Source organism: Brienomyrus brachyistius, chromosome 8, assembly GCF_023856365.1.
Source record: "Brienomyrus brachyistius isolate T26 chromosome 8, BBRACH_0.4, whole genome shotgun sequence".
NCBI classification, from domain to species: Eukaryota; Metazoa; Chordata; class Actinopteri; order Osteoglossiformes; family Mormyridae; genus Brienomyrus; species Brienomyrus brachyistius.
The window spans coordinates 26009341-26137256 of record NC_064540.1 but is presented as its reverse complement, the minus strand read 5'-3'; the positions used below and the strand labels follow the sequence as shown (position 1 = coordinate 26137256).

At 41.3% G+C, this 127916-nt stretch overlaps 5 protein-coding genes across 7 annotated transcripts; 3 read left to right on the top strand and 2 right to left on the bottom strand.

Moving 5' to 3' along the window:
- Positions 1-9225: 9225 nt before the first annotated feature.
- Positions 9226-16805, top strand: wnt2ba (wingless-type MMTV integration site family, member 2Ba). The gene is made up of 5 exons (XM_049021557.1): positions 9226-9705; positions 13709-13929; positions 14584-14861; positions 15723-15987; positions 16181-16805. Exons 1-5 carry the CDS (start codon positions 9509-9511, stop codon positions 16408-16410), a joined length of 1191 nt encoding a protein of 396 aa, XP_048877514.1. The 5' UTR covers positions 9226-9508; the 3' UTR covers positions 16411-16805.
- Positions 16806-31341: 14536 nt separating this feature from the next.
- Positions 31342-44489, top strand: capza1a (capping actin protein of muscle Z-line subunit alpha 1a). The gene is made up of 10 exons (XM_049021561.1): positions 31342-31492; positions 38808-38871; positions 39565-39616; positions 40036-40099; positions 40395-40601; positions 41354-41433; positions 41867-41945; positions 42205-42276; positions 42759-42821; positions 43049-44489. The coding sequence occupies exons 1-10, from the start codon at positions 31454-31456 to the stop codon at positions 43187-43189; spliced, it is 861 nt and encodes a 286-aa protein (XP_048877518.1). The 5' UTR covers positions 31342-31453; the 3' UTR covers positions 43190-44489.
- A 6294-nt stretch (positions 44490-50783) lies between these two features.
- On the top strand, positions 50784-67627 carry mov10a (Mov10 RISC complex RNA helicase a). Of its 2 annotated transcripts, XM_049021533.1 has the most exons (22): positions 50784-51032; positions 51342-51441; positions 52740-52981; positions 53125-53366; positions 54652-54901; positions 55171-55305; positions 56655-56817; positions 56897-57048; positions 57547-57729; positions 60323-60470; positions 61002-61163; positions 62024-62127; positions 62656-62753; positions 63195-63293; positions 63552-63660; positions 63762-63879; positions 64431-64622; positions 64963-65034; positions 65291-65416; positions 65790-65878; positions 66161-66279; positions 66808-67627. In XM_049021533.1, exons 1-22 carry the CDS (start codon positions 50911-50913, stop codon positions 66846-66848), a joined length of 3066 nt encoding a protein of 1021 aa, XP_048877490.1. In that variant the 5' UTR covers positions 50784-50910; the 3' UTR covers positions 66849-67627. The 2 variants fall into 2 exon arrangements, with proteins under 2 accessions (XP_048877490.1, XP_048877491.1); XM_049021534.1 differs by lacking the exons at positions 66161-66279; positions 66808-67627 and having other exon boundaries at positions 65749-65883.
- A 1947-nt stretch (positions 67628-69574) lies between these two features.
- Positions 69575-93083, bottom strand: rhoca (ras homolog family member Ca). Of its 2 annotated transcripts, none has more exons than XM_049021564.1 (5): positions 92907-93083; positions 75819-75974; positions 73666-73786; positions 72241-72371; positions 69575-71495 (listed from the first exon to the last, which is right to left on the bottom strand). In XM_049021564.1, the coding sequence occupies exons 2-5, from the start codon at positions 75972-75974 to the stop codon at positions 71322-71324; spliced, it is 582 nt and encodes a 193-aa protein (XP_048877521.1). In that variant the 5' UTR covers positions 92907-93083; the 3' UTR covers positions 69575-71321. The 2 variants fall into 2 exon arrangements, with proteins under 2 accessions (XP_048877521.1, XP_048877522.1); XM_049021565.1 differs by having other exon boundaries at positions 92773-92912.
- A 1968-nt stretch (positions 93084-95051) lies between these two features.
- ppm1j (protein phosphatase, Mg2+/Mn2+ dependent, 1J) lies at positions 95052-117057 on the bottom strand. Its single transcript, XM_049021553.1, has 10 exons — positions 116581-117057; positions 106660-106774; positions 102482-102808; positions 101902-102014; positions 101479-101563; positions 100796-100914; positions 100271-100334; positions 99464-99571; positions 98763-98914; positions 95052-96798 (listed from the first exon to the last, which is right to left on the bottom strand). The coding sequence occupies exons 1-10, from the start codon at positions 116829-116831 to the stop codon at positions 96651-96653; spliced, it is 1482 nt and encodes a 493-aa protein (XP_048877510.1). The 5' UTR covers positions 116832-117057; the 3' UTR covers positions 95052-96650.
- Between the last annotated feature and the right edge of the window lie 10859 nt (positions 117058-127916).

Genomic DNA, 127916 nt, shown 5'->3' with positions numbered 1-127916 from the left:
TATAAGTCATCTTGCATGCTATATTGTAAAAGTTATCTTTCATTACTTTTGGTGGTCAATTCCAGAAAAGGCACATTATCTGGTATTCCCAAGGTAAGAAACTTTTATCTCATAAATTTGACAGCTAACTGCCAAAAATGTCTCTGCTGCTGATGTGTCAGGTTAGTTAAGGCGTGACTATGACAGGGATAAGTACCACGGTACCGAGGTTAGGTCTGAGAATCGATGATCAAGATGATTTTAAGTTAAGTTTACAAAAAAATGCCCAAACTGTCTAGCATTAAATAAATGCATGACTAAATAGAGAGTGACAGGGAATTTGCAACCAGTTTTGACATGTGATTCCTTTTTAATGCCAGAACTCAACTAAAAACACAACTGAGATCACTCCCGGCATGTATATTTTTGAATACTTACACACAAAATTAATGCAAAACTACAGTAGATTTATTTTAATATACACTTAACATTTCGGTATGGTGATAGAGAGTCATGGGGCGCCATGGTGGTGCAGTGGTTATCACTGTTGCCTCACATCTCTGGGTCTCAGCTTCAAGTCTCCGCCTGGGTCACATGTGTGTGGAGTTTGCATGTTCTCCCCTTGTTGTCGTGGGGTTTCTTCCGGGTACTCCGGTTTCCCCCCACAGTCCAAAAACATGCTGAGGCTAATTGGACTTGCTAAATTGCCCAGAGGTGTGCATGTGTGAGTGACTGGTGTGTGAGTGTGCCCTGTGATGGGCTGGCCCCCCATCCTGGGTTGTTCCCTGCCTCGTGCCCATTGCTTCTGGGATAGGCTCCGGACCCCCCACGACCCAGTAGGATAAGCGGTTTGGAAAATGGATGGATGGTAGAGAGTCATAGAAATCTAAGGAGTAGCAGCTGATAACTTTGTTTCTTTTCAAATGGATGAAAGTTTTTCTCTTATTCCCAAATAATGTTTGTCTTTCTTGGGTATTACAGGCACCTAATGTTCAGTAAGAATTACATTTCCTAGCAGGTTATGAATGGATGTGATTCTCCATGGTTCATCTATATCAGAGTTTTCTCACATGTTACCTGAGTCATGTGAGAATGTGCAGCTACTAGTTACACATGATCAAGCGCCAGTCATAAGTGACTTTGACTTTCTGGAATGAAACCAAATTTAGATAACATCCACCAAGCATAGAGCTGGCCACGTTTTTTGCAATGCTAAATATGAACATTTCATTTACATATTTTATTTTTTTTGCTAAATGAATCATCTATCTAATTAAATACACTATAACGTAATAGCCATAAATATCAAGAATCAACTAAACATTTTTAGTGGGACTGGGTTCCTCAGTGCAGTTACTCCCAAAAATCTAACGTGAACCATATACTGTACGAATCATTCATTAATGACTGAAAATGTTATTGAAAATGGGCTGTGTGAAATCAAAGTGTCCTTCTCTAGTGGGTTGTCTGCATCGTTGGGACACTGCAATGTTTGACACCATCTAACTTATGGCACTTATTATTCATGTGCCGGTGATCACTGGTGTGGATGAAAAGTGAGGGGACAGGGGGAAATTGTGGGGGGAGTGCAAATGCAGGGGTTGGTACTATCTGTAAGCTACCTCACCTTCTGTGGGAAACATCCAAATCCAATGAACTTGACCAGTAGACTCTGTTCATCTAGCCATTCAACTAGATATCAGTAACTTTTTAGAAAACAGAAGAAATTATTACTAGTTTTTATTTTGTTACTCTTAATTTGCACATGTTCTAATGTTAAATGGTGTTTTTTTGTTCTAAGCCAAAGTGCACTTCCTACCCGGATAAACAGCTTTAAACATTTCTTTGGACTGCCTAAGACTTTTGCACAGTACTGTATATGTACATTGAACTGTGTTTATATATTTATTGAAAGGCCTTCATTTGTATTAGTGTTTAATTTGTGTTCACAGGTAAGCAGCAGGATATGCAGAGTAAGATATTCATTGTACAGTATAACTTTACTGTGCAAATAACAGTAAGCTCTTGAATCTTGAAAACATCATTTTTATATATTAGGTCCAGCACCATTTTCATTGTCATCTATATCTAGTTTTAAATAACCATAAAATGTACATACCGATCAGCCATAACATTAAAACCACCTGCCTAATATTGTGTAGATCCACCTCATGCCATTAAAAGAGCTGTGACCCATCGAGGCAAGGACTCCACAAGACCTCTGAAGGTGTCCTAGGGTATCTGGCACCAAGACATTAACAGCAGGTCCTGTATGTCGGGTGAGTCACGAGGTAGGATCTCCATGGATCGGACTTGTTTGTCCAGCACATCCTACATATACTCAATCAGATTGAGGTCTGGGGAATCTGGAGACCAAGTCAACATCATGAACTCTTTTTCCTGTCCTCAAACCATACCTGAAATGTTTTTAAAGTGTAGCAAGGTGCATTATCTTGCTGAAAGAGACCACTGCCCATGGGTAATACCATTGTCATTATAGGGTGTACTTGATCTACAACAATGTTTAGGTAGATACTACATGTCAAAGTAACACCCACATGAATTCCACCACCCAACTTTTCCCAGGAGATTATGCAGAGCATCACACTGCCTCCACCAGCTTGCCTTCTGCCCATGGTACACCCTGGTGCCATCTCTTACCAGGTGAACGACGCACACGTACCTGCCCATCCTAATCATGACAGAAATCGTAACTCATCAGACCAAGTCATCTTCTTCCATGGTCCAGTTCAGATGATCGTTTTTTCCATTTCATTCCAGTGATGAACAGGGTCAGCATTAGCAGTCTGACAAGTCTACGGCTATGCAGCCCCATATGCAGCAGAGTCAGAGTCAGAGTCAGAGTCAGAGAGTTTTATTGTCAATTCCTTTACATGTACTAGCCATATAAAGATATCGAGATTACGTTTCCCACTGTCCCTTGCGTACATTAGACAAACAATACAGGACGGGACGAACTATAAAGTGCACAGAACATTTTCTAACGCTATTTATAAACACTAAAAATACAGTGGACAGACAAGACAGGACAGACAAACAAGTGTCCAAGTACAGCACAACAGTATAAGTACAGCACAACAGAAAACATGTATGTACAGTAAGCAGTGAGTAAACGGTAAACAGCATGTAAAGTACATGGATTGTAGCAGTAAACAATATGTAGGTAGTAAACAGTATGTAATCAGTGAACAACATGTAAAGTGCATGTGGATTGAACTTAAGAAAGACAAAGTCAGGAACTGGCAGCAATGAGTTTTCAGTGCAAAGTCAATAGCAGCATTGATACATAAAAATAAAAATAGCAGCAGGTTGTGCCATTTCCATATATGAAGATAGTCTTTCTATTTTGTGAGTCAGTGGTCACAAAATAACAGCAAGGTGTGATGCATTGAGTGTTCTGACATCTTTCTATCTTAGCGAACATTAACGTTCTCAACAATTTTTGCTACAGTAGTTCTTCTGTGGGACAGGACCAGACAGATCAGCCTTCACTCCCCACACACACCAATGAGCCTTGGGAGCCCATGACCCCCATCCCTAGTTCACTGGTTGGCCTTTTTTGGGCCACTTTTGAAAGCTACTGACCACTGAATATCAAGAACACCTCACAAGACCTGCTGTTTTGGAGATGTTCTGAACCAATCATCTAGCCATCACAATTGGCCCGTGTCAAAGTCACTCAGAGCCGTAAGCATGGCCATTTTTCCTGATTCTAACACATCATCTTCATGAACTGACAGTTCACTTATAGAATGGCATCCATGACAGGTGTTATTGTAACGAAATAATCAATATAATTCACATCACTGTCTGTGGTTTGAATGTAATGGCTGATCGGTGTATATTGAAATATATAATTATAAACATCAAAGAACATTAAAATGAACGATGTTGTAGCAGTGCTAAATATTTCAATTTCTTGTGGTGTTCCACTAAACATAATCCTTAAATAAACCTGCAAATAGAACTGCAATTTATCAAAGGTTTTTGTTTGCCTAACACTGCTGATCAATGTGGACTAAAAAATGTCAGCCAATCAAATCTTGATATTCCTTTGATATGACTCTGGCAGTTGCTCGGTCATCCAAGGACCACATTTCTTTGATGATTGGCTGTGGGAATACCAGCACACTTCCTGATTCATATGACAGTTATGACAGCAGAGCACATATGACAGCACAGTCCATCAAACCTGCCTGATAACGAACACCCTTTGGTACCACATATTATTGCAAGCAACCACATTTACATCTCCAGTATAAAAGCAAAGTTTGTTATTGTAAAATAAGAATGATTGGAATGCATGTGGTTTTGCATCATTTAAAAAGAAAGCTTGGTAGATTTTTCACTCCAGCCATGGCTCTAACTCTGGCCAATCATATAAAAACATTTCAGTTTCTGTAATGTTCCTACCTTGCCTTTCAATCTCTAGTGTGTTTTCCCAGGTAAATGGGCTGCCACCTAGCTCAATGGGTTGAGTGTGTTGCTCTCAGACATAAACCCACTGTTCAGGAGTTTGAGGCTGGCCAGAGGCCTAACTCATTTGTAACTTTATTACCAGTGTTTCTTATTGTATCTTTTTGTCTTTGCTTTTGTTTTACCTTGTTGTGTCTGGTTTCATTCTGTTCTGCATAGCCTTATGTTCCTAGTCATCCCTAGTGCTATTAACCCTTAGTGTTTGTTAGGTTCCCTGGCTTCTGGTCTTGTTAATTGTGAGTTATTTTGTCTGTCTTGTTCCTTGGCCTTGTTGATTAGTTGTTCACATCTGCTCTTTGTTAGTCCTCATGTTTGTTAGCAAGTGCCTGCCTTTGTTCATTTCCCCAGTCAGTAATTGTGGTTTTATCTGTGAGTGTTACTCTGTGAGTGTTACTTTGTGAGTGTTACTCTGTCTGTTTCCTTAGTTCTAATATCTGTATTATTGACCCCTTGTGGTCTTTGTTGCTTGTTTTTTTGGTATTTGTTCTCAGTGTGTTCAGTTAGTTCTGCTCCTAATAAACCCCTCTGTCTTGGAGCCGCTAGTGGATCGTCATTTCAGTCTGCCTCCATCATGCCCCGAGTCCATGATAAAAACAACTGTAGATAGATATGTCAAGACCATACCATGTCTCCAACAGTGCCAAGGTGACCACATCACCCATAGACTAAGATCTCTCAAGCAGTTACAACAGTACGCTAAATGCTTGCCATAACTATCACTAATCTAGTGCAAGTCATCTTCTGACCTCCGCTGGTTCTGTTTTAAAGTTTTACGTGAAACCTGTCCTTACCAGTGTTGCATTTTTCTGAAAAATGTAAATTTGAATTCCTGGCTGATTGCAATTGTCTGTGTTTTGTCATCGCCTTCTATTTACTCAGCTCTCTTACTCCAAAAACCGCAGATGAGCCCAAGAGGGGCAATAATAAGACACTTCTTCCAACTCTTGCAAATTCCTAGAAAAATATCACTCAATGTCATATTTATCACCAAAACCAACATGTTTATTCAAGCTATGCAGCTCACATAGTTCATAGTCACTGTGGCTTTTTTCATATACTGTATTCTGTTTTGGCAATGAAAATAGACAAAGACAACATGATTAAGGTACATATTTCACATTCTTAGATATGAGGTTGCTTAAACCTTCGTAACTACCTCTATATTTTTTATTTTATATCATGGACCACAACTAAAGATGAAATATGCCTAGAATTAATCTTATGTATCATTCAGCTGATGTCCAAGCCAATGGAATCAATGTAATAAAGATGCGTAAATTAAACATGGAAGCATAGAAAGAAATTTGAGGTAACATGAACTTAGTGGTATCAATGTTTGCCAAAAGAAACAGGCTTTCATGGTAGGTCCATGAGTAAAAGTTACAGTAAATATGTGTTACATTTTACGGCAACCCAGCATCCCCACTGAAACCACAGTGACATGGTGGCAACATCAGTCTGGGGCTGAACAGCAGGCCTCTTCTTAAAACAAGATTGCGATCTGAGGGCTGAAAGATAATACATTCTGAGTGAAGTAAACCAGGCACTACACAATTTTATAAGCCTGTTTATCGTGGTAATTGACAAAAGTAATTTTGTAAACTTTGTTACTGCAGTGCATTTCATCAGTATTGAATGTAACAAAGAGAATGTAGCTTATCAGACACAAAAATAGGGGATATGTTATATACATATGCCGCATTTAGACTGGATGTAGTTTGCTTATTTTGGTTTTCTTTGACGAAACCAGAAAAATTGCTTTTATTTTCATGCTGAAATGTGAAAATCAGAATTACTTTTTTATAGCATTCATTTGACGTACCTTATTAAGAATATTTTAAGTAATTATTATTAAAACATTTATATTGGTGAAGTAAAAAGGAAGAAGAGGCTACTTACGTATAGCTGAGCTGTAAGATCTGTATAGTTTGTATGAGTGTGTGTGCTTGTGCAGGTTTGGCCACCTGATGGGGATGTATTTAGTGACCTTGCAGAGACTGACACAACTCGACTTTGTGGGGGGTGTGTTGTGTGTGTTGCAATGTGTGCAGAAGAGTTATGAAGACCACCGGAAGACAACCAGGGCACTATTTGCCACTAATTACAGCCGACGCAACACACCACTGAGAACTCAGTGAACTGTGTGTGCTACTTAAGCATGCATTACTTATGTCAATTATAAGTTGTTTAACTTATCATGTTTGTTCAACTTTTTTACCTGTAAAAAGGGGGGGGGATACTGTAGTTTGGACAATTCAAGGGCCCCTGAATGACAGGAGCCCTAAAATATGTACAATATAATATGGTTGGTCTGGACTGGGGGCCCAATATGCTTTCATGGGGCTGAAAATCTCTAACGACAGCCCTGATTGTATCTCATCTCAACACCATGTACAGTAGTAATGTGAATTCATATCTTTGAGCACTTCTAAACATGTCAGTTTTATCCATTTCAACTTTTGTGTTACAGTGGATATTGAAAGAAGGGGCCAGGTGTCTTCTTCCATGAATTGCTTTGTATTAGTTTCCATGGGCTATTTGTTGTACCTAAAATAATCTCAGGTCTTATGAAGTTCATTGAATTCAATGAATTCACAGAATTGTCTTGTATTCAGTTGTTTCTGGGAGGGAAAAGCCTCTGAAAAATGTACTGCATTATTATTTTTATGTGAGCAAGGAGATTGTGTACAGGCTTACAGTGTAATATCTTACATTTCCCTTTGGACACTCAATGGCTGCCAAAAGGTTTTATTTTTCTGTGAGTCATGGGTACTTCACTGATAAGTTTTTCTGATAGAATTGTCCTTATAAATATTAGATTACGTTTTCATCATTTGATTTAGTTATGAGATATTGCACGGCATAATATTTTCTCAGGAAACTGCTATCAATGCGCAGTTCTGTGTATGCCCAGAATTATAGCAAAACGTTGGAGCTGTTTAGAGGAGAACGTTAAAATTCCTAATTCGTCAAGCTGTCGCAATAAAACCTTCATTCCATGTTTTTAGCTATTGTTTACATACAATTTGTTATGGTTACCCATTTATAAATGAAGCTTAAGATACCATTTCTATGAGGCAGTCAATTACCATATTTTCTCTGCATGAATGACAATATTAAAACAGGCATCGGAACCATTTTTTGCAAAGCGGAACGGGGAATTCTGGACTATACGAGGGGAAAATACATAGACTTGATTTCAAATGTAATCATAAAGTCATACATACATTTTAATTTGGTCATCCTTGGAGCATGCGATAGAAGTAATGGAAATTCTGAAAATATGTGGGTTCCAAAAACTGTTCGATGTTGCCAAAGAGTGTAATTTTGTCAGTTATCATAAGACGGCTTTGACCAGTCAGAGAAGGAAGATGTTTTAGAGCAGCGTGTGACAAAATGTGAGATAATTAAGCTTTCATAGCATTCCGTATCTCTTGACTGTGGAGTTAATTGATCAAGCAGCGAGATAATAAACCATATAAGTTTCATGTAATAATGAAGAAAGCAGTCTATTAAAAATAGGTCACATGCTTAACACAATACAAACTACAAAAAATATCTTATTATAAAGTTTCGTTTGAATGCAATTTGCAACTAGGACTGCAGATATTCTGACGCTTGCAGTAATCTTAGTAAAACAAGAACACATTGTAATTACAGGGTTTCAGAATTTCTGTCGCAAATGGACCTTTACTAGTATGAACGGTCTGTTTCCATATTACATTTTTTGATGGATATGTTTGTATTTTGAATGATACAAAACCATTAGAATTTCAAAATTGTTTCATAACTTGTTAAATAGAACCCTGTAATTCTATATATCTAGTGGCGTCTATAGAATATGATTTATGGGTATTATTTTTGCTTTCATCAGTTTAAAAGAGGCAATCATGACATTACTATAACTTAATTTTAGGATCACTCCATGATCCAACTGCCAAGTACTATTGGCTAGAGATCAAATTAGAGCTTGTCAGTTAAATATATTTAACTTTTTTTAGCTTGAAATTGGTCTTATTTTCTGTGATATCATTGTTAAATTATTGTTATTCACACATTAATGATAATATCAACTGACAATTACAAAAACCACGTGAAATACTAACTATAGCCACAATCATGTAAATCGGAATAATTAATAGTTGTTTGGACACTAATCACGTTTACTGAAATCAAAGTTTGCAATGTTTTAGCATGTAAAGAAATACAATTTTGTTTCGTTACATTTATTATGTCTTATAGCGAGTTTGGATTTAGATTTAGTTTCCTGTATAGTATATTTTTCATTGTCCCGTACTATATGTTAAATATTACATATCGTGTTACTGTTTAAGAGTCATTTCCACAGGTCATTTGGCAGTCGTTCATCTCCGTAGTACCTCTCCGAATCAGCTTGAGAGGAGTGCATCTCACACAAGAGCCACACGCATCAGTCACTGATACTGCCCAGAAAGAAAACGGGAGGCAAAGGGAATTTTCCGCATTTTTCCTCTGCCCACCCCTAAGTATAAGATTTTGTCTAAATGGTCAAGTTGTTGTCATTTAGGACTGATAGCTGATAATAATTATGAAAAGGAGAATAGGAGAAACAAAGGCTTGGAAGTTTAAACCTATGACCAAACGGAATTCACTTATGAAACAATGCGTAATGTGAACGAAAATAACGTATCTGGCCAGTCACTTGCGGAGTATTGGAATGACTTCGAGAGGAGAGAGCGCACATCAGACTAGCCTTCCTTCTTGATACACGTGATAAATTACTTCTCCGGACCGGATCCCTTCACTTGATTTGTCAGCTTTGCTTTGAGTGTTCAGGCGCTCTTTGGATTACGTCGTATAACAAGGTCGATTCGATGAACCGATCTTGTATAAAAATTAATCAAATTACGTAGCTTTGAAATACACTTGGAACTGGACTGTATGTAACAAATATAATTAATTGTAATACATTGCTTAACTTGTAATCAACGGTAATAAATTTACTATATATCTTTTTTTCGCTGCCGTCCTTTGATACTTAGGCAAGCACAAAATGTTTAGTTTATGTAGGATTCTGAGTACTTCACGGACTCACTGCAGAGCCGCTGTATCTAGAGCAGATGTGGGACTGATACATCTGTCTAGAAAAGGCTCACCTTCCTCGGACAGCTCAAGTGCTTACTTCAGGCTGTGCTTTGCCTTTATTTTACTCCTACTCCTTTTAACTCCAAGAGTGGACTCTTCTTGGTGGTGAGTATTTTATTCACAGCCACTTTTGAACAGAACAAATTGCATGCAGACCTGTCAAGGCCTATTAATAATCAATTAGCAATGAATATACGGCTTTAACTGCATTACTGAGGCGGAAAATTCGTTTTTCCCCCCGTTAAACAAAATATGTCGGATTAATGTTATTTTTTGAGTAGTTCATTAAATGTATTTCTTTTCCACAATATACACACTACCGATATCTACGCATATCCTGGATATTTATTGCATAATACAAATAAATGAGAAACAATTCAAGAATAAGTGCAATATATTTACATATTTACATGTATTTAAAATAAAGCAATAAACATGTATTTAGCGTTGCGGGGAAACATGCGCAAATGGCAAGATGCTTTGATTTTCATTAATTACATGTAACTGGGCTACTAGCACTTGGGCCTAATAGAGCTACTGTTTTAGACGATTTAAATTCATTTAGCTGAAACACTCGATTAGTATAATTGAAATAATTCATAATGAGAGGAAATCGGTGCAACTCTTAGAACTTTAGGACCAACAATATTTACAGGAGACCGAAACAAACGTGATATCGATATTGTGGTTAATTATACGAGTGTTCGGGAATCAGTTGCTTTTCGTGCATATTTCTGAAAAAGGAAATGTTTCGGTTCAGTGTAATGTTAATAAACACTTTCATATCTTGAAAAACAACACAACTTTCGCAAATATGCTCAGCGATTCCCATGTTAAAGGGCCATTGAAAAAGGAAAAAAGCAGCACGATATTAAAGACAGTGATTCATAATGTTTGTCTTAATGGTTGTCATATCGTATGTTCTTCTGTTGCTTGGGATTATTCTTGGCATTCTAAAGCAAAGCAAGTTATCAAAAACAAATTTTTTTATGATTTTGTTATAAACTTTTATACAATATTTCTGTTAAAATGGTTGTTTTGTTTGGACATTAATAAGGTATCATAGCTGCTGAAAATGATACACTTTTGGCATTTAAATGTGTTTTTTCAGAATTTTATTACGTATAAATGTGTGCCATACTCACTGTAACGGAATTTGATCATAACCATGCACCATTATAGAATATGCAGATTTATGGGTGGGGGTAGATTAACTTTAATAATAAAACCAAAGAATGTAACTCATGGTAATGTGGAGGTTGTAACATCTCACAGGAAGCACAGTAAATTGGTCGGTATACATGCTGTGTTCATTATTATATTTTATCATTATAGGTAACTTCCAATGGTTCTTTTTGATTTTAAATATAATATATTTGATATATTATAATATATTGATTGACAAGGAGGTGTTTTAGAAGTGCATCAGAACCTGTATAATTTAAAGGTAAACCTACCGTAAATGTTGTTCCCACCTGTTAATAATAAATGAATCAACATAAACACTCAAAACAGAAGCTTCTCTTGATGGCAAAGTACTGCCCATCACTTCTTTCAGCATTTACTTCATGAAAAAACAAATGCAAATCCAATGAATACTGCAAATTTTACAGTTATTTAATGCATGTTAACTGATAAATGAAGCTAACAGGGGATGTCAGTGCAGTGTGTTTGACATTGTTATGAAATGGTGTTAAATATTATGTAAAACCAGACGGGAAGGGTCCTAGTATCACTCAGACTTAGTAATTTATTACAGACAATTAGCCTTAGCATTGACTAGCCTTAATGCTAAGGCTAAGACTGTAGGGCAGGGGGGATGGGTGGGTTTCTAATCTTATCCACAAAGGGCTAGTGCGCGTGCGGGTTATTGAGATCATCTTTAGCTGTTGAAACCCAGATGTGAGGACTCTTCAGCCAATCGGTCCTGTAATTAATAATATAATTAGGCAGTTACACTGAAAATCCGCATACACATCGGCCCTTTGTGGATACAATTGCCCAGCCCAGCTGTAGAGCTATAGATATGTAGAGTTACGCCACCCCAACCTTGCACAGTTCTCTCTCCCTCAGACCCTGAGTCAGAACCTCTTTCTATACTTTGATTTCAGATTGTTCATTTTGAAATATTCCCCCATTATCTGTTTTCATTTCAGTTCCTTTTATACCATGTGACTTGTCACTGAACTGATTTACAGCAATCATCACATAGCAACCATCATGTTCTGATAATAACAACTAAGATATAATAATGATATTTTACTAAATATAGGAAGATGTTTCAAGTTAAGTGTCTCTGCTTTTGTGCTTTGATAGAAAAAGGTGAAACTTCTGCAGCAGTGTATTATTCAACAAAAATGCCTGTTGTGCATGGCATTGTTGTTGTGCAGTACTCTTTGCTCTATCAAGAAAGTGTAAGACAGTTTATTCATTGTAGCGAAGTGTTTCTCTCTACCGCTGTGGCCTTAGTTCTTTGGATTGCCCTGTGACCCAACCCCCAGCACATTGAGTGACATGAAAATAGTGAAAGGAGATCGAAATACCACACATAAAATTTTGAACTAAAATAAACAAGTTGTTTTTGTACTGATTCTGGAAATAAACTGGATTATGCAATTATTCCATGTACTGTGCTGTTGTTACTTTGGCCAGCGGGATATTTCTCTCGTCATAATTTACAGGGTTGCAGCACTGTACTTATCTTTATGATGGTTTAGATAAGCAAAGTGTCCTGGGCTGACAGCACAGGCTCCCAGCCGCAGGCGAGCCAGGCAAATCTCTGGTCGTTTAAATCCAACGTGAGCATAAACATGCTGTCTCTGTGTAGCATGACTGCCAGATGAGATTTTGAAGGAATGGGACACAGAGTGCCATAAGTGGAGTGGAAACAGTTTTTCTATCAAAGTGGGATGAGGGGATGTCCACCATGAATCAGGCCAATCTGAGTCACAGGGCTCAGTGTAGGGAGTACAGAGGAGGTCTCTCAACATGACAGTTGTCACCTCTGGGGAGGCTGTAGTCTACACCCCATGAGAAAACAAATAATTTATATAACCCTCATAAAAAAATATCCAAATATGTAAATCAGTGTTTCCCAATCCAGTTCTCAGAGACCCACAGACAGTCCACATTTTTACTCCTTACCGGGAGCTTGGAGGGAGCAAAAACATGAACCAACTGTGGGTCCCCAAGGACCAGATTGGCCTCAGTGGTTATCTGTTTTGTTGGTCATCTGTTACCCTTTCTGTTCAACGGACCATTATGTATGGTTAATATATAATACTAATTATTCTCCTCACTGGGATTTCCAGACATTGAGCTGGAGGTCTATGTACACAGTGTGTACTGGGAGTATAGCCTGTGTACTCCACAGGGGAAATCATTACATTTTCAATCATTACATTAAATAGCAGTATGCTGGACATGTAGTCAAAACATTTGCAGAATCAATTCCCAGTAGAAACCTTAACTGAATTTTTTTTAGAAAAAAAGACCCACAAATTAGAAATGGCAAATCTGAAAGCTGTATAAGCTGCTTTGTATGAATTGTCTCAGTAATAATAATAATAATAATGTAACAGTAATTTATCACTGTAATGATTAGTCCAGGGGGCGGCATGGTGTTGCAGTGGTTAGCACTGTTGCCTCACACCTCTGGGACCCGGGTTCGAGTCTCTGCTTGGGTCACATGTGTGTGGAGTTTGCATGTTCTCCCCATGTCGTCGTGGGGTTTTCTCCGGGTACTCCGGTTTCCCCCCACAGTCCAAAAACATGCTGAGGCTAATTGGACTTGCTAAATTGCCCGTAGGAATACATGTGAGAGTGAATGGTGTGTGCGAGTGTGCCCTGCAATGGGCTGGCCCCCCATCCTGGGTTGTTCCCTGCCTCGTGCCCATTGCTTCTGGGATAGGCTCCGGACCCCCCACAACCCAGTAGGATGAGCGGTTTGGAAATTGGATGGATGGGATGGATGATTAGTCCATTTTTAACTGCAATAGTAAACATTAAGCATGCATGCAGAATATAACTTCAAGCCCAATTGTACAAAAGCACAGCATCATGGTTTCTGTCAGACACTTTCACACCCATGTTTGGTGCTGCTCTGCAGGTACATCGGAGCACTGGGGGTGCGGGTTATCTGTGACAACATCCCAGGCCTGGTGAACAAGCAGCGGCAACTGTGCCAGCAGCATCCGGACCTGATGCAGTCGGTGGGCGAGGGTGCTGGCGAGTGGATCCGCGAGTGTCAGCACCAGTTCCGGCACCACCGCTGGAACTGCAGCACGCTAGACCGCGATCACAGTGTCTTTGGTCGCATCATGCTGCGCAGTGAGTGCTGCTGGGAGAGCAAAACATGAGAGGCGAAACATCCCAATTGAGGAAATTCAATGTGGGCTGGCTAGGGTTTGCATGGTTGCATTTGCAAATAATAAACAAATCTAGCTTTTATTTCACATCAACACAAAAACCATCCTGGCATCCATACTATACGAAAATCTCCAGTAGCAATCGAGTTTGAAACCTTGGACTGTATTTCAGCTGACGCTACATGAAAATTATGAGACCAGGAGAAGCATTTTTTTATGCCACAAAACTTTTGGTGGTGACTAAAACTGGAAACAAAATTGCTGAATTTGTAATCATTTACCATGTTCCATCCACAGCAGAGATGTGTTAAGAGGACAGTAGCTCACATTTTCTTTGAAACACAAACATACAGAATGGTTGACGACATGCAGCGTGACATTGTGACACAAGTAAGGGGTGGTCACTGCATAAAACAAACATATTGTGACCAGTGAACTGTAGCATACCAAGTCACATCATGCAAAGTGTATTGTTCTACCATTGTTTTTTCACAGGTAGAATTCACTAAAATTTTAAATTAAAGAGTACACTAGAAATACACAATATATCAAGTACAGTCGGCATACATCGGTTCTGAATCTTTTCATACTTTAGCTTTCTCACCTTATGCTGTAGGCAGCCGGGAAGCAGCATTTGTTTACGCCATCTCGTCAGCTGGAGTTGTTTACGCAATTACCCGGGCTTGCAGCCAGGGGGAGCTCAAGATCTGCAACTGTGACCCTCATAAGAGAGGCCGGGCCAGGGATGACAGGGGCGATTTCGACTGGGGTGGTTGCAGCGATCATGTCAACTTTGGGATCAAGTTCGCCAAGGCCTTTGTGGACGCCAGGGAGAAGACAGTTAGGGACGCCCGTGCCCTGATGAACCTACACAACAACCGCTGTGGAAGAATGGTGAGTGGTCGAAAAGAATTTAACACTAGTTAGCTGGCTATATGGGACAGATAGCATATGTATTAGAGAACTGGTGACCAACAGGCGTAATAATTCCTCATATACTTCAGATCAAAGATTCTAGAAAGAATCACGCTTTGTTTGGTTCAAACCAAGAAATTTCAAGCGAGGGGGAGGAAATAGAGCAGAACTAGCTGAATATTTACGACTGTGCTGCCACTTGAAAGTCACTTCTCACTCAGAAGAAATCACAAAATCTTATGGGATCCCATGTATTTAGGGAATGACTTTTTTGAGGTGAAAGACAGTGTGGAAGTCTCCCTAAATACAATATACCACTGCCTATTGGAATAAAATTATTATGTATTGTATTATATATTTGTATTGTAATAGCTTCATTGACAAAAAGAAAAGGATATACCAATGAATATGAATGAAACACATCTACTAAACCTGGCCATTAGCTGATTAAAGTGTGTCAGAGCAGGTAAGTCTGCAAATTGTGCTGGACTGTGGCCCTCAAGAACTAGAATTTGGGAACCCTGGTCTAAAGCAACATTAGCACATTGCAAAAATATATGGCATGAAGAAGTCAACTGCACATTAGTTGCAGCTGGGCTGACCTTCCATTGAATGCCCAGGAACTAGTCTAAGCAGTATTGGAGCAGGAGCTGCACGACACCTTCTAACAAAGCAAGAAGCTAATGAGACCAGTCAAGGAACAGAAACGCAACATAAGATCTGACCATAAGCACTGAAATCATTCCACATTCCCAACTGCGATGGAATGAAATCCTTCGCAGGTTCGGTTCTTTAAATGCTACATTGATTCTATCCTACAGTGACTCTTTCCTTCCACAGGCTGTGAAGCGGTTTATGAAACTAGAGTGCAAGTGTCATGGGATCAGTGGCTCGTGTCAACTGCGGACATGCTGGTTAGCTATGTCCGACTTCCGGAAGACTGGGGACTACCTCCGGAAGAAATACAACACAGCCATCGAGGTCACGATGAACCAGGACGGCACAGGCTTTGCGGTCCCCAAGAAGGCCCTCAGGAAGGTGACCAAGAGCGATCTGGTGTTTGTGGAGAGCTCTCCTGACTACTGCCTTATGGATAAAGTGGCAGGTGGGTCAATGATCAAAATGGACAAAATCAGGATGTTTTTGGACGTGAGGGATATTCTGGGATTTGTAATCAGCTATCTCTGGTAGCATGGAAAATGGATCGAATGACAGCTAGATGGCATTGCCATAGTATGCAGGAAAGTTTACCGAAGTTGGCTCATTTCTCCAATCTCTTCAAACTATCCCTGCCCTAGGCTCCTTGGGCACAGCGGGACGCGTCTGCAACAAGTCGTCACATGGGCCGGACGGCTGCGAGATCATGTGCTGCGGCCGGGGATACGACACGATGCGCGTTTGGCGCATCACCCAATGCGAGTGCAAATTCCGCTGGTGCTGCGCGGTAGAGTGCAAGGACTGCGAGGAAGTGGCCGATGTTCACTCCTGCAAGGCCCCCAAACATGCCAACTGGCGGGACCACACCTAAAATCGCATGCCCCCAGTCTCAGGATTTTCTTTGGGGGGGGGGGGGGGGGGTTAGGCTGAGAGTCAATTTAGTATTACCTCCCATTCCACATTTTTGTCCATTCACTTTGCATGACTTACTCAAAGGGCACTAAAACTAAACTTTTCCTACTGAAAGGTAGATGCATACAGTAAGAACCAACTTTATCAACTTATCTATCATGCTTTGTATGTATTGTAAGGTCAAGGACTGCGTTTTCTGCAGTAACTGTGAACGTTTCGTGTATTTTAATGATTTCTCTGTAGTTAGGGCCTGAAAACAGAAGTACTTCTTCCTTGATACTGAAGTGCAAAATTATGCACTGATTTTGAGACATTTGGAAGACACTTTTGTACCAAAATAAATTCAAGCTTCTACTGCAGTAGTGTGGCCATTATGTCTCTACAGTGCCAGCATTCATTGCATTCTTGGTATTCTTCTGTCCTGGGTATACATGTGACCATGCTGCTGAATAGGTGGTCTGTCTGACAGCAGAATGTGATTTTCACTGATGAAGGGATTCAACTATATAATGCTCTGTGTGTGTGAGCGTGGATGAATGGATGGATGGATGGATGGATGGATGGGTGGATGGATGGACTCTGTGTAACAGAGCAGAGATCAATTCCATAATTTTTGCATTGTATTAAAGCCAAACATGATAAATGGTACATAAAGACATATATGAAGATGAATATGTCCATTAACAAGGGCCAGGGATCATCACAGTGAATTGTCCTGCTTCTTCTCATCAGCCTGCCTGTAAATTTCCTGTAAATGATGGCTTTATTTTAAATGAGTGTCCATATAAATATACAGTATTAATATCCACATTATTTATTGAGTTATTGCTTCCTTGCATTAGAGTCTGACCAGAAATTGATGACTTGAAATGTGGATGGAATGGAAATAAATGACCGTTTACAATGTTTGGCTCATATCAATAAAATCTATTTGTGGAATAGTAACATATGACACACATCAAGACAGTATACATTTTTTTATTGGCTTCAAGTTTCTCCGAAAACAACTTCTTCATGTTCAGGGTCTCTTTTAGAGATATCTCATTAACTTAGAGGTTGCAAATTAGTTTACTTACAGGTTATAGCCAAAAAAAAATTAAGATGTTAAATCTAGTCAATGTCTGAAAATCCAGCAATGAATACAGGCAACCCCGCAACCCAGTAGGATAAGCGGTTTGGAAAATGGATGGATGGATGGAATACAGGCAATCTGTATAGTATGTCATATACTGTACATAGTATATATTTTGCATGTGGGGTGTCACAGTGGTGCTGTGGTTAGCACTGTTATCTCACACCTCTGGGACCACAACTCAAGTCTCCACCCTCGCTCCATGAATGTGAAGTTTGCATGTTCTCCCCATGTTATAATGAGGTTTCATCCACGTACTCAGCTTTCCCCTCTTCAGATGAATTGGAGTCACCAAATTGTGCACCAGTGTGAATGTTGTGTGTGCCCTGTGATTGGTTGGTTATTCTGGGTTACTCCCTGCCTAGACTCCAAACCCCCGTGACCCTGAATAGAACAAGCAGATACAGAAGATGGATGGATGTTTTGCATGCATTCAATCAACAGGGCATCAGATTCTGATTTCTGTTTCCGATGTTGTTTCAGTTTCTATTGTTGTCAAAATATGTAGGGGATAATGCTTTGGGCTTCGTTTGTGGGGGTCTCAGTGAACTACATCAAGCAATGAAATGGGCTTGCATTGTGGTCTGATAGGCTTAAGACATTGTTCTGGTGGATTACCATTATAAAACAATTAGTGGAAGTTAATCGCCCACTGGGGGGCTTTTATTGCCTCATGCAGGGCTTTGTTTGAGGATTAAATTGACTGCAACAGGAATGGTTTTCCACTGCTCCTTTTGTGGTTTCAGGAGTAACTGTTTGGTATTTAATGTTGCTGTATAGCAGCTTGTTTGCCCAGAATAACATTCAACTGCTCACTCAACCCATGCATACCTTAGAACAGATCTAGAATCAGTGGTCCAGCAGGATGGCACCACCTGGGCCTCGAATCCATGCACATTTGGGTCCAGCTCTCTTCCTTAACTAGCAACCCTACCTTCTGTTTGTTCCTTAAGGGATATCCTGACTGATGCACAATTGTGACCCAGATACAGGACAGCAGGAATAGGTGGAGAGGATTTAAACGTAACCAGGTCTAGCCCATGCTGAACAAGGTGGGTCCATGAAAATGTTGACACATAATACAGACGTTAAATTAAGGCAGGTAGGGAACATAAGGTCACCAGTATCCATCACCAGAGGTTACATGGTAATCTTGTCTATGGGTGGAGTGGAGCTAAATGGTATAAGAGATAAACATTCTGTACACAGAATGGCATTGTAATGTATCATTGTAATTTATTAACATGTTTAACAGAGCAGAATAGAACAAGTGGGTACAGCATAGGTGCGCAGTTGTGATCGTTATACGTAGCAATTCATTACTGATTCACTGATTTCCCAAATTATCTGCCAAGCTGCGTTTCCAGGCTTGCATTCCCACACCAGATGGAGCTATCCCTCAGGTAGGTAAACTGCTTGATGTCTGACTGTTTCTCTTGTCGTACTAGTTCTCAGTGTTTCTGAAAAAGAAAAAAAAAATTCCCTGGGGAACTGAGTATGCAGTGCTGACAATGTCATTACAATTAGCTCCCTATACATCTGCTGTTATGTTCGCTCAGAAGACCTCAGGGCGTGTGATCACAGTTTATACCCTCTGTTTTATGCCCTGGCAGCAATAAAGATCTCCAGCCAAGTGACACTGGCTGTTCTCCCAGGCTTCCACTGTAAATCCAAGTGATGAGTGTTCTCCCTATGCATGCCATTATGTCTACTGGCAACCTAAGTGCTGTAATTCCATCTTTAACTTGATGGAGCATTATTCATATCATAGGTGATTTTTAAAATACAGTATCAATCAAATATCTCCATCCATTTTCTATACCTGCTTGTCTATTCATGGTCGCAGGGGGGCCAGAGTCTATGGACACAAGGCAGGACGGGGTACTAACCCATGACAGGGCACACTCACACGCCATTCACACCTATGGGCAATTTGCCAACTCCAGTTACCCATAGCAAATCCAATTAACCTTCCTAAGTTTCCTTCAGGATTAAAAAAGTATCTATCTATCTAATCTATCTTGTTGAGTTTTGCACTGTTGCGGGAAACTGGAGTACCCAGAAGAAACCCCACATGCAAACTCCACACGCAGGGAGCCATGGCTCAACCCTAGTCCCAGAGGTGCGAGGCAACAGTGCTAACCACTGCACCACCTCACCCCCCCCCCCCCCCAATCAAATATCTTGGTCAGTGATTTTATAGTAATTTTAAATGTCCATATAAGGCACTTTTTTTCTGAAGATGCTTAAGAATTGCAGATCTCCTCTCTGTAACCAGTAGTTGTTGTAGTGGTTGTTGTCTGTAAGAATACAGATTGTCTGTGGCAGATGGACACCAGGCACAGATGACACTTTGTTTATTTATTCCTGGTTGATCAGCCCTGAAGATTCTGGCCAGAAAGGAGTAACAAGAACATAAAGTTAATATCTGATTGATGATTGACTGCAAAAGCAGAGATTTTTCCGCTGTTTCCACGCATGTTTGGTCAGAATTGGGCATCACCTTTCCAAGGCTTATATAGTGTGTTGGTTTTTAGTTATCCTTAATTGTTATTTTATCCAGGTCATTATTTTTTCAAGGAGTTCCTTTACATGCCTTCATTAACTATTAGGTAATTCGCTTAAGGACTGCAGCACTAAACTCCTACTACAAACAGCCATAAGGTCTAGTAAAACGTTATTTTGCAAAGTGTCTTACAAGAATTAAATATTCCGCTTGGTTAGCTATTGCAAACGTGGAAAATGAGAGGCAGCGATGCTGAACACATTTCGCCTCCCTCACACTCACCCACACACGCCCACAAACATACGAGGGGTAACAGACAGGAGCAGAAGGTCACACAAGGTGATGAGAATGATGCTTTCTGTGGTTGAAAACCCGCATTTCTATCATGACACATAGGGAGATTGCAACCAACAAGCGCAAGTCTTGCCGTAGATTCGTGGATGAACACAGACATTATGTCAAACAATAGTTGTTCAATAAAAAACAGGCACTTAAGTCAGGGCTGTTCATTCATGCTCCCGGAGATCTCCCACCCAGCAGAGCATAGGTGCAGCCATAATTTAACACACCTGATACATATAATCAGGCCCATTACAGCCAGTTCTGTCCTGCTTCAGCCTCATAATAAACACTCAGTATTGTGCAAATTCCATACATGAAGTGATGGTTGGGGGCAGCACAGTCATGGTTACCACTGTTGCATCAGGTATCAGAGGTTGAGTCTCTGCAATAGCTCTACTGTATGTGTGTGGAGTTTACATGTTCTCCCAGTGTCGTTTTGGGGTTTCCTCCAGGTTCTCCACTTTCCCCCAAAAAAGGTGAATTGGAGTTGCCCACAGCTTTTCCCATAGCCTCTGGGATATGCTCTGGACCGCCAATATCTTGCTTAAGATAATAAGATAGTGGGTACAGGAAATGGATTTTGGGAAACTGCCATGTTTGGACAAGTAGTCACAGATTATTATTTTAATATGCAGTATTCCATGTTGTCTTTACCATTCATTATAATGGATGGAGTTACACATATATTGCCATAGAGTATATGCAAAATTTCTAGGCACAAAAGACTCCAAACTGGGAGGCAAAAACACATTTTGTAAAATTATTTTTATAAGTTTTAGAAAGTAATTTTCAGAGTTTAATAATTGATACATATTTAGACATGTAGACCAAATTATTACTCAATAACTTTTTATATTATACTAAAGGTAATCATAACACATGTAAAAGGAAGCATGTATCCATAAAGAGAATAATTACATATTAACATTTTAATATAAGCTTCCATTGTACTTTAAGACTTTGGGTTTGAGTTTTATCGAACAGAATTGTTTTGTTCTAGCATTCATGTAAGGAGTCATGCAGCATGTCTGTCATATACTGTATATGCACCTCCTCTAATTAACCAGTTGTGAGTCCTAGGGAGGAGGGAGGCGGAAATACTGGGAAATTGGGATTAATGTTTATGTTACCTCTGGGACAAGGTCATGTGCTGGGCTGGACTGTTTGTTAATGCAGCTCTAGTCAGGTCAAGAAGATGGAACAGGTGGTGAAGGATTAGAATGTATAATCCCTTATCTGGCAACCAAAAATTGAGAAGTAAAGCTTGTTGTATAACATGAAGGGATAATGTGTACTGGGGTCTTTAATGAAGTCTTTATGGAACGATAGATTGCTTTTAAACCAGACAGTTCATATATGGGAAGATAATTACACATGTGAGCAATATAAGCAGTGTCCTCATTTTCCCTTTCTCATCTACACTAAGTCAGCCTGTTTTTCATCAGGCCCACAGTTAGATGTTTGCTTCACAGTCAGCTGACAGGATCATTTTATCCATGTACAGCTCAGGTTTATACTTTGCCCATTATTCCTGAACATTAAATGAGCTGTTGTAAACTAAGTATCTCTTACATAGATGTAGAGACAGATGACGTCATGGCCGCGAGTCAAGGACTTTGACAACTACATCTCCTGTTTACCCTTGAAGACCATGGGAGGTTTGGCTAGGAGTCAGCTTGTCCCTGCCAGGCATGAAGGCCATCATGTGCAAAGGAGGGCCCTTATGTTCTTAGAATCCTGAAGCAAACTCAACTGGTACCAAAAGTATGCATGTGGTGAGGTCAGCACAGCTGCTCATACAGACCACAGTAGCTAATAGCGGTGCTGATGATGTTGGTCCACCTTGAGTGACAGTTTATAGAAGACTGAGAGGATGCAAACGACAGTGACCTTGGCTGATAGCTAGGAATTTCTGCAGCAGTTTTGGGGGGATGTGGATCGGAGTGGGGGCAGGGGCACTAGCCAATGGGAGAGGCATGGGAAATAAAACAAGTGTTTAACATGGTCAGGGTCTTTGCAAACAGTTTCATTGACAGTGCATAGCTCTACATCTTGTTTATCGTTGAGCTGGGGAATGTCATCCAGTTTGTGTTAGCAGAAATAATTGATTTCCTTAACCTGTATGATCATTCTCTATCATGTGCTTTCGCTTCACATTCCGGAAGGCCAGTTTGAAGGGAATTGCAGTTGTCTAGGTAGGAGATGAGCATCATCTAAGAATGTTGTGATGGAAAGGCAAATGTCATAGAGAAGCGATAGATATTGTTATCCAAAGCAACAATTATACTGATTTTACAGTATATTTTAATTGTAGAAGCTCATTAATTCAAGCCCTGTCTTCTAGAACTTGGAAAAGCAGCTGTGAAGTGATTAACGAGAATGGTGTCTGTCTTCGTTTTTCTTTTAATCCATTTAAGGTAGTTTGCAATAAAATGAAAGTAGTTTTAAAAGTTCCCTGACTTATAAATAATATATGCTGCCCAGAAAGTAAATAAAAGGCAAGTTAAATCACCACTACAAAAAATTGTGATTTGAAGTATAGGTCAATGGATGTAGTCAAGAGTTTGTGTAGTTTTGTACAAAGACAGCCAGGAATATCTGCAACTTACCAAGAAAAGTAACCCTACTGTTGCCCATAATATGCAATTTTCTGACTTAGGTGCTACAGACAGGGTTTAAATATAGGCAAGTGAAGTAAATTTCGTCATTGGGGCTAGCTGTGGATGGCTGAGGTCAGTGCATCAGTGCATTTTTATATCTTTTATGTCTAGTATAAAAGGTCACTTTTGTGCAAAAATCATGCTTTTTCATCAGCTTTAATATTGATTTTCATTCATTTCCTACTGCAGCTGCTCCTCGTCCTGGTCGCTCTGCACCCGCCGCTCGAGCAGCTCACGCATGCTGCTCGATGCTCCCAAAGCAGCTGGGCCTCCATAGTATGGCATGCATCCTCACGGGCAAGCAGGGTCACCTCTGCACCTTCAGCTTGCAGCCTCTGGCAGTCGCACAGTGGTTATTCACCGTTGGCAAGCTAAGAGCTCTCACTGGCCATGAGCCGTGCAGGTCCCAGGGATCTCTCACCCTCCCATTTCATCTCAGATGGGGGTCCAGCAAACTGACAGAGGTGGTTTGAGGGAGCGTTGCATGGCTTTAGGGCACTGTGGCAGGATGGGGGTCCAGCAGGCTGGCAGGGGCGGTTTGAGGGCGCGTTGCACATACACGGTAGGTAACTAGACATTACATGCGAGGATCAGGCAAGGACCGAGTACACAGATAAGCTCACACGAGACAATCCAGTCCACAGGAAAGCAATTAGAAGAAGACATACACAGGGGCTATATACTGTACAAGGCTCACAAGCATGCTGGGAAATGTTAATAGGCTCTGCTATGTGGAGCTATCTCACTGGCACTACAATACACACACAAACATACATATATATGCAGAAAACCTTGCTCTTTAAAGGCGTATGGATTACATGGATGTGGTCAACTAGAGCTTCTTCCAGGAAGCACACACCATGACACAAAAGGATGGTTCATCAGAGCATAAATATATGCTGTTAAAAGCTGCCCGCTCTGGTCCTCTTCATCCTATTCCTTTCTGGTAATGAGTTGCGATGAGTGAGTTTAATGGTTTCTTCAGTTGATCCCACAGTCATTCTCTGATACAGGATCAGTAAAAGTGCCACAGGATGGCCCTTAGGCTGATAAGGATGGTAATTAGAGGTGATCCTGCAATTAAAAGGGCAGGGAAGGGTCGCACTCTTGCCTCAATTTATGCCAAATTTACAGGGCTTTAATTCCTTTAGTGGGCCTTCTGCTTCCCCTCATGTCCGCAATGACTTGCTGCAGCCGGCCCATTTTTGTTTAAAGTTTGGGCTTAATCTGATCGTTACAAAAGCCAGGTTCTCGACAATGCCGTAAAAACACTATCTCCCCAGCCCATTCCCAAAGCAAAGTACAGGCACAGAGACGCTCCATTTTCTTGTTTTTTGCTGCAGTTAATACTGAGGAATTTGTCTAAAGTCATGCAAAGAAGAAGGCAAATAAACAGCTTTAATAAAAAGCAGTAAACAAGGCGAGAGCTACACTCTCCAGACCAGCTAAAATGTAGCACATTGTTCTTAATTACTTACTTGGTAGACTACATGTATCAGTAATAAAAAAAAACATACAGTACATATCAGAATGCCGTAAGAATTACCATCAGAACGCAGTATCAGGGGGGCGGCATGGTGGTGCAGTGGTTAGCACTGTTGCACTGTTACAGGATAAGTGATTTGGAAAATGGATGGATGGATGGATGCAGTATCAGCACGCAGAATAAAACCTACAAGATCTAATCAGAAGAATATATTTGCTATTTTCATCGAGGTCTTTACCTACTACAAACTTATATATAATTATTTTTGCATTCATTTAGGAATTGCCCTCTCCCTCTAATACTTAAATTCCACAATCTATTGTGTCAGTTATCAGAATGACTACATACTATACTATTTTTTCAAAATGCGCATACTGTGATGGAATGGCATCCTGTCCAGGGTGCCCCATGCCCAGGACTGTCTGGCTCGGTTGGGCTTCTGGTTCTGGTTATACTGTACTGCATCTGTACTGTATACTATACATGAATGCAAGCTCTTTGATATGCATGTATATATTAAACCCTAATTAGTTATAATAATGAGGGAGGCAGACAAACAGATGAAGCCAAGCACTTTGGGAGGGTTAATGTGTGCAAGGGCCACTCCAAAGACTCTGAGTGGATGGGGCACCGTGGGGGTGACGCTGCTGGATGAGAGATGGCTGGATTTCACTGAAGATCTCTGAAGCCCTTCAGTTACGGGAAGAGCACTTGAGCAAAGCTGGGTATGGTGTCAGTCACAAAGTGGCTCTTTTAGCATTCCGCCCCCCCCCATTTCAGGCAAGTCTTGTTCAATGGAACAAGAGGAAAAGCAAAAACAAAACACAGAAAAAGGGGTATGAGGCATGGGAGATGAAGGTAATGTGGCAAAAGGGAGTCAATGAGAGTATGAAAATGTTAATGGGAGAAATGAGACAGTGATGGACAGGAATGGATATGAACATACTATAAATTCCCTGAGATGATATTCTTGGACATGAATTTTATTTTTCACATCAGAACAGTGCAGTAACTGTGGGATTAATGGACTGTAAATTCACATTTGTGCAAAAGATGTTGACCCCCATAAAACAATCAGCAGTTATTAATCGTTTATTGACTTTGGAAGGAGCGAAAGTTTAAACTCGTTTTAATTACACAGTGAATATGATGGCTTTGGGCAATCCTTACCTAAGATCTACTGTACAGGCCTTGAGGCACAGACCACTGTACAGTGCAGTGTTTCTGCCACTGTACAGTGCAGTGTTTCAAGGTGGGGTGCAGCACCTCAGGTTGTAACTCTTTGCCCATGATCAGAAGGTTCCCAGTTCAAATCCTATGGTTTGATTGATGCTGCTATTGGGCTTCTGGGCAAGGCCTTTAACCCCGGTTTCTCTAGGGGGGCTAGACACTGGCAACAACAAAGAAGCCTGAGAACCAGGCTAAAGGGAGTAGGGGTTGCCAGGTTGTGTAGAGGGGTTTAAGGGCAGGGAACCACATCTACGTGATGTTTACATTGAATGGCATCATATAGATGCGTATTTCACTATAAAGGCACTGTTGTGTGTCTTCTGTGTATTAAACAGCAATGGTTTTCATGTGATTCTGATGCATAACTAGCAGCTTTTGTTGCTGGACAGGGGACAAAAATACACAAATATCTTGTGAATCCAGCTGGGTAATTTATCTTATTAACAGTCACCCAGAAGAAACTGACATATCAGTACAGCAGTAACGTCGGGACGTGAGGCGTCGTAATACCACACAAAGTGAGAATCTTTTTCTTGGGTGACAGAGTCTTAATGACTCGAAATTCATCAGCACCATGGGAAGGTGTTTGGAGTTTAAGAGTGACAGGACATTGCATCAGGAATCAAATGGGGACATGGAAGGCAGAAGAAGGCTGCTGCCACACTCCCCACTCGGAAACTGGACATGAGTACTAAAGTTTTAACTGGATAAATGGAGGTCAGGGGTGCCAGAGGGGCATGGGTACCTGGGCAGATTCAGGGGGCCCTTGAATATGTAAAACTGGGCAGGTGGAGGGGGCTAATTTCTAGAAACACCCCAGATGGAGGTTCAACAAGCCTGTAAGAGAGTGTCTCCTCTGCATACTGCCCCAAATCAAAGGATGCCTTTTTTTTAGGATGTTGTACTGGCATTAATCGAGAGACTAAGGCATTGATTGGAGCTTTTGGTAACTTTTGGTGGAGTAGGCTATTTGAGTCGGGCATGCAGACTGATTAAATTAAGAAAATCCAAGGAACTGTACAGTGAAACTGCCACCCTGTCTCTTCTCTCTAGCCCAAACTCCATATTCCTTTTCCTGATCCTTAGAGATTATTTCTTGCATCATACTGAGACAGGCAGATGGAAAGTAAACAAGCTTGAGAGGCTTCATGCCATATCTGCCTTCACCAAGTGGATAAGTCCACAATTTTTTAGCTCTGCACAGCTACTAAGAAGCAAGTGTCTTTCTTCATGCTGCTGTGAGTCTAATACCCTTGTAATTCTTTCCATATGAAAAGGGGTCCTGGGGCTCGTCACGTTACAGTTGCCTGACATTCCAAGGCACAGTCCTGTTCACTTTATGTAATATTTCCTCCCTTTGATCCCAATGCTGCTACGCCATTAGTAAGAATTTTGACATTTCTGTACTAACATCCGTAACAAATAAGGATTAGCTGTGGTTCTCAGCTGTCAAGGGGCCAAAAGGTAAAAATGGAATAGTGATGAATCATTCTGCACTAAAATGATGAGCAGACTTGAAAGCATGACCCAAACAGAATGTCCTCATGTGGGGTCGTGATGTTTCCCATACAGCACTTCTATAAATTGCCAGATCACAGGTGCGGGCAGCAGTAAATTCTCCTTGCTATTGTAATCCTCAAAGTGTGAGAAGAGGACTTGCTCTTGTATGCTTTCTGTAAAAAATATGTGATATATAGAATAAAATCCCTCCTTCCTTCCTTCCATCCATCCATCTATTGATTTTCCATAACAACAATGCAGGGCCACAGTGAGTCCAGAACCTATCCCAGGACCAAAGGCATGCAATAGAATTATATTCTGTGTAATTTTCATTAAATGAATCCAAAACCAACATAGTAATAATACACTGCCCGGCTTAAAAAAAACAGCCATTTGAATTTAAATCGGCAAATACTTATAAGCCAATGACTGGATCATTATTCCAGCTCAGCAACATTATGCTGTAATAAAGTGAAGTCAGCTGAGTACCTGAATCTACTGACTGGCCAGGTTACCCCTCCATCCATCATGAATGTTTTTTTTTCTTTCCTGATGTCATGGGCATATTCCAGGGTGAGAAAGCCAAGATTCATCAGGCTCGGATTGTCAAAGAGTGGTTCAGGAGCATGAGGAATCATTTTCACACATGAATTGGCCACCTCAGAGTCTTGACCTTAAACCCATTGAAAGTCTTTGAGATGTGCTGAAGAAGACTTCAACTCACTTTGTCAATACAAGATCTCAGTGAGAAATAGATGCAAATATGGATGAATCTAAATGCAGAGATGTTGCATAAACTTGTGGAAACAATGCCATGAAAATCAAAGCTAAAGGCACTCCAACGAAAACTTCAAATGACAACTTTTTTCTTCACTGCGCAGTGTATAAGGAAGCACAATAATTTCATGCCTGGGGACCATTTAAAAGTTCACTGGTTGTTCTCACTGCACTGTCAATCCCCAGGTTTTTTCCTCAGTAATTCGGATCTCAGTGGCATGTAGTTCAGCAAGATCAAAGATCTGCAGTGCAGTTTAGTCTGATGAAAGTCTATGCATGCACCTATTTTTTAGCAAATGCTCAATGAGTCATCAGGACAGTACTGGGGGCCGAAATGGGAAGGTATGTGAACTAGGTGGAATGTGGTAGGGGTCCAGCACAGATAAAAATGCCAGTGAGGACCTCCTGAAGTTCAGTGTATCGGCTCAGTCTGCAGCTCCCCTGCCACTGGTCGCCCCAGCAGCATGAACACCTGGTGTTTTAGAGCCTTTTGTGAAACACTTCATATTTAATTTGGTTCTGGTTCAAACCTCCACTGTCATACTGGACATAGTGATGTCTGTGGGAGATAATCTCCAAGAGGATGAGCAGGGTAAGCTTGCGTTTACCTCACAGAGAGACATCTTTTTCATAGCCTGGTTACCTCTGCACCAGTCCGTTTCATTTGCAGATAAACCATTTTTGAAAGCGAATGAATATAAAATGTAGTAACCCTGTACTGCATAAATTGTTATATTGGGTGGGTGGATAGATGATATATGAAATTCATAGTGTGTAATTTCCTTTGGGGGGTGGCATGGTGGTGCAGTGGTTAGCACTGTTGCCTCACACCTCTGGGACCCGGGTTTGAGTCTCTGCCTGGGTCAAACGTGTGCAGAGTTTGCATGTTCTCCCCATGTCGTTGTGGGGTTTCCTCCAGGTACTCTGGTTTCCCCCCACAGTCCTGAGGCTAATTGGACTTGCTAAATTGCCAGTAGGTGTGAATGGTGTGTGAGTGTGCCCTGCGATGGGCTGGCCCTCCATCCTGGGTTGTTCCCTGCCTCGTGCCCATTGCTTCCAGGATAGGCTCCAGACCCCCCAGTAGGATAAGCAGTTTGGAAAATGGATGGATGGATGGAAGTTCCTTTGGATAACTATATTATACCAGTGCGCACCTCCCACCCCACCCCAGGACCACCACCTGTGCTGGGCTAATTTAATCGATTTACTAAGGCAAAATGTGATGGAGACAGCAGACCTACATTTCTATGCCACTTCGTAACTTTAAATAAATATTCACTATACTGATTAACATATTTATTACAATTGTGAATTAAAAGATACTTTTCAATGTTTTTTAAATATTTGTACCTTTTCTTAAACCCATTCATTTTTTTGGCCCAACTAATCAAATAGTTCACTGATCAATCACATGATTAATCAATCATTAAAATAACCATCATACAACCCTAAATAATAATATTAATAATAAGAAAGAAAGAAAGAAAGAAACACTTATTTTTAAAGACCAAGTCATTGACTATCTAACATTTCTGTATTCTTAATGTTTTTGCGATTTTTATATTTTCATGGTCACTGTAAAAATAAGAGTTTCACAATAGTACAATTAACACCAATGAATGACGAAAGGTACTTATCGATTTTTATGTGACACTTTACCTCCCTTAGTTTCATGTTGGCAGTACCTGTATGTGCTTCTTAAAGCAAGAGAGACACCCTCTGGTAGAGAGATGGATAAGCTTGAAAAGTCCCTTCTGACTAGGCTCTATTTGGAATTTTATGTTGGCAAGGAGGGTTATACATTAATCTATAACTTATGAAGCTACTCTTAAGATAAGTTTATTTCCGATACCATTTTGCTATTTATACAGAGAAATTTATGTTCCTTTTTATATTAAGAAATGATAGGAAATGCTCATCAAAAGACAATACTCTTGTCCCCAAGTTCCTTTGTTGATTAACTTAATGGTAACCTATAGGTGAGTGAAAATAATCTATTCTGGAAACCAGGAACACTGTGAAGGATTTTTTTTTAACTTTCTAAATAATGGAAAAATAAAGCAGCAAACTGAAACCCAGTCTCTGTTCTTTTTCTCAGATATATCACTGGCCTTTGTGATTTTACTACAGTTGTTTTTGGTCATTCTCTGCAAAAGTGTAAAAACTGATGCTTTAAAATCTGCATAACATACCACTGCTCCTGCTGTTACTACCCTAATTTTGGATGAAGTACTTACCCTGTTGATTTACCATTCCAGAAGGCACACATAATCATATGCATTCAATAAACTAAGGTACTTTATGCATCTTTACTATTGTCAAGCATTTTTTCACTAGACAAGCCCTGAAAGATTTAACAAAAATATCACAGCAATCATATGCCCCTCAGTAAGTACATTTATACCTTTGGTACTAGGGCTACCGATCATGTGTGGGAGATCAGGGTTATGAGAGGGGCATGGATACCCTGGCAGATTCAGGGGGCCCAGCACCTGATAGGGGCCCAAATTAGGACAAGGTGACATTTTGTCAGGGGGACAGAATTTCTGGATATGACCCTTTGTGGCACCCCCTATGGGGGAACTAGTTGTCTTACTGTTTATGGGATTGCTTGGGGGCAGAGTGACTTCACATCTCCATGGTTATGGGTTTGGTTCCTGCCCTGGCGATCAGTGTGTTAGTTTGCATCCACATTGCAGAGTTTTCATAATCCAAGATGAATAGGTAGATTGATGGCCTTTGAATTTCCCTGCCTGAGTGCCCTGTGCTTCCTAAAGTAGCCTCTGGAGCTGTTGCACTGCAATGGAGAAGTATTTATCAAAAATGTAAGTGTTTTTCTGGCTGGCCGTGGTTTTAAAGAGGGTAGGAAAACCTACAGACACTGCCGCCTGTCTAGGCAGAGAAATGCTGGACAGAAAATATAAGGGTTAAACCAACTGTTCTCAGTTCAGGTGAAAAATAAACCAAAATCTGCTGCCACAGCGGCCACAGATGTCACCAAACAATATTTTTTAATGGTTGAATCACAAATTAATTACGGATGTTTTACACTAATTATAAAAACAATTTATGTGATAACTTTTGTGCCAAATCTTATTACAGAACAGTGTTTAAAGCTATATGTTACAGCGCGTGGTAACTGGGTTGTTTCTAAATAACCGCAACTCGCAAGATGGAAACGCACTCTACAACAAACAGAAGACAAAAAATAAAATTGAAATGTCATGAAATTAAAGTTTTGTGAATATTACCAATGACCAGTAGTGGGCACACGACCCATTTCTAAGACGAAAACTGACAAACTGGGCGAGTAGCAACGTTCCCAGGATGCACCACGAATGAAAAAAAAACGGGTCCAGAAGAGCCAAGATGGCCGACGTCGAAGATCAGCTTACTGATGAGGAGAAGGTATAATATTTGTTTTTTTCTGCAATTAAATAGGTTTTTCAAAATGAACGTTTGGATTTCTGATATTATATGTCGTCAACACCGGTCCAAAGGGAGCAAACATGTTGTGTTCCGTTTTTGTTTTCTATTTCGGAATGCAAAATATGATTTCTTTGCTAGCGACTAGCTCAAACAGCTGTAGTTTACTAGCCTATCTATTTGATTAAAATTTAAAAATAAACTTTGCTTTATGTGTTTGTTATGAGCTTATAGTTTATAGTTTGTTGTAACACTTTACTTTGTGCTGCTGCTGGTAGGAAACATTGCTATTTAGGGGGTTGTGGTAGTCTAAAACAAGAATCCAAGTTAAGTTCCGTCTTCCAATGTGAATTAGCTTCCTAATCAGAGAGCCATTGCTTTCTAGTGTTGTTTACTGCAAAATTACCGCATTCTCGGGGAAAATAATCGTAAACTTGCATATAAACTGGGATTATGTTTGTTGGTGTTTTATTTTTATGGACATCTGACCGAGTCGGTCGGCGGAAAAGTCGGGGCAGCCCTGACAGTGGAGGCACTTTCTGTTTTGCAAAAATGTCCCCTCCCTGTTAGTGTCAAGCCTAAGTGTTTTTTGCTGTTCCGTTTTCCTCTTTTCAGAGATGTGGGCGCCAAATACAGAACCAAATGGCTAGTTAACACACCGTAAATTCAAAATGAGATAGGGTTCTGTTTCCTGTTTTATGACGCGAAATGTTTTTGTCAACCGCATATGGTATTTTCGTCGCTATTCCAAACTATTGCGTTTTTTGTCTTCACTTAGTTATATGGGTTTAAGTCGCACAGATTTTATGGAAGAGGTCGGCGCTTTCCACTTTTAAATGCGTATTGAATTATGAATTTTTGGTAGTGCATTTCTGGAGTATTTTGTGACTTAATCTTGATTTGCCCGTATTTTAGAAATAAAACTAACATTTGCTTTCACGTTGTTTTTGACTATCGAAGTTGTGGTTCTGGTTTGTTTTGTTGCAAGTATGTCTGCATTTCCCAGTGTCCCAATCCGACCAGGCACTGTGCGTACTTGTTTTATTTATGCGGATAGCTGATCTTTTCTCCGCAAGAAACAAGTAAGGCAGCTATTATTTTTCTGCTTTTCTTTGAATAAAGAAGATGTTTATTTCTGAGTCTAGTCAGTCCAGGAACCTGCACGTTCTTGCTCAGAAATGTGTATGAATTTGAGAAAACTTACTCTGGTAAATTGAACTACATTTAAGGTTGTCTCTTTTTCAAAAAAAGGGGGGCTGTGTTTTAACGTAATGAGGATGTAAGCGTATTAATGTTGTACTGTGTCAAGAAATGAAGAATGGTTGCAGGCAGTCATACTTGCTCATGTAAGGAGTGGTGTGTGCTGGGCTCCCGCTATCAGATGACAGTGCATGCACTTGCTGCTCGCAATCAGCTAATGTTAAGTATGAAACCCCTGTCAGTTCTTGTGACAGTAATGCAGTGCTCTGGCTCTAGTGGGTTTAGGCTTTTTTTTTTTTTTAATCCTTGACCCAAATTTATGAGAGTCATGTAAGCAACTGTTTATGATGACACAATAAATGTTTGTGCTGGTAGTAATTCTCACATATTATATGCAAGTCATGCAAGATTAACCAGCTGTGATTCTGTAGACTGAGGGCAGCTTAATGCGAGGTAGAGGAACAGCCTGAAAGAGGTTGGCAGGCTTGTTCGGTGCTAGAATGTGCAGTGACATTCTTGCTCAAGGTTCAGTGGGTTATGTTGTGAAACTGCTGAGCTCAACGTAGCCCGACCCTCATGGCTCAGTATAATCTGAGCATAATGAGACATATTCAGACTGGGTATTAAATAGTGATGTACTGTAATAAGACTATTCTTTAGCAAAATGGGGGCAAGGGTGTCTGAAACCATACGTTTCTCACTTTCAATAACTGTGATTATTTTGTGTGGTCTTAGTTCATTGATTCTTGGAGAAAATGGAATTTCTAATAGTGAAATGAAAATAACTTCAGGTGATGCCCATCTATGGGCACTTTTCCATTGCACCAGGTACTGAATTTTTGGTACTAAAAATTGGTACCCCCCCCCCCTTCTCCATTGACTTCCAGTCCAGTACCAGAGCCAAAGTATCTGTCAGATGAGGTACTTTGGGGTGGGACCTGCAAAGTTGTTGTTGATTGGTTATGCAAACAACCTGCATTGCAAAGCTGAAATACAACCACCAAGAAACCATGGTAAAGTAAAAAAAAAAAAGTAATATTGGATGCATTGACAAATGAGAGATCCAAGCTTTAACCGTGGTCTGGTCAGAAGAATGGATTATGCCAGATCTGGATGACATTACAAGAAATAAATTACTGACAATAATGCTGCGAAGCAAATTTTTTTGAGTTAAATATTGTGATAATATATATAGCCAAATAGAACTAATTTGACAAACTTTATTGGTAGATGAGTTTGTGGTGTTGCCACGAGTTGTGCTGACAAATCACTTGCTTTTGCTTAGTATCATCTCTGAGTAATCAAAATATTTCCATACAGCGGAAGGTAAATGACATTTAGTGCTTGCTTTTCTCATTCCCGCTCATTTTGTTAAATTTCTTGCTGATGTGTCAGTGATTTTAAATGGCAAGTCCCCTTGTGAAGTGAGAACTGCATGTGCATAACATGCGATGTTGATATTAGTATTGCACATTAACCAGTCCTGTGATATATTAGCCATATTTTAATTTAGTGCACAAAACCCTGCCACATGTTGAGATGTCCTTCTGCGCCACTTCCCGTTTTTCATGCAACTGCAAAATGAACACAAACTACCATTGTCTGTTTTGATTTATCAGAAGTTCAGTACCTGGTGCAGTGGAAAAGCACCCTGTTTGCACTGGAATGGTCGTGTCTGTGTACTTCGTGCAGTAGTCAAGGAGACTGGTTTCATTTTCAAATTTTAGCAGTTTTCTTGTTTAAAATTGTATAAGTTAAAACATTACAATTTTACTGTCGGATGTTTCCTGAGAGGGGGCGGCATGGTGGTGCAGTGGTTAGCACTGTTGCCTCACACCTCTGGGACCCGGGTTCGAGTCTCCGCCTGGGTCACATGTGTGCGGAGTTTGCATGTTCTCCCCATGTCGTCGTGGGGTTTCCTCCGGGTACTTCGGTTTCCCCCCACGGTCCAAAAACATGCTGAGGCTAATTGGAGTCGCTAAATTGCCCATAGGTGTGCATGTGTGAGTGAATGGTGTGTGAGTGTGCCCTGCGATGGGCTGGCCCCCCATCCTGGGTTGTTCCCTGCCTCGTGCCCATTGCTTCCGGGATAGGCTCCGGACCCCCCGTGACCCAATAGGATAAACGGTTTGGAAAATGGATGGATGGATGTTTCCTGAGATTTCAAAGGATAGGTGATTTTCCTCAGGTCTAAAGAATTTTTGTTAGAACTTGGGCCTATAAAATATACAAATGTGAGACCCTGGTAGTTCACCAAAAATGTAGAATAAGAAGCTTGTCTGTTCCTTTTATTGGAATCATTACAAATTGTCACAATTACCGTACCTTTTTAATTGTAGGGAAATAACATTTGGATTCTTTTTGGAGTGTAGATTTGTCTGTTCTTGTCTGCAGTGATTATGTAAAGGAAGACATTCCTGGGACCAGTAGAACCTTGAATTGTGATGGAGCTACGAGCTACCTGTTTGTACTTGTGGAAATATTGAGGCCACCTTCCCATTCAACAGTGGGCATTCTGTGACTTGAATGGGTTGCCGGCAGGCAAGCTCGTCTCCAGGACTGAATGCCTTTACTTCATAGGCTCTTGGGTCTCTTCCCTGTTTCTTGGGTGAGGAGAAAAGTAAGTTCCAAACACAGTGCGGAGAATCAGACTCTCTTGTTCAGTTAGACCAGGGGTGTCCAATCAATGGGCCGGTGTGTATGCGGGTTTTCGCTGCAACTCCCTAATTAGATTACTCATTAGAGGACTGATTGGCTGAAGAGTCCTCACACCAGGGTTTGAACACCTGACCTACAGGTTACCCCAAAAACCTGCATACAAACCAGCCCTTTGCAAATAAAATTGGACACCCCTGAGTTAGGCCTTTGGCTTCTGAGCGATGTTGAACAAGAGGTACCTTCTGCTCCAGAGCTTTTGTATATGTTTCTGTGTGAGCATCCCTATACACGTATTTATAAGTTTATCATAGGATGTAACAGATTGAAAAACATATTCTTTTGATATGTGAAATGGTACGCAGTTGTAAGACTGGCACGTACCACTGAGGAGATTTTGATACTTAATTATTTTGTATTTTCTAGACAAATTTTTATATAAAACTTGTATGCATTGCTGGACAGGATCCTGCTTTACAGGAACATATTTTTACATGAGGATGCACATATGTCTCTTCAACCTGAGCAGACATTTGGGGAACTGCATTAGGAATGGTCTGTGATTGTACTCACTCATTTTCTGGGTCACAGAGAATGCAATCTTGTATGAACATAGTGTAGTCACTTTTGGAATCCAGCCCAGCAGTGCCACAGTAGGGGCTGTTTGAGGGTGTGTCACACTGTGATGAATAGACTTGTGGTCGGTGGATGGAACAGTAGGGAATGATGAAGTTTGACTGTGTGGCCTCTGTGGGCCCGATTATGCACAGTTCATGCTGAGAAACCATTTACTTGATACTGTTGAAATGTAAAGGAGGAAGACAAAAAAATCAGTTTCAGGCTTTAGGGATAACCATGCCTGCATGGCCACTTTCTAGTTCGTGGCATTGAAGCCACTGTTTCTAACCTGTGAATTCATTTGCAACTTAATGGGGTGAAGTTTACCTGAGTACGTTTGTGCTTGATCATCTCAGCAATGGCTTCCTGAAATTCCAAAGGATTAATTTGCTAGCTTATCCATTATCTTCCCTAGCAAATGACACAAAAAAGTGCAAGAATCCATGGCCCACCAAGGTATAGGAAGCTTGTAGTCAGTGACTACCGACTGTCAGCAATGTCCATGTGTTGGCCTGTCCGTTAATAGAGAGCAAACTGAAACCAGTGCAATTTGCAGTACTCAGCGCTCACCCGTTATGGGGGGGTCAAAGAACCTTGCTGTAAGTTTACCCAAAGATAGACTGGCAATGACACTCTAACTCTTATATTACCTGGGACTGGTGAAGTTATGGCCAGCAAGTGAGCAAGACAGCCACTGCTTGTTGCTGCTTGTTGGATTTCAGGGATGTGCAGTTCTCTTGGAGGTTTTTTTATAGGGGTGCTGTTGTGTGTATTGTCTGATCCTGTGCATAACTGCTGCTGTAACACCAAAATTTATACAGTTCATCTGTTCTGTCTGTCAGCTCTGTTAGACCAGTGATTTAAATCAGATTCAGCATGTCCTGAAGGCTAGGCATATGTTGGGATTACATCAGCTTGAAGCAATGGATGATTCCATAGGGTGTGGTGGCCTTGTGGTTCTCGCTGCATCGGCAGGGCTACAAATACTACGGTATTTGCATGCTGTATTTCTGTACTTTTACTCTGCAGCTTTCTCATGCAGTGAAATTTGCATACTGGTTTCAGGAATCTCACCTTTGCCCGCTATCACTTAGGCTTACCTGGTGCACAGCTGATAGGCCATTTGAGTTGGCACGTACATCACAGGAGGTGAAATCTGTGATCAAGGGCCATTAGATTTCGATTTACAGTGAAGGAAGATGGGGAATTTGGTTGCAGATGGGCACAGTAGCCCTCTTCAGAGGGGAGATCATTTAGACTGTAGATGGTCTCACATACAGATCATGCACACATACATTCAGAGAGTCGTACTTCGTCCTTTGCACACTGTCACATTTTCTGCCACCCTAGTGCTGTTCGTCAGTGGATGGTTCACATCCTCACCTGTTAGGGTAGTGATTTTTTCAGGTTGGTCCATCCCAGGAGACTGCAGACTCAAGTATCATTAGGGCTGCTGTACCCATGAGAGATGTACTTGACCTTCATTGTTTGGAAGATTAGTCACGATGACAGAATTATCAATAATTGAATGAGTCAAGCAGCTGCATTTTTTAAATGTTCCAGAACAGGTGTGGTCAGTCTTATCCGGATAGGGCCGGTGTGTATGCAGGTTTTTGGGATAACCTCTAGGTCAGCTGTTAACCCAGGTGTGAGATCTCTTCAGCCAATTAGTCCTCTAATTAGTAATCTAAGGAGTTACAGCAAAAACCTGCATACCCAACAGCTCTTTCTGGTTAAGATTATCCAGCCCTGATCTAGATCCTAATACATTTTCACTGATGTGCCCATGTGCAAATAGTTGGCTTCACTACCATCGATGGTAGGACACTAGAGAGATATGCAACAGGGAAAGATATTAGGGCAGTATCTGCATCTTGTCTTGGTTACACTCATGTTTTGGTTCAGTTCATTGTCAGTCCTGAGTTTACAGTAATTTTGAAGTGGATTGCTATGCATGTCAGTTCTGATCCTCACAAATTAGAAATCTGGTTTTAGTTGCCTACAGTAGTCGGCAGGCAAGGTGAGGGCTGCTCATTGTAATTTCTATAATGTTTTTTTTCGCTTCCCTGTTCATGTGGTAATGACGTCTTCCGTGCTGCAGCCCAGTGTACCACAGCATCTGTGCTGTCTAACAGGATGTTGTTCAGATAGCAGTCTTTACTTAAAAAGGCGAGAGAATGAGAAACAGGAAAAGCAAGTTCATCGCGGGCTGGGTAGGAAGAGTTGTGGTGCCGGCCTCCGTGGCATCTGCCGGCTGAGCTTAGAGGTCTGTAGTTTGCCGGCCGCAGAGAGCTCTCCCACTGCATGCAGCAACACTGGGGCAGGACTGGGATATGTCTGTCAGCAAATACCAGCAATAAATGGCCTAGGCCCTGTATCACGAAGCGAGATTTGTTGGTTAGCTAGATAATTTATCGGGTTTAATGTGCCCCAGTTTTATTGTTCTCTTACATTTCTCCCAGGCTACCTTAAATCCGACAAGTTATCTAGCTAACCAGTGAATCTAGCTTCGTGACACATACAGGTCCCTAGTCGGTTAAGAAACTAGTTGTTTGTGGTAGCATAGGTGGTTGGGGACAGTCTGACCCTAAATGAGGAAGAGAGCAATGTGGCTGTTGCTGTGAAGTAATGTTTTGCAGTGTTCATCTACTCTTAATTGTTCAGTCATTATTTACCTATGAAATTACAACCATTTGAGAAGTAAGTGGTCTTGGCATGACAAGTATTGAGTGTAGAGTTTTCGTCAGTGGTAGTAATAGGATGGACGGGAAATTAGTACACATTTCAGGCATTGAGATCATCTCTTGATGTCATTTTCTTTCAGGTGCGTATAGCTGCCAACTTCGTCATCCATGCTCCCCCTGGAGAGTTCAACGAAGTCTTCAATGGTGAGTCTTTTCCTTTCAATTTGCGTCAAATTAACAAACTGACCGTGTTAGTGGGTATCAGGCCTGGATTTGTGCTGTATATATGGTTAGTGGTGACCTGCAAATGTATCTCATTTCCTTTATGTAACTGGGGCAGCTTATCTGTTTGGGTGTAGTTTGTTATACGACACACACTATTGATGGATAAGTTTGGTTTCGTTTATTTATAGCAGTTTCATCCTTTTTTATATAAATATCACCGTTACTCAAGGAAGTTCCGCATGTCGCAGTGTGATGTCATTCAGCGCTAGTAATAACCAGCTATACTTCAGTAAATACAAATAGTACTGCAGTAACTTCCTGAAGTACCTATGCGCCTGTTATAAGCAGCTATAAATCTCCTGTGAAGATGATACAGGGGTGTAATGGTTGAGAAGGTTCTGCCAGTGGTTCTTTTTACTGGTAAACATGCATAGGTGGAGTGTTTGTGGGATTCGTGGTGTGTATTATGGAGGGATTCAGACGAGTCACTTCCTGACTCAGGTCCTTCACTTCTGCATGTGTTACTGCTGCTGTCCTTAAGAGTTGATTTGGGCTGCTTGCATATAAGCATCATGTTTTGGTTCACTGTGCCAAAAATAGAGGTGAACTAGGGGCCTGTTTTGGAACTAAATCTAAAGAGGATCGCCTCATCCTCTCCTTTCTCTGCTCTAGATGTGCGGCTTCTGCTCAACAATGACAATCTCCTCAGGGAAGGAGCAGCTCAGTGAGTATAGATTCGTTTCCTTATCTCTGGAGACCTACCCCTAAGCTTAACTTCAAACAGGGGACTTTCTTAAATCTAAATATGTATCACTTCTGCTTTCAGATACGTAATTGCATTAAAATAAGTAGTAGAAATGTAGCCTTCAATTTTAGATGATTTTGCTTCCTGTAACTGTTTAGCATTGTCTTCAGTAAGTTCAGTTTTCCTCACCATTGTGAATTTCCTCACCAAATTCAGCTTCAGTTTCTTAGTTAGCGTCTGATCTTGCTAATGAAATCACAATTTCTGCATAGTTTTTTTTTCTTACCTGTAAAGCCTGTGAGATGCTGAATTGAACTGTATCCATGTATTACTGTTATGTTTGTTACTTTTACATTTGTTGTAACATTTTAATATGCAATATCTCCTGTGGTTCACAGTGCTTTTGCCCAGTATAATATGGATCAGTTCACCCTTGCCAAAATAGAAGGGTATGATGACCAGGTATGTCCACATTATTGTTTTGGCATAAAGAATTGCATGTTGCCTGCTCTTCTGTGCCATTTAATGATTGTACCGGTATATCATTATGGTTTGACCCCTGCTGCTCTCCTGATGAACGCCACATAAATTAGACCACTGGGTGGTATTTTAAATGTCAAATATCTGCATTAGCCATAGGGATAAGCTACCAATAAGAATAAAATTCATAATACCTAAGTTATGGGAGACGGAATATATTGATTTTATCAGTAATGGACCATCTTCTGACACAGTGCTCACTGGTGCCCCCTTCCAGGTCTTGATCACGGAGCACGGTGACCTGGGTCAGGGCCGCTTCTTCGACCCACGCCACCGGGTGTCCTTCCGCTTCGACCACCTGCGCAAGGAAGCCAGCGACCCGCAGCCCCACGAAGGCGAGGCGGCGCTACGCTCGTGGAGGGACGCCTGTGACTCCGCCCTCCAGGCCTACGTCAAGGAGCACTACCCCACCGGCGTGTGCACGGTACGCTCCCGTCGCCTTCTCCTCGTAACTGGCTGCTCCTGCTCTCTCCCTCTGTCAAAGCTGTATTCTAAACTCAGCAGAACCAAACCGGTTGTGGGAGAGGGATTTAGACCATAATAAAGCTAAATTAAAGAACAAATTTTGTGGGTGTACATGGATGTGTGTTAGAGTACTTTAGAGACGTTTAGGTATGTTGGTCACCTTTTTTCTTGATACTGTAAAGTACCCAGCTGCTCACCTTACATTCCCCCATTTGTCATGCCCCGCTGGCATCTTGTAGTCAGGCCGCTTCAGTTTTGGAGAGTCAGGACATTCCTCTTGCGCTTCATAAGAGTAGCCATGATGAATTGTGGGAAGCGGAGTTTAGGGGTGAAACTTGCATTCCAGAAAGTGCTATTGTTCTGTGTTTGCTGGTCAAGTGTCATTTATGATCATGTGCCGCATTATAAATTATGTCCTCTGAGCTGAATAGAGGCATTGGAAGTATTAAAGAATGCAAACGTTATTGCTGTTTTCATTTGGAGCCATTAAAATCGTGCCATAACCATTCTGCAGTATTTTATACATGTCTGTATCTGCCTCGTTTTTGAGTAGCACAGTTGGCTGGCAGACAGGCAGAAGTCTGATCCAGCTTCTCTTGGGTCGGCCATGTTGATTGCAGGGTCACTTCTTCACCACTCGCTTCCCGTCATTGCTTTCATGAGCATGACTGCTTTTGGTGTTTAATTTCATCATGACCTTCTTTGTTCCAGGTCTATGGGAAGACAATTGATGGGCAGCAAACCATCATTGCCTGCATTGAAGGTCACCAGTTTCAGCCCAAGAACTTCTGGTGAGATGCCCACAGCACTATGTATTGGGAATCTCATTATGTCCTACTTGTGGAACAGTGGACCAATAGCTCTTTCTGTGGCAATGTAGTTTGTTTTCATCACTGTTAGCCATGTGATCATGCAGCCCAGGTCCTACAAGCATAACCGGGATAGGGGTGGGGCAGTGGTGATTTTAAAATTATTCACTTTTTGGGTTTGATTATCAGAAGTCTGATTCTTAGGTGCAAATTCTTAACCTCTTAATGCAGTTTTCATTATCTGTAGCTTTATTGCTTGTGACAATAGACGATTATTGAATATCTGTCTGTCACTGTGCTGCCAGCTCCAGTGATAGAACCATCATGAAGCAGAATGCATGCTGCTGTATGCTAATGGCGGCCCAGCTACAGGTGTGAGTGCTCTCCTATGTGACCCTTGGTGTCTTCCCTCCAGGAATGGCCGCTGTAGATCAGAGTGGAAGTTCAGCATCAGCCAATCCCAGTCTCAGGTGGTGGGAGTGCTGAAGATCCAGGTGAAGATCTCACCAGATATTCATGCAGTTCGTCTGTTTGCATGTTGCCATACATTCAAGTGATATTAAGTGTAATGGATTGTAGGTTTTATCAGTGTGTTTGCTGTACTGTGTAAAACATTTGGCTACATTTTTCATATGCATGTATGAAATTCCTATTAAGTATTATATACATACATTTGACTGCCACAATGGTCTCTTGCTTAGAGGTGTTTGTAGCATCGTGGTACTAACCCATCCACATGTATCCTCCCCGCAGGTGCATTATTACGAGGATGGCAACGTCCAGCTGGTCAGCCATAAGGACGTGCAGGAGACCCTGACGGTGTCTGTAAGTCTGCCCCTTTGGAATAGCCCAGTGCTGTGGCTCTAGGGGCCCCCGGTGGGTCTGTTCACCCTCCGGCTTTCTGCCCTTTTCGGACAACCGAAAGCCACTAACGGGGCTGAGTTTGTTCATCATTTCAGCGGTGAGAAGGGAGCAGATTGCATCCATTGTGATTCTGGGGGGACTTGCCTTTTCATTTTATTGCCCTGAGAACCAGTGTGTTGGAACAAAATGAACGACTAAATGAATTGCTTTGACAATCTGGCTTGGTATAAGTTTGTTAGCAGTGTTAAGGGAGTTGGGAGAAGCCGCTGCCTACAGTGTCTCCCCCAGTCAGGGCCTCCGGAGCAGAGGTCACAGCTGGGGATCCATTACTTTAGTGTTTCACCCTCACTCTTCATATCGTTTGTTTTTGGGGACTTTAAACTTCTTTTATTCTGCTACTGCCCAGGATTCTTTGACTCATTTTTCTCATCTTGTAACATTAGAATGAAACCCAGACAGCAAAGGACTTTGTGAAGATCATTGAAAGTGCAGAAAATGAGTATCAGGTTGGTGAGCAGGAAATTTCTCATAAAACCCGTTTCTTTCGTAATGTATGGTCAGAATAGTATGGTCAGTCTTTTGTTTACTCCTTGTTCTATATTTCAGACGATGTTAAAACCATTGATGCTGCATTTTACATTTAGCACAGACCTGTTTCTTCCAAGTTGTTACTGCTTCAGTGGTTACGATTGAGTTTTTGTATTTAAAATTTTTGTATTTACTCTTCTCCCAGACGGCGATCAGTGAAAACTATCAGACCATGTCGGACACCACGTTCAAAGCCCTACGCCGGCAGCTTCCTGTAACTCGTACCAAGATCGACTGGAACAAGATCCTCAGTTACAAGATTGGCAAGGAGATGCAGAGCGCCTAGACGTGCAGTCCGCTTGCCGCAAAGACGAAAAGAAACTAATTAACGGGGCAGAATACATGGTGTGCTCTCACAGAATGTATCTAGCGCGTTCATGTTTCATTGGTTCAAAGGCGCCAAGGTTTGGGATTTATTTTGGTTTTGAAAAGGGGAACGATTTTGCCTTCCTCAGCCTACTGTAAAGTGGTTTGTTACTTTGATGGAATGAACAGTGACTTATTGGCAAATCTGTGATTTCTTCTTGCATATTGAACAAAGCCCTCTAGTGATACTGGTAATGCCCCTCTGGTCCATGTATTTGTGCCACCAGTTTAAGTCTGTGTTCCCTAGACTGTAGAACCTGTAATTTCTCCATAAGCAGCACTCTTAACAGCTCTAAGCATGTTGCACTAAGGTCTATACAAACTGTTTACCTTAACTTCACTGTCCACTCTCCCGCCACTGAAAAACTAACTTTAAAAAAACCTACTAAAAATGGTAAAAAATTTTCTCATAATTAGTCTGTCCCAATGAATTTTCTATGTTTTGTTTATATGTGTTTATATGAACACATATGAGTTTTTTTTTTTTTTATGTCTTAAAGAACTGTACCCTTACAGACTGTATGCTGTGCTTTGGCCGATACCTCCTGTTCACAATCTGCATCTATGCCAACAGCCAATAGGGTGAGAGAAGGACAAGTGCTTCATATAGGCACCTTCACACCAGTGCAACTGATGACTGCTAGCTATTTCATGATGTTAGCCTGCTGACCCCCTCTGGCATACAGTAGACATTACATATAATGGTTAGATAAAGTCAGTCTCTGTTATGCCATTTTTGCCTCGTCCTTAGTTTTTAATTGCTATTTTTTACAAAAATGAAAGAACAAACATGTATAATTCAAAAGGAATAAAGGATTTGCACCAAAATACTATGATTTAACAACTTTTTTTCCAATATGTCAACTTCAGTTGTGTTCTGAAGATCAAGGACCTCACTTTTCTTATTCGAACAAAATGAATTGAGCGGGATGAGTACAACTGATTTTTTCCTGTTGCCTGTGTTTGTTTTGAGCTTTGTGTTTGCTTTGATGGAAATCACCAGTGTTACAGGGAAATCATAAATGTATTTCGATGGTATGTTATGTGGATTCAATTCTTCCACAGATTTTTTTATGGAACTTTTGGATGGGACTGTGTGCAGTATCAGTATGCAACATTGTAGAAGAAATCAGAATTTATATTTTCTCTGCTTGCTTGTTCACTCATTTATTAGTAATTAACTATTAAGGCTTGATATAATTAAAAGATAAAGTTTGGGAGCTCTTGATTTGCTTTGTGTATTTACACAATACCCATTCTGTCCATACATTTAATAATGAGATTCACTCTTCAAAATTGCTTTGAGCTAGAGCAAATCTGGCTTTAATGATTTTTTTTTTTTAAGTATTACAACAATCAGTTGCGATCTGTTAGTACGTTTGTCCTGGAACAAAAAAAAATACACACTGGTTTTTTGACACTCACTCTTGTTTGTATTCATGTCTCATAGTGGCTGGGGCAATATCTGTGTACAACCAGGTCACATTCTTACATTATTACCAGCCCTATGGTTTATGGGTGTGTCATATTTATTCGGATCTTTGGAGAAATGTAGTCTATTGTTTGAAGGCCTTAGTTGCTGTTTAGATTTTTGTTTTGGCTGAAAAAAGCAGGAAGACCAAACTACTTTCTCTGAAAGTTAGATTGAAACTAAGCTAACCACAAAAAAACTGCTTCATTAAATGCCAAGTCAATAATATGGAGCCTTAAATTCCAGCTAAAAATGTTTCAGTGCACATCTGTTGTTTTCATTGTCATTCATGCAGCACGTGGATATAGATGGCATTTTATTTTATGTTCACAGATGAATGAATCTCAAAGAACGGAAGAAATTCACCCTTTTCATTATTATTAGTACTGAAAACAATCTAATCAGAGAAAAGGAATGAGTACTACCTTCCGAGGATACATCTCATTGTACCAAATACATACAATGACCCCCAATCCTCCGTCACCTTCTGAAACTGTGGTTGCTAACATGCTGATTTCATCTGGGTGCGTCTCGTGGCTGCCTTCCACAGGTATGTCATGACTAATGCAAGCTTTTATTCTCCAACTTGGAGCATGCTGGCAAAAGATACCTTGATCTTAATGTACATAGGGAAATAACCTTGTTTTTAATATGATACCTACCAAATAGCCCCTGATAATGTAGCTGTCATCTCTGTGTGATAACATTGCTCTTCCCAATGTGTACTATACCAGCCTACTCTAGAAAAATGAAGTAAACCCAAGTGTTTAATCTGTTACTTTCTCTGCTTTCGCCCGCCTCCAAATGTGTCCAAGCATGCCAAATAGGTTTCGTTTCAATAAGTTCTACAATAGTCTTCAAGAGAGCGTATGACTAACCAATGCAATTGTTTGTTTGTCCAGATGTGATTCATGAGATGATCATGGTTGTTACTGAGCTACCAAAACAAATTTTAAATTCCAACACACTTTGCTGTAGCTAAAAAAAAAGAAAAACTAATCCAAGGCTTTACCAGATCAATTGCTAATCTACTGTTTTCAAAATATAAAGTGGATTGTGGAAGAGAAGATAGGAAGGATTTCATTGAGAATTTTTTTTTTTTTTTACAATAAACACTCACTGCCTATTTTATTAGTACCAGGTTGAACCCCCTAGAGATCTGGTGACTATGGCACATGGATGGATGAATGATTAGTTAGGAATGCCATGGTATAGGAAAAATGTTGCCTTTTCCAATCTATTTTGACAAGATATTTCATCTTAATTTGAACAGTATTTATAGAGGCTAAGTAACCAACCAAAAACAAAAAAAAAATTGAATTGAAATAATTTACTCAAGAAAAATCTCATTTTCTCTAGGTCTTAATAGGTAAGTAAACCTCTTAATTAGTGCCAGGTATTGCCTTCTTTGACGGAAACAGTGCCATGAAGGCATTGCCCCATGCAGCATTCCTTTAACTCTGCTGTTGAGGATGCCTTCCATGGCTCTCTCCGAGTCTCCCAAAACATTTCAACTGAATTAAGACCCGAACTTTGACTTGGCCATTCCACAACCCTCCATTTCTTTGTTTTAAGCAACTCCTTTTTATATTTGCTTGTCTATTTGGGGTTACAATCATTTTGAAAGACCGTGTTCACCTTCAACTTCTTAAAGGATGGCCTGACACTCTGGAATGACATTGAATTCGTTGTAGATACTATGACTGTAAGTTCTCCAGGCCCTGAGACGACAAAGATGCCCCAAACCAAAACTTTCCCACCACCATGCTTCACGGCTGGCAGGAGGTTGCAGAAATTCATGTTGGTAATTAATAGCAAACTTCAATCTTGTGCAGATGTTCTATTTCTGAGAGTACAGGCTTCTTCCATGCTGACCTCCCATTTAGGCTAAATCTGTGCACTTTCACATGGACTGTGGCAAGAGCTGCCTATAGTTCCCTCAATGACACCCTGGGGTTATTGAAGCTTTGTGATGCATCTCCTGCTCTTCACACAGACAGAATTTAGTGGGATATTTTATCTTAAATGTTTAACATTACTATATAGGCCTATCTACTAAAAAATTGTGATCTATATTGTGATTACAACCAGAAATATTGTAGTATGACGTTTTGGCCATATCGCCCACGCGTAGGATGGTCTGAACTGGACAGATTGGCAGTGGTCTGAAACCTTCTCCATTTCTAGATTTTTTCTTTTTTTAGAACAGTAGAGTGGATGATTTCCATTAGCTCGGTAATGGGTTTAAATCCCTTTCAGATTCATAAACCTCAATTTCTATGACAACACAAGCAGTTGTTCATATGAAGGTGTTACTCTCCCTGATACTGTTCACTAATAACCTAACTAATTCACTAATAATCATTTGTTCCCAGTTCGATGCATCTAATTCTAATTTAGGTTTAATGTAGTGATAAATGTAAAGGTGTACTAGCATTTTCCTAAAAGGAATTCAAATTTTTATTTTATGATTGTGCAAATGATTACAAAATGTAATTCTGAAGTGTAACATTTTCGATTTCATTCTATAAATAAATATATTAGTATTCTTGAAATAGGGATCTAATTAGAGCTGGGCGGTATGACCAAACATTTATATCACGTTATTTTTCAAAGATATATCGGTTTCACGGTATACGTAATTTTTTAAAAGTATGAGAGGGCGTTTACTACATTTTACAGGACACATTTTTGTTTTATGATTTTTTGTTCCCACGTTAACTATATTATTTTATTATTAGCCATTGCACCTATCCGCTACCTTAATGATAACATACAGCTAACCTGTTTGTTGGCTAACTGCTTATAGATAAACAGCTAATGTTAAGGTGTGCGCCGGCAAAGTTAACATTTTTGATAAATGTTTAATAAGTCAGTGTTGCTGGAACGTGAGCTTTAAGATGCTTCGCCAGGTTTGACATGGTGTTTGACTTCGTCGCCACTACATTGTAGCACCGTTTGCATACAGGCTTATCGACATCCTTAGCGTTTCCATGCTCATCTGCAAAATACTTCCAAACTGTACTTTTGCGCTTTTTGTTTTTTTTTTACTAAAGCAGCTTGCAAAGTGCCTTCAACTGCAGCATATGTTCAATGCCATTCAGACAGTAGGTCAACCCCCCTGTTATGGAGTGACTCATTGTAAAGTCTAAAGGCCGAAAGCAGGAACACCTTTTTATAGGGGCCCTTGGAGCAGCACAGCTGTCTGTCTGTTGCTGAAAGTGCTGCAATGTTTTCACCACCAATGAGGTAATTATGCCAGTGACACACAGGAAGGACTTAGAACTTCTGTGAACAATAAAAATATGATCAGTGAATTGCTGCATAATAAAGGTCACATTATGAGTGCTACACTCGCTAATGCATGGTCCCCATAGCACCACTATGCTACATTTTATAATATCTAGGAAAGATTGATCCAATATGACAGGATTCCATCAGAAAATTTCCTGGCCGCCTTTCCATTTTAGTATCTGCAATACAGTGTAATCCAATGTACTTTACCTTACTTATTGCACTAATATGACGTAGGTCCAGGGCGTTATCAGGGACACTCACCACTCATGCTGTAACCTGTCCCAGTGGCTGTGCTCAGGCAGGCTCCTGCGGAACCTTATGGCCGAGACTGATAAGTGGAGGAGAAGCTTCTGTCCCCAGGTCATTAGGGTCAGTAATGACATCAAGTAAAAAAAAAGTAGAGCCGCAACATGCTCTTTAAATATTTTCGGAAAACTTTTTTATCTTTATTTTTTATATATTTCAGTATTTTTAATACTTATTTTGTTAACTTATTCTTGTTTTGTTAGCCTTCTATCTTTTTGTTCTGTGTCTGTTATGTAGGCTGGAGTAGCAGCAATTTCATTTCACTGCTGGTGTACCAGTGTCAGTACTGGCAGTGCTGTACTCAGATAACCACTAATCCATGAAATCCAGAGGAACTTACCATTTATTCTTGACACTATAGACCGCAAATGTGTTTCTGTCCATTTATAGAACAAATGCTCCTTTACAGTCAGGCGTGTCACAGAAACGTATTTAGTAAAATACCCATTACAGTGTTCATCAGAGTCAGCAGATCACAGAGCACTTTGTTCTCAAAGATTCCGTTCATCTTGTTTTGCTAAAAGCTGACGCATCTGTCATAAAATGGTTTATTAGTTCTATCTTCTTTTGCCCATCTCATGTTACAATGGAATTTATAGTAGCGCCAGATAAAATGGGGCATGACAGTATAGTTTAGGTACAGCATTAACATTCTGAGTTAGAAGCTACTTTGAGATGATAGGATTCTGGGAGGCAGACAGAGGAATATGTGTGAGGTAACCTTACAATAGTAGCAGAGTTTCTGGATGATGATCAGAGACATAAATCAGAATAAAATGTAGAGAAACACATGGACGCTGTGCGTTTGTGTACATGTGCCTTTGTACATAGTGTGTATGCAGTATATGTCACATCTTCAGAGTTTGGGATTCAAACTCTGTGTGTGTAAAGTCTGCATTTTCTCTTTGAGTCATTCAGGATGCCTCCTGCAGCCCATAGACATGCAACCAGGCAGACTTCTTCCTTCTTCTAACAGGTTATATTAGTCAGGCTTGCCAGGCGCCTGGAGTCTATCCTAGCATATTGCACAAGGCTGGTTTACACCCTGGATGGATACCAGTCCATTGCAGTGCTGATTCACACATTATGGGAAATTTAGAAACACCCATTAGGATAATGACAAGCAGGTGCAAAACTGGCCATTGGGAAGTTTGGGCATTTTCTTGGTGGGCCGGTCTGGTGAGGACGGGTCTCTCTTTTTCAACCTCAGCATTGTATAACATTTACTAGGGATGCTCAACCTCTTGGTCGATCTCTGCATGTTTCTAGATCAACTACAAGAGATGATAATACTGTATTTCACAAAATATACCAAGGGGAGCCAGCAGAAATAAGGATATGACTCTCTGTCACCCCCCCCCCCCACACACACACACACACACACACTCACATTCACACTTGTATTCACATCTTTTTGCGGACTCTCCATTCATTTCTATGGGAAAAACCCTACTCCCAACAATGACACCCTTAACCCCTACCCAGCCCTAACCTTTACTATAAATAAGCAAACAAAATATGAGACTTTTGGCATTTTTACATTTTTTTTAGATGTTTTCATAAAACTGAGTTTCCCTTTATGGGGACCAAAGAAATCGCCCCCACAACATCAAAATAACAGGTCCTCACAAGGTAACAGGTCCTAACACCCCCCCCCCCCCCCCCCCCCCCCACACACACACACACATACACACAGATTAGGTATCTATATCTTTCTAGGGATTTTACATTCAATTCCTTTTTATAACCATAACCATAAGTAGCCAAACGTGCAAGACCTTTTGATTCAATTTTGTGGCCCTGGAAAAAAAAGCTTTCATAAGGTCAAAATAACAAGTCCCTACAATGTACTATATACAAGATTAAACGCAGAAGGCATACATGGGATTTGAACCTACGTTCCTAAGAGGGATGAGTCAGTGGTGATTCCCACTGAGTCACCATGACACTACAGCCTAATATCATTTATACATTGAAAAGTTAGCTTTGGATTTGCAACAGCTGGAGTATAGAATAGAACAGAATAGAATAGAATAGAATAGAATAGAATAGAATAGAATAGCTCCGTAACTCTCACACACAGAGATGCTGATAATGACGATGATAAACAACATAGCTAGATCTTTCTAAATAGTAGTTTCTTCATTCACTTAACTACATGTTTTACGATTGCGGGGGGGGGGTAATATTGTAATGAACACAGGGACAGCACTGGACAGGGGAAATACAGTTGGGCTGACAAATGCAGCTGATAAATGCAATTGATTATTCATCATACATTAATCTGAACACCTCGAAAAAAAATGAACAGACGAATAGATTTTATCTTCAAAATACACTTTAAAATCGCATCGCTTGTCTTACCCTTCTAGTCTAAGATGATTTCTATGCGCCGTTCTGCCCCCCTCGGCTGCGTCTCGTGGACGTAAACGGTATTAATCCGCCAGCTTCCCGTCCAGCCTCTCACGCAGCTCATCTCCGCCCAGCCGATTCATTCTTCTTCTTTTTCTCATTACGAGAAACTTTCTCTCCTTTTAGTCGTCCTTTGTATTGCTGAACACACAAGCATGCCTAATCTAAAATCGTGTTTCGATAGTGGGCTGGAATTTATAGACTTCCTGGGAGAGGGGACATCAGAAACCAACAAAGATAAACTTAAAGAGATCTACGACAAAAATTTCAGAAACAGGTAATGCAGCCTTACGCCGTGTCTAGTCGGTGTTTGGCCGTGAGGCTGCGCACCTGTGCCGATGGTCGCCGGACCGCCAATTTTATCTGCATATGTGTGTATTCTGTATTATTTCTTTCGCATTGTCACCTGGGTAACTAACTTCCTCGTTGTGTAGACTTAATAAAACGGAACTGAATCTTTTACACAGTGAAACTAGTGTGCACATATACACGCACCATCCATTTACCCACCCACCCATATTAACGCTTATCTTGATGTGGGTTTGTAAACGCACATGCATTTTTCATTTTCTTCTTTTCCTCATAGAAATGGAATAAAAGAGCCGTCGTTTTCAAATGTTATATTTGCATTGGCAACTTTCGGCAGAGCCTATAGGAAGGGGAAGAAAATATATCTGAATACAAAGGTAAGGATATGATATGATATGATATGATATGATATGATATTATACTCTAGGGTTGTGCTTTCTATACATACCTGGGAAACACACACTCAATCGGGATTAAGTTGATGTCCTTTAAAATACTCCTTTGGCAAACAGGAGCCTGCGGAGCTGGCTCTTCTGCAAACATGCAGGTCTAAAAAGTACAGCGTTCATTATTATTAAGCGCTGATCGAGTCGCTATTGATTGCCGGCGACATATATACAGTCCCACACGATATTCCGTCTTCTGTCAAATATTTATTTGTGTGTCGTATCAAAAGCTTGGATGTTGTAAACCGTGACACATACTTTCGCACCGAGAAGCATTCAAAAACAGCAGGCTTTGACAGTTTTGTAAATCGACTTGACACTACGATTGTGGTTTTCTATAGGTGGTAGCAACTGCACAGGAAACACGGATGATGGGGGGTCTTTGTAATTTTTGTATTATGTCATATGACATGCTTTTTCATCATCTGAAAGGCAGACCTGTAGTTTTAGAACTGTTTGGTTAGTTAAGACAAATATTTGATTTTTATAGCTCACTAAAGATGACGGTTTCGTTTTCTGCTGTTTTTTTTTTCATGTGGTGGGCAAGAAATGAAACGGAAAGACCACAGCTGTGTTCTTTTTTTTGTAGTTTTCTGTAATGGAAAGTATACCGTTAGTAGAGGGAAATCCCAAAGATGTCAGTCTTTTGCAGGTACTGCCAGGGTCTCACTGCTGCACCAGTCCAGTGCATTAGGATTCACTGTTGGTTATTCACAATACTTGTTTATCATATATCTGTGGTGGTTGGGTTTTCAGTGTTTTTTTCCAATTGCAATTGGTCAAAAATAGCAGCAACAAGTGGTGTCTTGTGCTACTTTGCGGATGAACTAAAATGGAACTTTTATAGTAATTTTATTTTTACTGCACACTCACAAGGGTGACTTTTTAAGTCATATTGTGGATGATTTTGTTTTACCTTTCAATCATATTATGGTTTTAGTGTAAAACGTTAGAAGGTTCAGTAATGGTAAAAATGCCGGATTATCATATCCAGCTGTTTGCTTTAAATCAGGGGTGGGGAACCTGATCCGTGGATGTTATCAGTCAATAACAGAGGTCATCCCAAAAACCAGCACCCATGGAAATGGTTCTCCACCTGATTTAAACCCAAAAACTGGTCCTCTACAAAAATATAAAGGAGCCGCTCTCATTACTAAGCCTATTCACTGTTGTTTTTGAGGTGGCTGGAAGCTCTTTGGATCTGCTCATCTTCTTCCTTATGGGCCTAGGTGCATATCTGCAGTGGTGACCAATGGTCCAAACCTTGTCAGAAGAACAAGTCTGCTGTTCAGCCTGTACCAAATGGGGGATCTTCTGATTCTTCTACACGCATGGCTTCCCCTGCCAGTGCTGTGCCCTCTGCTGACCCTGCCCCTAGCACCTCTAGTGCCTCAATGTTTGCATTAGAGCCAAGTTCAAATGCTGTGAAGAAGCGGGTGAAGGCAGTGATCAGGGGCTTGCGGGATAACAGGTAAGAGCAGAAATCTTGGCTGCACGCCAGCCTTGACTTAGACTCTGTGCTTTTCATCATGGAATCGGGATCTTAACTTTTGTTTTGTTAATTGTTTGTAGCAGTGAATGCCACGTGACTCACTCTCTGTTCATCTGTAACAGGAAATACTTCATCTCAGACAAGGAGGGAATTGTGATCACCTCAGACCATAAAATAAACAATGGCAAGATCAAGATCACCACCCAATCCATCCAAATGACATATGTGGTGAAGTTCTTCATCCAAAGCAACGCCACCAATCCTGTCCACCTTACCTTGTACACGTTCCTGTGCAGGATGTGTTGCTTTTCACTAGAGGATGAGAAGAAGGTGACACCAGCCGCTCCTTATCTCCTCAACCAAGGTGAGGAGCTGGGTATGAATGAGAATGTTTTGAAAGTTATTTTTGTTTCATTTCCATTTTCTCCCATTCCCTTTTACATTGTGACAGTTCTGTACCATTCTGTCCTGTTCCCTTTCATTTTGAGTCTTTCATTCTCCCACTTTGAGGACATTGAAGTTGGCATACTGCTCGCTCAATCATCCAGTATCCAGCTGTTCCCTTGTCACAAAGTCTGTTGACAAAAGACGTGACTTATCATCCTAAAATGCGTAGAAATGCGACAGATAACAAAATAAGGCCTAAGAAGAACCATGAATCCCATAGTTCCCCCTTTATTCCTCATCATACGATGGCTAGAATCACAGTTAACAAGGGCTTTAATGACACTGTTTGCCCAGGGTTTGGTATGTATCGCGGTTTTGGGACCACAGTATATTATCAAACCGCTCGGTACACCATCTGTTGTTGTGTAATTAAATTCTAGCTAACCCCTGGTTATTAGGGAAAAACCCCGTCTTGTATTTGCGACAGTACTTGTAGGAAAATGACAGGTATATCATAATACCATGGCTCACGTGTGGATCGAACCCTGGGGGGCGTACAGAATGGTTTGACAGTATAACGTGTAACGTAACACAGTAGAGTAAACATGTTGCGGCCAAGCTAAATATACGATTATTTGTAAAAATAAAGACTTCATTGTTTGATTAAAGGGTGATGTGTTTTTTTTCTTAAACATAAGGATACAGAAATCTTACCATTATAACTCTACCATTAACCCTTAATGATATAATTAGTAACAAGCTGAAAGTGCAGAAAAAATGCAATAAATAATAGCTTATGAGTACTTGTATCTACTGCCTTGTGAACCACAGGCCTTTCACATGCTATAGCATGTGACCTCGCCATGTAAAGTAAAGTAGACTGATTGTGTCTCCGGCAGGCATCCAGTCTTTGATTATAGAACATGTTGATGACTGGTAGGCAGATACAGGCCCGGCAAGCGGGGCAGACTAAAGCACATTATTCCTGAAGCCCCACCATCTAACTCCACTTCAGCCATTTCATCTTGCTTGTGCCATCAGTCCTTTAAGATTCCACAAAGGTTGAGCAAGTTCCATTCTATACCCTTAACTGGGTAGACATTGTACAATTTTATTTAACTCTCATTTGAATTTGCTTCTATATTTATTATCTGTTGTATGCATGTTGTATATGCTTTTCTGCTGCTAAATGACACTTCGCTGCTCTGTGTGCAGTTACAATAACGATCATCTTCCTGTCTTAACTGTCTTTCCACTCACAGGTGATCGCTATGAAGTTGAGGTTCACTTTAGACCTCCTTCCATTGGCTTCTTCCCAGTCAGCCTTGCCTTTGAGTTCAGGCAGTGTCCACGTGCGAACACCAAGCCCATATATGTGGTGCGTGACATAGAGGCCACGGTCAGGTCTCCCCTGGAGCAAATGCTGGGGCCAGAAGCTCCCTACAAACCCTATCAGGCCCCTGTACCCCGGGCAGTGCACACAATAGTGGAAGAAGGAGAGCCTCCTGAAAGGTGCGGGAACACAATACTCACTGCATCCAAAGTGACCTCAGACTTAACTGAAAATTCAAACCTGGTAGCGCCTAAAAGGCTGTATGCCACACTGAGGATATCTATGACCAAACTGCAGTATCAGTAAATTTATTAACAAATAAGTAAAGACATAAATGTCAAGCTGTTATTTTGAGATTTTGTAGTATGAAAATAATGTCTTCAGTTTGGTTTTTGAAAGTAGAAGGAAATTGTTTTATTGCAAATTCAATAACATTATAATGTTTTAGTTGCGCTGCACAGCAAATGAAGGTGAAACTTGGTCCTTACAAGTACCCAGCATACCTGAAGGAACTGGCGACAGGAAGGCTGGCTGACACCGAGATTTTATCACCGACCGCGAAGCAAAATCTTCGTTCAGTCAAGTATGTGTCAAGTGTGATTTTTAAAATACCTATTTGAGCAGATAGAGGAAAGAATATTACTAATGAAGAAACTAAATCGCCTGTCGTCTTGCAAAATGTTGGGCTACAGTGAATCTTTTAAAGAGCTTTGTATAAAGTAATGTCTTGAGTAGCATACCAAAAACATGTCTTGGTGGTTTCTTGGTAGCTTGCTTGCTTGTTGTATATAAAAGTTAATTTTGTACAGTACAGAGGGCCTTTAAGATGGAGAAGCATGGTTAAAACTAGAAAAAATGAGAATTTATTAGTTATGGTATGGCTATTGTGGGAGAACTTTTTACCTACTTCAGCAAATTACAGTTGAGAGGGAAAAGTTTGCAAAGCCTTTGGTGTTATCAGGGTTTCTGAATGAATGGCTTCTAAGAATGATCTGAACTTCTTCTAAGGCATAACAATTATTGACACATATTCATTGAACAAATGATTTAATCAAAGCTATTGATGGTCAAGTATGTGAACTTCTATGGTAATAATCTCTTGAATTGAGGGTGTTCTTGAATAGAGTCAATTCAGGTGTGACTTTGCACTGTCATCTTTAAAATGTGCATATGCAGCAGAAATTTTGTTTTCCCTGCTGTTTACAGCAAACTTTCAAGTGCATCGTGGTCCAGTGAAGGCTTTTCTCAAAACTCTGAAAATGCTGCATCATGCAACATGACAATGATCCAAAACACAGGAGTAAATCGGCAACACAGTGGCTTGAAGAGAAGTAATTCTGTATTTCAGAATGTACAGTGTTCAGTTAAGGCTATAAATTATTATGTTAGATCAGATTACATTTTGGGAGCTGATCATTCAGAAATCCTGATTACAAGAAGTTCATGGATTTTTTTTAGTAGTAGTAGTAAACAAATTTCCACCTGCGCAGGTTGTATATGGCTCTGCACTTCTGATTGCTGCCAAGGTTACTTGTTAGTCACATGACAGAAGCAGCGTTACTGCTGTTAACAATACGCTTTTCTAACTAGCACAAAAGTCGGTTCACATGCGGCTTCCTCATGTGGTTGTAGTGGTGTTTTTGATACATTTTAGGAAATACATCTGAGATTTGTAAGGATCTAAGTGAGACTTGCTTATATATAATTGTAACACAGTTTTCGCAGTACTGCGTACACTCCAACAATTGTCCTGCTGTGTTAGCCGGAAGTTTTAACTTCCCTTTAGCAGAAAGTCTTAAGTTCCCTTTATGCATTAGTGATTGATGTTAGAGCTTAATATATGCCGTCACACATTTTCTGCAATTGATGGCTTTTTTTCCAGTAACCAGTGGGAATATGTGGAGAGTGATGGGTTTTCTGGGATTCTTCCAGGGCCCTTCTTGAGAGCCCACTGACCATGGAGAACTACACTAGGCGCTTCCAACTCCTGCTTCACTTGGAGGAGCTCCAGATGGAAGTCAACATCAAGAAATACAACTTGCATAACCAGCCCATGACCCAGGACAGAACAAACAAGCGACTCCTTGTTCTGCAGGTGAGTGCTGGACCATTGTTGAAGATTCTGGTGAGGCAATGATAGTTTTGAGCTCTGAATGACGTGAACGTTGCTGTAGGTCAAAGGGGTTGCGGAGAACAGGCCATCAGTTTTAAGGGGAGACCACCTTCTGGTATCCAAGGCTGGGGACAAGAGCAAGCCCATCACTTTGTACAAGGGCTACGTGCACAGAGTGGAAATGGAACAAGTCAAGCTTGGCTTCTCTAAGAAGTAAGATGGTCCTCATTGTCCATTGCAAAACCAAAGCTGCCATTTTTCAGGGTTCTAGCTGAGCGGTTTTAAAACCTGTCCTCAGTGACCCCCCCCCCCCAGACAGTCTACTGCAGGGGTCTGCAACTCCAGTCCTGGAGTGCTAGTGCCCAGTTGGTTTTCTATACTACCTGGCTTCTAATGAGCTACACCAGTTCTCAGGTAAATAGCAGGAACATCAGAAGCCAGATAGAATAGAAAAGCTACTGGATAGTAGCACTCCGGGACTGGAAAAAATGAATATTCTAAGAGTATAAAAACTTGACGATGTTTACAGACATCTAAAGTTAACAAAATAAGACTGTGACAACAGAAAGATCAACCACAGTCAGGGCAGATTGCTGCTACTGAAGTGATCTTGTGTGCTGATTGCTGTGGGGAACGCACAATGTGCAATGAAATGTTTTGCCACTTGGGGGTGCTGTGGTCATCCATGTTCTGTCTTTCTTTTTTTTTAAGGCTGTGGCAAGGATTCAAAGGCAACAGGAAGTTTGATGTGGAGTTCACTCACAACCGCTTTCCCCTGCGCCAGCAGCACAGGGCAGTGAACCTGGCTGGCAAACACACACTGGGTTTGGTGCTCTTCCCTGGTGGGCTTGGAAACATGGAGAATCGGGAAGAGCCAAACCTACCCAAGCTCAGGTAACCAGAAAAAATATTATTATTATTGTTGTTATTGCTATCATTGTAGTAGTAGTATTTGTAGTAATAGTACTTAATAACAACAACAATAATAATAATAATAATAAAAAAACACACGTGCCACGCCTGGGTCACATGTGTGTGGAGTTTGCATGTTCTCCCCATGTCATCGTGGGGTTTCCTCCAGGTACTCCGGTTTCCCCCCACAGTCCAAAAACATGCTGAGGCTAATTGGACTTGCTCAATTGCCCGTAGGAGTGCATGTGTGAGTGAATGGTGTGTGAATGTGCCCTGCGATGGGCTGGCCCCCCCATCCTGGGATGTTTCCTGCCTCGTGCCCATTGCTTCCGGGATAGGCTCCGGACCCCCCGTGACCCAGTAGGACAAGCAATTTGGAAAATGGATGGATGGATGGATAATAATAAACTTTTCCTTTTCCCTGCTGTCTGCACATCAACATATAAACAAAACACTGTTAGATGCTTGTCAGTTGCAAAATTATGTATCACTTTTTTCCATGCTTTTCTTTGGAGGTTGTCCATTATTGCATTTAAGAATAACATTTAATGCCCATGTAATTTTACACTGAAAAGGAATTTGTCTTGCCATGGTTCTTGTAATGATGTATAACAAACAACAGAGTACAGATAAGAGATCAGTGAAATATGTCTTGGACATCTGCTTAAAGAGAAATTAAATAGTAATCAAGTTCAGAAATACTTGTGCAGTATTGGATAGCTGCAGTAGTACTTATGTGCATTTGTATTGGTGGCTGTGTACTGTTAGTTGTTCAGGAGGGTCACTGCTTGGGAAAATTGATGTTTTTGTGGCCTGAACTGAGTGGACCCAATTGTCTGCAGTGATGTAAAGTTGGACTCACTGATGGGCCTGCAGAAGTTTAGAAGGTTGAACTTTTTCAGCTGCTGCTGGAAGTACATCCTCTGGAATCGTGGTGATATGGACCATATTGTTCTCCTGCTTCTCCCATCCACCTTCCATAATGACTTGCCCAGTACATGGTTGAGTGAGGAAGCACAAGCCAGAAGGCTGGGTACCTCCTGCACAGGATGTTAATCCATTGCAGGGCACTTTAGCTACAGCAGTTGACCTAGGATTTGTGTTTTTTTGTGACTGTGGGAGGGAAACCCTTGCAAAGACAGGCAGAGCTTTGGGGGTGTAAGACAATATCGATACCCTTAATTATTGTAATATTATGTTTTGCGACACTGTATTGATTCTCAAAAATGCTGTCTTTTTTTAAATTTATTTATAGTCTACATGCACAGATTTGTGGCAGACAGTGGTTCATTTTGTGTTGTGTTTAAACCTCCTACTGCTAGACAGCAGTGTTGTAATTATCTTCAGCCATTTGACTCCAATCCAATGTAACAACGTAAACTGGGACAGGAAGTAGGGCAAGGGTGCGCTGCTAACGTTAGCATTAGCAAACCTAGCTGACTAGTAACGTCAGCACCGATGGCTGAGTCATTAGACTGGCTCCTGCGGTGTACAGAGCTGGAATGTGGGCTCATTTTGGCTTCCACAATAAAGAAAGTACTGAGGAGGTCGAAAAGAGGTATGACGATGCAGGTCGCACTGTCCTGGTTCCACTAAAAAGTCAACCTTTTAACACCACCATATGCATAAAATGTATGAGTTTTTCTTTATACATCTATGACAGTTTTCCTAAAATAAAAAATCAGTATATCGCCTTGCTTACAGTATCAATATTGCAATATATTGAATCATAAGCATGATACATATCGTTCTGCCAGATTCTTGCCAATACAGAGCATGCAACCTATTGTTACTCTATTGTGTAAAAATATCACTCAAGTATTAAAATGTTACTCAAAACTAAGGTGGCTATAAAGTATGTGCACTAAAATGGTATCATTATCTACATATGCTGCTGCATAGTCACCGAAGGAATGCAGCGTTGTGAGTGGACCTAACGCCTGCGTCCCGCCGTGCCGTTCCGTTATTCTCTGTTAACAGGGATGCGTCTCGACAGGTACCTGGCAGGGTCTTCTGAAGAACGCTTTAGTCAGAATTGTGTGATTTTGCTCCTTGTGCCCAAGCCCCCAGCACCAAGCCCTTACTGCACTAACTTCCGGTGTCTCAGCCAAAACAAGCTGCTCCATGTCTTCTGACGCTCCCGCTTATATAAAGATCATCTCTATCGCAGATGTGTGAGGGGAAAAATGAATATAAACACCTTAATGTTCGCATAAATCATTGTCAGCAAGGTGTTGCCTGACTTGTCTGGAATTTACTGTGTCTCAGCTTAAAGCATTAGCTCTCAGCATGAACATTATGCTTTACACTGATTTGAATGATAGTTCTTTTGAAATATATGTGCCCGTTTTATTTACTGTAATAGAGAACACGCTATACATTATGACTTATTTAAATTACAACTAATTTATAAACTGGCATAACCCATGTTGGAGTTCTGATTAATTGATGCAGTAAGCTCAGACTAACATGGTTAGTATCTTAGAAGTTGTGTGATTTCTGCAGATGTTCTTAACTCCATGATGAAGGATGGCACTGGAGCCTGTGATTGACAGATTTGACTCCTTCTCCTTAGCCTTTATGACAAGGACCTCGCGAAAAACAGAGAGCAGTATGCAGCGGTCCAGTGCATCGTATCTGGAGCATCCAGACCAGCTCCCTATGTGGTGTTCGGACCCCCCGGGACTGGAAAAACTGTTACCATAGTGGAAGCCATCAAACAGGTATTTTGAAATGTCATTCTAAGTCCTTGCCAAGTTATTCAAACTGAGCTTCATCTGAATAGTAGGCGGTCAGAATAAGGTCATGTAGTCCTACCTCAGTTTATAAGCTTTGAAGTTTGGGTTTGTTATATTAATTTATGATCAGTATGGAGGGTTACGCCTGTCATTGCTTGCCTGATTAACATTTCCATGGGACCTGCATATCATCCATTAAAGTTTTTCATAGAATTAGACTAAGGTATATGAAATTTGCTTCTTAGACAGTAGGATATGTATTAGGACTTTTTTGATAAAAAGCTTTTCCGTCATAGTCTGTGGGTCATATGCCTCATTTGAATGGAAGCTTCATACAAATCACTGAGTGTTTCATCCCCATATACACTATGGTTATCCTTCCTATAGCACCGGGGGTTCAAGGGAATTTGTGCAGTTCAAACAGAAATATTTACTTGTTGAGTCAGAGGATGAAAGAGCCCAGTGTCAGCCTGGGCTTGGCATGAATTCTGCTCTGAAGCTGTCCTTCTGTACCAGGTGTGGAAGCTGAACCCTCAGGCCTGTGTCCTGGCCTGTGCCCCCTCCAACAGTGCCTCGGACCACCTGTGTGAGTGTGTGCGGAAGCACATTGACTCAGATAGCATGTTCCGCCTCTACGCCCCAAGCCGGGACCCTCGGTCTGTGCAGACGGCACTGCTGGTAAGGGATTGGTGAGTGGTGGTGTCCGAAACCAACCACGACTGCGTGCGGGTTCTCGGTCACGTCCCAAACCAACCACGACTGCGTGTGCGTTCTCGGTCACGTCCCAAACCAACCACGACTGCGTGTGCGTTCTCGGTCACGTCCCAAACCAACCACGACTGTGTCTGGGTTCTCGGTCACGTCCTAAACCAACCACGACTGCGTGTGCGTTCTCGGTCACGTCCCAAACCAACCACGACTGCATGTGCGTTCTCGGTCACGTCCCAAACCAACCACGACTGCGTCTGGGTTCTCGGTCACGTCCCAAACCAACCACGACTGCGTGTGCGTTCTCGGTCACGTCCCAAACCAACCACGACTGCGTGTGCGTTCTCGGTCACGTCCCAAACCAACCACGACTGCGTGTGCGTTCTCGGTCACGTCCCAAACCAACCACGACTGCGTCTGGGTTCTCGGTCACGTCCCAAACCAACCACGACTGTGTGTGCGTTCTCGGTCACGTCCCAAACCAACCACGACTGCGTCTGGGTTCTCGGTCACGTCCCAAACCAACCACGACTGCGTCTGGGTTCTCGGTCACGTCCCAAACCAACCACGACTGCATCCGGGTTCTCTGTCGCGTCCCAAACCAACCACGACTGCGTGCGGGTTCTCGGTCATGTCCCAAACCAACCACGACTGCGTGCGGGTTCTCGGTCATGTCCCAAACCAACCACGACTGCGTGCGGGTTCTCGGTCATGTCCCAAACCAACCACGACTGCGTGTGGGTTCTCGGTCACGTCCCAAATCAATGAACCTGTGCAGACTCTGCAGTAGCCTGTTCTTTGAAATGCTCCATGCCCATTTCTTTCACAAGGGTTGCAGTAACTATGATGCGAGGCTGGACTGTTTCGTGCTCCCCTCGATGGAGACCCTAATGGGATACAAGGTCATCGTCTCCACAGTGGTGACTGCTGGGAGGTAGGGACCGATTTGTTGCTGCAGGTTTTAAGGTCAAAGCCTGCCCAGCCGTGTCATATGTGCTAAAGTGCTCGAAAAAGAAACGGGAAATTAGCTCGCAAAGAGCTGGCAGCGATACCGTAAGTCGAATAGGCGCTATTTTAATAACTGATGGGATTATGGTATTGGACAGTATGCTGGTTAGACCTGTAAGTGAAAGTGTGGCCAGTCCCAGGAGAAGCCTGTGAGCAAGAGCACTTCAGCAAGGTCCTTCAGCTATATTTGGAACCCTCCAGCTGAATAACCAGGGAAAACATATTAAAGGAAGCTACATGTTTTAAGACTGCCGTGCAACAGAATTAATGGATCTTTTGGCCATTGAGCTTTAACACATAATTATTCCAAATTGTTTTTCTTGGAGATCGTTGAGTAAGAGTTCAGGAAAAGTCCCTGGTAGCTTGTAGCTGGGAAAGCTGAGAGCTTGACATTGTGATGTGAGCGATGACATTGTGATGTGAGCGATGACATTGTCTTCGCCCCCCTGGGCAGGCTGGTGTCTGGCGGCGTCCCCACTGGCCACTTCACACACATATTTGTGGATGAAGCAGGACATGCCATGGAACCGGAGTGCCTTATAGCCATTGCAGGTAAATGCTGAGAGGAGGGTTCTTGATGTGAAGATTCTGCCAGGAGAATAAATGCCACATGACCAGGTAAAAACAGGCCACTGTGTCCCAATAGAGTTGTTGTGTTTTTTTTTTGTTTTTTTTTGGCCGATGTCAGACATAGTTGATGAAACTACATGCAGCAGTACTGCCTATCTTTGCTTACAGAATTGAAACTAAGCCACAGTGTATGAGGATAGCAGGTGGAGTAGCGGCTAAGGAACTCAGCTGTAGGGTTTCCGGGTACTGATGCAAATTCCTGGTGTGCTTGTGCTTTTATATGGTTGAACAAAGCATTTAGCCCAGTTTTTATTGGACAGTATTTAGTGGACAGTTTAGCAAAATAAAGGAAAGCTGTAAGTATTAAAATATCCAGGGAAATTAGTAACTGCTGACTGGTTGAATCTTTTCTCATTTCCCCAGGCCTGCTTCAGCCTGGCACTGGGCAGCTGGTGTTGGCGGGAGACCCCAAACAGCTGGGCCCCGTCCTGCAGTCTCCTTTGGCCATACAGTATGGATTGGGTGAGGATGTACCACGCGTTTACCACCTTCTCCACTCATCGTGTTGGGTTTTTGGGTGACCTTCTGTCGGTCCCCTGCCTTGGGTCTTAATTGCTTGACTGAAGTTATCATTTAGATATGACGGAAACGAACCATCGATATATGCAACTGTGTATATCGCAGAGGTGAGGTGGAAAGCAGCAGGACTCGGAAGTGGGTTAAAAATGAGTGTGCAGGTGAATGATGGTGATTATCCATCTGTGTGATTGATGATCGCAGGACTTTCCTTACTGGAGAGGCTGATGCAGTACAATCCTCTGTACCAGAAGGAGGAGCAAAGCGGAAAGTTCGACAGCCGCTTTGTCACCAAGCTGCTGCAGAACTACAGGTGCTCCTCCGCCTCCTCCATCTGTACCTTTGCTGGCGTCCCACAGAGCGGGGACTTGGGGAGCAAGCGCTGACATCTCGCTGCCCCCATCTCCCACTCAGGTCCCACCCGGACATCCTCCACATCCCCAACGAGCTTTTCTACGACGCCGAGCTGCAGGTGTTTGCCGACAGGAAACTCAGAGAGTCGTGCTGTCAGTGGGAGCACCTGCCCCAGCAGGTAGGAGATGGGGTGCTTACAGATCGTCAGTCACATCTCTCCCAGCCCAGGAGCTGCTCCATCAAGCCTGCCTGCCTGCAGGCCAAGGAGAAATGTAGGCCACACGTAGCACGCAGCATTTTTATGAACAAGCTGTACAGGTGATTTTTCCGGAGGGAATAAAATAGAAAAGACAAACCCCATTCTGCCAGGATAAGGAAAATCCTCCAAATTGTTCCTCACACCCTGTCAAGAAATCCGGTTTGTCTGGTATATCTTATTAATTTTGCTTCATAAAAAATTGCGATGTCCATGTGCAGCTCAACCGGTTAGGACTATATCCTATGATAGGAAGGTTGCTGGTTTGAATTCTGGGGTCAGCAGACTGACGCTGCCTTTAAGTTTTCAATGCACGAAAATGTGCTGAGGACAGAATAAAAAAATGATTGGTTATCTCTCTGAACCAATCAGATGTCTTGATCCCACCTCCTCTACAATATGTATTCTATAATGCAGCCGTAACGGGGGCCCATTTGACTACTGCTGTCTGACCCTGTGTGGCTCCTCCGCAGGGCTTCCCGGTGATATTCCATGGCGCGATGGGGAAGGACGAGCGCGAGGCTAACAGCCCCTCTTTCTTCAACGCGGCAGAGGTCCATGAGCTCATAGAGTACTTGAAGAAGCTGCTCCCACCAGCGGGTGAGAGAGGCTCCGGCATCCTGTCTCCGAGTGAGATTGGCATCATCTCACCATACAGAAAACAGGTGGGGTGGCACCACTCATTGAGTGGCTCCAGGGGTGAGGAGTCTGTTAGGGTTGCCAGGAAAGGGCAGACCCTGTGCTCTGACCCTAAGCTTCGCTATTACCTCTGTGTGTGTGCTTGTGTCATGTGGGAGATGAGGTGAGGTATGCGAACATCAAGAATTCGCTCTGTACTTCTATATGCCTGGCAAATAAAGTATCATTATGATTATGATTATTATTATTAGTGATCCCCACCACCTCAAAACGTTCCAAAAAGGAATTTTCTGGATGCCAGAGAATTTGAATTTGTTGTGTTCAGTGATTTAAAAAAATAAAAAATAATAATCGATTATTGTACAGGTTGAAAAAATCCGGAAAGCCATCAAACATGTTAAGGAGCTGAACCAGCTGAAGGACATTCAGTATCTGACGGTGAGTTTGTAGTTATTAATCATCAAAGGTATTGGGAAATATAAATTAGACTGGTATCACAAACAAATACCCTGGGATATAAGGTAACCTCACTCTTCTACTATCTACATGCTGTTGGCTCAATATGTGTTAACTTACTACATGTATATTTATCTTCTAATCAATAAAATAGTATATAGTTATCCATAGATTTAGGTAATGACAGCACAGAGGTCTGGTAGAATAGGAACTTGAGGATCTTGCTGGCCTCCTTCAGGTGGGATCAGTGGAGGAGTTCCAGGGCCAGGAGCGCAAGGTCATCATGGTCTCTACTGTGCGCAGCAGCGCCACCTACGTCAAGATGGACCAGGACTTCAACCTGGGCTTCCTTACCAACAAGAAGGTACGCGGCCCTTGTGCTCTGCTGGCTTCTCTTCATGGGAGCTGGGAAGGAGTGAAAATGTGGACCGATTGGAGATTCCTGAGGACTGCTTTGGGAACACTGGTTTAGGGGACAGACATTCCCATAATAACCTTGATTGTATTTAAATACTGGCATTTTAACAGCCCTCTAATAATAATTACCTCATTAACAAAACCACACAGGTACAAAAATCACATACGTGTACAGTAATTTCTGTTTCATTTAGAAATACGAATAGGTTCATTTGCAGTTTATTTAAAAATTCTGTTATTTTTGACAATCATAGCTATCTTCACTTGGTTTGCTTACAGATCGGCTGTAGACATGACCATGAGTTGCTTTGACATTTCAGAGGTTCAACGTGGCCATGACCAGAGCCAAGGCCCTGCTGATTGTGGTAGGAAACCCTGTCATTCTCTGCAAGGACCCCACCTGGAAGCGGTGAGTGGCAGTTGCAGAGAGATTGGACCTGGAGGAGCGTATGAGCTTCCCATGACCTTCACACAGGGGCGTCCTCATTGATTATTTTCTTTAATTATATTACCAGTTAGGAGCACTAGTGCTCAGTAGACAGTCTCTTCTTTTTATGGGAGGATCCGTATCATAGCAGTTCACAGCCCTGAAATACAGCTGGGGTTTAAACGTCTTTTGGAATCTTTTGGTCCAGTAACTCTCACAAAGCGGGCAGAACCTGAGCGCGCTTTTGCATGCGGGCTCTTCCAGGTTCATTCATTATTGCAAGGAGAGAGGGGGTTACACCGGGTTTGACTTGGCCGAGGTGGAGGAGGAAGATGATGTGCTGATGCGACTGGCCACTCTCAGCATCCAGCCTGAGCCGGAAGGTAGGATCAGTACCAGCCAGACTCATGGTGAACCTCTGTGTATCATTTAAAAAATGAAGTCTGTGCTCACAGATGGTGCCTTGAAAATGCATGTCTTACTTTTTCTTATATCCAGTACACTGACCTCTTAAAAAATGTTTAAATAACACATTTTGGATATTTGTAATAGGTTTTTCTTAAGACTTATTTTCTTACACATGCCAGACCCACAATTCATTGATAGCTACTAATGAAATGCAGGCAAGCCAGTTTGAATCTTTATGTTGTGCATCTGAAGCTAGAGTATGCTGCCCATAACGTGTATTTTGTGTGCCAGTATTTCCATACTGGAACATTTTATTTCCTAAAATAAAGCACTGCATATACTTAAATAGAATAGGTATAGTCCATTTAATGACTGGAAAAAATTAATTTAAATTTAGAAATATATAGACAGAAAACATGGAACTTTTGTGTTGTGGACTCCCAGCAGTCCCAGGACTAGTAAAGTGAGGGTAACATGGCCTCCTGTCCCATCCCCCCTGGCAGTGGCTGGATCCAGAATGGAGGAACCACCTTCTGTGCCCTGAACAGACAAAAGCAAGCTGGTCTCCGGTTTGATGGGCCATCATGTGAGAGGGCGACCATAGCGACATCCGGGGCTTTTCCACTGTGCTAAGATGCACAGAAACGATTCTCTAATAGACAGGAGCTGCCAGCTGATCCAGTTTAGACCTCTTAATCGCTGCACGAGATACTTCTAAATAAACACAGAATTAAATTTTTGTGCAAGTGCCTTAACCTGCATTTGGTAAAATTTTAGAATTTACTTTGATGCCTTTGGGGGGACGAATACAAGGAAAAGAATTAAGTAATAACTTCACAAATTATGCCTTAATTTTTAATAGCGCTGTTTATGAAAACTATTTAGCGTGGATGCAGAGCTCTGCTTCCCTACTCGAAAGGGAAATCTGACTTTGAGTGGTTGTCAGGATGTTTGTCATGGATGGTTAATCAGACCCAGCCCGCCTGCTACATTTTTAGCACCTACCTGTTTTTTTTACTTGCCGTTTAATAATTTGTGTCAAGAATTATAAGCCTCCTAACACTGACAGCTGCAAAATTTGAATTAAACTGTGTGGGTTGTTAAAATTTTGCCATACTTCGTAAGGAATGCGTTCATTTTCATATGCATCAACTGACAATCATAAAGCTCTTAAATTTCTGTAACCTGTTTGGATTTATGCCTTTGGAGAATGTAAGTATGTTTATCATAATGCCCCAGTTTCTCAGAGGTATCTTGTTAAACTTTTTTTTTTTTTACTTGACGAAATAATAAAGTCGTTAAAATTAAGCTGTTCACACTGTATATTAGGATGAGTTTCTGTAAATGTTATAATGTTGACCATAATGCTAATGTGCAGTTATTGTGTCCGTTAGACATTTTTTATCCTTTAATTGAAAATAAGGCTCATAAGCCAGCACTCTTTGGCAAGCAACTCCAGGGACACACAGGCAGAAGCCCTAGTGGCTAGATGGAGAATTGCACTTTATTCAGAATATTTCTTGAGGTTTGATGCATTGGCAGGTTGGAATTTCAGAGGTCCATTTCCAAGTATTTATTATTTTAATGTTTCCTAGCTTTTTGGACTAATGTCATCATTTCTGGTATGTACATGAATGCCGTTGGTGCTCCAGTAGGACTGTGCGATGCTTTGAGTTATTGATTCTGTCAACCAGCAGTAACAAACATCAGTCAGGAAAATCAGGATCGGCTGCTCAAGAAAATGTATTAATCTGCAAAAGTGTCATCTGTAGACGTTCTTTCTTAGCATAATTTCCTGCTGGCAAGTGCTGTGGGGATATCATTTCCATGGTTTGTAGCCAGATGAGCAAAGTGGCAAAGCACTGTGCTATTGGACCAAGCTGAGGTGGACCCTGAGGTGGGGGCTGGAGATCCATCAAGCCTCTGTGAGTGAGTCACTTGGCGCAGAATGCTCATATATGAAAAATCCCGTTTCCAAAACTGCTTATTAACAGTGCAACCTTGTTACAGCACCATATACTGCTCTAGTGGTCATATAGATGAATTCACAAAACATAATCTGTATAACCCAGAATCTGTGTAACCATGTATTAATACTAATTAATCAATCTTTGTATCTTACCATCTCCCACAAAAGTGACCTGTACACCTGCTTAACTAGCTTATAGTTCTGCATTCAGTTTCAGAATGATTTGACTTTGGGGTATTGGCTTAATAATTACACCTTCAAACTATATGCCCCTCATTCCTTGGATGTATCTGTTCTTTGAGGGCTTGACTGATGGCTAACAGATCACCATTACTGGTAGATTAGCAAAACTATTCTTTTTCTCTTCTGATATCATCATATGCCTGATGAGACCAGTCCATGCCAAGAGTTTGATGTCTGCTTGTGTTAGGACTGGATCGGCACTTTAAACCCAACTGAACGTCTCCACCTGTTATTTTGAAGTACTGTGTTGTACTGTGGGTACTTTATGTTGTCCCTTATAATCCTTCCCCATATCAGTATTTCCTTTTTGGAGGTACTATCTCCGAAAAAACTGACGTTGCCTCAGTTCAGCTCTGTATAGCCTCCAGCTACTTAGTGGTCTTCAACTGACAAAGTAGTAACTGTCATGCTTGAGAGAAGCAGTAATTATATTAGAAGTGTCAGGACTGGGTATTCAGCTTGTTTAAGTCAAAATCTTGTCAGACAAAGGTAACAAAGAACTTCCATCCATCCATTTTCTGAAGCTGCTTGTCCTATTCAGGGTCGTGGGGGTTGCTGAGCCTATGGGCACAAGGCAGGGAACAGCCCAGGATGGGGCGACAGCCCATCGCAAGGCACACTCACACACCATTGGGCAATTTGGTTATTCCAGTTAGCCTCCATATGTTTTTTGACTGCGGGAGGGAAAAATCAGAGCGCCGAGAGGAAACCACCTGACAGCAGAGGGCGAACCCTGGCAGAGACTCGAACCCAGAGCTGTGAAGTGAGAGTGCTAACCAGTGCACCACCCTAACAAAAAAAAAACTTGAATTGTCTTATTTAAATATTTTTCAACTTGACTTACTGGTTTAAACAAGCTGCAAATGGTGCATCTAGTGTGGCACCATCAGTCACTCAGTCTATCTGCTCCTCAAAAAGAGGAGGGACTTTTATTGAGGAAAAAGCAAAGTTACACGATGGGTTTCATTTTACCTAAGCACACCATACTGACTGCTGATGAGATTATCGGGTACATGATGTAGGATATATATAAAGGGGAAAAAAGGACAAAGATTAAATACTGTAAAGCATGTTTAATTAAATGTCCAAAATTAATTCCCCACCCACTTTATTATCACCATTAAGTGGTGCCATTTCAAAGTGATTAATACACAGATAAGCGTTTTAGATGGTAATGACAGATTTGGAAATCAGGCGAGAGCGACAGGATTTAGCAGAGGTACTCCCACCTGGGGGGCTGCCTCCAACTCTGCCAGTAAGACGCTGAGGCTGAGTGTACCCAAGTAAACAGGAATGGGGGTGCGGGGGGGGGTCACTGAAAATTACGGGAAATTTCAACTTAAGACGTGACATACCATACCTTTATTTGGCATCTGTGTGAAAACTGGGCGGTCAGGCCTTGTCTGATACATGACTAATACATTTACAGTTGCAAAGGATTAATCTCCCATTGGATCAGACCTATTGGGAAGGAACACACAGTTCTGAAACTCTGGATTGTTATAATTGCCCATGTCCTTCTCTAAACAGAATAGCCCCACACAGTATGGTTTAAATTAAAAGAGAACTGCTAATAATTGTGTTCCTGTCAGCCTTGTACTCATGCAGCTTCGTAATGTTTCCCTCTTGTATTCTAAATGGTCTTTTGAACATCCATCCATCCATTTTCCAAACCGCTTATCCTACTGGGTCACGGGGGGTCCGGAGCCTATCCCGGAAGCAATGAGCACGAGGCAGGGAACAACCCAGGATGGGGGGCCAGCCCATCGCAGGGCACACTCACACACCATTCACTCTCACATGCATTCCTACGGGCAATTGAGCAAGTCCAATTAGCCTCAGCATGTTTTTGGACTGTGGGGGGAAACCGGAGTATCCGGAGGAAACCCCACGACAACATGGGGAGAACATGTAAACTCCACACACATGTGACCCAAGCAGAGACTCGAACCCGGGTCCCAGAGGTGTGAGGCAACAGTGCTAACCACTGCACCACCATGCCGCCCGTCTTTTGAACATATCTGGCAGAAATAAATAAAACAATTGGTAACATCAGCAGCAACTGAAACTGAACGTGCAGCGGGTGTCTTAGAGACAACACTAAGGACATCACATTGTCCACCCGAGTCCGTCGGTGGTGAAACAATCTGAAGCCTTGCCATTCCTTGGCTACAGTACACGGATGTGACCGTGCTCTGAAAATAACCTATTTTCCCCCCTCGTTACCAGCTGTGTTGGCGAGCCGAGGATGCAATCACACCCAGGGTCGACGACAGAAAGGAAGGGGGCGGGGGAGGTTTTTCATTGACACCGAAAATAGGTCAATTCCATGCAGGCACATAATTCACTGGGTCTAAAAGATTTTCACCCTACTACCATTTCTGCTGTGATGTTGAACGTGTTCTTTAAAAGACCGCCGGATCAGTTTGTACATGACCCACCGATGTGTGACACGCAGGGGAGGGGAATCATACGACAGGCATTGGTACAGCCACTTGTCTGTGTACACAGTCATACACAAATTTATTATCCTTCCTGCATTGTACAAATTGGCAGATATTCTGGTGGGAGGGGGGAAGTGTAATCAAGAACAAGAAACCCAGAAAATGAACAACTTCAAAAATATCAATTCCTAACCCATCATGAAGCCCAGTCTTTCACATGTGCGTATGCATTCCCGCACTTTTTTTGGCGTGAAATGTAAGATTCAGTACAACAATGCTTTTTTTGGGAGGGGTAGCTTTTTTTTTTTTGGGGGGGGGGGGGGGGGGTGACAATTGCTGACTGGCGTCCAGCCACCCTGCCTCACAACAACAGGCAGCCACCCCTCTTCTTGCGCTTGCGCACTTGCAGCGCCGCCCTGGTGGCCATCTCGAACACCTCCCGAACCCCATCCTTGGTCTTGGCTGAACATTCCAGGTAGCCGAAGGCACTGATGCGGTTGGCCATGTCCCTTCCCTCCTCCGGTTTAACGGGTTCCTGCAAAGGTCCACACATATTGCATTTACTTAGTAAAAGACAATGATTGTCAGCTAAGGAAGTTCAGACTGACCACCCAGGTCATTGCATGGCGGCCAGCTGGCCATCATCCCTGTGAACCATTTCAATAATATATGTCACTGAACAGTTCTCATTCCGAAAACAGAACAACAAAATGAGAAAGTGTTGTCAGAACTGACTGGCTGACTGATGCAGCTGACAGCTGGATGGCTCCACACCCATAATGAATGCCAGCTGCCCTATTGAGTATGGCCTTTATTTTCTGTTCCTATCAGGCATTAACCCATGATGGAGCTTTACGCTCACTTCTTGCTCCGTTGATCACTTCCCCGTGAACCCGATGGGCTTTTAAACTGGCACTATCCGGCCCCTGAACCTGAATACTGCTGACAGAATTATGGCACCGAGCTGGAGTTATTGGAGCACAATGCTGTATTATAACATCATTTCAAGGGGAGCTCATCTATGCAGGATCTATTCAATTTTATTGCTGAAACGCTCTACTCCAGAGGGGGGGAAAGAAACTGCAGACCTAACCACAGAAAGGTGTTTAACAAAAGTAAGAAACGTAAAGCTGATGTCAAGTACTCTGCTACTAAAAATCGCCAAACCAGTTTTTGGTTGTGTGTCTGAAATTCCTGCTTTTCTATTTCAGCAGCACAGGTAAAGATAGGTGATGCCAATTAGCACCAGCGTTAGCTAACGGATGGAGTCAGAGGGAGACCTGCTTCATCTTGGCCAGCTCCCGTCGCGTGTGGTCGTCGTTACGCAGGTCCTTTTTGTTTCCCACCAGGATGATGGGAACATTGGGGCAGAAGTGCTTCACCTCCGGAGTCCACTTCTCTGGGATGTTTTCTGAGGGGTGCGGATCATAAAATGCAGTTAGCCAAGATCAGCAGTCATCATAACTGTTAAGGAAACAGTGGCAATAATCTTGTTTTACAGCTAATCCCATCAGGTAATATATCTATCCAAAGATTACTGCTTATGGAAACATTTATTTAGCTTTATTTCACTTATTTATTTTACTTGATTTATTCCATCCTTCTATAATTTCATTGACCTGTATGTTAGTTGCATCTTTCTTTGGGTTTAATCTTGTATGTGAAGCACTTTGAGCTGCATTCCATGCAAGAAAAGTGCTACATAAATAAAGATTATTATTTCTACAGATTCCTATCGAAGAAACTCTAGATAGGAGTAGTAGGTAGATAATGGCCATGAACTCGGTGGATTTGTTCACAGTCCAGTATGAACCTTAACCTGGTTAAACATAAAGGGTGATAGTTTGGATAGAACAGCCCTTATTTCATATCTTCAGCCAGCACAATTAAAAAGAGACCCTGTTACCAGATGCAAATCAAATCAGAACATGCACTGTCCAGTGTTAGGTATCCCGGCACCATACAGAAATGACTAAGCACCTCAAACTGTTAGAAAGTTGTTAGTGGTCAAATCTTCATCCTATTAGCTTGATTTTCAGGCAGCTCCAGAGGCTAATTGTGAGTCAGCCCACTCATTCGCTTTGTGGTGGATTTCAGGATCTTGGTGTGGCTTCAGTATTTTTAGCCATCGTCGCACAGAAATGCAGCAGAACCAGAATCAGCGAGACGTGGAGCATGCTGCTCAGTGCCCACGCCTTACATTGGAAGCCAGTATGAGTCATAGCAGCACCTTCCGTGCCCACAAGCAATGCGACTGCTGCCTCTGCTAGATTCCGATAAGACATGAGCATGACTCAAAATTATAGGAACCCCCAGAACTTTCAATAGGACATATCACATTGTCCCAATATTGCCCTCTGCCAGGGAAAACTCCCATTCCCCCCCCCCCCCCCCAAACACCGGCAGAAGCTGCAATAATTTAATATTTTTTGTCACCTCAAAAGGTGAATGTGGTTAATTCAGTCATTAAGACTGATATAACCTTTTACAAGCTTACCATGTGATTATTTTGCCAAATACAATACTGTAGGTAGCAATACTCCATATTATACTGTTTTTGAATTCAGGGAAATGGAAATCCCAGTCAGTCTCCTGAATTAGTGCATTATGTCCTTGTTATAAGTGTAGTTAACCAAGACTAGCAATTGTATTATGATCAATGCCCTTGTTGGCAGTGGAATGTTGGGCATACGTTGGGTACCTACCCAAACTGTCAGGACTGTCGATGGAGAAACACATGAGGATGACATCTGTATCGGGGTAGGAAAGGGGCCGCAGACGGTCATAGTCTTCCTGGCCTGCTGTATCCCACAGTGCCAGCTCCACCTGTTACACATGGAGGTAGATGTTACAGGACCTCCTTGCCTTCCACAATATTACCCAGATCCCAATGAAAAAGCCAAGTCGTCATTTCTGTCCCGCCCAAGTAAAAACAGCACTGGATGAAGAACAAACTAGCACTGCATTTTTTCAACCGGGATTAAAAAATAACAATAAAAATATTAACTGGCAACACAAGCATCTCCTGTCTTTAATATTCTTTACACATGGCAGAGATTGTGGCGACTTTTAATCACATGATACAGCATAACCAATGGGGTTGATTGGCTGCCCTCAAGCACTGGGGGTGTGAAATTTGAAATCTTTGAAGTTCTGGGGCATTTAAATGAACAGTAAACCCAGGGGCCCAAAGAAAATGGGACAGGCAAGAGGGTGACTGTCATCAGGATGACAGGATCTGGGTCACAGCTCTAGTCTTGGACAGTCACAAGCTAGAGCAATTCTCAGCCCCTCTGTTCACTTAAATCCCCTCAAGAGAAAGGAAGGGGCTCATTCAATAAAGCTACCAAGTCATTTAACTAGGTGATCGAGAGTTTAGGCAGAATAGAAAATCAGAAGACTTCGTGGCCAAACAGGATTAGATATCTGCGCTAATGATGGATTACCTCAATACAACCTGCTATTTATGGAAAAAGGTATCATTTCCATACTGCTTTGATAGGCCTGTGATAGACAAGTAGTGAGCAAATATACAGTAAGCAATGGTTAAAAATATAGAACTATGCCTTTAAAAGGACATGCGAAATTGGGAAGAACAGGGCATAACAAGAAACATCAGTTCAATTTGAGCTAAACATAGAAAGAGAACTTCTCAGAGAGAAACAATGAAAAAGAAATGCTCTCGAGGGGTGGATTTAAAAACAGAAACCGAGCTTCCTGATTTTGTCAGTTCATTTTACAGCAGGGGAATTCTGGAAGAGTGGCCTCTTTGGGAGGGGTGAGCTTGAGGGATGCCACAGCAGAGCCTTCTCCCTATAGCTCCCATGGGGACAGAAACAGCACCCCTCGCCTTCCATAAAAGGAGACGAGCTCCATCTTTATCAGCCCGGGCTCTGCAGGGTGCTGGGGTGCTTTCCCAGTCGCCGCAGGAAGCCGAGGAACAGAGCCATTTCCTGTTTCACCAAACCTTGATTGTAACAGCAAACATCCTACCGTCACGCCTACGGTCATATGAGGCTCCCTCCCTAGGGGAGTGTTCAGCCCAAGTTCTGAGGTCATTTTCAACACTGAATAACAACATAATCCTGAAGCTGAAACTGTTTTACATTCACAATTTTCATAATAACTAAGTTGGTAAGCACAAAAATATTTACTGCCTACGAGCTAAACTGGAAAACACATTAAAGGTGACTAATGCACTGTGCATAAGCAGGTCATTATCGGAGTCGTAAAGACATGGACGGTGCACAGTTAAAAATAGGCCGTGTGCACTCCTGACAATCCTGGTTGCTTGTTACAACAAAATTGGATAACTGTGCTGTCTGGGCTCACTCAAGGCAGAAGCACGTATGGCCCAGTCCTTCCGCTTACACCCCCCTGTCTTTTGTCACTTGCATTTGAGTCACCGCAAAAGGTTAGGGCCAATATAAAGGGTTTTTCCTCCACGTTACGGACGGTAACTTCGGTGCCACTCTGGATTTGCCCGAGGAACACTGGACAAACCCCCATGTCCAAAGGTTGCAGTAAAGCTAAAAGAAATTTTAAAGCAACATGCCAGGATATTGTCACTGCAAGGGTGAGTTGTTATCCTGAGGGATTCGTTTATCAAGTAAACAGAAAGCTATCCAATAAAATCCGTTTAAACTTTCAGTTACCAAAAAAACAAACAAACAAAAAAAAAAACACTAAAGCTGAAGCACAAACAATTCTGCCTAAATGACACATTTAAAGATAGTAACGGTGCATAAACAGGAAGTCTTTGACACCCAGAAGCCACTGTGTGTTGAAGGCACGTTATAATCGTACGAATGACATGTCATTTTTCTGCTACCTCCATGTGTTGGGCGGGGGCACCCACCTGCTTGGCGTCCACCTCTATGTCAGCAATGTAGTTCTCGAATACAGTGGGAACATAGACCTCAGGGAACTGGTCTTTACTGAAGACAATGAGTAGGCATGTTTTTCCACAAGCTCCATCTCCCACGATTACAAGCTTCTTCCTGATGGCTGCCATCTATGGACACAAGTGAGAGTTTCAGTCAGTATGGTAGGACAGGGGACTCCACAGAATCATGTAGTCTCCTTAAAATATTGCACTGTACTGTGTTGTACATAAGTATAATGCAGTATGTTACATCATAGATCATCACAGGGAATTACAATATTACCATTTAAATAAATTTAGGCAGTATTTTCCACAACCACTTCAATATTAAACCAGTCACATTCCTCTCGCTTATATGCCCTACATTCAGTTAGTTTGGCTGAGCAACACAAGCCTGTTTCTCCCACTAAACTGAGATGATAATGTAGAAAAGAGTGGGATATTTCAAGAAGCAAACAAACATTTATAAATAACAATAATAACAATAGTAAAATACAAAAAATAAAAAAGAAATCCCTGCAGACATAAAGACATTGTTGGCGTGTCATTTCTCTAGCGCCTTCCCTACTACATCCTCTAAAAGTTCATTTGAAGTCTTAACCTTAAACAAATGCCACCTAAGAAATTAGCCACTGTTGTGATCTACTCCAGTAGTCTTACTCGGTTACGCCCATGAAGTCCCGGACATTTACTCTAAAACAATCATTATGTAATTTAACTTTAAAGTCTCAGGGGATAAGAGTAATTTGCAGTGGGCTACTGTAAAATAGCACAATTTACACGACTGAAAGCAGAAGCAGGCCTCGAAGAATAAAAATATATCTTTCAGAATTGAAAGGAAAAAAAAGACAGGAGGGGGACACGGGGTGAGGAAATGGAAGTAGAGGAAGGTGATCAAGTCATTTTCTAAGCTCCGCCTTTTTCCTTCAGGGAAATGAGCAAACAGCATCCTGGAAACTCAGAGACAGCAATGGATCCCCTGCCCCCCGACCGAGACGTCTGAGGAAAGCTGTACTTCTGGCCCTCAGTTCACTTGGACTGTACAGCTACCATTACTCCGTCTCCTTGTTTGATATTCGCCTATACAGTCTCACATAAGCCTCTGACCCACACTACCCTGATCTGGCCTGTCCACAGGTGAGCCGAGAGAATGACATTTCGGGAATGGAATGGACTTTCCGACTGCCTGTCTTGGCTTATGCGCGCATGCTGTTTAGGACTTGCATTAAGGACAAATATGCCAGAAACATAAACCTATGCTGGCAGCACTGCTAGATCAAGTCTTACTGTGCATAAGGGAGCCTCAGTGGATTGACATAATGGAACCCTATCTGGTTTATCTGTATTTGTATCTATTATCCAACAAGGTCAACAGTATGAACTGTATATCTGTATTTCCTGAATAAAAAAAAGGTAAAATAGTCCTTATGTTTATATAGTTGTTGCAGCCAGACTTCATAAAAATTTAATACATTTTTGTTGTGGAAATTCACTCCAATTTCGAGACACTAATGTCACCTGTCAGTCGATGGACTGCCAGCTAACATACAGGAGGAAAGTCTTATGTATTCAGCAGTAATTATTGTAGAAAGGTGCATCTCGGCCTCAGAGCTCCCCGGTGATGCGTAATTCCAGTCCCGAGCCCTGGGTTCTCAGCTGTTGCACCCGAGAGCAAGGTGCTTTAATAAATTTATCTCCGTAAGCATGCAGATTGATTCAGCTACTTAAAATGCATTGAGGAACATTGCTCTCATGAGTTTCAAACCCATGACCTTCTAATCCACATTCTGAAGGAATATGCCATTGGCGGGAAGTATAGCAGCTCTGTTTCTCATTCAAAACATTCTCCTAAAATTACTCACACACATATAGACACAAAGCGTTCTTAGTAAAATGTCAGCTTTGCTGAATTCTGCTGTTTTCTGGTTGACAAACATGGCTGCCGGACAGAGCAGCCTCTGGCCAGATGGCACCGCGACTGAGCATGCTCGTCACTCGGTGTGTCCTATGCCTGCCCTTCCCACACACCCAGGGCTAGTTCGTCAGCATACCTTTCCCATCTTATTTCCACTTCCAGCCCACGGCACCATCGCTGAACCATGAAGGAATCTGTGTGTTTGCAATCACTTGTCTAGACCTTGTTTTCCATTAAAAATTTTAATCAAGAATTAAATAAAGCAAGGCAACACTCAGAAAGAAGTCTTCCTTTGTGTGATAAAAGAACTAGTTGGTTTGCTTAAAATGTACTGAGCCTGCTCAAAGGAAAGGTTATACAGAGTGCCTACCGCTTTCGATCGTTTCAGCTCACCAAAATGAAAACAGATTTAAAAATAAACATACATCTTTATACTGAGGGTCAGCATGAGCCCTGATACAAAGGGTATGGAGGCATGAAGACCCAATCAGAAAGGCTCATGCTGAAGAAAATGCAATATAATTTAGAATAAAATTTAGTGTTGGCTGCATATATAGAAAATGTTGGTTCCGATTCCCATGAGGATCTCACCCTTTGAAAAACTGAATGTTTGCTTTGGCAAAAGACTAGATTCCCAGACCTTAAAGGCCACTGGTTTTTCTTTTCCCTTAAAGGGCTGCTGAAGATGTAGACATTTTCTGGAAAGTTCATAGCGGCTAATGGCAACCTGTGTGACGTGATCTGTAAGATCTGTTTTTTGTTTGGTTGTTACTTTATAGAAACATCTAATCTGGACTCAGAGTTTACACATGTTTCAGACAGAAAAGGTTCTGCTGAAATTTCTGTGACATAACTGGCCCTTCGTATGTTTAAACTCCCTCTGTGATAACACTGAAATGGGAGGGAGAGGACAACTGATTACAGTTAACTCAGTATCAAAAAGTAGCCGGGAATATTCCAAAAAGGACACATTCGTAATGGCCAATCAGGAAAAGCCATCGATATTTTCAGATCAAATACTTCATACACGGAAAAAGGAAGATCTGCCTCAAACGAAACAGTTCAGGCAAAAGCAAACGAAGCACGTTTACAAGCACCGCACAGTACTCCTCTTTGTGCAAAACAGGTGTGGGATACCCCAATGATTAAGATCATACATTACAACATATCTGACATTCTTTTCATAGCAAGCACGCCGTATAGAGATCTGAGAGAGAGTGAATGCCTTCTGTAATAGCGATAACTGATGAATGTGTCATGACAATAACTTTCAGAGGGGTTCATGTTAAGTGGTTGCCATGGAAATGCCTCAGTCCCCGCCTTCGCTGGTGCTTGTGGGGGATAAAATGCTGAAGGTGGGGGCGGGGGGGAATCTATGCTCCTTCCTGCAAGTTTAACAAAAGAGAGAGAGAGAGAGAGAGGGAGGGGGAGTGAGCGAGAGAGAGAGAAACTCTGTTTATGGGATTGTCACCTATTGTCTTTGCTACCAACTCACCATAGATCTGAAGGCAACAATACAGCAGAGGTAACCCACGCCACCCCCATGGTGGGGACATGAATGAGCCCCATAGTGGGGACATGAATGAGGACTTTTTGTAAGGTCCTGCAACATACAGCAGGTGTCAGACATACAAGGATGCATCATTTTAAGGACAAAACCGGAGTCCCTTTGAGCATCTGAAACGCAAATATTATCACTGCAGTATAATGCTTAAAATGAATGAATCAAATGTTTTCTACAGCAAACAAAGTAGGGACCATGATGTAAATTCATATTAAAACAGACTACTTAATATCTATTGCAAAGTTTAAGAAAATGCAAATGCAGACACATATTGTAGCTGAAATGTGCAGTAATTTTTGTTGATACATGCATTTTATTGTAAAATTTCTGATAGACAAGGGCATTAACTATATATGCATCTGTGCATGTATTCCTTGATACAAGTAAACAAACACACAGATACATATTTCACTCGGACTGAATTGCTGTTCAAATGTAAGCCACCACCAGCATACAGATTTAACGCACAACAACACAAAACCAATCTCTCTCCCAGACCTGAGGGGTCAGCCCTGTGGCAGTCTGAGGCCAGAAGATCCGAGAACAGAGAATCGTCTCTCACTTAACAGTGTGTCAGTGATGGAGTCGGTGATGCAGGCAGCGCACAGTGTGGCCCTAGCAATCTGCTCACCTTTACAACAAGCATCCATCGTTACTTTCTCTGCTAATGCTGGGCTTTCAGGTCAAATAAATGAAAACGCAATCCACTGGAAGCACTAAGAGAGCGCAGTGTTCCAAACTGACCCGTTTTCCATTTCAACTCCCCATTCTGAGCTTTTTTTAAATGAAAAGGTGCATTCTACTCCGCCCATGAGGAGATGCAATGACCCATAAAGATCGCGCTGCTCCTCGCTGCTGCGATGCACCCTACAGATCTATGAGCTCTCAACAGTCACTGTCCACATTGAATTACCAGTGCAGCATGTCATGCGGTAATTAAGGCCCTCCCGAAAGGCATTTCTCCCTAACTGGTACCTCTGTGGTGTGCTCTGGACAGTACTGAACCCAACACGGCTACGACATGAGCCTCCACAAAGTCAGGAGAATGCTGGACTGCACCAGGGTCTCTCTCACACCCTAGCACTGGCCTGTAGACTAGACAATGGCAGCATGAACAGTAGCATAAACCAGAACCTCACTGTGAAAAGACAAGTCATTTTAAGTGGCCATAGGTGAGTCTGCTAGACTGTCACTTCAACAATCATTCCCTTTGTCCTTGCCAAGCGGAATCTTTTAAATCTTTTCTAAGTTAGAACTTTTTCATTACCTCCATCCATCCATCCATTTTCCAAACCGCTTATCCTATTGGGTCGCGGGGGGTCCGGAGCCTATCCCGGAAGCAATGGGCACGAGGCCTTTTTCATTACCTATGTTTGTTTAATCTTGAGAGTATGGATTGTTGTTTATTTTTATGCGTCAAAATAAACTCATCTGCCAATATAGCAGCCTCTGCAGCAGCTTTTACCTTCTGTTCATTTATACATGTAGCTGTGTTATGAGGGGGGGGAGGAGTTGAAAGGAGGCAGCATCCAATTTCCTTAACAAGTTGTCCCTGTTCCTATCAAGGGTTTGATTAAAAACAATCAAAATCTTCCATTAGTCATCAGTTAAGCTTGCCCCGCCACGACCCGTAGTCCAGGCTATGATGGTGTTGTGGGGGGCAAGCTTACCATGGTGACCCGAGTGATGCTGAACAAACTCTGATAAGAAGCCGTCACCAGGACGGGATATTATCACAAATGAAAATACAGAAAAAAAACAGCTGCCTCAAAGAGATAACAGTCGCTGGTGTTTGTCTACCCTTAAATTCAACTTAAAACGAGACCTGCAGCAGGATTCGGTACCATAAATAAACATAAAACAGGATTATGGAGCAGAGAGGTATAAACCAAGCTGCAGTAGTGCTGAAATTATGGTTCAGGGGTGGGGCTATCGAGAGCATCATTTGTCCTCCACACTTGCATTTGTGTCTTTGATGTCTTATAGCTAGAAACCAGATTAATGGAGAATTAGACGTCGTTAGGCAGAGAAAGGGAGAGAGGCGAGAAAAAGATGCCTTTTCCATTAATTAGAGTAACATAAGCAGTAAAATTCCCATGAATTCTTGTACTTGAACCTTCTATGTGTTCTGCTCCACTTATAAAGTGGTATCGATTGCCTTTCTTACACTGACAGATGTGTGATTGTGTAGTTAAATCATGTGTGTAATGACAGGTGGAATAAAGCAAGGAACAATGGGGCTGAATTAGCAAAAACCGAGATGGAGAATTTCGAAAGGTTCAGAAAATGTTCACTTGGCACGTTGTCAGTTTCAAAAGGAAATGTCACAGAGAGCTTTTAAATGTACTCCTTGCAAGTTCTGCAAGATATTTCCCACTTATAACATTTGCAGAGCATTTCTCTCATTGGCATTTGATCACCTGCAGATTTTACAATGGCAGGATCACAGCATCTGATTAAGGCACTTACTTTTGTTAATAAACTTTAAAAGTACGTTCATTTAAACAAGGAATTGAACAAAGACAGAGAGGCTTTAAAGCAATTAATACTGCATAATTATTTCCCTTCCTGGATTCCTGATACTGTGACCCTATAAGAAACTGAATATTAACTAAACATTGTAGCAAATTAGATGCCCTAAAGTATAATAATCATTATCTTCGGCTCAAATGTTGCAGCACATTTAAATGCGACTTAGGAGTGAAATATCTCCCTGTTGAACCTTTAATCTGGCCCGCATGAATTCCTAAGCATCTATGGGGGGTTCCTAATTGTTCTGCTGGGGGGGTGGGGGGGGTGGGTGTAGGTCTAGCTGAAAGTAATGCAGCAAAGACCATACCCCTCCTGTGTAAGATTACTGTGACCGTATCCAGTTATGTCACACACAGAAACTCCCTGCTGGGCTTCCGAAGCACAGGCAGATTGACGAGAAGCTTTGCCTGGATGTTTCCCCCATCAAACACTCCCTATCGCTGCCCCTATCAGCCGCAATAATCCACAGCGTGCGGCTCCGATGTTTCCTGTTATCCAGACTGTGGTTATGCAACTGGTGTGGGGCGTGCTGTGGGTGGCGGGGGAAAAGGAAAAGGATGGGGCAACTTGTCTAACCACATTATATAAGCCGCACAATGTGTAGCTGGTGCAGACCGCAGGAAGTGAGGTTTATTCAGCAGCAGAACTGGGCTTCATAAGAAATACTAAAAATAACACATTTAGGATTCACTGCAAGTTTGCAAAATAAGAAAAAATTGTGATAGAGTGAGTTAAACACGCTCTCGCCTGCAGCATGCTGTCTGAAGATCTTGTGGGCATTGGGTACATACTCGGCTTAAGTCCTGGCAGAGGCCTCATGTGCTGAGGAGTTTCATGTTAGCTGTGCATATTCGCATAGCCATGCATCATCAGCAAAGGAGCCTCGCTGCTCTGTGTAACCCAGTGTGCAAGAAGGGTGCAGGAAACACAGTGAGCCTAGTCTGGCCTCTGGGATGTGCTTTTAAGGTTCAACAGCGCATTCTTTCATGAGGTACCCTCGATCACATCAGTGACATCATTTTAACCTCAACAACTATTACTTCACGGCATCTCATGAGGATTTGCAACAGGATATTTGGGTCATATGTAAGCTAAAGGTTCAGACTACAAGCTTATATTCCTACTGCAACCACATGTATCAAATTACCTGTCCTGGGAAACAGTCAAATTTAGTAAAGCCATCTTTCTTAGAGTCATTGTCATAGTGCAATTGGTCTACAAGTTATTAGATGGTTTGCTTCTTGTAACATACACGATGCATGTCCATAGAAAAAAGATACTGTCCACAAATCTCTCCTAAGGTCTCCATTTAAAGAAGGGGCTCTTCAAGAAGTGATTGATAAGGCAACAAAGAGTGAGAAGACTTCATGATTAGACTTAACATTCTGATCACATTATAGAAAAAGAAAACCTTATCAACATTATCTGACCCCAGTACATTCTCAAACCTAAAAAAGAATGAGGAGAGCAGTCAGGAACAAGTAAAGTCTTAAGGTCAAAGTGTAATTCTGGTGACACAACACAACAAAGGTACTTTGCTGTTTGGGAGACATAGAAGTGAGATGCTTTTGTTTGAATCTGTGCCGCACGTGACCCTCTAGGTGCGTTCTCCGCACTGATACCAGCTATAGACAGGGAGGCCATTAAATATTGCATCGTTAAATCTCAGTAATGTTGCCACGTCAGACGCAGGCAGTAAATTAAACCAAGTGTTGCTTAGAGTGATAACACAAGTGGGATGTTGATTCCTAGGACATCATTAACAGATTTCGAATGACGGGGATTACTTACAATGATGCCAAGCTGCCGTTTGGGAGCCTACAGTCTAAGGAAGAAGGCTTTACTAATGCTGTCCTTGAAATGTGAGGAAATGGGAGCATAAATTTGAAGTGGTGATTGCAGAAGATAGAGTACTCATACTGCATGTCAGAATTAAACACCTAGGGAATTAGTAACATTTATGCGACCACTGTTGCTGAAAAGGCAGGCTTTTGTATGCAGTTTATTTTGCATTCGTTTATATTTGACCCCTTTGTCCAGAATAACCACTCTTATTCACTAAGGCCCAGATGTTTTTACGAGATTAAAAGGAGCATACAATTTACCCATTTATTAAACTGATATTTGATGCAAATGGCTACTTTTTCTTAATGATAACAATAGCAAGGTGCTTCATTGGTCCATTGCCCTCAGCCTTTTGGTTGCAAGTCTGTTTTCTTAACCTGCAACATACATCTTCCTTTACAGTCATCATTCACAGAGCCTGGTCATTGGATCTTGTCTGGTCATTGTAATCAACAGACAACCTGGGGCTGCCAATAGTCAAGAAAGAAAAAAGAAACTTCATGGCGATGCCCCCAGAGATAGCAACCTGATAAGCGTGGGCAGCGCTGCCTCGTCTCACTCTCACTCCCTCGGCCTGGCCATGGGCAGACTCCTCTGCCTGCACAGTTTCTTACGAAGGTGCTCCCACAGCCCACAGTATCCAGGCCCAAATCCTCCCCCAAGATGCGTGAAACCCATTAGGACAGACCTCACACCAAGGCAGCAACATGGGGGTCTTGACTACGAGCTGGAAGATTCGGACTGATTTACTGCTAAATGGTCCGTTCCATAGCTTAGAATGGGGGACGTCACAGTCATGGCAATGACTGATGTACCGACAAAGACCGTTAAAGCATAACAAGCCAAGGACAAGCTCCAAGAACATAGGAGCTTCCTATATATCTGTCATGCTGGAATGCCACCTCCCCCCCCAAAAAAGACACAGCCAGAGAACCAAAAATAGCATGTACCCATGGAGCTGCCTCCTCTTGCTCCCATTTCCTGTGCTACATTCTGGGGAAGGACCATGACTAGACCAGTAACAGTGTCCTTTCCAGTCAGGAAACGGCATGTTACACATCAGGTTAAAGCGACCCTACAATAAGCATGAATAAATAAATTAGCTGGATTGTCATATTAACATATCGAGACAGGTAGCTGTACAATCAGCTGAAATAAATGTATTATAGTGTGTGCCACAAAAATCACTAAAACTTTGTTATTTAGCTTGTCCTTCATTGAGACATCAGCCCAAAATTTGATATTATAGAGCCAGCCCCCTGCTGAATATTACCCTAGCCTTGATTAATATTTATTGTATATAACCAAAACCATATTCTTCTGCCAGATCTTCACCCCAGCAGTGCAGTTCAGTCTAAGTCTGCATCAGCCTCCATTGTCTGCAGAGCTTTCCTGGGTACATTATACCCTGGATGTCATAAAGGCAGGTACAAAGACATCCAAGTCAAAGCATGACCTAATTCACGCACTCCCAGCGAGGAATAAAAACGGCAGCTAGTACATACAACCCGGGGTTCACGTTAACCTCACTGTCACAAGCCAGATGTCGACACTATTTTCTCCAGGTATTTTTTAATGAGGGATTCTTTACATTAATGTTATTCAAAATTTGCAATTAATGTGCCCCAGCTCAGTAAAACAATCCTAGCTGCACGCTTAAATTATAATGTTGTTTGCTCTAATTTTCTGCTCTAATCAGGTAACCAGAGAAAACAGCAAACTACAAAGGCTTTGGATTTAAACAAAAAACATAAAATTCAGAATGATTTACAAATTATTACAGCAGTTTCAGAATTCCCAGCTGCAAGTAACCTCAGGTAACCACTAATAAATCTATACAATCACATGAACAAGGATTAAGCTACCTACTGATCCAATTTTCTTCAAGTACAGTGGTTCAAGATGTGCACTAGAGATCAGTTCCAAGGAGGAAAATGCTAAAGTAAATCAAAGTATTGAGATGTCTATTTTTCCCCAGGATTTTCACTGGAAGACTGTTTATTGCTCAGTAGAGACAAAGTCATGAACAGGGGTCCCCGTGTAATCATTTGAAAAGCATCTGTGAAATTAGCTTTCAGTGCAATACATTCCATCACCTACCACCTTTTGACAACGGTTATGCTAAAAATGCAAAAATGACCATGATGAGGCACGGTTAAACAAGGGTATACATGTGTGCGCTTATATTTTGGTCGTTATTCCTTGCAGGCAAACATTATTGAGTACTTTTCATTTTTGTTTTTGGAATATTAAAAGTAGCTTGCATTTCAGTTAAGTATGTTATTCACACATACAAAGACTTGCTGATTTGAACCATTACAATGATGTTGTACAGCTAATTGAACAGCATTATTTTTGAGCTGAAATGCACTAATCTCTATACTGATGCAGCTTTAGCTGTATTGATTTTAAGCTACACCCAAAATTTTTTACAGCAAAACCATAACGGAAAACCCCTCAGTGTATTGATTTAGTGAAATAGGCTATATGGATCATGGACAGAGATCATCAAGCTGTCTGTATCCATGGCAGAATGTTTTGATTGAGAAAAAAAATGCAGGCTATGTTTTTTTAAATACCATACCCATGGTAAAAACGGTTTGATCAAAATGTCCATTTGAATTCATCACGTGACCTCTGATCATAGACAGCATTGCTTCTGAAAATCAACTAAAAAAATATTAACTTAATAATACACTTCCAACACACATAGACTATTACTAGAGATCTGATATTCGGATCGGTATCAGCGCCGATCCAGACCTTTTTTTAAAGGATATCAGCCATACGTGACCAATCCATGTCCGATACTTCCTTATTTAGACTTTGTCAGCCGCTAAAAATATAGAGTTAACACAAAATAGGAGCTATTTGTACGGTCAATCGCATGACAGCTCTTTCCCATTTCAGATGTGCTTTGTGCAGCATTCAAGCCGAACGCTGACGCTGCCACTCAGTGTGAGTGAACGCGGTGACTTCCGCCTGTTGTGGCATCATGTGCATACCCTTTGCAGTACGAGGATCAGATAAATCAGATAAGAAAATCAGACAAGAGCGTGACGATCTGGAAGTATTTTAGAGTTTTACCAGCAAATAGTAGTACAGTGTTTTTGAGATTGTAGGTCAGAGTTGTGAGAGGTGTCAAGTTCTCTGGAAAATCCCACTAATCAAAGCTCACGCAATTGTGCGACACAAAAAAAGCAACGGATGATTTGGGAGTCGCTAGCTTGGGTTGTTTTGCACACTCGCTACAGCTTGTGATACATGAGGGACTGCTGTCCCAACGAAGTGTAAGTGACACTGTTGCCATTGTAGGGCATTTTCAGCATTTGCCACTTGCGTATCCTCCCTTGGAAGATACTGAAAATCAAAAACGCTTAAAACAAGATGTACAAATGAGGTGGGACAATACATTATATGCATTACCTGTAGCTTAATTAAAGATTTTTGGCATACATATTTTTTCATCTGTATTGACTAGTTTAAAATATGAATGATATATATAAATATATATAAATATATATAGAGGTCTGGAGCCTATCCCGGAAGCAATGGGCACAAGGCAGGGAACAAACCAGGATGGGGGGCCAGCCCATCGCAGGGCACACTCACACACCATTCACTTACACACCTAAGGGCAATTTAGTAACTCCAATTAGCCTCAGCATGTTTTTGGACTGTGGGGGGAAACCGGAGTACCTGGAGGAAACCCCACCACGACATGGGGAGAACATGCAAACTCCACACACGTAACCCAGGCGGAGACTCGAACCTGGGTCCCAGAGGCGCAAGGCAACAGTGCTAACCACTGCTCCATGTCGCCCTGATTACCAATATATTTTTGTCAAACACCACCAATACCTATGACCAGCTCTGACCCACCTGCCAAACAGGGTGGGGGGTGTTTCTGGTGGGTGGCGAGCTTGCCTACAGATTAACAGAATGACGTTACCTCATTTTTTTTATCATTCTGCGGAAAACAGAAGATCGATCTATGGGCCAGATTTAATAATGGATTAAAAACATGTTGCAGGCCCTATAAAACTGGTACTTTGGGCCCTCGTCTAAGTGGTGACTGACAAAACCAAATCCCTTGTTCATCAGTAAAGAAAATGGCTGATTGTCCAAAATAACAATCACCACTATTTCTATAGCTATGGTGCTGCTAACTTTCAAAACTGATAAAGTTTAATGATCTGCCAGCAATACCGACCAAGATTTACACATTGGACTGATATCTTGATTTTTAACGATTATTGGCCAATGCTGACATGTCAATCCATATAATGTGCATCTAAGCCATATTTCTTAGCTGCAGTCTTCAGTCAACCACACATTACACTGAAAAGTCTAAACGTAAAGTTGTGGATTATTTTATTCCCGAAAGATTAGTGCAAGAAGAAATTCTAGAGGAGAAAAAAAAAACATGTAAACCACCACTTGACATATTTTATATTAGCTGTTTAAATAAGGCATCAAAGTGCTTATCAACTCTGCTTAATCAAGGAGGACACATTAATTCGTTATAGAATTTTCAGGCAACCGTAAGAACTGGCAAAGGAAAAAATGTGAAGTTGAAGCCCTGATGACTCAATTACAGATGCACTTCATCATTTCACTGATAAATTCATAATCAGATCCTGGACTTCATCTTTTTACATGATATGTGCTGCCATCAGTTCCACAGAATTTAACTACTGTTTCCCAAGTATAGCATCAAATCCAAATACTCCTTCAGCTGGAGCTCAGGATGTAAATCATTCAACTATTTTCCTCCCCAAATTTGACAAATAACTTCAGATGATTGATGATACGAGAGCTTCATCTCTGCAGTAGTAGAAGGTTTATATTTCTCTACCAATGTAATGAAACCTAATGAAAACTAAAACATTCACAAAGAACCCCTACAGAAGATGTACATGGAGCCTAAGGAGAACATGAGAATCATCAATTGAATACATGTATATTGAAAAAAAAGAAAAAAAACTGTTTAAGGATGTAAAAACAAGAATTAAGAATTATTGCACTACAGGAGACAACAGATCCAGTACTTTGACACAAACGTTACAGCCAGGTACTATAGATTAACATTGAACTCAACAGATTTCTATGACATGGACTTATCAAGGTTAGATTCTAAGCAGGCAATGCTGTTGTCTCTTAGAGCCGTGAAAGCTTCATGGGCAGAAATTCTTAATTGGGATGTAAAAGTCCCATTATGGGGCAGCATGGTGGTGCAGTGGTTAGCGTATTTCTAGCGTTGTATTTCTCAGCTGTAATTCAGTTTGTTGATATCCATCTTTAAAATTACTATATGTAAACTTGCCAGTTGTTTGTTTCGTCACTGATAAAACTTATGCTAATCCAATAAAATAGTCCCTTTATGTTTTTTTATTTATTGATTGGGGTGGAGGGTAAGATAATTGTATTTTCTTTAGTGCTGACTTAATCAAAATTTAATTAAGGTGCTGATATTCTCGTAGTTTGCATGTTCTCCCCATGTCGTCGTGGGGTTTCCTCCGGGTACTCCGGTTTCCCCCCACAGTCCAAAAACATGCTAAGGCTAATTGGAGTTGCTAAATTGCCCATAGGTGTGCATGTGTGAGTGACTGGTGTGTGAGTGTGCCCTGCGATGGGCTGGCCCCCCATCCTGGGTTGTTCCCTGCCTCGTGCCCATTGATTCCGGGATAGGCTCCGGACCCCCCGCAACCCAATAGGATAAGCGGTTTGGAAAATGGATGGATGGATGGAAGTCCCATTAAGAAGAACCTAAAATAAATGTGTTTTCAACAAAACCATAGTGGGTGGAGGTCCTGTTGTCTGCATATATTCCATGTTAAGAATTTGTCTACAAGACATTTCCATAAAGTATTATGTAGTTTTACAGTATTCTTGAGCCTTGAATCTCTGACACAGAACATAGCCCAAATAATACTTTTCAATGGGAAAGTAAATCAAGTATGAACAGCAGTGAAAATTTTGATAAATCAAGAAATAAAACAGCATTGTTTGCACAAGCGAGGCTGACTTTAATGAATTCCCGCTTTAGAATACATGAGGCTTAATAACGTACAGAGTTAAGATTACTGGGGGACTTAGAGATAGGCCTCTAAACCTGTAGCCACACATGCAAATATTAAAACAAATCACATTTTATACAGAAGGCAATGGATGTTTGTTCCAGCTCTCTTTCTCGACCCATCTTTCACTTTAAAGAAAATCTTAACAAGGCCAAGAAGAATTCATTCTATTCCCACTATGTGTACAAATAAAAGCACCTTCAAACGTGTAGAAGCGAAATCAAGCCTTCACATGCACAAGCCTGGGCGTGCAAACAGAAGCAGCTAAAACTCTGTGCACTGGGGACAGAGACGGCATGCAACAAGACCTCGCTACATACAAAAGCTACAAGAGGCATCAGGAAGCCCAGTTTGCTGCCCTACAGGCAAGCAACAGTACAATGGATTCATAATGTTTTTCATCTGCGGTGTTAAGGAAGGCAGCCAAACCCTTGAGACTGCCAAACAGAGATGGGCAAAAAAACAAAAACAAAAGAAAACAAAAAAAACATTACATACAATCAGTTGTGTTTCCCTGTCACTAAATAATCGCTTTGCAATAACCTTAGTACTTACTGGATGAGACCACACAGGGAAAACATGTATAAGCATAACTTATTCAAATATTTCTGTTCTCGGCCAAATGCCGAGTTTTGTTTGCATTCTTCTACCACGTTCGTGACTTCCTCAACATGCCAGCTGGAGCAGCATCGCCATTATCTTCACCAGTAAAAGCAACATTACTGAAGATGGAATGGCTACGTGGCTCAGTTGTTTCTGAGGAATCCACTGGTACAGATTTGGGCTGCGTGATACGTCTTAACACACAACACAAGCAACCGCTACAAGTACAACATGTGATGCTTGTACGCTACAAATTTTATTTGGCCAAGTACGAGTGCAGCTGAAGTTCATAAAAAATGCAATAGACTAGACAGGATAATAAAAGCCAACATGTATAACACGAGCCCAGTTTCACCCTAGCCTGATGTGTTTATAGAAGGGAAAGAAAAACATTCTCAATACTTGTCTGCAGAAGCAGGGAGCCAGGAATCACTTTTCTTAGATCGGTTATATCAAAGTAAGTACTGAGATAATCAGGAACACTCATGCTCATCACAGAAATGTACCGCAAAACGCAAAGATGAAATAAGGCTATTAGCCATCTTTTTCCTTTCTACAAATCAGTTCACTATAAATATTGTTAAATATTTACCAAGCACACACTGCATAATTTGTATTTCCCAAATGTTCAAGACAAGCTTTGGGCAAAACGGGGAAGGAGAAATATGCAACATTTTAAGACTACAAAATGCACGAGGTAAAAGAGCTTTTACTGCTATTGCCGTGAAAATATGGACATTAGTATATTTTCAAATTCTTCTATTTTTCGAAAAACTGCAAGAACATTTATTTCCTAGGTGAGCTCATAGTTTAAGTCAGTTTTTAAATGGTACAGAGCAGAAGCTTGTAGGTTACTGTAGAGACTAAGTTATCCTGGTCATCATCTGCATAAGTACGCTGTATGTCTGCGTGTGTTTTGTTGTCTTGGTATAGTGAGGCAGGAATGCACAGTTCTTCAAGAAACTACAGCAGGTGGTAGAGTTTTATACAATACTAAAAAAGCAAAGTCTATTCGAATTATAGTTCAATAATAACCCATCATGAACTTTCTTTTTAAAGGTGAAAATTTAACAAACAGAACCCACAGGCATGTAGCTGCTGGTCACTTAAAAGGCTTGAGCAATATTTGACACTAGATTGGGCTTCGGTAAAATATTTAACTTTGTATACAATCTCTTGTGAAAGAGCTCACGTCAACAAAGAACTCCAGACGATTTGTCCATGTGCAAATTCCCTCGAACTGATTATTTTAAAGGCTTAGATTAAAATTGTATTAAGGTTGTTAGCATTTTTAAGCAACAGCGTTCTACTTGAACTTTCTGCGCCTCGCTGATTACCAGGTTAGTGCACCCCATTGACATCGGATTAATCACGTTAGGTTTCATCGAACGAAATCACGCTTCATTTAAACAGTTTTAAACCGTACAAGGCTACTGATCCACGGAAATGAAGTCGAGAAATGGGTGTGGTGATTCAGACCAAAAAATTTCTTACGGCCTCGGTCACCCCTCTGTCCTGTTTTTCTTTTTTTTTTGGAAACAGCAAAACTTCCCACGCCCACAGAAGATGGCATTCAAAGATTATTATAGTTGAGGGGGACACTTCAGCCCTGGACACTAAGCATAGCAGTCCACCTATCATATTTCCAGTCAAACAGGTTTCTGCCCTCTTCCTCAAGTCCTGCGTACGAAGACTAACTTTGACAGCATGCTGCTTTTTTTACGGGTTATATTATGCCAGTAAGAGATTACTTTGTTACCCCGTGAGACTTCGTTAACTGCCCGTCTTAGGCGGTTATCACCGTCTTCATCGAAACGCAGTACATAACCGCAGCACGTTTTAACCGCGAACCCCTGCCTCGGCTCACGCCGAGACTGGGACACAACCACCTCCCCCTTGAAAGAGAAAGGCATTTGTGTTTTTTGCGTTTACTGGAATGGCAAAGTAGGCGCATTTCACAACACCTTAACCGGTGTGCTACTTTCGATTAGGTGTACTGTACGCGGACGGTGTGATTCTCAGGCTATCGAGCACGGATATGACAGCCAGTGTCAACTGGCATTAACGCGAAGGGAATTACGGCTTTAACTTACTGTAAGACTGCACGGCCACAAAACGCGTAGACAGAGCCAACAGTGCCATTTTAAAGTATTTTACAGTAGTGTTTTAGTCTTTGGACAGTCATAGACTTTGCCTGAGTCTTCGCACTACACCTCGTATCTTACCTCCTCACCGCGTATTATTAAACAAACCTTCGAAACAGGTGTGAAAACACACGAAAGCTAAATAGTAAGTAGACATATAACAAACTATACCATTAGATTAAACAACTGTTAGGGAATGGAACAGACCGTATCATGCCAAGTTGTTGATTGCAAAACTACCTACCTTACAAGAGCCGCGGCAACACCTACTTTTTTTCCGTTGAGCAAAGTACAATTTTAAAAGATTTTTTTAAAGAGTCAAACCTGATTCCCCACCCTAGCCTGCACGCGCAAAGGAGCGGGCGCAGGTCCCCTTACCTTTCCGAGACTGTCGCGCGTGTTATCCTACTCCGTCTTCCCCCCCGTTTTCCCGGATTTCTTTTTCCTTTCCCCCCGTTTCTTGTCACCCTCACTGCAGTGTGTTAAAGTAAACGTATCACTAAGGAGCGAGGCTGACAGGGAGAGAGAGAGAGAGCCCTCCCACGGATGTGGAGAAAGGCGGCTTGAGATGTTTGCCTGCATTCTCTATTGGCTCGGGAGGAGGCGCAGCCGTTGGAATAATTTGGATCTCCTCCCTTTGCCATGGTGAAAAAGTAATGACATCATTGAAGATGGGGGGGTATGTGGGAGAGCGCAGAACCGGGAGGTGGCGGTAGGGTGTGGGTGGTGGATGTTTTACGTCGGTGATTTCAAGCCGCATTGACTCGCTCTTTCGCTTGTAAGTTGTTTTTGCTCGGTATGGACAGAAGTTACCCTGGATGGCGGAGACGTCGTTTAAGATGCATACTATAGCAGCTTTGCCTTTATTTACCGGTACACGCGTTCATTTGTATGGAGTCGTACCCACGGTGGGAATGTACAGTACTCACGTCTTACAGTTAGGATACTTGTTACAGTTCTTGTTATGTAATCCGAGAAAAAAAACATGAGTTGTTAAAAGCCTGATCGCAGGGGAAGGGATACCGCGTTCGCAACAATATCCCTGACGTTTAAAATAAATTTCCTTCACTGCTCCGGCTGGGGCGTTGTATTTATGCAGGTTTTTATTTCGCCTAGGTACTTCATTTGTCGTATGACCTGATCATTTTCCGTAGTTGAACTGCTTCACCTTCTGTTGCAGAATTGCAAGAGGTTAAGTTAACGAATTAAGTTCACATTGGTTCACAAGTTTCAACATTTAAATCTTATTTTGACCCAGCTCTTTAGTTCATATATGCAGATTTACTTGATTTACCGAAACCTGTAAAATTCTTAAATCTGGGGGGGAAGTTTAATACAAGGGATAGGGCTGAATCTATTTAACCGGGTACGTAAGTTAACTTCGGTAACAGGCGCTGTATTCATATTTCGCACCACTATACGTTTCCCTCTCCATAATTCCATCAAAAGAGCACAAACACACGAGTTTTAAATATAAAAATTGCGCTCAGAAATGAATTTATCTTTCACATTCTGCCGATATAAAACCCCGATGATATGGTTGAGGCATGCCGATTAGAAAACAAATCCGGAATTTATTAATAATCACCGAGTTTGAGGGGTTCCGCAAATCATTGTTTTATTAATTTGTCATGTTAAAAACTGCTTGGTTATGAAGTATGCGGATGCTGGAAGGTCTCCGCTGCCTTAGTTCCTGAGCTGTTTTAAACACGTTTTATCCATACAGATGGAAGCGGATTTGCAATCACATGTGTTCCGTTTTGGGCGATGTCTACTGTACTAAGCGTTCACTACCAAGAGTACACCATGTTCTTGAGCCGGTCGCTACTGATTCGGCAGTGCTGTTTTTTCAGATCTGTGTTTCTGAAGATGGGACCGCTGCCTTAAATTATTAGATCAGTACATATGATTTTGTAATATAAAATGATGCAAATCTTTTATATCTATCCTTGAGGTTTCCCCCCATGAAGCTAAGCTATATGCAGAAACATACTGAGCAAGGAGTAGGTTATTTAAAAAAGGTCATTGAGATAGAACAGTGGAATAGGATGTGATATTTCATAATGAACATTTGCATTTGAAGACCCAGTGACTCAATGGATTTGCATGAGATTGCATGCCATCTAACTAAACATCCTAACCTTCCCATGTACACTTGTAAAGCTGGATGTGCAGGATCACAAAACTAAATTATTTGGTTTTGGATTGCGTGCCCTTTGTTGGGCTGGCCCCCCGTCTTGGGCTGTTCTCTGCCTCGTGCCCATAGCTTCCGGACTCCCTGCGACCCAAAAGGATAAGCGGTTTGAAAAATGGATGGGTGGATGGATGGTTTTGGATTGCGTGCCCTGTGATGGGTTGGCATCCCATCCTGGGTTGTTCCTTGTCTTGTGCCCATAGCGTCCAGGATAGGCTCCAGACTGCCTAGGACCCTGAATAGGATAAGCGGTTACAGAAGATGGGTGGATGGATGGATTGGAGGATTTGAGTGAGCTTGTATCGTTAGACTCCAACAAGAAAGACAAGTTTTTCCTTATCAAAAGGTTTATTTTTTTACTATATTTAATTCAGCTCCACAGTTCGTCTATGCTACAGATTGATAAATATCAAATAATAATCTGATTGAAAATTTACACTGTACAGATATACAATGTTAGTGACAGTTCAAATGTTCGACACTGCAAAACAGTTGAGGTTCACTTTTCCAACAATTAATCATGTAAATGAGGTTGGGTGGACAGCAGTGGGACTACATTTCTAGGAACTATGTTTTGTCATACCAGCAGGAAGAAAATGTTGAGTTTACAGGTGCAGTTTAAAATGTGTCACGTTTACACTTTTTGTAACTCATTAAGGCAGTCTCGGGTCACATCTCTGACATCAACGGAATATTCAGCTCCTCTTGCATACCTTTTTGGAAAACTTGAAGGCAACCAACAAAATACCAAATGCTACAGAAGCATGCACTGACGAGCATTTCCTTGACAGATATTCAAACTGGTCACTGACAAATACTCACCCACAGACAGATCCACCGCAGGTAGCAGGAAGGCAGTCAATACTGTACTTAACCAATCACTGACTTTGTAGTGACTGGCAGCAGACATATGTTATCCAATGATATGTAAAGGCAGGCTCTGATTTTGTGTTACCCTTCTAAAAGCAAAATTTAGCATTAGCTAGTATTACAAAATAACTGAAAGGGCTGGTTTTGCTACAACTTCCAAAAATGATATTGGGGTGCTCTTTATACCGTCTTTAGACTCATACATAATCCCAACTGTCCCAGACTCCTGGGTGTTCTCACAGGGGCAGATTATTTAGTTCCTGTCATCTACTGTATTTTTTTTTGTTCTTTCAGATCCCTTTTTGCCAAACAAGCTAATTAAAATCCCTGTAGATCAGCAGTCTAAGACAAACATTCTTTGAAGTCCACTGAAAGTAATGCTACAAAGGAAAAAATCATTACCTTCCACTCAACTGTTGGACACAAAGTGCTTAAATTCATTTACCTTCATTATCAGTGTCCCATTGATGGACAGGGATTCACCACCAGAGCAGTATTACGCTCCAAGAGTGAAAATGTTCTTCATTTACAAGGCACGTTCCACCTTGGACCGGAGCCTGCTGTCTTTTGGTCACAATTCCAGTAACTTCGTATCCACTCCATACGATTACAGGAGAGGCACAGACAAGACTTGTGTCATGTCGCTGCTAATCTGCACACGCCGGTCACAGCCTCGGTGTGTTCCTTCATAGATTCTGGCTGGAATGCTCGCATATTGCAATGGAGCATTCGCACAGTCTGCCGATAAGCAGCCGAAGCCGGCGGGCTGAAAATCGGTAACCATGGAGATTCCTCACAGCAAACTTATGCAACGAGTTAGCATAAGCGGAGAATATAATAATAATAATTAAAAAAAAAAAACACAGGAAGTGGGGGTATTACAGAAGGTGACCATGTCATCTAACACCTGGAGCATGAGTAACAATGAATGTGGGAGTTACTGGAGAAGAGATGAAAAAATTTGGCTAGTGGAGGCTCTCATGCTTGAGGAGCAGAGGACCCACCCTTCCATTTCTGGGGGGCAGGTGTTGGGGAGCGCTCCTCAGGGTGGGGACCTGTCATGTCTCTGCCTTGTGTCCTGCCAACGGGATGACAAACACAGTGATGTCGTCCCCAGAGCCAAGCTTGTCGTTGGGCAGCCTCCAGCCTCGCTCCTTCAGCACCCCCCGTGAGCGCATCAGCAAATCCTGGGCAGCCAGTGTGTACCTACGAGCAGGACAGAGGCATTACAGGGAGTCAGAAAAGCAGAGTATGGATTGTACTGTTGTTCACTGCATTTAGAGCAGTGATGAACTGTCATGGCTGTAGTTGATCATTGTGTGTGCAGGTATTTCCATCTCTCTAAAAAGTGATGAGAGATTCTTACATTGGTTAAACCTGTATATTAAGCTCAATCAACTAGTTAAGTGACATACAAACCACAAGCACACATTGTAGCCCTGCCAAGACCAGTCCAAAAAGAATACTATAATTTTCAAACTGAGATGTACCCAAGGTAACTACGCCATCTAGTGGTTGAAATATTCATCAAATATTTATATATATTATATATATATATATATATATATATATATATATATATATATATATATATATAAGAAATATCTACAGTATATATGCTAAGTTCCATATAATTTTTTTCATCACAACATGGCTTTGAAATAATAATGTGGAACTTGAATAATTTTCAATAACGCTATAATACTCAATTTGTTCTTGATGTAATGCTTCTCCAGCACAGCCCCCTACTGGACACACTGAGAGCTGATAATCCTTCCTCTTACATAAAATACATGCATAAAGGAATCAAATTAACAACCAGGAAGTTGTCTCTACAGGCAACAATGTACTACAGTGGAAAACCCTACTGCTTCACACCAGTAGGTCTTGGGGGGGGGGGGGTGAATCCTGTCCCTGTCACTGTGTGTGAGAGATGAGTTTCCATGTTTTCCCTCTGGGTCCTTTTGGTTCCTCCCACAGTCCAAAAACATGCAGATAGGCAAACTGGAGCTCTGTGTGGGACTGACATCCCATCCTAGTTTTATCCTGCCTTGCTGGGAGAGACTTCACCACCCCAAACACACACACACATACACACGCACACACCAGGATTAGATAAATGCCTGGAAGGAGGATGGATGGAAGTCATTTATACAGTTAGGTTTTGAAACCATATCTCTGTTTATAGTGGGAGTGGAATTAACTAGCTGGAAATGAAAAACGGCACACAATTAGTATGTAATTCAAACCATCAGTTCCTACTGTAATCAACTAAGTATAAAATTATACCGTCTGGCTAAATGAATGAGTTTAATTTCCCTGTCAGGTCTAGTGTCAAAACAAAATGATTGATCTACTTTGAAACACTGTATGATGTATTTTCCAAATCAATTTTATATATGCTAAGTATATAAAATGTATATAAACATATATTACTTGATTTATGCTCTGTCATGTTTGACCGCTACTTTGGTACTTTACTGGCCTATTGTGATTTACAGCTAAACCTGGATCACGTTTTCAAATTCCGCTCTGCTTATAATAATGACGTCACGCTGAATGACTGACACAATGATGTTGGTGTCCTCAGTCTACTGATCCCCAATACCTAATTTGTGCAAATTTGAAACTCTGATTCTTTCATCTGCTTGGTTTTTCTTCACACCAAAGATATTCTTCACATCAGTGGTTAGTGATGCATGTGACAAAAGCACACATTGATTCTGAACTAAAAAAGTGTTGGAATAACATCTGTCAATATTGGTGGAAATACCTCCCCCGCTGTCCTTTGAAGCAAGGGCGTACGTCGGCAGTTAATAAAGCCATTGATTTTCAGTATCTATTTCGGAGTTTCCGCAACTGCTGACCCCAAGAGAGCACACAGGGGCAAGCCTCAGCACACGCACATGAACACACGATGAAAAGTCGACAATTAACTTAGATTATGCCTCTTTGGAAAGCATAGTACACAGAGGGAATCCATGCAGACAAAGAAGAACATTCTCAACAGGAAGAGCTGGCAACAGAAAAAAAACTCACTAAGGAGGAGGTGTGAAATGGCAACATCCTGTGCCATGTAGCTAAGAAATCCAGAGAAAAAATAAAAAAGCTCTTCCAGAATGTGCAGTAAACCTTCAAAACCATCAGAGACCAGCAGGCTGCAAACTAACCTCATAGGGTCGATAGGGTCACAACCTGACAGGAAGTTTGTCACCGCGTCGGCAACCTCCTTATCTGTGGTGACGTCCCATAATCCATCTGTTCCCATAACCATGACATCATCAGGGCCATGCTCATACTCCGATTGGTTGTAAACCTGCACCTGTGGGAGGTGAGTAAGAGTAACATTAAAGATGGCATCCTTCATCTCCTACAATGCACATCATCTAAGACATGCTGCTTTCCTTTTAAGGTGCAACATTACAGATTTTTGTATCACACAAATCCGCTAAGCACAAGTTAGGAACTCACAATATTGCGTTGCAGAAAAACACAAATGCAAAACACTGAGCTGTTCCAAGAAAATCCAGATGGTGCTTCTGATGTCACTTGCTTTTGTCAATACACTAAGCTCTGCACTAAAGCACCAAGCTAAAATAGTAGAATGTGCCTGTGAGGGGTCCCTTCTGTGCATAAAGATCAGTGCTTCTCAACCCGGTCCTCAGGGACCCCCAGACAGTCCACGCTTTTGCTCTAGGAAGAAAAAAAGTGGACCAACCTGGAGTCCTATGGACTGGGTTGAGAAACACTGATCTTTATGCACAGAAGGGACCCCTCACAGGCACATTACAATAATAACTTAGGCCAACAACTGCATGAGCAGAGCAAGCATCGGTAGGCTGGGGTTACTGAGTCTGTGCTCTGTCCTTACCTCCGGGCAGCAGGACAGGAAGGGCTTGATGTGGATGTTGGAGTTGTACACCTTCAGGTCATGATCACCGAGTCCCCGCGTCACACCGATGGTGGCCATGACCCGAGCCTACGGCCACAGGAACATGACAGTACACACAACAGAGTTAGTCACTGCACCTGAAGGTGCAACACGAGTCACATTCTTCCGCTCCGATTCCCAGAAAATCCCCTTGTGAAGGAATACAGACTTAGGCACTAGGCAAGAATGATCTGCTGCTGGAAAAACACTTCACTGCAGTCCTATACGTGGCTCCAAGCTGAGCCTGTTACCTTCGAGGCTTAATTACATACAAATTTACATTTAGCTGTACCTCACATTCTTCCAAATACGGAACAAAATAAAGCTCAATAAAGGCTCAAGACTAAAAAAAATTTGAGGTGAAATTGGCAGTTACCCTTTGGGATTTTCATGAACAATATTTTAAAATAGAGGTAAAAGGGATAATGATGATAATAAAAGGTAATTGATACTGCAATTCCATCAATCAAATTCTGATAACAGTAGATTCACAGAATGCCTCATCAGTAGTTTGGCAAAAATGCACTATCCAACTTTTTCTCCATTACCACTCTATGCCTGGTTTGGGAGATGCAGGTGGCATGGTTATGTAGAAAGCTGTTTGGTTCAATTACCTGAAATATCCCAGTAATCAAAATGCTTAGTATGACAGGCTGAAACCCACTCGAGTGGGACATGAGATGGCAGAAAAAAAAGCTGTTGAAAAACTTTACAAAGTAAAACATAAAAAGGAAGTAATGCTTTTACTTTTTTGCCTTCTCCGTATATCAAAGGGAACTTGAGGTCTTCCTCCACGATTGTCTTGTAACCCCTGGGGGAAAAACACCATCTATTTAACTGAAAAGGGCAGGTGGAAATGTACTATTCTTAGTGAACACTAGCCTCCTGGAGTGTACATTATGGCCCTGAAGTGTGAAACTAAATTAACATTTTAATACAATTTTACTACAAGACTTCTTTTAATTGGAAAAGTAAATTAACATTCAGAGAACAGATTAAAATTGCAATCCTGTAATGGAAACTTGGGTAGAAGATCAATGGATGGAAGGTATAAAAATTAAGAATAAGCAAAACAACATTTTGAAATCATTTCCCAGAACAAATATGCCTGAAAGCACATATTTCATAAAACACATTAGCCAACCTTATCTGATCACTTTCAGACAAGAACACATATTGTTCCCTGAAAGTTGTTTTTAAACGTTCAAGCATATACACAGTTAAAAATAAATAAATTCAAAAACACACAGAAGTCGATCAATATTCCTTTACCATCCAGTCATGGTGTGATCCCTGAAGAGCATCTTCTTGCCCAGCTCACTGTACTGGATCCTTCGTGGGAACTCGATGTAGGTAAACTCATTCCCCAGCAGCTCTGGCCTAAGAAAACCCTGAAATGACAAAACACACAAGGGACATACTTTTGATCAACCACATATTCAGCAGTAACAACATTTTAACACGGGGTGAATCTCAATATGCGTACTTAACCGTACTTGTGTTCTCAGGAACCTGTTTTACATCATCTTCCATTACTGAAAATTAGTTCTAATACTAAGAACACCAGTACAGAGGATGGTAAACATTCCCGGACGTTGTTCTTGCTCCGTCCCAAATATTAAGCATACATGGGTTACATCCTCACCGAGCGAGACCAATCCCATGATTCATTGCGCTCCAAGTTCATTCTTAGAAGGCATGTTAGCAAGACCGGTTTTGCTAAGATCAAAAGTACGGTGTTTGCATTCTTGGTATTGAGCTTCACCCATGATTTCATAAGCATCCCAGGGTTAACTATAGTCAAACATGGAAAACTGTACCATTTAATACAACATGCCAACCGTCTTGTTCCGGTAGCTTGTAAGTCCCCATTTCGAGAAGTCTGAACCAGTTACCACATGTTAAACATAGAAACTATGAGCAGAATTGAACTGGTAGCCCTGATGAGTCCTCACAAGGTACTGCAGACGCTGCCTCTCGGTCTCAGGAGTGAACTCGCTGGACATGGGAATGACCTCCTTGTTGCGGATGATGATGGCTCTGTGGGGACGAACAAGGTGCCAATGAGGACACGGAGCTGATGGATGTTACAAGGACTGCATTGAGGACATCCTGCACATATGGTACGCAGTATACAGATCAAACTGCGGGGAACGATGAATATTCACGCAGTCAGTCTATGCGGATTGTGACTGAATGTAGACCGACAGCTAACAATATGGACACAGTTATATACTGAGTCTCTGAGGATTTCACTGCTATTGCATACTGTACCAGCTTGCATAGCAGGACAGCGACACCATGTACGCCAACACTGACAAACAGGCCAACGTAGAGGTCAGCTTATGGTACCGGAAGGGTGAGTTGCAGCCATTTACCTGCTGTCTCCTGCATTAGCCACGTAAAGTTTCCCCATCAAATGGACTGCGGCTAAGGCACAGCAACCTCCAGATATGCTGTAAGACATCTTTTCCTTCTCGATCAGGTCGTCCTGCAAGTAAGCGCAAGTATGAAATGGAACCAGAATCTGGATGGAACCATCCATTTTATTTGGCATATCAGATTAATGTGCAACGGTCAGACACGGGAGTAACTATATTTTATCTTTATTCGGTTCTCCACACTAATTTACAATGGCAACCGTAATCATTTTAGAATCAGAGCAGAACTGGAACAAAATTCTTAACTATCCAGACATGTTCATTTATTTCAATGGCCAGAACTATTGCAGTCATTCTGATTGCAGGCCTTCCAACTGTCTTAAAGAATTATAGGTCTTATTGCCAGCAGAGTATAGTTTCACCAGAAAATATATTGACTCATTTCATTCCAGTCTCATCTTACTTTCTCATCTGACCTTTTGAAAGTCTGCCCAGTTAAAGCAAGTTTCCGAAATGCTACATATTTAAAGCTACTGCAGGGAAGACAAAGCAAGGTTCATATATGTTCCACAGTTACCATCTGTTTGAAGGCATTTTCAATGGTTCCCATCACCAAAGCCTCCAGACTGACAGTCTTCTCCATATGAAAGCGGGCTGAGGGGTCACAGGGTGAGTCTGGATCCTCTTCCTGCGTTACTCCCTTTTTTGAGTCCACCTGGTAGGGGCTGCCATTCTTGGTCAAGCAGATAGGGGGCGCTTGACTTGGGTTCTCTAGCAGGTGTGCGATGTCACACAGGCGGTCCCGGATGAGGCGGTGCAGCAGTCTGGAGGCCATGATGGCAGCTCCCGAGCCTGCATGACCATCAAAGACGCCCCAGAAGTGGAGCGGGATGCCTGTGCCATCCTAGACACAATGAGAAACACATCAGCTCTGTGACCGGTGACGGCCACCACACAAACTAATAGGGCTGCTCGATTTCACACAGAAATAATTACCATGACTGTCGATGACAGGTGTAAAATTTTGTCTGGACACAGGCTTTTTGCTGCTATACAGACATTTACTTTTGGGCATAATTCGATGAGCAGATTAGTAGTGCGCATAAAATATTAATGAGAGGCGCATTGTGATGCCCAAAACTCTGTAATCTATACAAATTTTCCATATCCTAATGTTTAATAAACGTGCCAGACTTTAATCCGCAAAAAGTACCGCCACACCACCAAAGTCTTCTTACTTTGTTTATACACAACACCTCTTCTTTTAAAAGATGTTGTGCCTGATGAGCTCTCCCTTTCTTCACCGCCATTTCCAAAGTTTACCAAAACAGTAGCACGTGATATGCTCTGGTATTTGAATTCAATAATAAATATAAGAATAATAATGTCCGAAAAGAGCGCTTTGAAAATGTGCATATCGAAAGGGTGAGGTCTCTGTAAATCTGAAGACTTACGATTTAGATAAGGCCTGCAATCCTAGGTACAAAAGAGACACTGAGCATTTTTCCACACTTGACTGGGACTGCACAGAAGTATGCTAAATAAGAGGTTTAATGGGGGCCCCTGGGGAGCATCAATGGGCCTAACTGGGCCTTTGCCCAAGGACGATAAGAGCTTCTGTCCTAGCATATGAGAGTCTTGGCAGGCCCAAGCTGAGAACATCTGCCTACCCTCGACAGCCTTAGAGAAGGGGCTGGTGTGCTAAGGCATGATGTCACTGCTTTTGGTAGCAGGTGGGGGAAGGTGTGGCAGGCCTGAGGGACATCAGATGCTGGCTTTGCTGCGTGCATCTGCATTATTTACATTATTTATTCATCTCACACAAGTTCCTCTCCAGACTGACATGAGGCCTGTGATTTATTGGATAAAACTGTCCAGTAAGCCAATGAAAACAGGACAAGTGACAACTTAACCCACTTAGATGAATATTAAAGGGAACTCCACAGAAATGTGATTTCACAATTTCCTGCTTCTTATGGTAATGAATCTATACCAAATAACACTAATTAGTAATAAATAAAAGGAACAATTTTCTTGTAACAATGAGGAAAAAAACTTGCAAATCATAATACTTGAAGATTTTAAGTACCTACAATCAGAAGAAAGACTGGATTACACATGACAGGTGCTCATACTGAGACTGGAAAAATACAAATTTCTTTACCGTTTCTAGACCTTCAGATCAAATCAAAATAAATTACTCCTGCTGACAGAGCATGAAATTTTGGAAAGCAAACAACTGAGGCTCTAAGGTGGATCAGTTATTTTTTTGACACATAACATGATTATCAAAAATAACATTTGGCTGGAATTCCTCTCCCTCAGGGACACAACAGCCGAGATCCCCACAGGCACAGAAAAACCAGTATGCCACTGCAAACACACATCTCTGCATAAAGCTACTTCTTTACTTCGCAGCGAGCTAGAGAACCCTGCACACAAAGGGCAACACTCATCCCCTACCTCTCACCAGTGTCCACCAACGGCACCTCCCACCCCCCTCTTGAAAGAGGGTAAATTTTATTTATTTTCTATATAGCGCCAGATCACAACAGAAGTCATTTCAGGTTACTTTTCCAATAGAACAGGTCTATACATTGTCCTCTTATTAAACAAAACTACATAGCCTTATGTTATCTTATTTACACAACAGCTTGTCATTTTTGTCTCTACACGGTCACGCATTTACAATTCCCCTCTGCTCTCTGTATCGCGCATGGCGGAGCTCCGCCCCAATGCGCATGCACAGAGACATGCATGCACACACAGGTGAGCACACTCACACCAGCGTACAGAGAGCGTGCATCAGAAAATATGTCGCGTCAAGCGACAAAAATATCTGCATTCTTTTAGGTGTCCGTCTGCCCCCCCCCAAGCTATAAACCTAGGGGAGACACTGCTTATGCTCTGCAAATAGCAATTTCTACTTAAAAGACAATCTCCCACCATTATGTCTCAGTCATGATTTTATATTAAATAATTCAACCATTAACCAAAAATCATTCTGGTCAGATCGATAAAAGCGACCATTTGACACAGTCATGGGGCTGAAGATGGGGATTTGCCAGGGATCAGGTTTCCCTTTGAGAGTTACGGAGACGAGCAGACATGAGATCAGTACAACACAAGAGTAAAGACTTCAGAAAAGAAAAAAAGAAAAGGAGATGCTATGGTGTTTGTAAGAAAAGTAAATATTGAATTTTGGTTTGTGAGTGTTGAGGATTGAAAAGGGCAAGGAGCCCATTGGTTCTGGGCCAAAGGTGTAAAATAACGAAGTACAAATATTTATTTACTGTACTATGAGCAGAAAAGCAGGTTTTTCGGGATTTGCACTTTACCTTCGCCACATCTCTGGGCCAAATAACCACTTTTTGTTCCAGTACATTCCACACTCGTCACTCACCCAGTAAAAAAAAGACTATTCCATGCATGCAGAGCACTTGATCAGGGATTCATGATTCTGGGTAAAATATGAATTATCACTTTTTTTTAAGATTGCACTTGTCTCGCAATTTTTCAGCAATATATGTCTTTATTATTATTTTTTCGTTTTTTGCATTAGGTCTATGTGTTGTCTTTATGAAGATGGAACAAACAAGCTGCAGAGATGCCTAATATTTATTGGTTAAATAGGCCTGTTTAAACCACCAATATAAGTTAGCAGCGCTAGACCTACTGCTGAAAAAATGGTGATGATTGCATTGGAGGATGAGGGTCTGAGTCAGTTCATTGACCACTTAGAGGTCTAAAAGCAGAAGCCCATGAGATGTTTATAATTCATTATTAAATCTTGCCTGCAGAATGATGTTTCGTTTTCCAAAGAAACAAAGTCATTCCGCTGTTCTGAGCCAGCGAGTTCGGCAGGTTTCACTGCTTTTTATAAATACAAAGAACTGATGTGACTGTTTTCCTTATCGTGCTGCACTTACTGACTTACAATGCTGTATTCAAACCTGTCTTGAGTGAATTTTAAAGGACAGGTTGCTTTTTGTAAGATCAACAGATCTGTCTGTGTAGTGCTTTATACTTCAGTACTTATAACACCAGGCATTTTTCACTTTTTCTTGAGTAATATACTGGATGACTTTTACCTGGGTAACATTTTCGTGTAGTTTGTGTGCTTTTACCTACATACTTTTCCCACCTTTGGTCTGGACAGGTTTACTTTTGTGAAAAAGAACAAAGCTCATCAATTTCAAGATGTACATGTTAGCTAGAGAGAGGTGGAGTGAATCCACAGAAAGACCAGATCATCCACTCTCCCTCCAGACTCAGTCAAGCCCCCCACCCCACAAATCAGCTATATTTTATTTAATTGCTTAGTAACAAGAAGACTAATTATTATATATGGGACTGAGAACTGCACATATATATGGCAATGTGGCAGAAAAATTATCATTGGACCATAGCACATGGTTTAAATTCCTAACAGAGTTGAAGTTTCTATGTATATAAGGAATCACATCACTGCAGAAGGTCTCTGGTTTCTTCAAACAGGGCTTTAACTTAATTGAGGCTCATCCAGAACTTGCTGGTTTTAAAAAGCCTTTTTAATTAGAAGCCAGTTAACATACAGTGAAAAGCCTTCCGTTGTCTATGCATTGATATTGAGTTTCCATTGCACAAATAAGAGCTGCATAGCATGATACGTTATCCTGCGCCCTGCAGTCCTGGATGTCCCCACCCTTGGGCTGTTGGACTCTGTTCTGAGTGGCGTCTGCGGCTAGCAGGGTGGCCAGCAGCCCCTGTCCTCACCCCGTTCTCTTCTAGCATCACCGAGTGCCTCTGCTTGCCACTGATCTTCTTAACGAACAGCCGCTCGCAGCACGCTTGGTCCTCATTCAGCATGCTCTTCCCAGCATTGATAACCCTGAGGAAAACAATAAAAAAACAAATAATAATAATAATAATAAATGCACCAAAGATGAAAAATGGCCATTCTACAATTAGGCCTACATTAACACAAGGTCTTACCTGTGACTTCCCTGAAAAGGATTACAAAAGTGTAAAACCCTCAAATGCCACATCATATTTAGCTCATTACCTGGACAGGAATTAAGGTTACCTGCTCTTCCATGAGTAAATCACTCAACGTGAAAGTATATATCACACAGCAGTCCTACATGACTGTCTCAGTATAACTCGACTACAATGGGAAACTTTCAGCTCCAATACTGACCTGCAGAGTAAGCCACAGGCACAAACTCATCATAGGTAGGAGTTACTTAATAGTGGCCTTTTAAACCACAATTGATATTACCTTTAGACTGCAACCAAAATACAAAGTCCTTCAAAGGACTCTGCCCCTATACTGGATATCTATATTGAGTTATTTCCTTGCATATAAGATTAATGTGACACCCCTTAAATTCATTTAATTTATCACTTTTATATGTCCCCTTCACTCTAGGCTACGCCCTTGATTGCCTGAGTAACAACTTTCAGCTGTTAAAACACACTAAATCCAAGGCTACACACATCATTGAGATGGCACTGTCACCAAAATTAATTGCACATGAATATGAATGGTTTAACTGTGCCCTTTCTGTGTGACCCATTTACAAACAGGTAGTTTGCTCCATTTTTCATGGAGTTTGTGACAGAACAATTATTTGTAAACCACCCCCTACGAGACCACTTAGTGTTTGGAAACTGTAGAATTATGGCGGCAGTGTAATTCTCTTTGGGCTGTGAGCCAATCAGCAGTGCAAACTACTCTACTCAGTAGGAGCAGTGCTCCTCACACTGCCCTACCTGCTACGTCGACTCTAATTGCAAGTTATAACATAATTCGAAAACTACACTCTGCTTCCTGGCACAAGCACCGCAGGCGTGGGAGATGGGGCAGGGTGGGATAGCGGCCAGCCAAGCAGCAGGATTGGCACTAGGCTAGAAATCGTCCTGAAAATTAGGTGGGATCCATAAAAAGCACAAAAACACCTGCAAATGAGCAGCGGCAGACACTGAAATTACAAAAATTTCATATTCAGAGGACGGAAGTAACTGAAATTTTTTTTTGCCAATTCATTCTTATAATTCAGGTTGCCACCCGTCCCCTATAACACGCAATCGTCCTATATAACGCCGGATGCAGCGGTTTATTTTCCAATATGGGATGACCCCGGCCTAAGGGATGGGTGATAGCCCTGTTAATAGTGGAGGTGATTACACATTTATCGTGTGGATTACTACAGTATAACGATATACAGTATATGAATTTAGCAACAGTACAGGCCTACACATTTGACCAGCACCAGTGCTAAGTCAGTAATATTATTAGTTCTATGCCTAATGCATCTGCTTTGGCAATTTTTGTCAGGTATATTTTTACAGCGTTCAGGGGCTGAGTTATTACTTCCGATGTGTCTTCTTGTAATGAGCAGACCACCCTACTGCCTTACTGTCCAGCCTCCAGGCCGTCACTAATACAGCAGCTAAATTGACAGTTAAAATGATCCAGAGAAACACGCCGCAAACAGAACTAAAAAAAAAATTAAAAAAGAGAGAGAGAAAGAAATAGACGGTAAATCAGCTATCAATGGCGCTTGTTCACGTCGGGGCAGCAGCCGAGCTGCGTATCAGGCTCATGGAGCGCCATTCCGCCCCCGGCAGTCCTCCCTCCCGACCGGCGCCGGTGCATGGAAACGAGCCGCCTGCTTGGTTGCTTATTTAGACTCGGCTGGAATGCGAGCATGACACCGCATATATAAGCACCTGAACACGGCCACCCCCGCCACCTCCAAAAATAGATGTCTGCGCTGCAACATGTGACAAGCCGCTGGTTTCCATTGTTATTTGCTTTCGGGTGTTGACGATGTTTTAAAATTCCTTAATAATTACGAAGTAACAGAGACATTTTTTTCAGGGACATAACAATGTAAGGAGAAATTACGCAATCTTGACTGCGTTTTGATGGCTGCGTACGACCGAAAATATCAGTGTTTCCTAAAATAACGAATTGATCTTCAGCAATCTTAACATTAAAGCCACTAGACAAACATTTCAACAACCGTCCTGCAGGAAAATGCAAAATGAAACCGGCTTCGCGTGGTGCCCTTATGTATCACATGCACACGTGACCGACAGAAATCCATCCATTACAAACAGGAATTGATTATTTGAAGCGGCCTGCGAACTTTTCATGGGGGGAGGTGTGACCGCACGGGTGATTATGGGGAAGAGAAAGCCTCTGTTCCTTATTTCTTCATCTTTAGTCTCCACTATTTCTTGATGGTGGAAAATGTCTGGTACCTCTTAAAACTATTTGTCTTAGCACAGTATAAGCTAACTATTAGCAATGACACATTTCCTTTCCAGAAAAGATGCACAAAAAAAAAAAAATCAAAACTTCAGGGAGAAAGTATCGTTTAAAGGCATGTACTGAATAACTGAAGGTTGCTAGGTCAAGTCCCAGGAAAGTATTGCTGTCTGTACCCTTAATTAATAATATTTATTAACCCAACTAAATTAAAGATCCAACTGAAGAAAATGATGAAAGTCACAATGGGTAAAACACCTAGAAGGTAGTTAAATAAATAAACAAGTAAATAAATAAATAATGTTGAGGGAGAAAAGGCTTCCAGTCCAGGCAGCCTAAGGCACAAGTTAAGGGTACACCTAGGCCATCACAGGGCACATGCGCACACACACACACAGACACTGGGCAATTTAGAGACACCATGTAGCCTAACTGCATGTTAGGACTGCAGGAGTAGACCTGGGTTCCCTGGAAAAACATGCATGACAAAGGGGTGCAACCCTGACACCCCCCACACAGAGCTAAAGTGGGATTCAACCCAAAACCCTGCAAAAGTGAGGCAACAGTGTTACCCAATGAGGCGCCCTATTCTTTGTTATTATAAATAGCTAATATTAGCATCAGAAACATTGACTACAAAAAAAAAAAAATCATGATTTAAAAAAAAAATTTTCCTTTCCTCCAGCAGGGATGTAAATAAAATCCTCCCTCCTCCACGAAATATATCCCCCCTTTTTCACATGTCTATGTGCCTGCTTATTCGTCCCTCAGAGTAATTGTCACGCGAGGTATTCGATCATTTCACATCGGGGCACCATCTTCCAAGCGTCTCTCCTAAGAAGGTCACACTTCTCTAACTTCCTGTATCTGGTAGCGCTGAGGTTTCCTGTCAGGGCCGGTCTTGTGAGCCAGGCTGAGCCAGCTGGCAAATGCTGCAGTACGCTGTTGCAAAACGTGTGAAAAACCCCGTGCATGGCTTTTGGGACAGGGTGCGGGGGGGGGGGGCATCCATATCTGAGCTTCATACCACCAACAGATTGCGGTGATAGAAATCGCCAGGGGAGCGTCTGATTCACACCGCAAAAGTTCCAAAAGCTATCGGGCGCTGCGTGTTTGTGCGACAGGGTCTATCCGCTGAGCTGCAGACTGCAGCAGACCGCGGCTTCACAATGCCGATGTTAAATTTACAGCGACGAGCCCTTGTCCACGGCTGTAATGTACTAGTGTCTGCACCCAAGCGTGGAATTGAAAGTGGAAAAGTGATGCCGGTGAGGTCACCTTCTTCACGCAGCGCACTGCAGCCTCCTCTACGACAAGCGGGACCTCTGCTTACCGAGCGTGACGGAATAGGATGTAATTTAAAGGTTTCAGCGTTGTAGGGCTAGAGGATTTAATAAGGAGCCCTAGAAGAGCAGAGTTTCACAGGGTAAAACAACCTGAAAACCCTAACAGACAAGCAGGACTTGTATTCTCCCCCGGTCAGGATGCGGAGTCAAAGGCCTCAGTTTTGATTTGCCATCACAGGGCCCAGAACATCACTGGTTCTCAGACATTTCTGGTATATTATTTAGCCAAAAGCTAAACAGGTTCATCTTGGTACAATGTACAGTATGTAGGGATTTGTACCATGAATTAACCCCACAAGAGCTAGGAAATAAGCCGGAAAAAGATCATTTCTCTGCCTCCAATGTGTTTGTTATACCATCAAAGTTTATGACTGATGGCCTGACAGAGTAAATAAATGTCTAAGAAAGCATTTAGTTCAGTAAAAGTATTTTACATACATACTGGGGATAGTCAATTTCCCCCAGTAAGAAACCAGGAACAGGCAAGTTTTTGGAAGATAAGGGTATTTATGTTCTTGGGTCACCACTTAAACTGGATTATGTGGTTTTACAATTTAATGAATTTAAATACCAAGTCATTTTCTTTAGTCTTGCAAAGGACTGACATTGTCTGAAGGTATAATCCCTGCTTTATGCCCTAATCTCCTGTCCCCCACCCACCCTCAACCTGGACCCTGACCCTGATCCAGGAACAGTGGTTGGAAGATGGTTGCACAGATTCTTCTTAATCTGTTTCACTATATATTCTCTAAAGCAGTGTTTCCTCAATCCGCACCCACAGACAGCCCACATTTTGCGGGAGCTCAGAGGGAGCAAAAACATGGACCGACTGTGGGTCCCCGAGGACCGGATTGGGAAACACTCTTCTAAAGGTTAGAAGGTTGCTCTGCTTGGGATTTAAACTTTCAGAGTAGTACTCTTAGGCAACATGGCGTAGCACATTTCAAGTGTGGTTTGAATCCCTTCCCTGACTTCAATGTGGAGTTTGCATGCTCTCCATGTGTTGTGTAGGTTTCCTCTGGATACTCAAAAGATACAGCTTGCTTTAAGTCACGCATAGTGTGCATGCGAGTGCGCATCCTTTCCAGCCTTGTGCCCTCTTCCATGCCTAGTGTCATAAGTTGCTAGCGATTGGCTCCAGACCCAATCATCTTGTCCACCCACAACCCCACTCCCTATGAGCGCTTGCAAAGCAGATTGATCAGTCCATTAACCAACAGACCATCTTCTGTCTCACTTAAAGAATGTTTCCATTCATGTAAAACTTGATCTTTGGGTTGTTCATTCATTTTCTATTCTGCTTATCCAGTTGAAAAATCATGTTACTTTTTTTTTTACAGAAATATATTCATCAATTACACAACAAGCGAATTCACTGAATCTTTAATCAATACTTTAGGTTTTTATGACTAAGTGGCTGCCTTGTATTGAATCCTGGGATCAGATTGCACACTGACATCACTGGCTCGGCCCAGTAACTCCAGGGGTACGCCCTGGGACCAGTCTGCTCCAGCTGGCAGGCATTCAGACCGCCCGCAGATGGCTTGTAATGCGACATGTCGTCAGATTGTGAGGAACCCCCAACAGAGCAGAGAAGCACAGCTCTTCAGGAACAAGGACAGCACAACCTGCTCGATGTCAACCAAAGGGGAAGGGAAACAGGAACCTCAGTTATGGAGCAGAGTGGAAAGTACCAACGCTAGCAACACATAAAAGTAACTACGGTACCAATAGCTATAACCATCAGAATAACATCTCTCTTCTCAAAAGAGAAACACAAAAAGGAAAATAATATCTTTATTCAGTTTATAACTACATTAAAAACTCCAACTGCGTTTTAAAAAAAAAAATCTGATAATTTATGCAAAATACTGTATATTTTGTCCTACCAACAATTAGCAATTTTCATTCCTTACAAATAACCTTAAAAAATGTAGAGGCAATTAAGAGCTGGTATTACAATCAAACACGTTAGTTATTTTCAACACAACATGTCACATTCAGTTTGGACCTAACAACCCAATGTTTTATGCACAATCAATTCTATGTCATACATAAAACTCATACATACCAACAGATTTGATACTGGCGACACTCGATGACAGAAGGAAATCTGACTACAGACATAAAGACCGATTTAAGGCTATATATTAGCTTTGGCATAAATGCCAATGGTTCTTTTTTATTTATTTCTTTTGTTCCGTTTACTCCCAGCTCTTGCTTTTGCAAATATCATTACCATGTTCTTGGGTTTACAGTTTGCACCGTTGTTCCATCAGCTTATGGGATTGACATTTTCATTCCTGTTCATAATGACACATGGTCATTATAGGACTTTTATTTTTAGTTTGACTACTGCATGTTGTCCAGGACCTGATTGGTTTAAAGAAGCTGTAATGTCAGGCCTGATATGTCAGAGAATTGCATTTGACAGGAGACAGATTAAGGGACCAGCAACACCCCCCCCCCCTCCAGTTTAGCCAAACTCCTCTATTTGTAACTGAGGGCCCAAACTTCCATCTCTCCAAAAGCCTGCGACTCAGCACTTTTCCAACCTTGTCTTTAGTGTGTGTGTGTGTGTGTGTGTGTGTGTGTGTGTGTGTGTGTGCGCGGGGGGGGGTGGCTGGTTCAGAATGCAAGTAATGACGTCAGTGATTGATTTTCTTGCTGCGTGCTTGATACTAACTGGATCTTCCAACCCTAACCTTCCTTAAAACAGAAAGACAGAATCACCCAAGTGGCAAAATTTCTCCTTTATGCATTAATGGAATTATGACAAAGGACAAACAGCATATGGAAGAAATATCAGACCTTAACTGCTCCCTTCAGGCCCGGAATAAAATGGAAATAAATGTTAAATGTCAAAATCTTTCTATGACACATCCTTCCCCTGTCCATCTGACACACTTACCATTATATCCCCCATTCACTTTCATTACCTCTCTCTTTCTCTTCCCAGATACACAGGTAATGGACTCCAACTGGGAAATTCTTAAATACAAATAAATACATCTATATGTAATAATTGAGTCTGAAGACCATATGGAAGCTGAAACAGCAATAGTTTTAAACACCAAAGACCATAAATTAAAGATTACATTTTCTTTGATGACAAACTTGCACAAGTGTAATTAATACAATATTTGCCTTTTGGCTGGTTTCTAGACAAATGTTCAAACGGTTTAAGTAATTCAGTCACCAGAAACACTCCGGGTTCTAACACTGCTAACCACAATCATGACTCAAAAATATTAAGCTGCACTCCCAAAGCTTTTATCTAGAGTATACGTGCCATTTATAGAGTTGAGTATCTTGCTGAAAGTGAATTAACCTAATCAAGCTGACAACAGCAGGGGTCTTCTGAGACTTTATCCAGTACAGTTTATATTGCAATTTGTGATGTTTACCACTCTGCTACTTACTGACGTAATTTAGCCAGTGAATGAAGTGAATTTTGCAACTTGCATTTGCGAAAACAGTGTGGCTTTCAGTAGCGTGTCAAATTGCAGTAAGATTTCCAGAGATAAGCAAGTGTTACAGACTTTCCAGAAAAACAGTAAACGCGACAGAAACCAGGATGTTGTTGTAAACGTTGGGTCAGCACGGCTGCATTTCCCTTTTTCTATTCAAAATGCACAAACTCGCCCACATTTCACCTACAGCAAGTTACTTATATCGTCTTCAAATTTTTGCAGAACACACATCCAAATATCTCCACCATACACTTCCATCCATCAAGGCTATGCTCCATTCCACGAAATCTATGTTTTTGATACTGAGTAGATGGATCATGCCTAATTAGCATTTACAGCCAGCATTATCTGCAGAAAAACGTGTGATCCATAAAAATGCTGGCTAATTTTGCTGCAGTTATCTACGGCACTTTCCCACCGCCATCAACACCCAAGGCATATTTGAGCTGTACCGCTAACTGTCAGCTTTCCATTGTAAATTTTGTGAGTCGTACCCAACCCGTACCCACGTTGAAATAAGCAGGGTCGAAAGTTTAACTTAACCGAGTTTGTTGCACCACCACCATCTAACTGGTTGAAATCCATCGAGATACTGGTGATCTGCGTTGATATACATAGATTTTCGGAAGGAAAAAGTGTATATTCTATATATTAATCGTTACTAGTAGTATCGGACAATGTGATATATTGATACATTCCCAATAACTCGCAACTTGAAAATTTCCAACCTCCTGTACTACAGGACAGCTGAATAGAATGGATTCGTAATGCAAATTTACACACCTGCATGCTAATTCCCCTAGTGTTACATGCTAACATAACAGAGTGACTCTCACAGACTTGCTAGCGGTAATCACCACAGTAATTCATGATGTACACCGTGTGAACAGTACTGTGAATAAGCATCTCTTCCATTCTGTCACTGTTATATTAACCGAGCCGATCTTTCAGCAGTGGAAAACCGAAGTGAGCTGGAACCGGAACTAGTCTTTATTCATGGTATGGCTCAGGTACGGGTTGGTTCCTCTATGCCAGTGGAAAAGCGCCGTTAAACTGTCCCCGACCAAACAGGCTGAGGCTACACAATCATCCACAGTCATGGTCTAAGGTTAGTGTTTCATATTAGATTTATCCAAAAACTCTTTAATGTTTTTTAAACCAAATCAGCTGACTACAAAACTATCCGTTGAGTTAATGGAAGAGCCTACTGAGCATTGTACATTAAGGTACTACACCCAAATTATTATCTGTAGAAACTATGTTCTTTACACGTATGAGGCTAAAGGTAATTTTTTTAATATGTAGTTTTGTCTTAAAGACCACCAGAGACCAAAACGCTGTTCTGCAAACAAGTACAGAAGACAGCTGAGTAACATCCACTTAAATATCTGACCTAGACACAGTAATTAAGACTCTGCTGACAGAAGGACCTTGGGGTGTCATTACATGGCATTTACTGAAAAGGAAAATCCCACAAAAGGACATCCTTTCTTGATACCTGCATGAGAACTTTACTGGAAAAAAAACCTAACAAGAAAACAAAAAACGATTCCAAGTAGTCTACTAGCTCAATGATGTTAGATGCGTTTTTTTTGTCTCTTTGTCCAGGCATAAAGCTCAAACCTTTGCATTACTAAACTATAATAAAGATAATGACCTCTGAGTCACTGAAGCTACTTGGAAATCCCTCCTCCTTTCACATGATACTGCAGCTGCACTACACGTTTTTCGATACTTATGGAAAAAATACATATTAATACATGACGAAAAATAATAATAAAAAATCAAATCCAATAAAAAAATCGAGTTCTTCAGGTCTTTTGCATGTTTAAACACCTTTTTTTAAAGTTGTACATTTAAAAATTGTCATCCCTTTATTTATGTTTTACTAATATTTTCTGAACATCGGTGTGCAATTTGCACTATCAACAAGATTATTGTAACGCACTGCTGGTGAACTGTAAATTACACTGCAATGCGTTTTTCAGCACAGTTAAACGTAAAGCCAGCTAAAGGCAATTTACCTACGGGGTCACCGTAATGTAGAGTGTTGATACGTAACGGCCTTCATGCTTCAATTGCACATTACTTTAGTTATACCGCATAGAGGCCTTGGTCAGTTCAGACAGTCTAAGGTTTGACACGGAAACCGGTGTCACCGCGGCTGCGTGCAGCTCAATAAAGCGCTCAAGGACGCCCGACCCGTTATGAAAGCAGCCCGGTGTGAGGTAGCTACACGCAGATTACTCCGGGCTAAAAGAAACATGCAAATACCGAATCTGCCGTGAACTAAATAGCACGTCACCCCCTCTTGTAAAGCAGTCTTAGTGAAAATACGTCGCGATTACATGGTTAATATTGCGGACCTTCGACTAATCGCAATTACTGGTCCTGCAACTACAAAGAATTGGCTTACGCCTAGTTCCGTGGGTATCACTCGTGATCTAATGAACCTGGAATAAAATGAAGCCCATCTGTGTATTTTAATGTGGAAGCATACAAAGGCACGGTTCATTCCCCGCAGCTTTCATCACTCCCTGCATTATTCGCGACACGGGCGTGAATTGCCCTTTTTTAAAGCACGAACAGCAGCACTTACTCGGCGTATCCAGTCCGCCAGGGCATCTTGGCGTCCCGTTTCGGAGTGAGGACCGGTCTCGATGCATGCTCGGTGGAGTACTGCAGCAGCTCCGGCGTTAGATCCAGAAATTCGGGTCGGGAGTAGGCGAATCGCGGAGGTAAACCCTCGGAGCCGCAGTTCTGCGCGTTGCCGGAGCCGTGCTGATGGGAGCCGTGCGGCATGATGCCGCCGACCAGCGTGGACATTGCATTCTTCATTTTGCTTATCATTCTGTCGCGAAGAGCCAAGCCCGCATCCGTGGAAACTCGCACATAAATGCGCCGATTAGTGCCAAATAAACTCACACGGATGATGAGCAATACAGGAAGCGATTGCTCCTGACCCCATGTGACGTTTGACAGACAATGTTTTCGTCTGTAGAAAAAAAGCCCTTCCCAGCACAGACCGTGTCACCCAGGAGGCAATGGCAAGCGGCAAAGGCGTTTTTCTGCGTCTCTCTCAATGGGAGAGGTACAGCTTGGTCGGTCTTTTCACCAGAGCTTTCGCATCACGAGGGCGCACTTCAATGGCAGCAAACAGAAGCGTAAATCCAGCATATTTGCTGAAACAAATAAATCAATATAAGTACCTTTTTATGAATGTTTCTGCATGGGAGGGCATATGCATCAATGACATTATGCATACATTGGGTTACCACTTACAGCGCTTAAATTTCATTACTCTGCATTTCATCAATACTCTGCAGTACTAGGTAACTGAATATTTTGTCCAACCTCCTAGTTTGGGTGATCGGTATAGCTGCTTGATGGGCCCTTAATCTGATTTTAAAAGAATATTATGCAGCTATTTAAAATTAACGCTTCATTCACATAACTGTTTAATTCAACGTGCTACTGTCTTTGAAATCCAGTGGAAGAAGTGAAATTTATTAAGTCTAGTTTTCATTGAATTGACGTTTTCCCTATTGTATTTGTACGTAGAAACCCGAGAACAGACTCGCCGTGGTATACCTGCTGATAACAGCATGCGTGCACGACAAATTTCAGAAAGATGCTCCTACTATTGTGATTTGAATCTAAAAAATTAAACTTGTCAATAACATGGTTCTGAAAACGTGTTATATCCATACATAGAAACACTACATTCGGAATAATTGGGGAAAACAATGAAAGACTGGTTTTAATTTGTGACAGAAAAACTAGTCTTAAGCATCGATCATTACTTGAGAAGCTCGTTCATTCCAGCTTTAAGGTCCACAACGTCCGCGAAGCTTTTGCTATATTTCCTAACTGCGTAATACAACTAGGCAAATCACAAACCAAAGAGCTAGCAACCACATATCAAAAATACTTAAAAGTTTTACATTATGATGTATAATATGCATTAGCATGTTGCAAGGTGAATTAATTATGGCAGGATGTACACAATACGAAGGTTCAGCATTATGTTTTTTTTTCTTTTTTTGTCTTGTTGCAAGCTGCCAATATGATCTGGGTTTGATAGAAAAGTTAACGGCTGCACATATCAAGGTTGTCCTGATGCAAGATGACGCAATGTGGTGCAATTTAACAGTTGACGCAAAGGAGTAGTCAGTGAAGCTACATTTTGAAATCGAAAAGGCACTGCTTCATTGTTTAGGTCTATGTTTCAAAACTGCGTTTAATATACTGTCACAAATTAGTTCTGCTTTATCAACCATTTTAAGAATTCGTTCAGGTGAATGACAGTTCTTAATTTTTAAGCTAACATCTGCCATCTAGTGCTTTCTTCTGAAATTGCAACAAGGTTGCGCTAATTGCGCTCATGGCTGAAATACATTGTGTAAAGTAGGTGTATAAAATCATCCTGATAAACTTAGTTTAATTCAGCTTTTTTTAAGAATGCGTTCAAATTTTAGTGGAACTCATTCCGTCTAATTTCAGATGCACTTTATTTGTACCACTGGGTACAGCAGAGATGCTAAGTTGCAATTTGCCAGTTTTGTTTTAGCGAATATCATTGAACATTCTTCTATGATCAACACTTAATTTTTTTTAAAGGAAACAGCAGTGGCAATGAGTGCAGCCTTCGTGCCAACATGTTAAATTGAGTTTAGGGATTCAAGCATCAATTGAAAAAATAATAAATAAATAAAACACAAAAATGTAAACCAATAAATGGGCTATAGCATTTGACAACGCTTTCAACAAATCACAGATTGGTGCATTTGGTGTGTTAATGGCATAGTGGATGTGTCTGACTATGTATCAGAACATTCTAGGTTTGACTCCTGGCTAATGCGAATAGTTACTTTTGTGTCTAAGGTAGTTGCATGGTTAAGGCTCTAGTCTCTTCGGGGGTGTGGGTTCAAATTCCACCACTACCAGGAATTATGGGAGCAATGTGAATCAGTGAGTTAACCCTCTATTGTGACCAGAAAGTTGTTGGTTTGAATCCCATTCTCAGCAGAACAGTCGCATTGTACCAGAACTAATATAAACGGCAAATAAAGCATCGTTTCATTTAACTTTGTTTTATTTGGTTGGCTTCCTCACAAAACATTTACCAGGAGAAATTTGTGTAAATCCTCGTTTTGCCCTGTACTATTTAACCTCCATTTTTATGTTCTGCATTTCTACAATTTTAGAACTACAACTGTAACCTCAAAAATAAATAAATTGTGCCACCGTATGGACAGGAATGGCTACTACTGAAACACCCACAAATATACTATACGTATTCGTTACTAAGGCTTATTGGTTAGCTTGCCCACTTAGTTTACTAGTTAATCTGCTAAACAACATTCTTTTTTTATTTCTGTGAGTATTATATTTAATTTGACATACATGTTATTAATGAAACTATTTTAATTGAGGTCCTTCCTCGAGGCAGTCTCAAGGTAAAAATATCATACTGAAAATACTGTGAAAGATAATAGCAGATGATTACATCAATGACTCGGATAGGCTGTGGATAACAAGGAAAATGCACAGACCTCACTGAAGGTATAGCTAGAGGCTGATACCATCTGTGAGGTATTTCATGAAGTTACACAAATATCATGTCAGCTTAAGTCAACATTCTGACCAAAGTCTGGTTGTGTGTGTTTTACAACATGTTGGCCAGGTTGACTAATATAACTTCATGAAATGCTGAATGTACAGGACACTGACTCTAAGGAAACCCTGCATTTTGCAAGATCCTGAGTACTTTACAGACTAAAGCTGCTACATCTTAGCCATACATACAGCTCTGGAAATAAATAAGAGACCACTCCATTAAAAAAAAATTCTGCATTGTTAAATCCTTGTTTAATTCTGGTTATGGTGGCAGAAGCCTATGCTGAGCAACGAGTTGCTTCCAGGCTCAAAATTTGTAAGACCGCAATACACAAGAAAGGGGTGAAGCAGGAGACACTGAGAACAACCAGAAACCAGCCAGGTAAATGGTGAAAGTGATGTTCTAATGTCAGAGATGACTGTCAATGTATCCAACAGTACCTCATAAAACAGAGGATGTCATCAAGTGACCTTCAAAAAGAATGGAGACATTAAGTGCAGGTGTGAAGTGCAGTGGTAGGACAGTTCATATCGGGCTCCTAGAAGCAGGACTGAAGACCCATAAAACAAGGAAGAAGCCCTTCATTAATGAGAAACAGGGAAGAACCAGGTTGGAGTTTGCAGAAATGTATATTTTACAAAGGCACGTACCCATCAGTTGAGAAATTAGTGAAACTGAAAATTTTGATGTGTTCTCTTAATTTTTTCAGAGTTGTGTATATTTTTCCCAGCAGTAACTGCATGACAAAAGGTAACAGTAAAGCCACTTGCCTTTACTGCATGCTTATTTTTTTGAGTTGATATTAATGCTACATGATTCCCTTTTAAAAGTTGTCTTATTCGTTTTTCATTGTTGCAGATTATGGATGTGATCTTGGACTGATGTCCTTTTTCAATAAGATATTTGACAACTGGACAATTTTATATTGAGACTATATTTGTGCAGTGTAGGGCTGTCACAAGTTCAGATCCTAACTACATGATTATCTATAGAAAATTTGAACAAAATAATTATAATCCCACTAGTCAAATTCATCTTTAAATTAGTTTATTGTGTGTTTTGTCTCTTCTTTGGCCGAGTGTAGTGAGGTGAAGTCATTGTAACGATAACTGTATAAAAGTATTGGAAAAGAGCAATTATAGTACTTATAGTGAAAACACAACCAGGACCAAAACTCTCTTCGCGCTTAATGTTGATTGGCATGTCCCAAGTCTTTTTACGAAATCCTGTAGTGATACTGTCACGATCGCTGGTTAAGCGGGTAATCGCACGGACAGGCAAGCGGGCAGGAAGCAGGCGGAATACGAGGAAACCGGGGATTTATTCAAGGTACGGGGACCAGAACACATCTGACATCGACTAACATCGATGACGGACAAAGAACTAAAGCAAAACATGGACTCAAATAGGCAAGACAGAGCAAAATAACAAGGTACGATCGGGGAAGCACACGTGGATAATCATGGGGGCGTAGCACACACGAGGATCTTACAGACAGACACCATTGATACTTCTTTTTATGACATCAGATTCATTTCATGGACTGCTTGTAATCGATCTCCGTAATCGACCTAAATGGGATGTCATTATCCATATTTATATATGTGGGCTAAAATGTGCACTGGGAACAGGCGAAATTCACGCATAAGCACGTTTACTTGACCGAATCAATGCAGGTGCGCTGGGTGCTCAAGTCGCTTCAGTTGGTAAAAATCAAAGTTAACAAAAAAAGTAATCAGTCTAAACAAGAATTCAAAGTGAGTTACATATTTGTAAAAATCTGTAAAATGTAACTGCAAGGCATTTCATAAGTAACATGGGTTTTCAAAATTGCCTTTTGTTTCTTAATGCTGATAATCTAGTGAAAGAAACTAGATGCTAATACTTGGAGAACATTAAGTTCTAATACATCTGCACCCCCCTACCAGAACAACTGGCCTCAGTGCCTCCCCCCAGTTAAAATATCCTAGAACTGCCACTGACACAAACAATAAAATGATCACCATAGTTTGCTGTTGATGTGAAAAGTATGGTGTACTGTAAAGTGGAAAGATATTATTTTTGTAAGTTTCGCAACAACCGCCCACAGAAAAAAAAATTTTTGGTCACATAAATAGATGAAGTTACTTTCAGTTTGATTTAACAGGTGTCAATGGAAAATTTTGCGTTGTTACGTGTTAGGGGCTAAGTAATACTGCATTACTGTTGTGTGTGAGACATCATTCAAAGTCAGTGCACTCAACCTCCTCATATAACGATAGTCACAGTTGGTCTCTGTAGGACCGATGGCACCTCCAACTTACAAATTAAGCACTGGTGGAAACCAACCTTAAGGAACAATACCGCCACCTGCTATGGTGTTATGTGAACCAGATAGTTACTGCCACTGGATTATTTAAGATATTACCATATGTGTATTATTAAGATAATGATATTTCATTTTTAAAATATCAAGGTTATGGTCAATATCGGCACATTGTGACACCTGTAGTGTAGCGTCAGTGATATATGTGATATAAAAGACCACATTATGTGGAAGTTCTTCAATGTAAGTAATTGAAAGTTGTTGTTTTTTATTTTAGACAGAAAACTACTAAACATTGATATATTTTGGCCAAATCTGAAGTATTTGCAATTTTATTTTGACTTATTATTGCTTCTATGCTCGTGACTTTCCACGAATGGCCTCTTAAGATTTTTATTCTTTACTTAAAAAAATCAGGGGCCCAAGTCAAGTTTAGATGGGGCTTGAGTTTTTTTTTTTTTTTTTTTTAAGGAAGATTGGTGTTAGGGCCGAATTACTCGGGGCTAGGCTTAAAATACTCGGGCTACAGCCCCAAGTGATCGCACCTAACAATGTGCATGCAGGGAAGTACATGTAGAGGCTCAGGGTGATTGGAGTAAAGGAAGGGAATACCTAACTTTGTCCTGAGTGTATGATCCCAGCCAAGACTGAATGTGTAGCATAAATTGCATCGATTCTTCACCAAAACTACTGAAATGACCATTAATTCAGGGCACCTTCCAAGGGATTCTGGCTGTTATTGACCAGAGTCAGTCACAGAGTCAATCCATTAGTGTCTATGGTAGGGAGTCTGATGACAGCCTGAAAATGCAGCAGATATTTTCTTTTTGAACATTGAAAAATTAATACATATATCATACTGATCTATTTAATTTCTCTTTAATGATTTATGATGTTATGTTACGTAAGAAAAATGTGGCGCTTATAAATACATAAATGACCTTATGGAAGCTGTTTTACCACCTGTTATGGTTGCTTGTTCATTTCCCTTTAGTTCATTTCCAGTCTTTCTTTTCCTTCGCTTCTGTTTCAGAGTCATGCTGCTTATTTTCAATGATGCAGTGTGCTGACACAATTTGCTTCTTAACATTTATTGCTTTCATTTTCCTTTCATTTCCTTCCATTGTTTGGTCCTGATTTGGCTGCTCCAGTTCCACCAGTTCCACACAGTGCTCGAATTGAGTCATCCCAATATTTTTGTAGAAGTGACAGGCTTACTCATTGTTTACCGAATTATATTTCAGAAAGCTTGATTAGTCATGAGATATCTAGTTCCAAAGTAATGGGATGACTAACCATGTTGCATGTTTAAACTTTTTTATTAGAGAATTAGTATAAACAGAATTAAACCTATTCTTGGCCTAAAATCCTCACTTTCTGGGAATGTGTCTCGTATTACTAAACAAACTTAAATTAAATAACGCTTTGGCCACTTTAAGTAAAACACAGTGTGAGTTCCCAAAGTAAAGAACTCTATAAATATACCAAGATTTTTTGGGACCCGATAAAACAAATGTACAGTTTCCAAAGAACCCTTTAATGTTTGTTATTTATAATTTGTGGAATAAATTTACGCTTTAACAAAGTTCAATGGTCAGTTTCTGCCACAACTCAGCATCCTCCTCATTCAACTGGTGACCTGTACCTGTTTACTCAATATCCACTGCATTGCACTGTACTGTATTGTCAATGTACTTCCTGCACTTTCATCCCTTATTGACTTAGTACTTATTTATTGCACTTCTCCTGCACTGCACAGATGTTTTCCTTATCTGTATTCATATAAGACATGTTCTGTTCTGTTTTATAGGACTAGGAAAAACTTGTCTTTCTTGTGCTGGTTCATACTGTACATCCTGGGGAAAGTCACATATAGTTTTGATCCTAATTAGAAAATTTGAGGCTGCATTGCTGCCCAGTGCACACAGCACTAGTGTTACATAACAGGAACAGAAAATACGTTATAGCAATATATCACATCTAGAAAAGCATTTCATGATGTTAAGGTGTTTGAATTCCACTAACACAATATGTTTGCTCTTCATAACAACATCAGGGTGTTATCACTTCTTGGTTACCATAAACAGAACATAGGAATAATATCAGACATCATATTCTTCCAATTCGCAGGTGCTCCGACAATGAAGGATAACTGTAGTCTGCATACAGGCCAGAGGTAGATTGGGGGAGTCAGAGCTCTTAGATAAACACGACACATACCAGGAGGGAACATGTTTTAACCTAACCTGCACCTAGGGAATGAGGTGATGTAATGATGCCAAATGACTCTTTAAACAGCCTATTGAAGGTGACTGGAAGAAGATAGTTATAATAACATGCATTAACACAATGGCCTGTGCAAATAGATGCAATCTATAAAATTCTGAGCTGTGTGAAAAACCATAAGTCAAAAGGGCGAAGTGCCAGTTTACCAAAGTTCCCTGTTGCTACTGGTCACGCTTTTAGGTTAACTTGCGCTGCTAGCGTTTAGAAGACTAGAATGTCACTATAACCCCCCCTAGAAACAATGTAAGTTTGCTGGGACCGTCAAATGACGGATGGGTGGGGTACCTTGCCATTGTTTTCAGGTTATCTGTAAGGGCAAAAGAGATTTTAAAGATTAATGGGCTGGCCCTATCTGGAACGTAAGCACCAAGGCTCATGAAACAAGGGAAGATGCCAAGAGAGTTTTGCCTGGGGATCCTTTAATGGTCCTGACAGACAAAGAAGAAAACAGCAACCGCAGATAACCAAAGAAACCCTGAACTGGGCCTATTATAACAATAAATAATATCAGTAAAGAATGCACTGTAAGCATGAAACAGGACCTCCTCTGGTCTATGGTGTCCCTCCTGTCTTGTCACCTCATTCAAAGCAAGCTACTAGTGCCAGTTGAGACATAGTTGAGACATCATGACTAAGAACATATTATTGGTAGATGGGGAGGGGAACGGACCAGTGTCCATTATAAACTGGGACGTTTAAAATTGAGGTAACCAGATCTTTACACCTAATCATTTTAGATCTTGTGATAGGCTACATGCAAAACAATATGGTCGCTGCTTTGCACGACCATGTTTGGCGCAAAACAAAATCCCATAATGTTCAAAATGCAATGAATGACTCTCTATTGTTGGGAGTAAGTTGATAAAAAAAATATTTTTCTACCTTGGCCACATCTCGGCAAATTATGATCAAATTTGACCGAGCAGCGAGAATTCAGTGGGGACATGAAGATGAATAACAAAGCCAGCAAACGAAAGGAGCTTTTCAGGGGTATAATTACGTTTCCATTTCCTGCGTAAGACTGCTGTGCCCTTGCATTAATCTTTGAAAATTAAGTTTAAAAATGTATTTTTGAAGATATTTGTAGGTTTAAAAATCTACAGGATGTTTGTCGTTGCATTACAATTAGATGTTTAAATAAGTGCCGTGAATAAGTATCTTTGCTATGGATTTCTAAAAGATTATTTGCTCTAAGCTCAGCCAAAGCAGCCTTAGGTTCTACATACATTTGTAGGATAGCAATATTTGCATCTGATACCAAAATCCCCATATTTAACTTATCGTTGGTGGATTGTCTGGCTCTTCAGATATCATGTATGATCATGTCTTAGAAGGGAGCCAGACAGTTTAGAACTCGTAGTCTTGCCTGCTGCATCTTGTCTTTCTGCACGCTAAGTTTTGTTGTAAACAAATATTCAAATATGCAAAATTTCACCTTTTTTTTGGCAGTGATACAGGGTGATTCTATTAATGGTTTCAGAGTAAACCAACTTTCTAAGGTTTCTCTTTCCTCAATGTCCCATAATTTGATATTTGGTAAGAGCTGATTGTTCTATTAATCAGCACACCGCATATCAAAATGTGGTTTCCTCCCGAGAGAAAATTATTATTATTGACAGCTGTGCCTGCTTTCACATGTCAAATAAAAACAAAAAAAACTCTAAATGTCATCTTCAGCTTCATTTATGCCAACACTTCTTACTTGTTGATACTTGTGATACCTTCTATATATTCATTTTGTTCATAAAATGTCCACATTCATCATCTTTACTTTTCTACTCTGAATGCAATACCTTTACATGTAAACCCATATACAAGAAGGAATTTTGCAGACCTGGGGTTGAGTGTGTTGGAGGGGGAGCTGTTTATCAGGAGAAATGGTAAAGCAGGAATACAGCAGGAGGAGGGGTAAAAAGGAATCAAGAGAACTTGGAAAATCAGGAGTTGGCAGGTAGGCCGACATGAAAGATAATTATCTTTACAGACTCATTATATCTTTCAGACTCATTATAATGAGTCTGAACTCTGAGTTCTTGATCTCATGTATAAACTTGATGCGAGAACCTTGAAGAAAATAACATAAAGTTAGTCAATTTTAAACTATACATTTCATTAAAGAAATCATTTTGAGAATATGAAATCATCAAATATCTTCATTGTTCCATTTTTTTCTTAACATTCACCATATTCCTTTTATTTGATAAAATCAATAGGCAAGCAATGAGCATATTTTCCCTCCCATTTCTTCTGAAGTATCTTTCAACCACACTTCCCACTTATTCTGCTAAAAACTAAGTACCCCCCCCTCCCCCCCAAAAAAAATACAAAAAAAATAAACTGTCAAGCGCTCAACAGAGGGAGATCAGCTATCTGCTCCTTGTGTCAAAGAAACAAATGCACCCCATTGTTCACAGTGTTTCCAAGGTGATGCATGACAGGTTCTAAGTTGCACATTTGTTGCTAGGGGATCATTCCTGCTGACATTGTATACAGGGCTATCTATCAGACCAGAGATTACATCTTCAAATTTCTACTGAAACTTATCACTTTGGGACCACTACATCTTGTAGCAATAATAATAATAATCATAATAATAAAAATAAAGCATAATAGAATAAATACAATAAATGTGTGTATGTACTGTATGTATGTTGAAACATGTCTCATTACAGTTGCAGAAAACCACCCTCTTTTCCAGTTATGGAGCCTTGGATTATCTAATGTACATTGACAGGTTGCAGCCTGAGAATGATTAAAGTACAGAGGTGTTGCAGAATGAACTCGATAAGAACTGTTGACCAAAACACATTCGGCAAACTCTATGTCAGGACTTTGCCTGTTGCTGATTGCTATCAAACTGATGAACAGCCTATTTGATGTTGTACTTGCTTCTGGGTGGTCCCAGCGCAGGGTCTACAGAACAAGGCTTGGGCATTAGTCTAGACCGTCACAGAACATTTGATTTGTGGTATATTTGCAGTGTACTTTAGGTCACATGATGTGTGAAGCCTGTGTGTTTGCAAACAGAGAATGGTAAGAGGTTGTTTTCTAAGGAGAACAATAATGCAGAAATAGAAAGTGAGCGGTACAAACAGGAAATGTGGTTTATCTCGATTTGCCCACCTTCAAAAACTTTATGTCACCTGTACTAGCTAACTCTTGTCTATTGGTAATTTGTTTCTCACCTTAGGGGAACCTACTTTATCTTCTGCTCTAACGAGTTAATTTATAATTGATTAAAACAACTGCTTAAACTGTTATAAGAGAAGCAGTGTTATTGTCGGCTTGAGATCCGTTTTAGAAAAAAATGTTTTTCAATTATTTAAAAAAAAAAAATCAATAATCAGGCTTGTGTTTGAGTAGTCACGTTTTCTGTTCCATCAAATTAACTATCCACCTTGTAGCTCAGTCTTGTAGTGAAATGAATAATGACTGTGAGGGATATTTTGCCATATTCTGATAACTGTAATAACCTGACTTTTTGCTAAGGTTGTGCTTGTTTATTTAAGGTGCTGTGAGTGGAGTTCTGCAGTGCATTCAGGTAATGTCAGCCATCAAACACTTTCCATCTTACATTCCTGTCCATTAAATGCCCCAACCAGTTAACCGGCTGGGTTTACTGCCCAGGGGGGTTGACACTTGCCCGAGACTCTGTAGCTATGGTGGTTAGATATATAAATTACACATAATGCAAACATGTGTGTTGTGTTGTGTAAAATGAAGA

Bases quoted from the DNA above. Each gene is read 5' to 3' on its own strand.
- ppm1j (XM_049021553.1), bottom strand. From the start codon at position 116,831: ATGATAAGCAAAATGAAGAATGCAATGTCCACGCTGGTCGGCGGCATC. The intron at 106,775-116,580 runs GTAAGTGCTGCT...TGTTTTCCTCAG, and splicing joins TGGCGGACTGGATACGCCGA to GGTTATCAATGCTGGGAAGA. The intron at 96,799-98,762 runs GTTAGTTTGCAG...TCCTGCTCGTAG, and splicing joins GACCCTATCGACCCTATGAG to GTACACACTGGCTGCCCAGG.
- mov10a (XM_049021533.1), top strand. From the start codon at position 50,911: ATGCCTAATCTAAAATCGTGTTTCGATAGTGGGCTGGAATTTATAGAC. The intron at 57,049-57,546 runs GTAAGATGGTCC...TTTTTTTTTAAG, and splicing joins AAGCTTGGCTTCTCTAAGAA to GCTGTGGCAAGGATTCAAAG. The intron at 65,879-66,160 runs GTGAGTGGCAGT...GGGCTCTTCCAG, and splicing joins AAGGACCCCACCTGGAAGCG to GTTCATTCATTATTGCAAGG.
- rhoca (XM_049021564.1), bottom strand. From the start codon at position 75,974: ATGGCAGCCATCAGGAAGAAGCTTGTAATCGTGGGAGATGGAGCTTGT. The intron at 73,787-75,818 runs GTGGGTGCCCCC...CATGTGTAACAG, and splicing joins TAGAGGTGGACGCCAAGCAG to GTGGAGCTGGCACTGTGGGA. The intron at 72,372-73,665 runs GTAGGTACCCAA...CGCACCCCTCAG, and splicing joins CGACAGTCCTGACAGTTTGG to AAAACATCCCAGAGAAGTGG.
- capza1a (XM_049021561.1), top strand. From the start codon at position 31,454: ATGGCCGACGTCGAAGATCAGCTTACTGATGAGGAGAAG. The intron at 31,493-38,807 runs GTATAATATTTG...ATTTTCTTTCAG, and splicing joins AGCTTACTGATGAGGAGAAG to GTGCGTATAGCTGCCAACTT. The intron at 42,822-43,048 runs GTTGGTGAGCAG...CTCTTCTCCCAG, and splicing joins GTGCAGAAAATGAGTATCAG to ACGGCGATCAGTGAAAACTA.
- wnt2ba (XM_049021557.1), top strand. From the start codon at position 9,509: ATGTTTAGTTTATGTAGGATTCTGAGTACTTCACGGACTCACTGCAGA. The intron at 13,930-14,583 runs GTGAGTGCTGCT...CTTATGCTGTAG, and splicing joins TGGTCGCATCATGCTGCGCA to GCAGCCGGGAAGCAGCATTT. The intron at 15,988-16,180 runs GTGGGTCAATGA...TCCCTGCCCTAG, and splicing joins CCTTATGGATAAAGTGGCAG to GCTCCTTGGGCACAGCGGGA.